This window comes from Carex rostrata, chromosome 7, assembly GCF_964058835.1.
Source record: "Carex rostrata chromosome 7, lpCarRost1.2, whole genome shotgun sequence".
NCBI classification, from domain to species: domain Eukaryota; kingdom Viridiplantae; phylum Streptophyta; class Magnoliopsida; order Poales; family Cyperaceae; genus Carex; species Carex rostrata.
The window spans coordinates 11,312,967-11,457,145 of record NC_135924.1 but is presented as its reverse complement, the minus strand read 5'-3'; the positions used below and the strand labels follow the sequence as shown (position 1 = coordinate 11,457,145).

At 35.6% G+C, this 144,179-nt stretch overlaps 17 protein-coding genes across 17 annotated transcripts; 5 read left to right on the top strand and 12 right to left on the bottom strand.

Moving 5' to 3' along the window:
• Positions 1-35,246: 35,246 nt before the first annotated feature.
• On the bottom strand, positions 35,247-37,144 carry LOC144556563 (chitinase 1-like). The gene is made up of 3 exons (XM_078304952.1): positions 36,473-37,144; positions 36,126-36,282; positions 35,247-35,738 (listed from the first exon to the last, which is right to left on the bottom strand). The coding sequence occupies exons 1-3, from the start codon at positions 36,876-36,878 to the stop codon at positions 35,363-35,365; spliced, it is 939 nt and encodes a 312-aa protein (XP_078161078.1). The 5' UTR covers positions 36,879-37,144; the 3' UTR covers positions 35,247-35,362.
• Positions 37,145-38,953: 1,809 nt separating this feature from the next.
• On the bottom strand, positions 38,954-40,299 carry LOC144556565 (endochitinase-like). Its single transcript, XM_078304953.1, has 3 exons — positions 39,999-40,299; positions 39,748-39,904; positions 38,954-39,369 (listed from the first exon to the last, which is right to left on the bottom strand). The coding sequence occupies exons 1-3, from the start codon at positions 40,282-40,284 to the stop codon at positions 38,991-38,993; spliced, it is 822 nt and encodes a 273-aa protein (XP_078161079.1). The 5' UTR covers positions 40,285-40,299; the 3' UTR covers positions 38,954-38,990.
• A 3,848-nt stretch (positions 40,300-44,147) lies between these two features.
• LOC144556562 (chitinase 1-like) lies at positions 44,148-45,606 on the bottom strand. Its single transcript, XM_078304951.1, has 3 exons — positions 45,156-45,606; positions 44,809-44,965; positions 44,148-44,640 (listed from the first exon to the last, which is right to left on the bottom strand). The coding sequence occupies exons 1-3, from the start codon at positions 45,559-45,561 to the stop codon at positions 44,247-44,249; spliced, it is 957 nt and encodes a 318-aa protein (XP_078161077.1). The 5' UTR covers positions 45,562-45,606; the 3' UTR covers positions 44,148-44,246.
• A 2,496-nt stretch (positions 45,607-48,102) lies between these two features.
• Positions 48,103-49,511, bottom strand: LOC144557148 (chitinase 1-like; the record flags this gene model as incomplete). The annotated part of the gene is made up of 3 exons (XM_078305675.1): positions 48,103-48,415; positions 49,101-49,257; positions 49,352-49,511. Coding segments are annotated over 3 exons (630 nt in total), but the record flags the coding sequence as incomplete, so codon positions are not given.
• A 433-nt stretch (positions 49,512-49,944) lies between these two features.
• Positions 49,945-51,527, bottom strand: LOC144556561 (chitinase 3-like). Its single transcript, XM_078304950.1, has 3 exons — positions 51,072-51,527; positions 50,728-50,884; positions 49,945-50,472 (listed from the first exon to the last, which is right to left on the bottom strand). The coding sequence occupies exons 1-3, from the start codon at positions 51,493-51,495 to the stop codon at positions 50,097-50,099; spliced, it is 957 nt and encodes a 318-aa protein (XP_078161076.1). The 5' UTR covers positions 51,496-51,527; the 3' UTR covers positions 49,945-50,096.
• A 9,835-nt stretch (positions 51,528-61,362) lies between these two features.
• LOC144556560 (chitinase 3-like) lies at positions 61,363-63,540 on the bottom strand. Its single transcript, XM_078304949.1, has 3 exons — positions 63,067-63,540; positions 62,229-62,385; positions 61,363-61,976 (listed from the first exon to the last, which is right to left on the bottom strand). The coding sequence occupies exons 1-3, from the start codon at positions 63,497-63,499 to the stop codon at positions 61,601-61,603; spliced, it is 966 nt and encodes a 321-aa protein (XP_078161075.1). The 5' UTR covers positions 63,500-63,540; the 3' UTR covers positions 61,363-61,600.
• An 8,352-nt stretch (positions 63,541-71,892) lies between these two features.
• LOC144556793 (ATP-dependent zinc metalloprotease FTSH 1, chloroplastic-like) lies at positions 71,893-75,849 on the top strand. The gene is made up of 5 exons (XM_078305238.1): positions 71,893-73,450; positions 73,998-74,244; positions 74,688-74,871; positions 74,958-75,129; positions 75,391-75,849. The coding sequence occupies exons 1-5, from the start codon at positions 72,188-72,190 to the stop codon at positions 75,610-75,612; spliced, it is 2,088 nt and encodes a 695-aa protein (XP_078161364.1). The 5' UTR covers positions 71,893-72,187; the 3' UTR covers positions 75,613-75,849.
• LOC144556792 (uncharacterized) lies at positions 75,736-80,047 on the bottom strand. The gene is made up of 4 exons (XM_078305237.1): positions 78,682-80,047; positions 78,378-78,535; positions 77,234-77,457; positions 75,736-76,737 (listed from the first exon to the last, which is right to left on the bottom strand). The coding sequence occupies exons 1-4, from the start codon at positions 79,757-79,759 to the stop codon at positions 76,023-76,025; spliced, it is 2,175 nt and encodes a 724-aa protein (XP_078161363.1). The 5' UTR covers positions 79,760-80,047; the 3' UTR covers positions 75,736-76,022.
• Positions 80,048-85,309: 5,262 nt separating this feature from the next.
• Positions 85,310-86,077, bottom strand: LOC144557146 (uncharacterized). The gene has a single exon (XM_078305674.1). The coding sequence runs from the start codon at positions 86,075-86,077 to the stop codon at positions 85,310-85,312; it is 768 nt and encodes a 255-aa protein (XP_078161800.1).
• Positions 86,078-92,747: 6,670 nt separating this feature from the next.
• LOC144557414 (uncharacterized) lies at positions 92,748-93,561 on the bottom strand. Its single transcript, XM_078305981.1, has one exon. The coding sequence runs from the start codon at positions 93,543-93,545 to the stop codon at positions 92,763-92,765; it is 783 nt and encodes a 260-aa protein (XP_078162107.1). The 5' UTR covers positions 93,546-93,561; the 3' UTR covers positions 92,748-92,762.
• An 11,068-nt stretch (positions 93,562-104,629) lies between these two features.
• Positions 104,630-105,656, bottom strand: LOC144556863 (uncharacterized). Its single transcript, XM_078305343.1, has one exon. It carries the CDS (start codon positions 105,572-105,574, stop codon positions 104,738-104,740), a length of 837 nt encoding a protein of 278 aa, XP_078161469.1. The 5' UTR covers positions 105,575-105,656; the 3' UTR covers positions 104,630-104,737.
• A 4,262-nt stretch (positions 105,657-109,918) lies between these two features.
• LOC144557416 (uncharacterized) lies at positions 109,919-110,812 on the top strand. Its single transcript, XM_078305982.1, has one exon. It carries the CDS (start codon positions 109,968-109,970, stop codon positions 110,808-110,810), a length of 843 nt encoding a protein of 280 aa, XP_078162108.1. The 5' UTR covers positions 109,919-109,967; the 3' UTR covers positions 110,811-110,812.
• Positions 110,813-114,520: 3,708 nt separating this feature from the next.
• Positions 114,521-115,362, bottom strand: LOC144557145 (uncharacterized). Its single transcript, XM_078305673.1, has 2 exons — positions 115,052-115,362; positions 114,521-114,983 (listed from the first exon to the last, which is right to left on the bottom strand). Exons 1-2 carry the CDS (start codon positions 115,360-115,362, stop codon positions 114,521-114,523), a joined length of 774 nt encoding a protein of 257 aa, XP_078161799.1.
• Positions 115,363-116,433: 1,071 nt separating this feature from the next.
• LOC144557144 (uncharacterized) lies at positions 116,434-117,266 on the bottom strand. The gene has a single exon (XM_078305672.1). The coding sequence runs from the start codon at positions 117,264-117,266 to the stop codon at positions 116,466-116,468; it is 801 nt and encodes a 266-aa protein (XP_078161798.1). The 3' UTR covers positions 116,434-116,465.
• Positions 117,267-125,831: 8,565 nt separating this feature from the next.
• On the top strand, positions 125,832-127,367 carry LOC144556854 (uncharacterized). Its single transcript, XM_078305330.1, has one exon. It carries the CDS (start codon positions 126,319-126,321, stop codon positions 127,156-127,158), a length of 840 nt encoding a protein of 279 aa, XP_078161456.1. The 5' UTR covers positions 125,832-126,318; the 3' UTR covers positions 127,159-127,367.
• A 3,460-nt stretch (positions 127,368-130,827) lies between these two features.
• On the top strand, positions 130,828-131,795 carry LOC144557048 (uncharacterized). Its single transcript, XM_078305596.1, has one exon. It carries the CDS (start codon positions 130,877-130,879, stop codon positions 131,708-131,710), a length of 834 nt encoding a protein of 277 aa, XP_078161722.1. The 5' UTR covers positions 130,828-130,876; the 3' UTR covers positions 131,711-131,795.
• Positions 131,796-133,799: 2,004 nt separating this feature from the next.
• On the top strand, positions 133,800-134,743 carry LOC144557022 (uncharacterized). The gene has a single exon (XM_078305560.1). The coding sequence runs from the start codon at positions 133,845-133,847 to the stop codon at positions 134,676-134,678; it is 834 nt and encodes a 277-aa protein (XP_078161686.1). The 5' UTR covers positions 133,800-133,844; the 3' UTR covers positions 134,679-134,743.
• The last annotated feature ends 9,436 nt before the right edge of the window (positions 134,744-144,179 follow it).

The window sequence follows — 144,179 nt, the reverse complement described above, 5'->3', positions numbered from 1 at the left end:
TACTTGAGTGTTGCAAACTCCTTCAACTGGAGAGTTGGATTAGGGTTGAAACTACCCTCTTCTATTGTCATATGGAGACACTACTAAAGGGCTATAAAGACCTTCAATTAAAGTGTCGTATTATGGTTGCAATTACCATATTACCTTTATATATGGAGACACTACTAGAGTGCTGCAAAGATCTTCAATTGAAGTGTTGTATTAGAGTTGCAACCACCAAATTCTCTTGCCATATGGAGACACTACGTGCTGCAAAGACCTTCAATTGGAGTGTTGTACAAGGGTTGCAACTACCCTCTTCTCTTACCATATGGAGACACTACTAGGGTGTTGCTGCAAACTGCTTCAATTGGAGTATTGTATTAGAGTAGCTACCACCCTCTTCTATTGCCATAAGGAGACACTACTAGAGTGTTACAAACACCTTCAATTGAAGTGTTGTATTAGGGTTCCAATCATGCTCTTCTCTTACCCTTTAGAGACACAACTAAAATGTTGTAAATACCATCAATTGGAGTATTGTATTAGGGTTGCAACCACCCTATTATCTTACCATCTGGAGACACTACTAAAGTGTTGCAAACTCCTTCAACTGGAGTGTTGTATTAGGGTTGCAACAACTCTGTTCCCTTTCTATATGGAGACACTACTGGAGTGTTGCAAGGACCTTTATTTGGAGTATTGCATTAGGGTTGCAACTACCCTCTCCTCCTGCCATATAGAGACACTACTAGTGTGTTGCAAATACCATCAATTAGAGTGTTGTATCAGGGTTGCAACAACCCTCTTCTCATGTCATATGGAGACACTACTAGTGTTATACAAAGACCTTTAACTGGAGTGTTGTATTGGTGTTGCAACTGCCCAATTCTCTTGCCATCAGCAGACATTGCTTGATTGTTGAAAACTCCTTTAAATGAAGTATTATATTAGGGTTGGAATTACCCTCTTCAATTACCATATGAAGACACTATTAGAGCGCTACAAAGACCTTCAACTAAAGTGTTGTATTAGGGTAGCAACTACCCAATTCTCCTGCCATATGTAGACACCACTAGAGTGTTGTACAAAGGTTGCAACCACCGTCTACTCTTGCCATATGGAGACACTACTAAAGTAAAACACCTTCAATTGGAGTGTTGTATGAGGGTAGCAACCACCATTTTCTTTTGCCATATGGAGACACTACTAGAGTGTTGCACACACCTTCAATTGGAGTGTTGAATCAGGGTTGCAACCACCCTCATCTTATGCCATATGGAGACATTACTAGTGTTCTCCAAAGACTTTCAATTGAAGTACTGTATAAGGGTTGCAAACTCCTTCAACTGGAGTGTTGTATTGGGGATTCAACTGCCCTATTCACTGACCATTAGCAAAAATTATTGAGTGTTGCAAACTCCTTCAACTAAAGTGTTGTATTAGGGTTACAACTACCATCTTCTATTGTCATATGGAGATACCAATAGAGCGCTACAAAGACATTCAATTAAAGTATTGCATTAGGGTTGCAACTACCCCTTTCTATTGTCATCTAGAGACACTATTAGAGTGCTACAAAGACCTTTAATTGGAGTGTTGTATTAGGGTTGCAACCACCCTCTTCTCTTGCCAAATAGCGACACTACTAGTGCGCTGCAAAGACCTTCAATTGGAGTATTGCATATGGTTACAACCACGCTCTTCTTTGGCCATAATAAGACACTACTAGAGTGCTCCAAACACCTTTAATTGGAGTCTTTTATTAGAGTTGCAAGTACTCTATTCCCTTTCCAAATGGAGATACTACTAGAGTGCTCCAAATATCTTCCATTGGAGTGTTGTATTAGAGTTGTAAATACCATATAATATTGCCATATAGGGACACTACTAAAGTGCTCCAAACATCTTCAATCGGAGTGTTGTATTAGGGTTGTAAATGCCCTATTATCTTGCCATCGGAAGACACTACTTGTGTGCTCCAAACACCTTCAATTGGAGTGTGTATTAGGGTGGTAAATACCCTATTATATTTCCATCTAGAGATACTACTAGAGTGCTCCAAACGCCTTCAATTGGAGTGTTGTATTAGAGTTGTAAATGACATATTATCTTGCCATATATGGACACTAATCGAGTACTCCAAACACCTTCAATTCGACTGTTGTATTAGCGTTGTAAATGCCCTATTATCTTGTCATGTGGTGAGACTACTAGGGTGCTCCAAACACCTTCAATTGGAGTGTTGTATTAGGGTTCTAAATGCCCTGTTATCTTGCCATATTGGGACACTACTAGAGTGCTCCAAACATCTTCAATTAGAGTATTGTATTAGGGTTGTTGATTAGTCGAAATGAGACTACTAATTTTTAGTATATATAAATATATACTTAGTTACTCTAATGCTATGCTGTCGGATTACAAGCACATAATCCTACCGTGTAGTAGTGTCAGGTGTCGATCCACAGGGATAAATCTTAGTAGTTTAACAACAATAACACTAATCTTGGTTCTTCGGGTTTTTTTGATACGCGTGAATACTAATTAAAGTTACATGATGATTTTACAGTTTACTCTGGCAAAATTTATAAGTGTAGATGCTAATTGCTGTAAATCAAGTTTAGGGAGCCTCTAGGGTTTTGGACGAATTCCTTCTAATTAACTAAATACAATATTTATGGTACTCATGTCTACCCATATATGGCAATGTCACTACTGGATACGGCCTCGCCTACGGCCTTCTGTCACTACTGTATGCGATATAGACCACCCCGTAGAGCAGAGATGCATACCGATACTATTATTCTCCACGGATTACTTAGGTTCAGTTCTATGCGTATTTGAAAGGTTTTCCGACTCTAAGGTCGACTTGTAGGGGACAATTCTAATTATCACATGATATAATGTAATTAAACTAGTGATTGGAAAAAACACGGCCGGGCTCAACCCGGACTGGTCCACCCGTGCCTATTACTCGGGATACCCGTACCCGTGCCCGGGTATAGACTGGTAAACGGGTACACGGGTACGGGTAATAAATAGGCCGATCACCATTTTTTTGGAAAAAACACAGGCTAACCCGTACCCGACTGAACCCGTGCCCGCCCGTTGTACCTGTTACATGTTGTACCCGTGCCCACCCGTTGTACCCGCACCCATGTATCTTATACCCATTGTACCCATTTTCGTCGAACCCGTGTACCCTTACCCGCCTACCCAAAAAATTCAAATTTTATTCCCCCAAAAAACTCAAATTCAAATTTTTTTAATATAATATATGTATATGTATATATATATGTATATATATATGTATATATATATGTATATATATCATATATGTCTATTTTTTCCCTTGAAATTTTGAATATTGTCAAATAATGTATATTTTTTCAAAAAACCCACAACAACAAAAACCAGCAAAAAAAAATTCGGACTGGACCCGTGCACGAATTAATTTATGAAATTTTTCTTTGGAAATTCGGAATCTTAAATGCAATTAAAATCCATCGAATCTTAAAAATCATGCACAGTTATATTATATATACATATACATATATTATATTATACATATATTAATTAAATTTATACAATTTAAAGTAATTGATTTTACGGGCGGCATCTCAAAAATAGCCACCAATATTGTTATTGACGTTGTTAAACTTTAATTGTTTTCTATATCTCAAAAATAGCCACAAATGTGAATAAAATAGCAACTTAGTGTACTATTAAGTTTTAATATGTAGATAGTATTTAGTAATTATATTGAAATTTTATAAATTTTTTTAATAATCATTAGCATTCATCTTATATGTATATGTATATACATATATTATACATTATTATATTATATATACATATACAATTATATATATATTATATTACATATACATATACATATATATACATGTATAATATTATATGGTTGTGGCTAATTGGCTGCCGGCGGTGCTGCCGCCCATTTTTCTGTTTTGTGATGTCCAAACAACAAATCCAAACCATTAGATGTTTAATCTATATTATAATCTACTTGGAGACCAAATTTTACATTTTTTGGAATTTTTTTACTATATATTAAGCTGGTTTGAAAACCGCTGATTTCAATGCTGTAGAAATTTACTGAAATCAGCGGTTTTCAAACCAGCTTAATATATAGTAAAAAAATTCCAAAAAATGTAAAATTTGGTCTCCAAGTAGATTATAATATAGATTAAACATCTAACGGTTTGGATTTGTTGTTTGGACATCACACGGCTAAATATAGCCCCGGCAGCACCTCTGCTGAAATGCTGCCAGCAGCAATTTAGACAGACCCATATTTATTATATATACATATACATATACATATATATACATGTATTATATTATATATACATATATTGATATACACATTGCCCATGTGGCGCATGCAGTGGCAAATGCAGCGTCTACCCGAGTACCTGTTGTACCCGTACCCATTCTACCCGTTGTCCACCACGAGTTTACACGTACCTGGCCTGAGGTACCCGTTTTTAATACACTAAATTAAACCACTCACACCAATCTAATCATTTATATTTCCCTATTATTCTCTAAGTAATAACCCTAAACCCTATTCATTGTAGTGCTCCAAACACTATCTATTTGAGTGTTGTATTATGGTTGTAAATGTCATGTTATCTTGCCATCTGAAGACACTACTAGAATGCTACAAACACCTCATATTGGAGTGTTATATTAGGGTTCTAAATGCTCTACTATCTTGCAATCTGCAGACACTACTAGAGTGCTCCAAACACCTACAATTGGAGTGTTGTATTAGGGTTGTAAACACCTCATTATCTTGCCATATAGAGACACTCCTAGAGTTCCCGAAACACCTTCAATTGGAGTGTTGTATTAGAGTTGTAAATACCATATTATCTTGCCATATAGGGACACTACTAGAGTGCTCAAAACACCTTCAATTAGAGTGTTGCATTAGGGTTGTAAATGCCCTATAATCTTGCCATCGGGAGACAATACTAGAGTGCTCCAAACACCTTCAATTGGAGTGTTGTATTAGGGTTATAAATGCTCTATTATCTTGTTATCTAGAGATACTACTAGAATACTACAAACACCTTCAATTGGAGTGTAATATTAGGGTTGTAAACCTATTATCGTTCCATATAGATATACTACTAGATTTCTCGAAACACCTTCAATTGGAGTGTTGTATTAGGGTTGTAAATGCCTCCTTATCTTGCTGTATAGGGACACTACTAGAGTGCTCCAAACACCTTTAATTGGAGTGTTGTATTAGGGTTGTAAATGCCCTATTATCTTTTCATATATGGAGACTCCTAGAGTGCTCTAAACACCATGAATTCAAGTGTTGTAGTAGCATTGTAAATGCCCTATTAACTTGCCATCTGAAGACACTACTAGAGTACTCCAAACACCTTCAATTAGAGTGTTATATTAGGGTTTTCAATGCCCTATTACCTTGCCATATAGGGACACTACTAGAGAGCTCCAAATGTCTTCAATTGGAGTATTATATTAGGGTAGTAAATGCCCTATTATCTTCACATCTGGAAACACTATTAGAGTGCTACAAACACCTTCAATTGGAGTGTTGTATTAGGGTTGTAAATGTCCTATTAACTTGTCATGTTGAGACACTACAAAAGTGCTCCAAATACCTTCCAATGGAGTGTTTTATTAGGGTTGCAACCACCCTCTTATGTGGTCATCTGGAGACACTACAAGAGTGCTGCAAAGACTTTCAATTTGAGTGTTGTATTAGGGTTTCAACTACCCTCTTCTCTTGCCATATAGAGACATTACAAGAGTGCTCCAAACACCTTAAATTGGAGTGTTGCATTAGAGTTGTAAATGCCCTATTATCTTGACATATAGGGACACTACTAGAGAGCACCAAACACCTACAATTGGAGTGTTGTATTATGATTGTAAAGGCCCTATTAATCTTCCATCTGGAGACAGTACGAAAGTGCTCCAAACACCTTCCGCTAGAGTGTTTTATTAGGGTAAAAACTACCCTCTTAAGTTGCCATCTGTAGACACTATTAGAGTGCTACAAAGACTTTCAATTGGAGTGTTGTATTAGGGTTGCAACGAACCTCTTCTCTTGCCATATAATGACATTAATAGAGTCTCCAAACATCTTTAATTGTAGTGTTGTATTAGGGTTGTAAACGCCATATTATATTGCCATATAGGGACACTACTAGAGTGCTCCAAACACCTTCAATTGCAGTGTTGTATTAGGGTTGTTAATGCCCTATTATCTTCCCATCTAGAGACACTACTAGAGTGCTCCAAACACCATCAATTGGAGTATTGTATTGGGATTGTAAATCTCCTAATATCTTGCCATATATAGACATTACTAGAGTGCTCCAAACACCTTCAATTGGAGTGTTGTATTAGGGTTGTAAACGCCTTATTATCTTGCCATCTAGATGCACTACTGGAGTGCTCCAAACACCTTCAACTGGAGTGTTGTATTAGGGTTGTAAATGCCCTATTATCTTGTCATATATCGATACTACTAGAGTGTTCCAAACACCTTCAATTCGAGTGTTGTATTAGTGTTGTAAATTCTATATTATCTTGTCATCTGGAGACACTACTAGTGTATTCCATACACCTTCAATTGGAGTGTTGTACTTTGGTTGTAAATGCCCTTTTATCTTGCCATCTAGAGACACTACTAGAGTGCTCCAAACACCTTTAATTTGGGAGTTGTTTTTGGATTGTAAATACCCTATTAACTTGCCATATGGAGACAATACTAGATTGCTCGAAACACCTTCAATTGGAGTGTTGTATTAGGGTTGTAAATGTCCTATTATCTTGCCACATAGAGACACTACTAGAGTTCTCCCAACACCTTCAATTGAAGTGTTGTATTAGGGTTGTAAATGCCCTATTTTCTTGCCATCTAGAGACACTACAAGAGTGCCCCAAACACCTGCAATTGGAGTGTTGTATTAGGGTTGCAACTACCCTCTTGTCTTGCCATACAAAAATATTAATAGAATGCTCCAAACATCTTCAATTGAAGTGTTCTATTTGGGTTGTAAATTAAATATTATCATGCCATACATGGACACTTATAGAGAGCTCAAAACAACTTGAATCCGAGTGTTGTATTGGCCTTGTAAATGCCCCCATTATCTTTCCATGTGGAGACACTACTAGGGTGCTCTAAACATCTTCAATTGGAGGGTTGTATTAGGGTTGTAAATGCCCTATTATCTTGCCATATAAAGAGATTACTAGAGTTCTCCAAACATCTTAAATTGGAGTTTTATATTGGGGTTGTAAATGACCTATTATCTTGCCATATAAAGACACTACAAGAGTGCTCCGAACACCATTAATTGGAGAGTTGTATATTAGGGTTAATAATGCCAAATTATCTTGCCACCTAGAGACACTGGGAAAGTGCTCCAAACACCTTGCACTGGAGTGTTTTCTTAAGGGTACAACTACCCTCTTATGTTGCCATCTGGAGACATTACTAGTGCTGCAAAGACTTTAAGTTGGAGTTTTGTAATAAGGTTGCAACTAACACCTTCTATTGCCATATACAAATATTAATAGAGTGCTCCAAACATCTTCACTTGTAGTATTGTATTAGGGTTCTAAACGCCATATATGGACACTACTTTAGTGTTCCAAACACCTTCAATTCGAGTATTGTCTTAGCGTTATAAATGCCTTATTATCTTGCCATGTAAAGACACTACTAGAGTGTTACAACACCATCAACTGGAGGGTTGTTTTTAGGTTGTAAATGCCCTATTATCTTGCCACATAGGAACACTACTACAGTGCTCCAAAGACCTTCAATTGAAGTGTTATATTAGGGTTGTAAATGTCCTATTATCTTGCCATCTAGAGACACTACTAGAGTGCTCCAAACACTATCAATTGTAGTGTTATATTAGCATTGTAAATGCCTCAATATTTGGCCATATATGAACACTACTAGAGTTCTCCAAACACCTGCAATTGGAGTGTTGTATTAGGGTTGTAAATGCCCTATTATTATGTCATATATATACACTACTCGAGTGCACCGAACACCTTCAACTAAAGTATTGTAATAGGGGTGTAAATGCCCTATTATTTTGCCATATATAGACTGTACTAGAGTGCTCCAAATACCTGCAATAAGAGTGATGTATTAACGTTGTAAATTCTATATTATCTTTTCATATGGAGACACTATTAGAGTGCTCTAAACAACTTCAATTGGAGTGTTGTTTTAGGGTTGTAAAGGCCCCATTATCTTGTCATACAGAGACACTACGAAAGTGCTCAAAACACCATCAATTGGAGTGTTGTATTCGAGTTGTAAATGTCATAATATCTTGCCATATATGGACACTACTAGAATGCTCCAAACTCCTTCAATTGGAGTGCAGTATTAGGGTTGTAAATGCCCTATTATCTTTCCACCTAGATACACTACTAGAGTGTTCCAAACACATTCAATTGGAGTGTTGTATTAGCGTTGTAAATTCTATATTATCTTGCAATATGGAGACGTTACTAGAATGCTCGAAATACCTTTAATTGGAGTGTAGTACTTGGGTTGTAAATGCCCTATTATCTTGCCATCCAGCGACACTACTAGAGTGTTCCAAACACCTTCAACTGGAGAGTTGTTTTTCGATTGTAAATGCCCTATTAACTTGCCATCTTTAGACACTACTAGAGTGCTCCACACAACTTCGATTGGAGTGTTGTATTAGCATTGTAAATGCACAATTATATTGCCAACTAGAGACACTACTAGAGTGCTTCAAACACCATCAATTGGAGTGTTGTCCTAGGTTTGTAAATGCCCTAATATCTTGCATTATATGGACACTACTAAAGTGCTCCAAACACCTTCAATTGGAGTGCTGTATTAGGGTTGTAAATGCCCTATTATCTTGCCATATATGGACACTACTAGAGTGCTCCAAACACCTCCAATTGGAGTGTTGTATTAGGGTTGTAAATGCCCTATTATCTTGTCATCAAAAGACACTTCTAGAGTGCTCCAAACACCTTCAATTGGAATGTTGTATTAGGGTTGTAAATGGTCTATTATCATTCAATCGAGAGACACTTCTATAGTGCTCCAAACACCATCAATAAGAGTGTTGTATTAGGGTTGTAAGTGCCCTATTATCTTGCCATATGGAGACACTACTAGATTACTCCAAACACCTTCACTTGGAGTATTGTATTGGGGTTGTTAGTACCATATTATCCTGTCATATGTGGTCACTACTAGAGTGCTCCAAACACCTTCAATTCGAATGTTGTATTAGCGCTGTAAATGCTATATTATCTTGCCATCTGGGGACACTACTAGATCCCTCCAAGCACCTTCAATTGGAGTGTTATATTAGGGTTGTAAATGTCATATTATCTTTCCATATAGACACACTACTAGAGAGCTCCAAACACCTAAAATTCGAGTGTTGCATTTGCGTTGCAAATGCCTACTATCTTGCCATGTGGAGACACAACTAGAGTGCTCCAAAAACCTTAAATTGTAGTGTTGTATTTGGGTTGTAAATGCCCTATTATCTTGCCATATGGAGACACTACTAGAGTGCTCCAAACACATTGAATTGGAGTGTTATAATAGGGTTGTAAATGCTCTATTATCTTGCCATCGAGAGACACTTCTAGAGTGCTCCAAACAGCATCCTTCGGAGTGTTTTATTAAGTTTGTAAATGCCCAATTCTCATGCCATATAGGGACACTACCACAGTGCTCCAAAGATCTTCAATTGGAGTTTTTTATTAGCGTTCTAAATGACCTATTATCTCCCATCGTGAGACACTTCAAGAGTTTTCCAAACACCTTCAATTGGAGTGTTATCTTACGGTTGTAAATACCCTATTATCTTGCCATCGAGAGACACTTCTACAGTGGTCCAAACAACTTCAACTGGAGTGTTATATTATGGTTGTAAATGCCCTATTATCTTATCATCTGGAGACACTACTAGAGTGCTCCAAACACCATCAATTGGAGTATTGTCCTAGCGTTGTAAATGCCCTAATATCTTGTCATATATGGACACTACTAGAGTGATCCAAACATCTTCAATTGGAGAGTTGTATTAAGGTGGTAATGCTATATTATATTGCCATATGGAGACAGTACTAGAGTGTCCCAAACCTTCAATTGGAGTACTGTATTAGGGTTGTAAATGCCCAACTATATTGCCATATATGGACATTACTAGAGCGCTCCAAACACCTTCAATTGGAGACACTTTTAGAGTGCTTCAAACATCTTCAATTGGAATGTTGTATTATGATTGTAAATGTCCTATTATCTTGCAATCGAGAGACACTTCTATAGTGCTCCAAACACCATCAATAGTAGTGTTGTATTAGGGTTGTAAGTGCTCCAAACACCTTCGATTGGAGTGTTGTATTAGGGTTGTAAACGACCTATTATGTTGCCATATAGAGACACTACTAGAGTGCTCCAAACACCATCATTTGGAGTATTTTATTATAGTTGTAAATGAACTATTATCTTGCCATCTGGAGACACTACTAGAGTGCTGCAAAGACATTCAATTGGAGTGTGGTATTAGGGTTGCAACTACCCTTTTGTTTTGCCATATATATAATTAGTAGAGTCCGCCAAACATCCTTAATTGTAGTATTGAATTAGGGTTGTAAACGCTATATTATTTTTCCATATAGGGACACTACTAGAGTGCTCCAAACACCTCCAATTTGAGTGTTGTATTAGGGTTGTAAACGCCACATTATCTTGCCATATAGGGACACTACTACAGTGCTCCAAAGATCTTCAATTGGAGTGTTATATTATGGCCGTAAATGCCCTATTATCTTGCCATAAAGAGACACTTCTAGAGTGTACCAAAAACCTTCAATTGGAGTTTTTTATTAGCGTTGTGAATGACCTATTATCTCCCCATCGTGAGACACTTCAAGAGTTTTCCAAACATCTTCAATTGAAGTGTTATATTACGGTTGTAAATGCCCTATTGCCTTGCCATTGAGAGACACTTCTACAGTACTCGAAACACCTTCAACTGGAGTGTTGTATTGGGGTTTTAAATGCCCTCTTATCTTGCCATATGGAGACACTACTAGAGTACTCCAAACACCATCAATTGGAGTGTTGTCCAAGAGTTGTAAATGCCCTAATATTTTGTCATATATGGACACTACTATAGTGCTCCAAACATTTTCAATTGGATAGTTGTATTAAGGTGGTAATGCTATATTATATTGCCATATGGAGACACTACTAGAGTGTCCCAATCCTTCAATTGGAGTACTGTATTTGGGTTGTAAATGCCCAACTATATTGCCATATATGGACATTACTAGAGCGCTCCAAACACCTTCAATTGGAGACACTTCTAGAGTGCTCCAAACACATTCAATTGGAATGTTGAATTATGATTGTAAATGCCCTATTATCTTGCGATCGAGAGACACTTCTATAGTGCTGCAAACACCATCAATAGTAGTGTTGTATTAGGGTTGTAAGTGCCTTATTATCTTGCCTTATATGGACACTAATAGAGTTCACCAAACACCTTCAATTCGAGTGTTGTATTACGGTTGTAAATGCCCTATTATCTTGCCATATGGAGACACTACAAGAGTGCTCCAAACAACTTCAATCGGTATGTTATATTAGGGTTGTGAATGCCCTATTATCTTGCCATCGAGAGACACTTCTAGGGTGCTCCAAACACCATCAATTGGGGTGTTGTATTAGTGTTGTAAATGCCCTATTATCTTGCCATATATGGACACTACTGGAGTGCTCGGAACACCTTCAATTGGAGTGTTGTATTGGGGTTTTAAATGCCCAATTACGTTGACATATGGAGCCACTACTAGAGTGCCCCCAAAAACCTTCAGTTGGAGTGTAGTATTAGGGCCCAATTATCTTGCCATCGAGAGACACTTCTAGAGTGCTCCAAACATCTTCTATTGGAGTGTTATATTAGAGTTGTAAATGCCCTATTATCTTGCCATCGAGAGACACTTCTAGAGTGCTCCAAACACCATTAATTGGAGTGTTTTATTAGGGTTGTAAATGCCCAATTGTCCTACCATATGTAGACACTATGAGAGTGCTCCAAACACCATCAATTGGAGTGTTGTATTGGTGTTGTAAATGCCCAATTGTCCTGCCATATGGAGACACTACGAGAGTGCTCCAAATACCATCAATTGGAGTGTTGTATTAGCTTTGTAAATGCCCTAATATCTTGCCATATCTGGACACTACAAGAGTGCACCAAACACCTTCAATTCGAGTGTTGTATTACGGTTGTAAATGCCCTATTATCTTGCCAACGAGAGACACTTCTAGAGTGCTCCAAACACGATGAATTGGAGTGTTGTATTAGGGTTGTAAACGCCCTAGTATGTTGCCATATGGAGACACTACTAGAGTACCCCAAACACCTTCAATTGGAGTGTTGTATTACGGTTGTAAATGCCCTATTATCTTGCCAACGAGAGACACTTCTAGAGAGCTCCAAATACGATGAATTGGAGTGTTGTATTAGGGTTGTAAACGCCCTAGTATGTTGCCATATCAAGACACTACTAGAGTGCCACAAAAACCTTCAATTGGAGTGTTATATTAGGGTTGTAAAGGCCCTATTATCTTGCCATCTGGAGACACTTCGAGAGTGCTCCAAACAACTTCAATCGATATGTTATATTAGGGTTGTAAATGCCCTATTATCTTGCCAACGAGAGACACTTCTAGAGTGCTCCAAACACGATGAATTGGAGTGTTGTATTAGGGTTGTAAACGCCCTACTATGTTGCCATATGGAGACACTACTAGTGTACCCCAAACACCTTCAATTGGAGTGTTGTATTACGGTTGTAAATGCCCTATTATCTTGCCAACAAGAGACACTTCTAGAGAGCTCCAAATACGATGAATTGGAGTGTTGTATTAGGGTTGTAAACGCCCTAGTATGTTGCCATATCAAGACACTACTAGAGTGCCACAAAAACCTTCAATTGGAGTGATATATTAGGGTTGTAAAGGCCCTATTATCTTGCCATCTGGAGACACCTCGAGAGTGCTCCAAACAACTTCAATCGATATGTTATATTAGGGTTGTAAATGCCCTATTATCTTCCCAACGAGAGACACTTCTAGGGTGCTCCGAACACCTTCAATTGGAGTGTTGTATTAGGGCTGTAAATGCCCTATTATCTTGCCATATATGGACACCACTGGAGTGCTCGAAACACCTTCAATTGGAGTGTTATATTGGGGTTTTTAATGCCCTATTATCTTGCCATATGGAGACACTACTAGAGTGCCCGAAACACCTTCAATTGGAGTGTTTTATTACGGTTGTAAATGCCCTATTATCATGCCATCGAGAGACACTTCTAGAGTGCTCCAAACACCATTAATTGGAGTATTTTATTAGGGTTGTAAATGCCCAATTGTCCTGTCAAATGGAGACACTACGAGAGTGCTCCAAACACCATCAATTGGAGCGTTTTATTAGGTTTGTAAATGCCCTAATATCTTGCCATATCTGGACACTACAAGAGTTCTCCAGACACCTTCAATTGGAGTCCTGTATTAGGGTTGTAAATGCCCTATTATCTAGCCATATCTGGACACTACAAGAGTTCTCCAGACACCTTCAATTGGAGTCCTGTATTAGGGTTATAAATGCCTTATTATCTAGCCATATATAGACACTACTAGACTGCACCAAACACCAAGAATTCGAGTGTTGTATTCCGGTTGTAAATGCCCTGTTATCTAGCCAACGAGAGACACTTCTAGAGTGCTCCAAACGCAATGAATTGGAGTGTTGTATTAGGGTTGTAAACGCCCTAGTATGTTGCCATACGGAGACACTACTAGAGTACCCCAAACACCTTTAAATAGAGTGTTGTATTACGATTGTAAATGCCCTATAATCTTGCCATCCAGAGAGAATTCTAGAGTGCTCCAAACACCTTCAATTGGAGTGTTGTATTAGGGTTGTAAATGCCCTATTATCTTGCCATATATGGACACTACTGGAGTGCTCGAAACACCTTCAATTGGAGTGTTGTATTGGGGTTTTAAATGCCCTCTTATCTTGCCATATGGAGACACTACTAGAGTTCTCCAAAATCCTTCAGTTGGAGTGTTGTATTAGGGTTGTAAATTGCCCTATTATCTTGCCATCGAGAGACACTTCTAGGGTGCTCCAAACACCATCAATTGGGGTGTTGTATTAGAGTTGTAAATGCCCTATTATGTTGCCATCGAGAGACACTTCTAGAGTGCTCCAAACAACTTAAATTGGAGTGTTTTATTAGGGTTGTAAATGCCCAATTGTCTTGCCATATGGAGACACTACGAGACTGGTCCTAACACCATCAATTGGTGTGTTGTATTAGGTTTGTAAATGCCCTAATATCTTGCCATATCGGGACACTACAAGAGTGCTCCAAACAACTTCAATTGGACTCTTATATTAGGGTGGTAAATGCCTTAATATTGTGCTATATGGAGACATTTTGAGTGCTCCAAAGACCATCAATTGAAGTTTGTATGAGCGTTGTAAATGCCCTATTATCTTGCCATCGAGAGACACTTCTAGTGTGCACCAAACACCTTCAATTCGAGTGTTGTTTCAGCATTGTAAATGCCCTATTGTCTTGTCATGTGGAGACACTACTGGAGTGCACCAAACACCTTCTACTGGAGTATTGTATTAGGGTTGTAAGTGCCCTATTATCTTGCCAACGAGAGACACTTCTAGAGTGCTCCAAACACAATGAACTAGAGTGTTGTATTCGGGTTGTAAATGCCCAATTATCTTTCCATATAGGGACACTACTAGAGTGCTCCAGACATCTTCAATTGGAGTGTTATATTAGGGTTGTAAATGCCCTATTATCTTGCCATCTAAATACAGTACTAGAGTGCTCCAAACACCATCAAATCGAGTATTGTATTAGGGTTGTAAATGCCCAATTAACTTGCCATATAGGGACACTACTAGAGTGCTCCAAACACCTTCGATTGGAGTGTTGTTTTAGGGTTGTAAATGCCCTATTATGTTGTCCTATGGAGACACTACTAGAGTGCCCCAAACAACTTTAATTGGGGTGTTGTATTAGGGTTCTAAATGCCCTTTCATTGTGCCATATGGAAACACTACTAGAGTGCTCCACACACCTTCAATTGGAGTGTTGTATTAGGGTTGTAAATGCACTATTATCTTGCCATTTGGAGACACTACTAGAGTGCTCGAAACACCTTCAATTGGAGTGTTGTATTAGGGTTGTAAATGCCCTATTATCTTGCCATATGTGGACACTACTGGAGTGCTCCAAACATCATCAATTGGAGTGTTGTATTAGAGTGGTAATGCTATATTCTATTGCCATATGGAGACACTACTAGAGTGTCCGAAACGCCTTCAATTGAAGTACTGTATTCGGGTTGTAAATGCCCAATTATCTAGCCATATATGGACACTTCTTGACTGCTCCAAACACCTTCAAATGGAGTGTTGTATTAGTGTCGTAAATGCCCTATTATCTTGCCATCAAGAGATACTTCTAGAGTGCTCCGAACAGCTTCAATTGGAATGTTGTAGTAGGCATGTAAATGCCCTATTATCTTCTGATCGAGAGGCACTTCTATAGTGCTCCGAACACAATCAATAGGAGTGTTGCACTAGGGTTGTAAATGCCCTATTACCTTGCCATATGTAGACATTATTAGAGTGCCCCAAACATCTTCAATTGGGTTGTTGTATTAGGGTTGTAAATGCCCTATTATCTTGTCATGTGGAGACACTACTATAGTGCACCAAACACCTTCAATTGTTTATATTAGGGTTGGAAATGCCCTATTATCTATCTTGCCATCAAGAGCCACTTCTAGAGTGCCCCAAACACTATCAATTAGAGTGTTGTATTAGGGTTGTAAATGCCCTATAATCTTGCCATCTGGAGACAGTAATAGAGTGCTCCAAACAACTTCAATTGGAGTGTTGTATTAGGGTTGTAAATGTCCTATTATCTTGCCATATAGAGACAATACTAGCGTGCTCCAAACACCATCAATTGGAGTATTTTATTATAGTTTTAAATGCCCTATTATCTTGCCATATGGAGACACTACTAGAGTGCTCCAAAAACCTTCAGTTGGAGTGTTGTACTAGGGTTGTAAATGCCCTATTATCATGCCATCGAGAGACACTTCTAGAGTGCTCCAAACACAATCAATTGAATGTTGTATTAGGGTTGTAAATGTCCAATTATCATGCCATATAAGGACATTACTAGTGTGCTCCAAACATCTTCAAGTGGAGTGTTATTTTAGAGTTGTAAATGCCCCATTATCTTGCCATCTGGAGACACTACGAGACTGCTCCAAACAACTTCAATTGGTGTGTTGTATTAGGATTGTAAATACCCAATTATCGTGCCATATGGAGACCATACTAGAGTGCTCCAAACACCTTCAATTCGAGTGTTGTATTAGGGTTGTAAATGCCCTATTATCTTGCCATATATGGACACTACTGGAGTGCTCCAAACGTCTTCAATTGGAGTGTTGTATTGGGGTAATAAATGCCCTATTTTCTTGCCATACGGAGACACTACTAAAGTTCTCGAAACACCTTTAGTTGTAGTGTTGTATTAGGGTTGTAAATGCCCTATTATCTTTCCATCGAGAGACACTTCTGGATTGCTCCAGACACCATCAATTGGATTGTTGTATTAGGGTTGTAAATGCCCAATTATCTTGCCATATAGGGACACAACTAGTGTGGTCCAAACATCTTCAATTGGAATGTGCCCCATTATCTTCCCATGTGGAGACACTACTAGAGTGCTCCAAACAACTTAAATTGGAGTGTTTTATTAGGGTTATAAATGCCCAATTGTCTTGCCATATGGAGACACTACTAGAGTGCTCCAAAGAACTTCAATTGGTATGTTGTATTAGTGTTGTAAATGCCCTATTATCTTGTCATATATGGACACTACTAGAGTGCATCAAACACCTTCAATTTGAGTGTTGTTTTAGGATTGTGAATGCCCTATTATCTTGCCATATGAAGACACTACTAGAGTGCTCCAAACACCTTCTACTGGAGTATTGTATTAGGGTTGTAAATGCCCTATTATCTTTCCATCTGGAAATACTACGAGAGTGCTTCAAACGACTTCAATTGGTATCGTCAATTGGAGTATTATATTAGAGATGTAAATGCCCTATTATCTTGCCAACGAGAGATACTTCTAGAGTGCTCCAAACATGATGAATTGGAGTGTTTTATGAGGGTTGTAAACGCCCTATTATGTTGCCATATGGGGACAGTACTAGAGTGTCCTAAACACTTTCAATTGGAGTGTTGTATTAGGGTTGAAATGCCCTACTATATTGCCATCGAGAGACACTTCTAGATTGCTCCAAACATCATCAATTGGGGTGTTGTACTAGGGTTGTAAATGCCCTATTCTCTTGCCATATATGGATACTACTAGAGTGCACCAAACACCTTCAATTCGAGTGTTGTTTTAGGATTGTGAATGCCCTATTATCTTGCCATATGAAGACACTACTAGAGTGCTCCAAACACCTTCTACTGGAGTATTGTATTAGGGTTGTAAATGCCCTATTATCTTGCCATATGGAGACAATACTAGAGTGGCCCAAACATCTCCAATTGGGGTATTATATTAGGGTTGTAAATGCTCTATTATCTTGCCATCCGGAGACACTACGAGAGTACTCCAAACACGTTCAATTAGAGTGTTGCATTAGGTTTGTAAATGCCCTATTATCTTGACATATCTGGACACAATAAGAGTGCTTCAAACACCGTCAATTGGAGTCTTGTATTTGGGTTGTAAATGCCCTATTATCTTGCTATATGGAGACACTACTTGAGTGCTCCAAACACCTTCAATTGAAGTTTGTATTAGGGTTGTAAATGCCCTATTATCTTGCCAGCGAGAGACACTTCTAGAGTCCTCCAAACATCGTCAATTAGGGTGTTGTATTAGGGTTGTAAATGCCCTATTATCTTGCCACATATGGACACTACTAGAATGCACCAAACACATTCAATTCGAGTGTTGTTTTAGCATTGTAAATGTCCTATTATCTTTCCATCTGGAGACACTACTAGAGTGCTTCAAACACCTTCAATTCGACTATTATTTTAGCATTGTAAATGCCCTATTATCTTACCATGTTGAGACACTACTAGAGTGCACCAAGCACCTTCTACTGGAGTATTGTATTAGGGTTGTAACTGCCCTATTATCTTGCCAACGAGAGACACTTCTAGAGTGCTCCAAACACGATGAATTGGAGTGTTGTATTAGGGTTGTAAACGCCCTATTATGTTGTCATATGGAGACAGTACTAGAGTGCCCCAAACACCTTTAATTGGAGTGTTGTGTTAGGGTTATAAATGCCTTATTATATTGCCATCGAGAGACACTTCTAGATTGCTCCAAACATCAACAAGTGGGGTGTTGTACTAGGGTTGTAAATGCCCTATTCTCTTGCCATATATGGACACTAGTAGAGTGCACCAAACACCTTCAATTCGAGTGTTGTTTTAGGATTGTGAATGCCCTATTAACTTGCCATGTTGAGACACTACTAGAGTTCTCCAAACACCTTCTACTAGAGTATTGTATTAGGGTTGTAAATGCCCTACTATCTTGCCATATGGAGACAATACTACAGTGCTCCAAACATCTTCAATTGGGGTATTATATTAGGGTTGTAAATGCCCTATTATCTTCCCATCTGGAAACAATACGAGAGTGCTCCAAACGACTTCAATTGGTATGTTGTATTAGGGTTGTAAATGCCCTAATATCTTGCCATATCAAGACACTACAAGTGTGCTCCAAACACATTCAATTGGAGTCTTGTATTATGGTTGTAAATGCCCTAATATCTTGCCATATGGAGACACTACTAGAGTGCTCCAAACACCTTCAATTGAAGTTTCTATTAGGGTTTTAAATGCCCTATTATATTGCCATCGAGAGACACTTCCAGAGTGCTCCAAACACCATAAATTGGAGTGTTGTATTAGGGTTGTAAAGGCCCTATTATCTTGCCATATTTGAAAACTACCAGAGTGCACCAAACACCTTCTAGTGGAGTATTGTATTAGGGTTGTAAATGCCCTATTATCTTGCCAATGAGAGACACTTCGAGAGTGCTCCAAACACGATGAATTGGAGTGTTGTATTAGGGTTGTAAACGCCCTATTATGTTGCCATATGGAGACAGTACTAGAGTGCCCCAAACACTTTCAATTGGAGTGTTGTATTAGGGTTGTAAACGCCCTATTATGTTGCCATATGGAGACAGTACTAGAGTACTAGAGTGTTGTATTAGGGTTGTAAACGCCCTATTATGTTGCCATCGAGAGACACTTCTAGATTGCTCCAAACATCATCAATTGGAGTGTTGTACTAGGGTTGTAAATGCCTTATTCTCTTGCCATATATGGACACTACTAGAGTGCACCAAATACCTTCAATTCGAGTGTTGTTTCAGGATTGTGAGTCTTGCCATCTGGAGACACTACTAGTGCTCCAAACACCTTCAATTGAAGTTTGTATTAGGATTGTAAATGCCCTATTACCTTGCCATTGAGAGACACTTCTAGAGTCCTCCAAACACCATCAATTGGGATGTTGTATTAGTGTTGTAAATGCCCTATTGTCTTGCCATATATGGACACTACTAGAGTGCACCAAACACCTTTAATTCGAGTGTTGTTTTCGCATTGTAAATGCCATATTATCTTGCCATGTGGAGACACTACTAGAATCCTCCAAACTCCTTCAATTGCAGTGTTGTATTAGGGTTGAAATTGCCCTATTATGTTGCCATATGGAGACACTACTAGAGTGCCTCAAACACCTTTCAATTGGAGTGTTGTATTAGGGTTGTAATTGCCCTATTATCTTGCCTTATATGGACACTGCTGGAGTGCTCTAAACATCATGAATTGGAGTGTTGTATTGGGGTTGTAAATGCCCTATTATTTTGCCATATGGACACACTACTAGAGTTCTCCGAACACCTTTAGTTGGAGTGTTATATTAGGGTCGTAAATGCTTTATTATCTTGCCATCGAGAGACACTTCTGGATTGCTCCAAACACCATCAATTGGATTGTTGTATTAGGGTTTTAAATGCCCAATTATCTTCCCATATAGGGACACAACTAGTGTGCTCCAAACATCATTGGAGTGTTATATTAGACTTGTAAATGCCCTATTATTTTGCCATCTAGAGACATTACTATAGTGTTCCAAACAACTATATGGATAGTATATAGACACTACTAGAGTGCTCCAAACACCTTCGATGGGACTATTGTATTAGGGTTGTAAATGCCCAATTGTCTAGCCATATGGAGACACTACTAGAGTGCTCCAGACATCTTCAATTGGGGTGCTGTAATAGGGTTGTAAATGCCCTATTATCTTGCCATCCGGAGACATTACTAGCGTGCTACAAACAACTTTAATTGAAGTGTTGTATAAGGGTTGTAAATGCCCAATTATCTTGCCATATAGAGACACTACTAGAGTGCTCCAAACACCATCAAATCGAGTATTGTATTAAGGTTGTAAATGCCCTAATATATTGTCATATATAGACACTACTAGAGTTCTGCAAACACCGTTGATTGGAGCGTTGTATTAGGGTTGTAAACACCCTATTATGTTGCCATATAGAGATACTACTAGAGTGCCCCAAACACCTTCAATTGGAGTGTTGTATTAGGGTGGTAAATGCCCTATTATCTTGCCATCGAGAGGGAATTCTTGAGTGCTCCAAACACCTTCAATTGGAGTGTTATATTGTTGTTGTAAATGCCCTACTATCTTATCATCTGGAGACACTACTAGAGTACTCCAAACAATTTCAATTGGAGTGTTGTATTAGGGTTGTAAATGTCCTTTTATCTTGGCATATGGAGACACTACTAGAGTACTCCACACACCTTCAATTGGAGTGTTATATTGTAGTTGTAAATGCCCTATTATCTTATCATCTGGAGACACTACTAGAGTTCTCCAAACAATTTCAATTGGAGTGTTGTATTAGTGTTGTATTAGGGTTGTAAATGCACTATTATCTCTCCATTTGGAGACACTACTTGAGTACTCGAAACACCATCAATTGGAGTGTTGTCCTAGGGTTGTAAATGCCATAATATCTTGCCATATATGGACACTACTAGAGTGCTCCAAACATCTTCAATTGGAGTGTTGTATTATGGTGGTAATGTTATATTATATTTCCATATGGAGACACAATACTAAAGTGCCCCAAACGCCTTCAAATGGAGTACTGTATTAGAGTTGTAAATGCCCTATTATGTTGCCATATATGGACACTACAAGAGTGCACCAAACACCTTCAATTTGAGTGTTGTTTTAGCATTGTAGATACCCTATTATCTTGTTGCCATGTGGAGACACTACTAGAGTGCTCCAAACACCTTCTACTATAGTATTGTATTAGGGTTGTAAATGTCCTATTATCTTGCTAACGAGAGAGACTTGTGGAGTGCTCCAAACTCGATGAATTGGAGTGTTGTATTCGGGTTGTAAATGCCCTATTATCTTGCCATATATGGACACTACTAGAGTGCTCCGGACATCTTCAATTGTAGTGTTATATTAGGGATGTAAATGCCCTATTATCTTTCCATCTAAATACACTACTAGAGTGCTACAAACAACTTCAATTGAAGTGTTGTATTAGGGTTGTAAACGCCCTATTATGTTGCCATATGGAGACACTACTAGAGTGCCCCAAACACCTTCAATTGGAGTGTTGTATTAGGGTTGTAAATGCCCTATTATCTTGCTATCGAGAGATAATTGTAGAGTGCCCTAAACACCTTCAATTGGAGTGTTGTATTAGGGTTGTAAATGCCCCTATTATCTTGCCATATATGGACACTATTGGAATCCACCAAACATCTTCAATTGGAGTGTTGTATTAGAGTTGTAAATACCCGAATATCTTGTCATATATTGACACTACAAGTGTGCTCCAAACACTTTCAATTGGAGTGTTGTATTAGGTTTGTAAATGCCCTATTATATTGCCATATGGAGACACTACTTGAGTGCTCCAAGCACCTTCAGTTGGAGTGTTGTAAATCCCCAATTATCTTGTCATTCAGAGACAATTCTAGAGTGCTCCAAACACGATCAGTTGGAGTCTTGTATTAGGGTTGTACATGCCCATTTATCTTGCCATATAGGGACACTACTAGAGTGCTCCAAACACCATCAAATTGAGTGGTATATTTGGGTTCTAAATGCCCTAATATCTTGCAATATATGGACACAACTAGAGTGCTCCAAACACCTTCGATTGGAGTGTTGTATTAGGGTTGTAAACGCCCAATTATGTTGCCATATGGAGACACTACTAGAGTGCTCGAAACACCTTCTACTGGAGTATTGTATTAGGGTTGTAAATGCCTTATTGTCTTGCCATCCGGAGAATTTACTAGAGTGATCCAAAGACTGTCAATTTGAGTGTGGTATTTGGGTTGCAACTACCATTTTCTCTTGCCATATAAATTCATTTCTAGAGTCCTCCAAACATCTTCAATTGGAGTGTTGTATTAGGGTTGTAAAAGCCCTATTATCATGCGATATGGAGTCACTACTTGAGTGCACACACCTTCAATTGAAGTTTGTATTAGGGTTGTAAATGCCTATTATCTTGCCATATAGAGACACTACTAGGGTGCTCCAAACACCATCAATTGGAGTATTTTATTATGGTTGTAAATGCCCAATTATATTGTCATCTGGAGACACTACTAGAGTGCTGCAAAGACTGTCAATTGGAGTGTGGTATTTGGCTAGCAACTACCCTTTTCTCTTGCCATATAGATACATTACTAGAGTCCTTCAAACATCTACAATTGAAGTGTTGTATTAGGGTTGTAAACGCCATATTATCTTGCCATACAGGGACACTACTAGATTGCTCCAAAGAACTTCAATTGGAGTGTTGTATTAGGGTTGTAAATGCTCTATTATCTTGTCATATAGAGACATTACTAGAGTGCTCCAAATATCTTCAATTGGAGTGTTGTACTAAGGTTGTAAATGTCCTAATATCTTGTCATATATGAACACCACTATAGTGTCCCACAAACACCATCAAAGGGAGTGTTGTACTAGGGTTATACATGCCATGTTATCTTGCCATGTGGAGACACTACTAAAGTGCTCCAAACACCTTCAATTGGATTGTTGTATTAGAGTTGTAAATGCCCTTTTATCTTGCCATCGAGAGACACTTCTAGAGTGCTTCAAACACCATCAATTGGAGTGTTGTATTAGAGTTGTAAATGCCAAATTATCTTGCCATATAGGGACACTACTAGAGTGATCCAAACATCTTCAATTGGAGTGTTATTTTAGGGTTGTCAAGGCTCTATTATCTTGCCATATAGGGACACTACTACAGTGCTCCAAACATCTTTAATTGGAGCGTCATATTAGGGTTGTAAATGCCCTTTTATCTTGCCATTTGGAGACACTACTAGAGTGCTCCAAACAACTTCAATTGGAGTGTTGTATTTGGGTTCTAAATGCCCTATTCTCTTGCCATATGGAGACACTACTAGAGCGCTCCAAACACCTTCAAATGGAGTGTTGTATTAGGGTTGTAAATCCCCTATTATCTTACCATCTAGAGAAAGAACTACAGTGATCCAAACAAATTCAATTGGAGTGTAGTATTAGGGTTGTAAATACCCAATTATCTTGCCAAATGGAGACACTACTAGAGTGTTCGAAACATCTTCAATTGGGGTGTGATATTAGGGTTGTAAATGCCCTATTATTTTTCCATCTGGAGACACTACTAGAGTGCTCCAAACAACTTCAATTGGAGTGTTTTATTTGGGTTGTAAATGCCCTATTATCTTGCCATATGGAGACACTACTAGAGTGCTCCAAACACCTTCAAATGGAATGTTGTATTAGGGTTGTAAATCTCCTAGAGAAACAACTACAGTGATCCAAACATATTCAATTGGAGTGTAGTATTAGGGTTGTAAATACCCAATTATCTTGCCAAATGGAGACACTACTAGAGTGCTCGAAACATCTTCAATTGGGGTGTTATATTAGGGTTGTAAATGCCCTATTATCTTTCCATCTGGAGACACTATTGGAGCGCTCCAAACACCTTCAAATTGAGTGTTGTATTAGGGTTGTAAATCTCCTATTATCTTACCATCTATAGACACTACTACAGTGATCCAAACAAATTCAATTGGTGTGTTGTATTAGGGTTGTAAATACCCAATTATTTTGCCAACTACTAGAGTGCTCGAAACATCTTCAATTCGGGTGTTATATTAGGGTTGTAAATGCCCTATTATCTTTCCATCTGGAGATACTACTAGAGTGCTGCAAACACCATCAATTGGAGTGTTGTATTAGGGTTGTAAATGCCTAATTATCTTGCCATATGGAGACACTACAACAGTGCTCCAAACACCATCAATTGGAGTGTTGTATTAGGGTTGTAAATGCCCTAATATCTTGTCATATATGGACACTACGAGAGTGCACCAACCTTCAATTGGAGTGTTGTATTAAGGTTGTAAATGCCCAATTATCTTGCCATATGGAGACACTCCTTGCGTGCTCCAAACACCTTCAATTGGAGTTTATATTAGGGTTGTAAATTGCACATTATCTTGCCTTCGAAAGAGACTTCCAGAGTGCTCCAAACACCATCTATTCGAGTGTTGAATTAGGGTTGTAAATGCCCAATTATCTTGCCATATATGGACAATATTAGAGTGCTCCAAACACCTTCAATTCGAGTGTTGTGCTAGCGTTGTAAATGCCCTATAATCTTGCCATGTGGAGACACTTCTAGAGTGCTCCAAACACCTTCAATTAGAGTGCTCGAAACACCTTCAATTGGAGTATTGTATTAGGTTGTAAATACCATAATATCTTGCCATATACGGACACTACTACAGTGCTCCGAACACCTTCGATTGGAGTGTTGTATTTGGGTTGTAAATACCATATTATTTTGCCATATGGAGACACTACTAGAGTGCTCCAAACACCTTCAATTGGAGTGTTTTACTAGGATTGTAAATGCCCTATTATCTTGCCATCGAGAGACACTTCTAGAGTGCTCCAAACACCTTCAATTAGAGTGCTCCAAACACCTTCAATTGCAGTATTCTTTTAGGGTTTTAAATGCCCCACTCTCTTACCATATAGGGACACTACAAAAGTATTTCAAACATCTTCAATTGGAGTGTTATATTATGGTTGTAAATGCCTTATTATCTTGCCATCTGGAGACACTAATAGAGTGCTCCAAACAACTTCAATTGGAGTGTTGTATTCGGGTTGTAAATGCCCTATTATCTTGCAATATAGAGACACCACTAGATTGCTCCAAACACCATCAATTGGAGGAGTGTTATATTATGGTTGTAAATACCCTATTATCTTGCTATATGGAGACACTACTGGAATGCTCTAAACTCCTTCAATTGGAGTATTGTATTAGAGTTATAAATGTCTTATTGTCTTGCCATATGGAGACTATACTATAGTGGTTCAAACACCCTCAATTGGAGTGTTGTATTAAGGTTGTAATGCCCTCTTATCTTGCCATATAGAGACACTACTAGAGTTCTCCAAACATCTTCAATTGGAGTTTTATATTAGGGTTGTAAATGTCCTAATATCTTGCCATATATCAACACTACTATAGTGCTCCAAACACCATCAAAGGGAGTGTTGTTGTTACGTTACGAAATTTTTACAATTAAATTCAAATGAATTAAAAGCAAGAATCAAGTTAATTGTGCTAACAAAATGGAAGTTAAGACCTTAATTTAGGTTCTAATTAAGTAAGTTAAGTGTGAATCGAAACCGCGTCGAAATTTCGAGAATTTGAGACTTTACAGGCTCACTGCGTCCGCACTGGTAGGTGACTGCGGGTGACTGACCCGCACTGACTTCTGCTTTCCTTAAATTGCCTTTGAAATTTCTGTGAGTGCGGGTGGGTGCGGCCGCACTCATGATTTTCTGTGTTGAACTGAAATTGGCTAAGTACTGAGTGCGGGTGAGGCCACCCGCACTGCGGGTCAGTGCGTCCGCATTACGCTCGGACTTTTTCTGAAATTTTGCCAAAAATCTACTAAGTTCTGAGTGCGGGTGAAGTGACCCGCACTGCGGGTGAAGCCACCCGCACTGCGGGTTATTTCTGTGTTAAAATTCATTCCAAAAATCTACTAAGTCCTGACTGCGGGTGAAGCCACCCGCACTGCGGGTGATTTCTGTGTTAAAATTCATTCCAAAAAACTCTACTAAGTTCTGACTGCGGGTGATTTCTGTGTTAAAATTCATGCTGAAAACTGACTAAGTGCTGAGTGCGGGTGAAGTGACCCGCACTGCGGGTGGAGGACCCGCACCGACACCGATTTTTGCACTGGAAAGTGCTGGAAGGACCTACAAACTGCCGAGTGCGTCCGCACTCAGATCCAGTGCGGGTGAGTGATCCGCACTGGGTGATTCCAAGGGCTTATTTGCATAATTCCTGCTCTCTCTCTCTCTCTCCCACTTCATTCATTTACCATTTTAAGTGAAATTTCTACCAAGAGAGAAGAAAAAGAGCGAGAGAGTTTCCCGTTCCTCTCAAACCCCCGATTGTTGCGAGAAATTGAAACCGGAACTGAGTAAACGCCCGTGGATCTCTTTTAACTCTCCTATTCGGTATTCTTTTCTCTTTTTGTTTCTCTCTAAAATCTATGATTTCTCGATTTCTCTGGTTTTCGTTTTAAACTCGAGATTTGTGTTCGAATTGCTCGAGGACTAGTTCCTCTACACTCCTTGCTTGTTTATTTGTCAATCTTTTTCCCGATTTCCTCCGATTTATGAATTCTGATTTCTAGGGTTTCGTGCCAAAACCCAAATTGAGTATAATCGTGAATTGACTAGTTTAATCCAACTGATTAGACTTATAATCGGTAAGGTTACCTTTTGATCTTGAATTTTTAGAACGTTTAACGGTTAATTTGAGGTTTTGACCAAATTAGGGTTTAACCAATCGGTAAATTGAATTGATCCGAGAACCAAAGTAGTGAAACGGTGATTGATTGTTACCAAAGTGAAATGGTATATGGCTAGAGGGCCTAGATGCATTTGTGCACCGCTATATGAGATTTTTAATAAGAAAGAAGGAACCGAAAAGAATTGATTTGGGACTGTACAAACCCTAAGTAAACGTATAGACCACTGAACCCGAATTAAACCAAGTAAACGTATAATATAGGTGTAGGCTCGATCGAGCAAGATATCGCGAGACAATTCGAGACGCCCGATCCTTAAATTAAGCGGTACGCTCGTCATACTAAGGTGCGGGATTCTTGGACTTGTTTGATACTTTATTTTCAGGAATTAAACTGTGTATTCGTTTGTCATGTTGAATATCATTGATTGCATCATTGAATTGTGTATAGCATTTGCATAGCCCAATCAAATTAAACTCGAATTGATGTGACTTGAGTGATTTGCATGGTGGTATGTTGTAGGTTGTGTCGATCTATTATGATCTGATTTGATTGAAAGTCACCACGATTTGATTTGATTTGATATGTATGTGAATGGATTTACGAAGTTAAGCACTTGGATCCAATGAATTTGCCAAGTCGGGATGTATGCTGACTTGGATTCCCAGGATCCTAAATGGCCTTAGGTGAACGGCCCTCGATGTTCCCAGTACCGGTTGGGACGAGGGAGGGTGATTATGTTATGAGATGTGATTGGAAATCGTGGGTGACATGTGTAACGTCTATGGCTCGGTGGCATTCTCCTACGTGTTAATGCATTTGAAATGTCAATTGAATATTACGACTATTGGAATGATTCCAGAGAGGATTTTCTTTATATGATTCAAACCAGACCTTAATAAACTGTTAAGCCAAGCGATTGCAGATGGGTGTCAGATAAAGGGTCCAGCGGTTGGCCATCTGTAGGTGTCAGTAACCCTACAGATGTGGGTTTGATAAGGGTTCAGCTCGAAAGAACATCTGTAATTGCTACAAGCCCTATTGAATTGAGTTATTGAATTGAGTTAAGCCAAAATATATGTTGTGTTTGAAATTCATCTTGGAAATTCCGTAAATTGTGTTTCAGGTTGATTAAACTGTTGTCGAGCATTGGCATTCTGTTATTTATGATTATATATATCTGTTTGAACTGTTATTGTTTGGGTTTCATTGTTGAATATAGAGTTTGATTGCAAGTCCAATAGTCTAAACTGTGGCAAAATTCGCACTGAGAATTTATTCTCACCCCCACCCTCCCGGTTATTTTACAGGTACTGGTGCGACTGATTCCGGAGAGGCACGAGAGTAGTAGGCCTTAGTAGCTTACCACTTGATAACCCTAGATATGTTTTGTTGTATAGATTTAGGGTAGGCCTTATGGTTGGTATCCAGATGAGATACTTATGTTGTATTATATTCTGACCAGACTGTGTACTCTGATTTGTGTATCTATAAACTTAGTTTATATTATTATCTGTTGAATTGTTGAGTAAGATTTGAATAGCCTTGTAAGTATACACGGCGTTGTATGCTTACGGCGGGGGACTGTTACGACCCGTGGCCGCGGGGTGTGACAGTTGTACTAGGGTTATACATGTCATATTATCTTGCCATGTGGAGACACTATTAGAGTTCTCCAAACACCTTCAATTGGATTATTGTATTAGGGTTGTAAATGCCCTATTATCTTGCCATCGAGAGACTTCTAGAGTGCTTCAAACACCATCAATTGGAGTGCTGTATTACAGTTGTAAATGCCAAATTATCTTGCCATATAGGGACACTACTAGAGTGCTCCAAATATCTTCAATTGGAGTGTTATTTTAGGATTGTAAATGCTCTATTATCTTGCCATATAGGGACACTACTACAGTGCTCCAAATATCTTTAATTGGAGCGTCATATTGGGGTTGTAAATGCCTTTTTATCTTGCCAATTGGAGACACTACTAGAGTGCTCCAAACAACTTCAATTGGAGTGTTGTATTCGGGTTGCAAATGCCCTATTATCTTGCCATATAGAGACACTACTAAAGTGCTCCAAACACCATCAATTAAAGTGTTGTATTATGGTTGTAGATACCCTATTATCTTGCTATATGGAGACTACTGGAATGCTCTAAACTCCTTCAATTGGAGTATTGTATTTAGGGTTATAAATGCCCTATTGTCTTGCCAAATGGAGACAATACTAGAGTGGTTCAAACACCCTCAATTGGAGTGTTGTATTAGGGTTGTAATGCCATATTATCTTGCCATATAGGGAGACACTAGAGTGCTCCAAACATGTTCAATTGAAGTGTTATATTAAGATTGTAAATGCCCTATTATCTTGCCATATGGAGACACTACTAGAGTGCTCCAAACATGTTCAAATGGAGTGTTATATGTGGGTTGTAAATGTCCTATTATCTTGCCATATAGGGACACACTAGAGTGCTCCAAACATGTTCAATTGGAGTATTATATTAAGATTGTAAATGCCCTATTATCTTGCCATATGGAGACATTACTAGAGTGCTCCAAACATGTTCAATTGGAGTGTTATATGTGGGTTGTAAATGCCCTATTATCTTTCTATATAGGGACACACTAGAGTGCTCCAAACATCTTCAATTGGAGTGTTATATTAAGGTTGTAAATGCTCTATTATCTTGTCGTATGGAGACACTACTAGAGTGCTCCAAACATCTTCAATTGGAGTGTTGTATGTGGGTTGTAAATGCCCTATTATCTTGCCATCGAGAGATAATTGTAGAGTGCTCCAAACACCTTCAATTGGAGTGTTGTATTAGGATTGTAAATGCTCTATTATCTTGCCATATAATGACAGTACTAGAGGGCACCAAACACCTTCAATTGGATTGTTGTATTAGGGTTGTAAATGCCCTATTGTCTTGCCATATGGAGACAATACTAGAGTGGTCCAAGCACCCTCAATTGGAGTGTTGTATTAGGGTTGTAATGCTCTATTATCTTGCCATATAGAGACACTACTAGAGTGCTCCAAACATCTTCAATTAGAGTGTTGTATTAGGGTTGTAAATGTCATATTATCTTTCCATATGGGAACACTACTGGAGTGCTCCAAACACCTTCAAAATGAGTGTTTTATTAGGGTTGTAAATGCCCTATTATCTTTCCATCGGGAAACATCACTAGAGTGCTCCAAACACCTTCAATTGGAGTGTTGTATTAGGGTTGTAATGCCCTATGATCTTGCCATCTGGAGATACTACTAGAGTGCTCCAATCACTTTCAATTGTGGTGTTGTATTAGGGTTGTAAATTTTCTATTATCTTGCCATATATGGACACTACTAGAGTGCTCCAAACACTCCAATTGATGGTGTTTTTTATCATCTTCTAGTTGTAAAAGCCCTATTATCTTGTACTTTTACAACACTAATACAACGCTAATACAATACTCCAATTGAAGGTCTTTGGAGTGTTCATATTCTTCTAGTTGTCTTTCATCTTGTACTAGATGTCTGTCATATTCTATTGGTTGTCTTTCCTATACTACTAGTTCTATTTAATATTTTTCTAGTTATCTATCACTTATACTGGTTGTTTTTCAAGTTCTATTGTTTGTCCTTCATTTTCTTCTGGTTGACTTTCATCTTGTACTAGTTGTCTTTCATGTTTTACTTAACGAATTTCATGTTCTACTAGTTGTCTTTCATGTACTACTGGTTGTATTCATCTTCTTCTATATGTTTTTTACCTTATACTGGTTGTTTCTTCATGTTCTACTAGTTGTCTTTCACATTCTATTTGTTGTTATTCTTATTCTACAGGTTCTCTTTCATCTTCTTGTTGTCTTTCATCTTATACTGGTTCACTTTTATATTTTACTAGTTGTCTTTCACATTATATGGGTTCCTTCCATCTACTTCTGATTGTATTTCATCTTCTTCGTGTTAGCTTTCATCTTGCATTGGTTGTCTTTCACGTTATACTAGCTGTCTTTCATCTACTACTAGTTGTATTTTATCTTTTTCTTGTTGACTTTCATCTATTACTGGCAGTCTTTCATAATCCACTGGTTGACTTTCATCTTCCTCGTGTTGTATTTTGCCTTCTTATAGTTTTTTTTTATCTTGTACTGGTTGTCATTCGTGTTCTACTAGTTTTCTTTCACGTTAGACTGATTGCCTTCCATTAAAAACTATTTGTATTTCATATTTTTCTAGTTGTCTTTCGTGTTCTACTAGTATTTTATTTTCATTCGTGCCTTTAAAGTAATGTGGCATTTTGATCGATGACCGGATAGCGCCTTAAATTCGTGCATAGACAAGTATCTTCTTGCTTTAAATTCGCTCACAAGTAGACGGCTGGGAGATAAAATTACTAAGGACTCGCCCTTTTATATCTGGAGAACACCATCGGTTAAACTGATGTACTTGCATGGCCTAGGTTCTAATTTTTTACCATCGCTGCCACTCAAAAATATCTCGATCGGTTTAGTAAGGAAATCAATCATGTTGATCAATCCAACACCAACGGATCATGTAATACAAGAGATGATAAAAGTAATCACCTCAATGCCATTGTCCGTTTAGCCAAACCGATGTTGAACAGTCGCTCAATACTAAGTGTTCTTAAAATTTAATCGATGGCAAAGGAGGGGGGCCATCAACGCCATCGATTGGTTGTACCTAACAGACGGTAAAAAGTTCAAAGTAATTATAGAGCTACCACTCGTTACATATACCATCTGTGTGGAAGCACATCCGATGATAAAGGAGCAATAGTAAATGTGTTTTTTGTAGTAGTGTTAGATATTTGTAGAATGTTGGTATGTATATGTTTTGATAAATTATTGTTCCGAGTTCTGCTGGTACTAGGGGTAGGGGGTGCTGGTACCGTTTACTAGTAATAGTTTTTTGTTGATTTTTAGTAATGTCTCTTAACTTGAAATTTGAAGTGGCACTATATCATCTTTATTTAAACCAAAGAATTGTCAACCAGATCTCTATGTAAAAGCATTTTTACAAACTGTAGATTGTATTATGGATCATTAATATAATCTAATGTTGAACCTGATTGATTGAGGCTAAACATGTGGATAAAGTTGCCTCGTCATTAGTAGACAAATACTAATGTCAAACAATTACGTCTTATCTAGAGATCAAACAATTACATCTCATTTAGGGGTCAAACACTTACACCCCGGGGAAGAAGAAACAATCCCCACCTTAATCTAAGGACCGTCATATGCCAAAGAGACTCAAAACATAATCTTTAGTGCGGAATACAATACCTGATTCCATGTCGTTTGCCATGGAATATCAAATCCTATGGTGGAGCAACAACCGTCTTCGTGAGTGCGAGACAAGACTCTAGATGCCTAGCTTTTTCTTCTCGCCCTTTTGGTTGAATCATGGATTAAGTCTTCCAAAGTAACAAGATCGCCCTTGAGAAATCCTCTCCAAATTTCTAATGTATTTCTCCTCTTAATTCTTTGATGGTGGAAGAAGGGAGAAGACTCTCAAAATTCTGTATAATAATAACTTCTTTTAGAACTCTGAGTTGAGTTGGTTATCTTGTGCCTTAGGGACATATCCTTATATAGTTTTACACATCTGACAGCGCGTGTGCGGGTGCACTGGGCCGCACTGGGTTGAGACGTGTCCAAATAACTGCTTTTCTTTAAGCCCTGAATTTTGCCTAAGTCCTGAGTGCGTCCGCATTACGCTCGGACTTTTCTGCATTGAACTTCAGAAAATCTCCAAAATTTGTCTAAGTCCTGAGTGCGTCCACATTAAGCTCTAACTTTTCTGCATTTCTGCACTGAACTTTAGAAAATCGTCTAAGTCCTGAGTACGTCCGCACTAGGCTCGGACTTTTTCCTGCGTTGTCCTGAAATTAAAAAAAATGGCTAAGTACTAAATGCATCCGCACTGGGCTCAGTGCGTCTGCACTCAGAGTAAAAAAATAGCATTTTTTGTATTTGATCTTTGTCTAAATTATTTCTACACATTTATGGACCACATCCTATTGAATACATAGATTGTCTAATATCTTAATTCCATATTATATCACTTTAATTGTGACAACCATATATAACAGTAAACAATTCATAATTATATTACATATATGCTCAATGTTGGATTAAGATCCAACAAGAGATACATCTTGAACATTATTTTGGGTTATCGGGATGGTCCAATAGACTGATTATTCAATATGTATTAAGATTTGTGTGGACAATATTAATTTTTTTACTAATTAAGTGCGTATGATTCTTGATACGGATCAAATAATTTTGATTGAATATCGAACCGAATTTGATTTAACATTCATCTGCCGTTACTCCATTTATGACCTTAGAAATTGTAACGCTGAACATAAGAAGGACATACAAAAGCTTTGAATTAAAAAAAAAAAAAAAAAAAAACCGTAGTAAAATTTCGAGGATATGCATGAAATTGTAATGCTGATCAATATATAACTTATCTACGTTTGTGATGGGACGAAGTCATATATAGTTAAAATTTTAAAAGTTTTAGATGATCTAGCAAAAAAAAAAGAAACGATACTTGATCGAGGAATTGGGTTTTGATTCAAATTTTCGGTCTGATCGAGGTATAATTTATTTGCTTTCTATTTTATCCTAAGCTCCATTTTTTTTGGTCCTTTTGTATTATTTATGGTTGTTACTTTTTAGATATCTGACATAATAGTTAGAACTGAAGTGAACAGCCAAAAACAAAGAAAGATAGGTCGCAGTTTGAAACTGCGGTTCATTATAATGAGTTGTTGTCAAAATAATCACAGTTTGAAATTACAATCTTGATAAAAAATTGAATTTATTAAAAAAAAGGTTTATTTGTTTTTTTTTCTTAAGATGGTAAAAATAAAAATTTATTGTTCTTTTATCACTTTTAATTTTGATGATCAGGTACAATAGTTCTTGTTTAATTAATGTTAAGCAATAATAATAAAAATGTGAATGACACTTTTTATTGAAAGCACTTTTTTGTGTTGAAAATATTTTATTGAAAGCACAAATTAAAATGTCATTAGCACTTTTTTTATCCGTTTACGTACTCGAGCTGTACCGTATTCGAAAAAAACGGATAAGGGTAAATATATTTTTTGTATCATAATTAGTACGGATATGAAAATACCTTCACCCAACCCGTATTGTACCTGCTGACACCCCCTAAAATGGAGACTCAACACTAGAGATTACATTATAACCTTTTATTCATGAATCGTAAACATGGCTTATGGCAGGAATCAAACAAGCATTTAAGGACTTCCCCTTTACTATTTTTTTCATGTTTTCTACTTCTCTGTTTTTCTTTTCAATTAGGTTTCTTACTGTTGACTATCTAGATTTTATTTGCTTCATAAACATGGTAGTTTGTAATATTTACTCAATTCAATCATTATACCTACGGTTTTTCCTAAAAAAAAAAAAAAAAATAGGCTCGACAAAGTTTGCATTTTATTGGATGGTAACCAAAACGAAGAACCTATAAAAGCCCAATTCTTGAAGTAATGAAATCTGAATACTGATGGCCTGCTCTATATATTTGACTGGGTTATTTTTCTTTTATGGCAAAATTTCAGCCATAGGCCCATAGCGCATACAAATTGCTTAACAAAAAGTTTGAAAATTTTTCGTTTTGCATTTGCTTCATATGAAACTAGTTGTTTATTATGTTTTGCATTTGCTTCAGGTTGACAATACCCATTTGTCCGAATTTCGGTTCTTAAGTCAAATTTAATTGCTTGATTATCTCAAATACTTCATGTGTAAGTTTGCTTACGTAACCTTATCCTGATAAGAAATTTGATGTAAAAAATGGAATTGGGCCCACGTATATCAGAAATACTTAGTTCTTGTGTGATATGAAGAAATGTACAATCTGATTTGTTCTATTAAGTCTTGATTGTTCAATTCGGGCATATTAATTCTTAGTTGTCTTGAATTACTGAGCGATACTTTGTAATGCTAATAGTTTGGCCATGAAAGAGATATGCAGTTATTACATGACAGTAATAATTTTTGGAGGTCAGTTACTGTAAACAAGTTCTGTACAAGAAATATTTACAACACAATTTCTATGGAAAAAATAGTAATAATAGTAACATGAATGGCTCCTGGACCATTTAATTTATATCCCACATGAATTAATTAGTACTTTCGTAGCAATACTAGAGTTTTCAGTACTCCTAATACAAGTTAACTAAACGGTTGCATATTGTAGCAATCCAAATTGTTGCCATAGCTGACACCCAAGAGATCGCAATACCGCTTGTAGAATCCGATCCGATCTGCTACTTTGCCAGTTGTATCAGACCCTTTACCACACTCGAGGCCTCCGTTGATAATGTCAGTGACCACACCATACCCTGGCAACCGGCCGGCAGACTGGTCAGAAGCTGAGGGGGTCCACTGGCCCGTCATGACAGCGTGACATGATGGTTTCGGGGATTGCGGGGTCATCCAAAACCACAGTGCAGATTTGAATGAAATGCTGGAGTTCATGGAAACTAGGTCAGGGTTGCTGAGCAGATTTTGGCCTATTGTTTGACCAAATTCACCATAGTTGAAGTTACTGAAAAATAAATCAACAAAGCATTTTTCATCAAGGGATAGCTAGCTACATATGGTACCTTCCATGTCTTGGTACCGTTATGTTATGTTAAATTAATTTTTGTTTTTTCTACTATGTAATTTGTATACAACTTAATTGTTTTTTTTTTATCTAAAATAGAAATCGGTGGCAAACCAATTTTCAAAAAAAAAAAATCACCAAAGGATTTATTCGATATAATTTCTTGGAAAAAAACATGCTCTCACAAAAGGGGAATTATGTATAATTGATTGTTTACAGATAATAATTAGATCACCCTACTATATACAAATAACCCAATTGTAGGTTGAGTAAATTCAATATTATAAAATTGATAATTAAAAATGATCGGATCGAAAAGGAACTTACTAGGAGATCTGAATAGGCCCTCGGCCATAGTACTTCTGGCCTGAAACACACGGGTACTGCGAGCTCTGAATGCAGTAATCACCAGCATTTCCATTATTCTCTCTAAGGAAGCAGTACCCCCATGCGTAAGGGCCATCTGGTGCAGTTGGCCAACCACCTATAAATCAAAACAATTTTTAATCATTCACCTCAGAGCTACATCTAAATGAAACAAAACAATTGGTTCCCATCAGCTGGGGGACTCCCCATAGTCCAAATGTCGACGTGCCTGATAGTGTCAAAGTATTGTCAATGCAAAATTGCACATATGATTGAAATATCTTAAAACAGAATTTAACGAGATATACCAGTGGTTTCATGAGATGTTTGGGCCAAGAAAGCTGCAATCTCGCGCTTTCGGGCATCTGTGTCTCCGGTAGTCCCAAATTGACTGTAGGAGTTGGCAGCAGTGATAAATGCATCATATGTGTAGAAACCCTTGCCAGGACAAGCTGAATCATTCCTGTGTTTCAGCATTTGTTCAAAAAGTGATGAACTGATAATGGATGCAACACCACACTGGCTTTGGCAACCGGTACCACAGTATGCTGATGTGGACCCACAATAGCCATACTGGCTACAGCACAGGTTGTTGGCGCATGTTGCACCATCGGCCTGAGACCCACATTGCGGAGCCTGCATGGTCAAGGACAGGGTTCCTAAGAAAAATAAGGCTAACGTAAAGAGTTCGACATTTGCTGATATTTTTGTCATTGCTCAACTGTTGGTGCATTGAAAGAGAAAGATAATTTTGTGGTAAAATTGGCGAAAGAGGGGCTATTTATATTGGGAAAGGATTGCAAAAGAAACACAATTAGGTTGCTTGACTTGGCTAAATTACACGTAGTTGCTTTATCAAGAGCTTGTTTTTTTATTTGTTTTCTATTTTTTTTATCAAAAAAAGAAGAAGCCAAGTAGGTTCAAAGGGTTAGGATTGATAATTTCTTCTCTGTTCCACTGTTGGGATATCCTATATGACACTGCTACATCACACGTTTGCCAAGACTTCATCTACTCGGTAACGTAGGCTATTTTCTAAAGCTAAATTACTTAGTTTTTTTCTTATTTTATATCTTCCTTGATTTTATCTTGATGTGAAAATGTCAAATATTTTCAGCCGACTTCCAATATGAAATCTTTTATTAAGTCTATTCAATGGCTTGAGGTTATGATAACCGTGTCCCATTTATCTCCAAAATTATCATTAATCTTACAATTCAACTCTCTGAATTCATTTTGTCTTTCATCAGAACCAGTGTTCTAAATAGCTAGCTATAGCTTTTTCGGATCCTAAAAGCTATGGCGCTATAGGCGATATATAGCTAGCTATCGGCGCTATAACTAGCTACTTAGCGCAATCGCTTATTTTTTTAACCGTCCCACTATACCGCTATAATCGCTATTTAAACCATTGATCAGAACTATTAAAATCAAAGATGGTTCTCGGTTCTGTTTTTCTCAAATGCATAGACAACAAAAAAAACGAAAAAACAAAATCTATATAAATAAATGTACATATTGAGAATCGCTGATTCTGAGTTGACTCGGCCGAGTCGGACCCGAATTGGTCGGAGGCGATCCGATTTTTGTAAGGAAACTCGTAGAATCGTTTTAATCGCTGCAAACTACCCGATTTTTTTGTGCCCTCGCTGAAGAAGAAGGGCGATAATTCAATAACCGTTGGGCCTGAGATAGGTGAAGCCCATATAACTCAAAAAGCTGGGCCGCAATTCCTTACAAAAAATAAGAGGAAAAAGGACCGGCTGAAGAAAGGGTCCCACATTGACAGAGTTAGGGCGATAATTAAGGTGGGGACCTCAGACGATATTGGTCCAATCCATGCTCTCCATTACAGAATAACGGACTTAGAAAAAAAATGACAACTTATTCACAACAGTTTTTTTAAGTCTGTACTTCGTAGTTGGTCCATGCTCTCCTCTTCCTCGGCGATAGTCATGCATTATGCACAACAGTTCTGTTTTTTACAAACCTTGTTACATATAATATATGCCAAATTGCCAATCGAAGCCCAATCCTTGAGGTGCTCATGGCCCACTCTATATATTTGACTTGGTTATTTTTCCTTTCAATGCAAAATTTCTGCTATAGCACTTAGGAATTGAGATGAACAAGCGCTAATTAATAATCTGAAGAGTGTGGTGGATCCTAGAGTTATGATGTAATTGAAAATAAACCAATTAAAAATTCTTAACCAACCAACCTTCAAAAAAAAAAAAAAAAAAAAATCTGAATCAACCATCGCGCCTCGGTTTTTAATTAGTCGGTCTATGTACTCATGTTCATTTTGCATTTGCTTCAACGAAATTGGTTGTTTGTTATTTTTGTGCGTCTTCCAAAAAAAATCCAACATAAGCAATTAAGCTGGACTAGAGTTCAGGTCGAGTTCTCATTACTTTAGTCCGCAATTTTGTTCCAACTTCTACTTCTCGTGTAAGTTTAATTACTTGCGTAACATTATCTGATATGCAAATTGATTTAAAATTATTGGGATTGCAAGCAAGTTTTCGAAATACTTAGTTCTTAAGTGACATGCAAAAATGTCCAATCTGACTTGTTCTTCTTATTCAAATAAGGCATAGTAATGCTGAGAAGTTATTTTGTTGTTAACAAGCAATACTTTGTAAGGCCAATAATTTGGCCAACGTCATCAAAAGAAATAGGAAGCATGCAGTTATTACGTGATAGTAATAGCTAATAAATATTAATATTAACATGAAGTGGCTGGTGGGCAATTTAATAAATATTCATATGAATTTATTTTAGTAGCAATATAATACTATAGTTTAGCACTCCAAACTATACAAATTAACTAAATGGTTGCATATTATAGCAATCCAAGTTGTTGCCATAGCTGACACCCAAGAAGTCGCAGTACCGCTTGTAGAACCCGATCCGATCTGCTACTGGCGCCCCAGTTGTATCGGACCCTTTACCACACTCAATGCCTCCATTGATAATGTCAGTGACCACACCGTACCCTGGCTGCCTGCCGGCAGACTGGTCAGCAGCTGATGGGGTCCACTGGCCAGTCATTACAGCGTGGCATGATGGTTTCGCTGATTGCGGGGTCATCCAAAACCACAATGCAGATTTGAATGAGACGGTGGGGTCCGTGGCTACTAGATCAGGGTTGCTGAGCAGATTTTGACCGATTGCTTCACCACATGGACCATAGTTGTAGTTACTGAAAAATAAATCAGTCAAGCATTTTCATCAAGCGGATAGGTACATATATAATGGTACCATGTCTTAGTACCGTTATGCTACCTTCAATTATTTTTTTTCTTTTTTCTGCTTTTTATGCGACTTTTTTTTTATCAAATAGAATACGGTGGCATTGCCACTTTTTTCAAAACAAAGAAGAAACTAAGCAAAGCATTTATTCGATATAAAATCATGGCATGATCTCAACAAAGAGGATTATCTAAATATTTAGAGCTGATTATTTTATAGATCGATGATGATTGGATCACCCAAGTAAATATAAATGGCTAGAGCAGGTTGAGTAAATAATGCAATAAATTAAATTGGTAATCAAATGATGTGATGGAAAAGAACTTACTAGGAGATCTGAATAGGCCCTCGGCCGTAGTACTTCTGGCCTGAAGCACACGGGTATTGCGAACTCTGATTGCAGTAATCACCAGCATTTCCATTTTTCTCTCTAACGAAGCAGTACCCCCATGCGTAAGGGCCATCCGGTGCAGTTGGCCAACCGCCTATAAATCAAAACAATTTTTAATCATTCATGTTTGAAACTACATGTATGTTTGAAAATTGAAATATGTTAGTACATAATTTATCTAAAAGTACCAGTGGTTTCATGGGATGTTTGGGCCAAGAAAGCTGCAATCTCGCGCTTTTGTGTATCTGTGTCTCCAGTCGTTCCAAATTGACTGTAGGAGTTCGCAGCGGCAATAAATGCGTCGTATGTGTAGAAACCCTTCCCAGGACAAGCATCATCATTCCTGTGTTTCAGCATTTGATCAAAAGTTGATGAACTGATAATGGATCCAACACCCTGGGCTTGGATGGTCAGGGACAAGATTCCTAAGCAAAATAAGGCTATGGTAAAGAGCTTTATTAGTACTTCTCTCATGGTTCAACTGTTGCTGTGTTGAAAGGAAAGATAATTGTGTTGGGAAAAAGGGGAAGGAGGGGCTATTTATATCGGCAAAGGGGTGCAAAAGAGTCGCATATAAAAGTCTATATTTTAACTTATGTAAAAGTTTAGATGAAGAAGAATGAATCTTGTGATTTCATTTATCAGAAAGTGTTACCTTTACAAGTATAGCAGTTCTCATATATATAGACCTCACTGCTCTATTCTAATCTCTAACTAACAGCACTAATGCTAAGTCTTTATCTCTAATTAATTACCATTACAAAGTCTAACAGAAGTAGTTGAGTCTTAAGCTAGTGTCTCTTGATCTCCAGTAGAGTCTGAATGGGATAGCTCCAGTTGAGGTTTATTATTATGTAATCTTCAAACATAGCGCGATTTCTTCCTTGGTTCTATCTTGATGTAAAAAATTTCAAATATTTTCGGCTGAGTTCCAGTACTCCGAATTATGTATGATACATATAATATTTATTCGAACGTGATACAGGTAATTTTTATGGTAATTTTTTTAGTATATATAGCAACAATAATAGTATACTAGTATCGTGCCCGTGCATTACAACGGGAATACATTATAAGACAAAAAATTCTCATGTAAAATGTAAATTTACAAAAAAAAAATATCAATAGAAAAAAAAATTATTCAACAATATTCATAAATGATATTAAAATAGATTGGTTCTAAATCTAAATTATAAATAAAAAATCAAATAAGAAATAATGTTGACTTAATGCATGATATCATAGAGAATAAAAGAAAATGAAAAATCAGAAAATTTTGACAGGCAGGCCCTGCAGGTCAAAACAGTCAGCATTCATGCAAGAGCTGAAGAAGTAATTAAAATAGTATTAGATGAATTCACTCGAATATTAAATTACATTCATGACATAATAAATTAACAAAAGATATACAAGAGTTTGATGGAGAGACGTGCATATATATATAGAAACTGAATACATTATTCAATTAGCAATGTTAATTAAGTACATCACACATGATGGTATCCTCACAACAATTGGATAGTATATACATAGTAATCAATTAATTAGCAATAGTAGACTTAAACAAGGAGGTGTAAGATAGGGAACCGACACTTCAGCTGGTATGAATGAGCTCAGAGACAGGATTTCCTCCTGCAGCACCAATGGCCACATGCAATGGGTAGAAATGATCAGGCCAGGATTGTGCAATCTTGGCGCTGGGTGCCTTTTCATAGAAATGGTTCACTTCATCATACCTACAATGTAATGCTGATAATTGAGGTACTTCATCTCATTATTATGATCATGATCAAGTAGGTAACATTAGTTATCATTTTTGTTATCTATCTTTTATACATAATTTTTTTTGTAAAATTAAAATGAAATATGGATGAACACTAATTATAAAGGCTTCCAATCACGCAGAATGTTATCTCTACTAAAACTTAACAACACCAGCATGCTGGGATGGATCATCAACCACAGTCAAGAGCCTCAAACCAGAATTGCAAATCTGGGTCATTTCTGGTACAACTGTTGGATTTATTTAATGGTATGCCCGTTATGGGAAACCCAACCCAAAATCCGACCCGTTATGAATAGATGCAAACCCATTATGAAAAGGTGCATTGGTTTTATATAAACCATCCATACCTCTCTCTCTCTCTAATAATCAGAAAAACGTGCGAATAGTAACAGCCAAAATTAGAGAGAAAAGATAGTGAGCACCAAGAAGCACTCTGTTAAGGATTGAAGGTTTTAGGTCGTGGAAAACGCAGGGCTTCCGGCTTCGGCTTGTGATTCCTTGCAGAACCAGTGATACTGCTACGCTCGCAAGATCCGCTTCCGCACGAAGATTAACGGAGTATTTTGTAAGTTCTATCCGTTAATTAACAACAATGAAAATGGATTTATTTCAGGATACATTTACAATGAGATTGATCTGTCCGGGTAAACAAATGGCTCTCTAGGCAATGAACAAGGAAATATGAATTGGAGAGGAGAAACAAGGAAACCAAGAAATTGAGCACGATGACGTAGATATATGTATAGAAATAAATAAGAAAATATAAGAGAAAAAAAATATCAATTTCCATTCCACTTAATTGAAGGAGGAGAATAAGGAAACATATATGCATAATTTGCTCAATTGAAGAAAGAGAAATAAACAAAATATGACATGGCGTAGTGAAGGCCATTTTTAACGAAAATAGGGAAATGCTATGACCTTCCCTCTCCTCCGCCTTCTGAAATGACCTTCCCCTCTCCACCTCCTCTCTTCTCCTCCTCTCTTAACCTCCCAAATCAGCACACGCTACCCAAATCTTCTCCACTGCTTCCCCCCTCAATAGCTTGTTTTTTTATTTGTTTTCTATTTTTTCTATCAAAAAAAGAAGAAGCCAAGTGGGCTCAAAGGGATGGGATTGATAATTTCTTCTCTGTTCCACTGTTGGGATATCCTATATGACATTGCTACATCACACGTTTGCTAAGACTTCATCTACGCAGTAACGTAGGCTATTTTCTAAAGCTAAAATACTTAGTTTTTTTTTCTTATATTATATCTTCCTTGATTTTATCTTGATGTGAAAATGTAAAATATTTTCAGCCGACTTCCAATATGATATCTTTTTAATTTTATTAAGTCTATTCAATGGCTTGAGGTTATGATAACCGTGTCCCATTTATCTCCAAAATTATCATTAACCGTACAATTCAACTCTCTGAATGCATTTTGTCTTTCATCAGAACTATATATTAAAATCAAAGATGGTTCTCGGTTCTGTTTTTCTCAAATGCATAAAAAAAAAAATCTATATAAATAAATTTACATATTGAGAATCGCTGATTCTGAGTTGAGTCGGCCGAGGAATTGGTCGGAGGCAACTCGTAGAATCGGTGGAATCGCTGCAAACTGCCCGATTTTTGTGTGCTCTCGCTGAAGAAGGGCGATAATTCAATAACCGTTGGGCCTGAGATAGGTGAAGCCCATATAACTCAAAAACCTGGGCTGTAATTCCTTACAAAAATGAAGAGGGAAAAGGACTGCCTGAAGAAAGGGTCCCACATTGACGGTATTGGTCCATGCTCTCCATTACATAATAACGGACTTACAAAAAATGACAACTTATTCACAACAGTTTTTTTAAGTTCGTACTTTGTAGTTGGTCCATGCTCTCCTCTTCCTCGGAGATAGCCATGCATTATGCACAACAGTTTTGTTTTTTACAAACCTTGTTATAAATAATATATATGCCAAATTGCCAATCGAAGCCCAATCCTTGAGGTGCTCATGGCACACTCTATATATTTGACTTTGTTATTTTTCCTTTCAATGCAAAATTTCTGCTATGCAAGCGCTAATTAATAATCTAAAGAGTGTGGTGGATCGTATAGGTATGATGTAATTGAAATTAAAACAATTAAAAATTGTTAACCAACCAACCTTCAAAAAAAAAAAAAAAAAAAAATCTTGACCAACCATCGCCTCGGTTTTTAGTGGGTCTATTTACTCATGTTCATTTTGCATTTGCTTCAACGAAATTGGTTTTGTTATTTTTGTGAGTCTTCCAAAAAAATCCAACATAAGCAATTAAGCAGGACTAAAGTTCAGGTCGACAATACTCATTACTTTAGTCCGCAATTTTGTTCTAACTTCTACTTGTGTATGTTTACTTGCGTAACATTATCCTGATATGCAAATTGATTTAAAATTATTGAGATTGCATGCAAGTTTTAGAAATACTTAGTTCTTAAGAAACATGCAAAAATGTCCAATCTGACTTGTTCTTCTTATTCAAATAAGGCATAATGCTGAGAAGTTATTTTGTTGTAAACGAGCGATAATTTGGCCAACGTGAGGTGGCTCCTGGGCAATTTAGTATAAATATTCAGATGAATTTATTTAGTAGCAATATAATACTAGAGTTTTCAGCACTCCAAACTATACAAATTAACTAAATGGTTGCATACTGTAAACTAAATGGTTGCATATTGTAGCAATCCAAGTTGTTGCCATAGCTGACACCCAAGAGGTCGCAGTACCGCTTGTAGAACCCGATCCGATCTGCTACTTTCCCAGTTGTATCGGATCCTTGACCACACTCAACACCTCCGTTGATAATGTCAGTGACCACACCGTACCCTGGCAGCCTGCCAGCAGATTGATCAGCCGCTGATGGGGTCCACTGGCCAGTCATGACAGCGTGGCATGATGGTTTTGGTGATTGTGGGGTCATCCAAAACCACAGTGCAGATTGGAAAGAGACAGTGGGGTCCGTGGCGACTAGATCAGGGTTGCTGAGCAGATTTTGGCTTATTGCTTGACCACATGCACCATAGTTGTAATTACTGGAAATTAAATCAATTAAGCATTTTTCATCAAGTGGATAGGTACCTGATTGTACCATGTCTTAGTACCGTTATGCTAGCTTTAATTAATTTTTTTTTTTTCTGCTTTGTGTAAATAATGCAATAAGTTAAATTGGTAATCAAATGATGTGATGGAAAAGAACTTACTAGGAGATCTGAATAGGCCCTCGGCCGTAGTACTTCTGGCCAGAAACACACGGGTACTGCGTACTCTGATTGCAGTAATCACCGGCATCTCCATTGTTCTCTCTAATGAAGCAGTATCCCCATGCGTAAGGGCCATCCGGTGCAGTTGACCAACCACCTATAAATCAGAAAAAAAAAATTCAAATATTCACCTCAGAGCTACATCCAAATGAAGCTAAACAGTGGTTTTGGTCGGCTGCGGGCCTAACCGGAGTCCAAAATTCGACGTGCTGGATTGGGTCAAAGTATTGCCCATGCAAAATTATCTGGATGTTTGAAATATCTTGGTACAGAAAACAGAATCATACCAGTGGTTTCATGGGATGTTTGGGCCAAGAAAGCGGCAATCTCGCGCTTTTGTGTATCTGAATCTCCAGTTGTTCCAAATTGACTGTAGGAGTTGGCAGCGGCGATAAATGCGTCGTATGTGTAGAAACCCTTGGCTGGGCAAGCCTCATCATTTCTGTGTTGCAGCATTTGTTCAAAAAGTGATGAACTGATAATAGATGCAATACCACACTGGCTTTGGCAACCGGTACCACAGTATGCTGATGTGGACCCACAATAGCCATACTGGCTACAGCACAGGTTGTCGGCGCATGTTGCGCCACCGGCTTGAGACCCACATTGCTGTGCTTGGATGGTCAGGGACAGGGCTCCTAGGAAAAATAAGGCTAAGGTAATGAATTTGACATTTGCTGGTATTTTTGTCATTGTTCAATTGTTGGTTCGTTGAAAGAGAGATAATTCTATGGTAAGATTGGGGAAAGAGGAAAGAGGAAAGAGGAAAGGATTACAAAAGAGTCATAATTGGGGGGCTTGACTTGCCTTAATTAATTATGTACACGTGTTAGCATTAATTATGAATAACTTTTTTGTTTTTATTTATTCTTTATTTTTTATCAAAAAATGAAGCTACCTAGTAGTTTCAAATTGATAGGATTGATAATTTATTCTTATCCACCGTTGGGACATCTTATATGCACCTGTTACATCACACTGTTTGCTGAGACTTCTTTCTAAAGCTAAATTTTTTATATTTTATCTTATGTAATCTTCACACATATATAGCAGATTTCTTCCTTGGATCTATCTTGATGTAAAAAAATAAAAATATTTTCGGCTGACTTCCAGTACTCCGAATGTATGATACAGGTAATATTTATTCGAACTGTACTGGTAATTTTTATGGTAATTTTTTTAGTACAGCAACAATAATAGTATATTAATACCCTCCATGTGAGCATGCAGTACGGTCCCAAGCATATTAACAGCCCTTGTACCAGTACAGTCCCAAGCATATTAATTAACAGCCCTTGTCCCAAGTATATTAATGTATGATTCTTGCTAACTAATTTCCACTTAATCCATTTTAAATCCCCTAAATAGGCGGTACATGATGCAAATTTGAGGCACATGGTGCAATGAAGACAATTTCAAATTCACTTCTGAAAGTTACTAATGAAATACGCTTCCTTGTTAGCTAATCATAAACTGTAACAGGTTAAAATGTGAAAAAATTAAGGGAGAATGTTATGTATACCCCCTCAAAAATATCAGAATTACGTATTCCTCTCTCTAAAATTCATAATATCATATTAATCCTTATAAATTTTAATAACTGACAATTTAATTTAATTTAATTTATTGACTTTTCTATTAAAACTCATTTTCAATTTATATAGTATCCATTTATCCTTTATAAAAAAATTTAAAAAAAATGTAATTTTAGTGTATAAAAAATGTTCCATCTTCTAACTAATTGATTTTTAAAGATTAACAATTTATTTATCTACTTATAAAACATACCTAATAACAGTATTATTTAAGCATATGTCTGTGGTATAGTTTTCATAATACCCATTATACACGACGGTGTTATTTCAAACCTCGCCGTGAGATTTTTGAAGTGCTATATATATACCAATTGAAGCCCAATTCTGGAAGTGTTGTTGGCCCGCTTTGTTATTTTTCTCTTTTTCACAAAATATCTACTATAGAGCAGGGGTGCAAACGTATCGGATATGGATCAGACAGTGGTAAAATTATATTCGTATATGTTTTTATTTTTCGGATATGGATACGAATTGGAGATTAACCGAATATAAATATGGATATCTGCTTTTTATAATAGTAAATAACATAATTTTTTTATAATATATATTAAACTATATAGTATATATCTACTATTCAGATATGAATAATTAAAATTTAAAATTATATCCGTATATGTATTTGTATCTGCACGGATATCCGTATCAAAATTTTGAATATGGATTCAACTACAGTCGGATAATATCTGATCTGTTTAAACCCCTAGCTATAGCGCATATGCATCGAGATGAAGAAATACTAATTATTTAATTAATGATCTGGACAGAGTGGCATAGTAGAGAACTAGAGATGATGTGCTGAAAATTAACAAAAAGTCCTGTTATTTTCATTGCAGCCGTTTCAAGAGTTGTAATATGCAGTATTTTATTTTTATTTTTGGTCTTTGGTATGCAGTTGTTTGTATTTTTTATGTTCTTGGAACAGATGTAAACAATACTGATAGCCACTATCGGTAATTTCAAAAAAAAAAAAAAAAAAAGTCAAAAATCTTAACCAACAGTCGCCACTAAACTTACGATTTCTAACATACATGAACATTCCATTTTAATTACTATTATATTAAATACTGATTTTTGTGTTAACATGAATCCTAAGTTTTTATTTTTCGCGTCATATTCATTTTGCATTTACTTCATATGGAATTGGTTCTGTTATGTTTTGCGTCTTTCCAATATATACCACATATGCAATTAAGTTGAGGTTGACAATATATCATAGAAGGAAAAATCGGTTATTTTGGATCGGAATTGGGTTATATTGATTCAATTTTTGACCGAGTTACACGGTAGGTGATTTTTTCATCGAATTTCAATTGAAACGGTCTGATTCTAGTCAAATTTAATTTCGACGAAAACAGTTATTTTCTAGAAAATTAGAGAAGTCTGTGTAATCTCTATTTGATGTCCTTTTTTTTTAAATTATTTTCCTCTTATGTCTTCTCCTCTCCATTTCATTATTCATCACCTCCATTTTACTCTTTTTTATTTTCTAATTTATTTATTTATATGTTCTTCTCTTTTTCAGTGATTAATATTAAGATTAGCAAGTAATTTTTATTTTAATTGAATAATCGATCGATTCATTGTAAAAATGAAGGCGCTGAAAGCTTGTTAAAAATGAAGGGCTAGGGATAGCATGCACTTAAAGAGGTCGATCAAAAATTGAAGAGCTTGTTAAAGATAGGTCGATAAAATAGATAGTACCTACTTCATATGGAATTGGTTGTATGTCAGTGACCACACCGTACCCTGGCTGCCTGCCGGCAGACTGGTCAGCAGCTGATGGGGTCCACTGGCCAGTCATGACAGCGTGGCATGATGGCTTCGGTGATTGGGCAGTCATCCAAAACCACAGTGCAGATTTGAACGAGACGGTGGCGTCTGTGGCTACTAGGTCAGGGTTGCTGAGCAGATTTTGGCCGATTGCTTTACCACATGCACCATAGTTGTAGTTACTGAAAAATAAATCAATCAATCAAGCATTTTAATCAAGCGGATGGGTACATATATAATGGTACCATGTCTTAGTACTGTTATGTTAATTAGGTTAATTTTTATGTTTTTCCTGTTGTGTATGCGACTTGGTTTCTATCTAATTAATAAAATTTAGTGGTATGGATATCACCACCTTTACAACAACAAAAAAAATTGACAAATAATTTATCACCTTAGTATGATTAGATCACCCTAGTATATAATAACTCAAGTCTAAAACCCGTTAAATCGGTTTCAAATGACGAATCTAAATCATTGAAACCCGCCTACCTTACGAGTAATGCGTCTACATGTGAAAATTTTAAACACTCGAATTAATTTAGTTTAAAGTCAAGCGGTCAAAATTAGAAGGTTCATAAATTAATTTTAATGCCTTCATTTTTTGAACGTATTTTGACCACTTGACTCTATGTAAAATTAATTTTTTTTACATGTAGACGCATCACTCGTATAGTAGGCGGGTTTCAACGGTTCGGATTCGTCGTTTAAAGCCGTTTCGATGAGTTTTAGACTTTAGTTTACCAAGAGACTTGGTGAGCTTAAGAGCACCCTAGTTTTACTCTATATATAACCCAATTGTAGGTTGAGTAAATTCAATATTATAAAATTGGTAATTAAAAATGATCGGAAGGAAAAGGAATTTACTAGGAGATCTGAATAGGCCCTCGGCCATAGTACTTCTGGCCTGAAAAACAAGGGTACTGTGAGTTCTGAACGCAGTAATCAGCAGCATTTCCATTATTCTCTCTAAGGAAGCAGTACCCCCATGCGTAAGGGCCATCTGGTGCAGTTGACCAACCGCCTATAAATCAAAACAATTTTTAATCATTCATGTTTGAAACTACATGTATGTTTGAAAATTGAAATATGTTAGTACATAATTTATCTAAAAATACCAGTGGTTTCATGGAATGTTTGGGCTAAGAAAGCTGCAATCTCGCGCTTTCGTGTATCTGTGTTTCCAGTCGTTCCAAATTGACTGTAGGAGTTCGCAGCGGCAATAAATGCGCTGTATGTGTAGAAACCTTTCCCAGCGCAAGCCGCATCATTTCTGTGTTAATTAGTTTACTTGGCTATCTCAAAATTCTTTGCTTGGCTATCTCAAAATTGCTTGGCTATCTCAAAATTCATTTCTGTAGAAATCTTTCCCAGTCCAATTCATTGCTTGGCTATCTCAAAATTCTTCTTGTGTTAATTAGTTTACTTGCGCGTAATATAATCCTGATATGCAATTCAATGTAAAAATTGGGATTGGGCACTTGTATTAGAAATACTTAGTTCTGAAGTCACATGAATAAAATTAATGTCCGATCTGAATTATTCTTTTCTAAGTATGGATAATTCAGGCGTGACCCTCGTTTCTTCCTTAAAAAAAGTATGTTTAATTCAATTTGGGAATATTATGATCTTAATGCTGAGAAGTTATTGTATTAAACTATTAATTGAATAATCCATCGATTCATTGTAATGCCAATTGTTTGCCAACTTCATCAAAGAGCTAGGATAGCATGCAGTTATTTGTTATTACATGACACTAACATGAATGGCTCCTGTGCCATTTATTTACGCCACGTGCATTTAATTTATTTAGTAGCTACTATCTAGTACTCTTCAGTTTTCAGTACTTCTAGCTAAGACAAATTAACTAAATGGTTGCATATTATAGCAATCCAAGTTGTTGCCATAGCTGACACCCAAGAGGTCGCAGTACCGCTTGTAGAACCCAATCCGATCTGCTACTGCCCCAGTTGTATCGGACCCTTTACCACACTCAATGCCTCCATTGATGATGTCAGTGACCACACCGTACCCTGGCTGCCTGCCGGCAGACTGGTCAGCAGCTGATGGGCTCCACTGGCCAGTCATGACAGCGTGGCATGATGGCTTCGGTGATTGGGCAGTCATCCAAAACCACAATGCAGATTTGAACGAGACGGTGGGGTCCGTGGCTACTAGATCAGGGTTGCTGAGCAGATTTTGACCGATTGCTTCACCACATGGACCATAGTTGTAGTTACTGAAAAATAAATCAGTCAAGCATTTTCATCAAGCGGATAGGTACATATATAATGGTACCATGTCTTAGTACCGTTATGTTAATTAGGTTAGTTTTTTGTTTTGTTTTTTCGTATGCGACTTGGTTTCTATGTAATTAATAAAATTTAGTGGACAACAACAACAAAAAATTGAAAAAGCATTTATTTGATATAAATACAGTTATGTAGTAGAACTGATTATGGTGATTAAATGATGTGAAGGTAAAATAACTTACTAGGAGATCTGAATAGGTCCTCGGCCATAGTACTTCTGGCCTGAAGCGCAAGGGTATTGCGTGCTCGAAGAGCAATAATCACCAGCATTTCCATTGTTCTCTCTAAGGTAACAGTATCCCCATGCGTAAGGGCCATCCGGTGCAGTCGACCAACCGCCTATAAATCCAAACAAATTTGAATTATTAAGTATTATCCTCAGTGCTATATCAAAGTGAAACTAAACAATGGGTTTCAGTCAGCAGTGTCCAAAAGTCAACATATGGTATCAGTTGTATTGCCAGCTCAAACTACATGTATGTTTGAAAAATTGAAATATGTTAGTACATAATTTATCTAAAAGTACCAGTGGTTTCATGGGATGTTTGGGCCAAGAAAGCTGCAATCTCGCGCTTTTGTGTATCTGTGTCTCCAGTCGTTCCAAATTGACTGTAGGAGTTGGCAGCGGCAATAAATGCATCGTATGTGTAGAAACCCTTCCCAGGACAAGCATCATCATTCCTGTGTTTCAGCATTTGTTCAAAAATTGATGAACTGATAATGGATCCAACACCACTGCCACCACTACTACCACCACACTGGCTTTGGCAATTACCGTTACCACAGTAATCTGATGTGGACCCGCAATAGCCATACTTGCTACAACACAAGTTGTTGGCGCATGTTTTGCCACCACCCTGAGACCCACATTGTTGGGCTTGGATGGTCACGGACAAGGTTCCTAAGCAAAATAAGGCTATGGTAAAGAGCTTTATTAGTCCTTCTCCCATGGTTCAACTGTTGGTGTGGTGAAAGGAAAGATAATTGTGTTGTGAGAAAGGGGAAGGAGGGGCTATTTATATCGGCAAAGGGGTGCAAAATAGTCGCAATTGGATGGCTTGACTTTAGACTTTAATTGCATTGCATCTGCATGCATGTATGTAGTGGTACTTTTTAGAATACAATTTCATGGGAAAGGAATACTTTTTTAGTGGCAAGACGTACTCAAGGCAGCTGGCAGCATATGACAATTAGGAAAGCAAGGGACAAGAACAAATTAAAAATTAAATTATCTAATATCATTAATTAGGAGGTTGGACTTAATTTATACTTGAACGTTGTTATTAGTACAATGACTTATTTATCGGATAAGTTGAAATACTTTTATTTGTTGTGCATTTATTATATCATTGTTTGTTTAATTTTCTTATGACAATTTGTTTAACTAAGGTTCCAAATGCTCTTTTTTTGTGCATTATTCTATCTTTGTTTTTCAACTTTTTTAAAACTTATATGTCAAAATAAAACCATGATATGTGATCTATATTATTTTCTCTACATGTAAACAAAAAATTATCACTTTTTAATTTAATTTTATGAAAATCAATAAATTAAAAAATCAATCTAAATTATCCATCTAAGTATATTTTTACAAATTCACGACAACAATCAAAATGTAGTTGAAATATCATAATTTTTTAATTTGTATGGAAAAATTATGTAGATCATATTTAATAATTTTATTGTTACATTTAAGCTTTCAATTTTAAAAATAGAGTCAACAATGGAGACACCAGAATGGATATTTAATTACCAATTTTCATTATTTGAATTAAGCACATCTGCCTGTACAGCCCCATCATGTCAATCCATTGTTCTGAAGTCTCTGTGAACAAGGGTATCTTATCAACTAATATCCATTGTTCTGAATATTGGTGTTGCACCGCTATTTGCTCTATCAAATCTTGCACTGTGGCTGTTGAATTTCTAAATATTCTAGCGCATCGTTCCCTTCAAATTATGAACTGTACTATAAGAAACAGGGATCTCTCATTTTCAGAGTACACAGTGCTTAATAATGCCACAAGTGATAGTTGTCTCGTGTGAAATCTGACTTTCAATTCTTTGATACAATGCCCGAGCAAATGAGCAATCATTGAGTATATGTGCCACTGTTTCAGAGTCCACTTAGACATAATACACATATGTTCGCCAAAACAGGTCGCCAGTGATATTTTGAGTGCAAAAAGTTTAGTATTGAGAGCCGAGAGCATTTAATATATCAATACCCAATTTACCTTCATCTTTTAAATCTTTAATTCTTTGTTTTTATTTTTAATTCTATATGTGCTTAGACTCATTAATGTTTGCACACTGAATTCGAAACAAAATTATCAAATTTATTTACATGCCATAAATATTTGTTGCCAATTTTGTATTTTAATTACATGTTACAAAAATACCAACTTAGACGCCAAAAAATTTTAAGTTGAATGACAACATATTACAATCATATAATCATCTGTGTATCTCATATTAACTTTATAATTAAAGAACACTAAATTAAAACCAACAAAAGTTACAAATTAAAGCCAAATTACAAAAGGCGCTATCTAAATCTACGAACTAATTAAAGATTAAACCTACTCGGATTATAAGTTTGAAAAATAAAAATAAAAAAACCCAAGATTACATATTCGCTACATATTAGCAAAATTTGATTTTATTTTAAGTTTAAATCCGATTAATTCTATAATATGATCCATTTTCATTTTTGTATATATAACAACAAATAACGATCTCGAATCGAGCACGAAACTTGAAGGAGAAAAGAGAAAAGAGATATTTGAGAAATTGAGACAGAATTGCTTAAAAGCAAAATTCCCGTGTAGGGATTCACTTTTTTTTAATTAGTTCTGTTTCTTTATTGAATTAGAGAGAGAGAGAGAGTAAGGGCAAAGAGGAGGTAGCACAGTTGGCTGGAAAAAAAGTCTTAGAACTGTTGATTATCCAAAGGTCGAGAGTTCGATTCCCTCTCACGATTTCAAAGAGAATAAGGACAAACATGTACGTAGAGAGAGTTTTCTCTTAGCTCTTAAAAATCTAATTTCAACGCTTAAAACAGCCCTCGCCGATCCCAAAAGATAACCAAATGGCGATTTTGATAGAACGCTGAAATTTAAATTGCTAAGTCATGGTCAATGCTAGATTAAAATTGGCTTTGTAAATTTGAATATATATTTTTTACCTTATTTAAAATTTATGTCAAGATTAATTTTCAGATTGCTTGTTTCTTGTGATCTCATTTCATAACAAAGACTAAATACATGCATATACATTAGTGATCAGGGGCGGACCTACATAGTCCGGGGGAGGAGGAGGGGAGGATTTATCGGTTCCAACCGGCTTTGCCTTCCCTCCTCCCCTGAATTTTTATTTTGCCAACCTCTAAATGTTCGATTTGTAATTCGGGTTAAATTTTAATTGGTAATTAGAATTATAAGTTAGAGCATCAGAAATTACAAATTAAAACATTGGAAAAATAAAAGTTAAAACATTATTTTTTATCGAGTATCAAATTAATTAATGGATTTAAATCTTATTAGCTATTTAAATCCGATTCGATATTTTTTTGTCTAATCAGTATCATAAGAGTGACTTAACTTTAATCCATTTAGTTTAACTGGTCAAAACTTTGTTGTTAAAATCTACACCCGTGAGATTTCACTCTCACAACTAGGGGTGTACAAAAATACTGTCGACCCACCCAACCCGTCTGACCCGTCCGACCCAACCCGTATTTTACCGGGTTGAGATGTTACTGGGTTGGGTACGGGTTGGATTTTGACAAACCCGTTACTCTGAGTTGGGTTATGAATTTGCTCTTAATAATTCGTTTATACCCGGACCCGGCATCAAATCTATGGCCCGTACCGACTGGACAAAATGTACCCCATTATACTTTCTTTACAGAAATAGATCCTACTTGTTCCAAGTCATATAATTTGACTCATCTGATTTTGTTTTCTTACTCGGTGAATTTGGTAACTTATAAGGTGATTTAAATTAAATGTATAGTTGAATCAAAATGTAAGTGTTAATTTCATGGTATTCCTGGTAGTCTGAGAAAACAAAGGTGGTCAATAATAGTTGCTGCTTGTTACCTTTGACAGGATTTTACCATAGAAAGATGAATTAGCAGTACACTTCTAGTTGTTAAGTGATTATCTTTAAAAACAGAGCCTCAGATGGTGAAGTTTTAGGTTTAATTTAGATACTGCTTCCATGTTGCTTACGGCAATATCGCGATGTACTATAAAAAATTCAGAATTTCACAAGCAAATACATATTCAACAACAGTTGCTTATCATACTGAACAAGGAAGTGTTAGAAATATATGCAGCAGTCTTCTGAAAATTTGTCCAATAATAGATTTTCGATCAAAATTATAACCCGTCTAACCCGCATAACCCGTAATAATCCGTATATAAAAAAATAGATGGGTTGGATTGGATTATGGGTGGGTCAAGCAAATAATTTTTTTAACCCGGTATAATCGGATTAGATTCAAATTTTAATAAAATATCATTGATCCGCCCGTTGAACATCCCTACTCACGACAAATTGTCTGTTTCAATTATCAAGTCTTGATTTGTTCCACGTTTGCTCTTTCCCTTATCCCAAGCATTAAGGCAGTTGAATATGGCTCCCATTTCATTATACTGGAAACTCATGCGGCGTAATTTCTGGACGAATTAAATGATGATTTGACTTAGAACATGGAAAATGACAAGTCAGATGAATCTAGCTAGAAAGTGAAAACTGCATATATATCTGTTTAGGTTTAGCAAGAATAAATAAATTCATTTTATAAACAAAAACAGTGCATTAAGTACGTGTTAAAAATAAAAACACAAATAAATTTACTTCAAATGAAGTACAAATATATAATATATGTGTATAAGTATCATAAGAGTAAGGTTTGGGTGCTATAGATAGCATAAGACCATCCGTACTACGGCTTCAAAAACTTATCATATAAACTTCAAACTTCGATTTAAGTAGCTCAGTAAATTAGTTATATAATTAACTTATAGAGTATGTTTGGTTACAATCTTAGAATAGCAAAAATAGTAAAATTGACATTTGTCTTATTAGAATAGCTTGTTTCAATTTTTTGTGAGAATAACTTATTCTAATAAGACAAACAAGTTTGGTTCCCTATTCTTGCTATTCTAACATAATCAAACACCCAATAGTTTGTTCTTAATAATAGTCTGTTCTCAATCCAATCAAACATATCCTAGTATGCCAAATTTTACTATTTTTGAAAAAAAAATTTACTATTTTTTATGATTTATAAAAGATGACAAAAAATAGTCTAAAATATGAATTTTCTTTTATTATTAAGTCATTTTTGCCATCTTTCATAAATCATAAAAAATAATAAAATAATTCCAAAAATAATAAGAATTGGTATTTTATAAGTTCATTATATAACTAATTTACTAAGTTACTTAAATCGAAGTTTGAAATTTTTATGACTGTAACACAGATAACCTTATGATATCCATAACACTCAAGCCTTACTCTTATCATAATGAGCTCCAAGATGCATCTATGAAATAATTAAGAAGTTTGCACGGAGAGCGTATTAGTAAATCTACTATTGGGAACCATTATGAGATGGGCTGGATACACTGTATGAATTAATTTGACAATTAAATAAACGAGTTCCAATATAACTATTCCATGAAAACCCTGTACCAAAATAATGTTAGTGGTCCAGTTACAGTTTTACTAGGGAAAACCTGTTTATTAAAATTTCCCATGATTTTTTAGTTGCTTTGTTCCTCTTTGTCCATTATAGTTCTTTTTTGGGAAAGTATTTTGGAGAACTATAAATTAAGTAACGAAATAGTAAGGGTATAACATGAGAGAGAACTTCTATATTTCACTAAAATGGAGACATAGTCACATAGGAGTTTGAAAAGGGTACCACGTCGACTGAACCACTAGTCTTTTTGTTTCTGGAAGGCCTGAACTAGTGATTGGTAAACGGGCCGGGCCGGGCGGTCCGGGCAAAACCCGGGCACGGGCACGGGTAGCCACGGTCACGGGCGTCACGGGCACACGGGTACAACGGGCCGGGCGTCACGGGTTTTTTTTTCAAAAATTCTGCCCTGCCCGTTTAATACCCGTGCCCGTCACGGGTTCGGGGGCAGGACGGTCCGGGTACCGGGGGCCGGGCGGTCCGGTCCGGTCCGGGTCCGGACCGGTTTTTTTTTTTTTTTTTTTTCTGTTTTTTGTTTCTGTTTTTCTGTTCTGGTTTTTTTCTTTTGGTTTTTTTTTCGGTTTTTTTGTTCTGTTTTTTTGGTTCTGTTTTTTTGGTTCTGTTTTTTTTTCTGTTTTTTGTTTCTGTTTTTTTTCAGTTTTTCTGTTCGGTTTTTCGGTTCTATTTTTTTTTGTTCTGTTTTTTTTTTCGTTCTGTTTTTTTGTTCTGTTTTTTCGTTTTTTTTTTTTTGTTTTGTTTTTGCTGTTTTATTTTGCTGTTTTTTTTGCTTTTTTTCTGTTTTATTTTGCTGTTTTTTTTTGCTGTTTTTTTTTCTGTTTTTTTTTTTTTGAAAACCAATAAATTATAAATATAAATTCATACCAATTTAAACTCATTTGACATGGTTGTATATTTGAACTCAATAATTTTTGTTATAATAAAATATAAATCAAAAATTTCTTAAATCAATTATTTTAAAAATAATTAAGCTCTTATTTTAAAACAATAGATTAAAAAATGAAAGTTACCCTCCTCTTTTATTTCGGGCTTGGGACTGGCTATGTAAAATAACATAGGCAGAGTTCTAACTTTTTTTTTGTTAGTAATTTTTCGTAAAAATGAATAATTTAAAAACTAATTGAAATATTTAGAAATTTATAATTTAAAAAATAACCATAAAAATTAAATCTAACATCTTTATTTAACCTATTAAAAATAAATCCGAATTTCAAAATATAAAATATAACCTATTCAAAACAAGTCTAATTACTTCACATATTAAAAAAAAAAATCTAACATCTTTATTTAACCTATTAAAAATAAATCCGAATTTCAAAAATAAAATCTAACCTATTCAAAACAAATCAAATTACTTCACATATTCAAAAAAATAAATCTAACATCTTTATTTAACCTATTAAAAATAAATCCGAATTTCAAAATATAAAATATAACCTATTCAAAACAAGTGTAATTACTTCACATATTCAAAAAAACAAATCTAACATCTTTATTTAACCTATTAAAAATAAATCCGAATTTCAAAATATAAAATATAACCTATTCAAAACAAGTGTAATTACTTCACATATTCAAAAAAACAAATCTAACATCTTTATTTAACCTATTAAAAATAAATCCGAATTTCAAAAATAAAATCTAACCTATTCAAAACAAATCTAATTACTTCACATATTCAACAAAATAAATCTAACATCTTTTATTAACCTATTAAAAATAAATCCGAATTTCAAAAATAAAATCTAACCTATTCAAAACAAATCAAATTACTTCATATATTCAAAAAAATAAATCTAACATCTTTATTTAACCTATTAAAAATAAATTCGAATTTCAAAATATAAAATATAACCTATTCAAAACAAGTGTAATTACTTCACATATTCAAAAAAAACAAATCTAACATCTTTATTTAACCTATTAAAAATAAATCCGAATTTCAAAAATAAAATCTAACCTATTCAAAACAAATCTAATTACTTCACATATTCAACAAAATAAATCTAACATCTTTTATTAACCTATTAAAAATAAATCCGAATTCAAAAATAAAATCTAACATCACATATTCAAAACAAATATAATTACTACACATCTAACAAATCTAATATAAACTAAATAAATCTAACAAATCTAACATAAAATAAATCTTATAAATCTAATTACTTAACAAATTTAATAAATCTAACATTCAATAAATATAACAAATCTAATTACTTAACATTCAATAAATCTAACATAAACTAAATCTAACATTCAATTTAAATTCTAAATTTTTTCTACAAAAATAAATCTAACATTCAATATTTCAATCTAACAAAATTTAATCTAGCAAAATTTAATCTAACAAAATTTAATCTAACAAAAGTTAATGTTACCTTTTTAATTTCGTGGGAAAATCTTCGAGAATACCTTCGTAATTCCCTTTCCGTTTGCGTGTTTGTGTTTGCGTATTTGTTAAATTAACAACTATTTTTTTTAACAATAAAATTAAAATTGGAGAATAATAAAAATATTGAGATTGAGATTGAGAGAATGAGAGATGAAAATATTGAGAGAGATGTGAAAATTTGTAAGGAATGAGTGTATATTTATAGAATTTTGTTTGGAGGGATTAAAATTTGAATTTAAAAAAAAAAAAAAAAAAAAAAACTGAAAAAAAAAAATGGGTAGGGGTCCGGGTAGAAAGTGGGGATGTGGGGCATGGGAGGAATGGGGGGAGAATTTGAGTTCAAATTTCGAAATTTAGACCCAAAAAAAAAAAAAAAAAAAAAAATTCTGCCACGGGCTCACGGGCACGGGCGTCACGGGTACGGGTTATGGGTACGGGGGTCCGGGTTCTCACGGGCATTTTTCGAAAAAACCGGGTCCGGCCCGTTTAATACCCGTGCCCGTGTGCCCGTGTACCCGTGCATACCCGTGGCACGGGCACGGTCCGGTCCGGGCACGGGCACGGGCGGACCGGTCCGGGTTGGGTCCCCGGGGGTATTTACCAAACTCTAGCCTGAACCACTAGTCAAAAGGTGTGAAACAAAAATTAAATTTCTCTCACTAGTCCAAAGGATAAATTATAAATTGCAACACTAACGACTTGACCAAGTGAAACAATCCAGTCATATTTCTGTTTTTGACATCATCCACTCACCGAGTTGTTGTTCCACTCACCACCGCACGCGCATGGAACTTTGTATTCAATGTTTAAATAATAATAATAAGAGTAAGGCTTAGGTGTTAGAGATAGATATTACTTCAAAAATATATCATATAAACTTCAAACTTCGATCTAAGTAGTTCAACAAATTTATTATATAATGAACTTGTAAAGTACCATTTTTTACTATTTATTAAATATAGCAAAAAATGACTTAAAAATAAAAGAAAATTGTCAATATTTTAGGTTATTTTTTGTCATATTTTATAATTATAGTAAAAAAGTTTCAAAAATAGTAAAAATTGGTATTCTACAAGTTTATTATATAACTAATTTATTGAGCTACTTACATTGAAGTTTGAAGTTTATACGATATATTTTTTAAGCAATAGCACATAAGATCTTATGCTATTCATAGTACCTAAACTTTACTCTAATAATAATAATAATATAATTGTGTAATATCTAAAAAAACCTTCCAATAATACTTAATAATAATAATAATAATAATAATAATAATAATAATAATATAAAACGGTAAAATAATTAAGAATAATGTTATTTACATAATAAACTTCTTTTAGATTTTTTTTTTGTTTGGGTTTTAACAGCATTTTTTTTCTGAAATACTTGGTAGTTAGTGGCTATCAGTGTAGCAATATTAGGTAATATGCGGCGCATATGCGTATGCGGTTCCGAACCGCATAGAAAATCAATATGCGGTTTAATATGCGGTTCCGCATATGCGGCCGCATATTAGGCCGCATATTTTTGACCGCATATGTTTTAACAGGCCGCATATAATCCTTGAACCTGTTATTTGTTCTAACTATTTGTATTTGTATTTGTATTACTATGTATTATTATGTATTTGTACTGTTACAGAACTTGTTGGTTTTTACCTGACCAAACTGATAATAAATCAGCTGTTATTCCTTGAACCTGTTATTTAGATCCCAACCATTGGACTTCATTAATGTTGGAATCGGAATAACAGTAACAGGTTACTGTAATTCTCAAGGAAATGTATTACTATTTGTATTACTCTGTATTACTAATTTACTATTACTGATGATATTGGCATGTTGTCATTACTATGTATTTCTATTTGTACTCATAAATTTTTATTCCTATTTGTATTACTATGTATTTCAATTTTCAAATATATATGAATTCTTATTTTAAAATCCGCATATATAAATCCGCATAGAAATCCGCATATGCGGCCGCATACCGTATATGCGGTATGCGGTGCCCTTCCGCATACCGCATAGAAACCTAATATTACTACACTGGTGGCTATCAAGTTAATATGTCCCAAAATAGTCCAAAATAGAGAAGATAGTTCAAAATATGGAATTCACATCCTCCTTGATACTGTAAAATGAAATCTTTTACATTAATGGCGACCGTTCTTTTAACTTTATACGAATCTCAAAATCCAAATAATATTATCTCTGTTCTAGTCCGAATCTCAAAGCGACTGAGAGTAAATATCAAACCGTAAAATAAAAAAATATTTTACAAGTATTGGAGAGAATACTTTGTCCCAAAATATGGAATTCACATCCTCTCAAGTTATCGGACTGAGTACAATTGAATCGGATGATTCAAAATTGTTTTTTTTTTAATTTGGTACGAATCTCAATGCTCAAATAATACTGCCTCCTCAGTCATTCTGAATAAGAATCAGATGAAATTAAATCTGAACCGTCCTTTTCAATTGTGTTGAGTCAGGTACCTGGGAGGATAGGGATCCCCAAAAATATGGGGGTCATAATTTCTGAACCATGTACAAGGCCTTCTTACAAACAAGACCCAAGTTATACCAGAAATAAATTAGGACTTGAGATGACCCACAAAAGAATTTAAGGCCTATCATAGATATATTGGGAGGCTAATTGACACGAATGCTGTCGACCATCTGGCCTCTTAATGCTGAGAAGTTATTGTATTTAACTATTAATTGAATAATCCATCAATTCTTTGTAATGCCAATTGTTTGCCAACTTCATCAAAGAGCTAGGATATATAGCATGCAGTTATTTGTTATTACATGACACTAACATGAATGGCTCCTGTGCCATTTATTTACGCCACATGCATTTAATTTATTTAGCAGCTACTATCTAGTACTCTTTAAGTTTTCAGTACTTCTAGCTAAGACAAATTAACCAAATGGTTTCATATTGTAGCAATCCAAGTAGTTGCCATAGCTGACACCTAAGATATCGCAGTACCGCTTGTAGAACCCTATCCGATCTGCTACTGCCCCAGTTGTATCGGACCCTTTACCACACTCAATGCCTCCATTGATAATATCAGTGACCACACCGTACCCTGGCTGCCTGCCGGCAGACTGGTCAGCAGCTGATGGGCTCCACTGGCCAGTCATGACAGCGTGGCATGATGGCTTCGGTGATTGAGCGGTCATCCAAAACCACAGTGCAGATTTGAACGAGATGGTGGGGTCCGTGGCTACTAGATCGGGGTTGCTGAGCAGATTTTGGCCGATTGCTTGACCACATGCACCATAGTTGTAGTTACTGAAAAATAAATCAATCAAGCATTTTCATCAAGCGGATGGGTACATATATAATGGTACCATATCTTAGTACCGTTATGTTAATTAGGTTATTAGTTTTTTTTTTTGGTATGCGACTTGGTTTCTATGTAATTAATAAAATTTAGTGGACAACAACAACAAAAAATTGACAAAGCATTTATTTGATATAAATACAGTTATGTAGTAGAACTGATTATTGGTGATTAAATGATGTGAAGGAAAAATAACTTACTAGGAGATCTGAATAGGTCCTCGGCCATAGTACTTCTGGCCTGAAGCGCAAGGGTATTGCGTGCTCGGAGAGCAATAATCACCGGCATTTCCATTGTTCTCTCTAAGGTAACAGTATCCCCATGCGTAAGCGCCATCCGGTGCAGTCGACCAACCGCCTATAAATCCGAACAAATTACAATTATTAAGTATTAACCTCAGTGCTATATCAAAGTGAAACTAAACAATGGGTTTCAGTCAGCAGTGTCCAAAAGTCGACATATGGTATCAGTCAGGGCGGATGCCGGATTTTGTTCAAGATAGGGCAAGAAATTATTAAATCGAGTTTAAATAGATAATCGGATTCAAACCCATTAAATAATTGGATACTAAGTAAAGTATGATAACAAAAACAACCAAAATAATATTATAACACAATTTACTCCATAATATTTAGATAATCAACTAATCAAACTACTAATTAAAGCATGACAAAAAACCAGTGACCAACGAATTGAGTTTTTGTTTTATTGAACATATCTTAATCATATTAATGGGTCAGCGCCTAGTCCCCAACGAATTGAATTCAGTTGATTTTTTCCAAAAAAGTCACGGCAATGTGAGATATCTCAGCGAATTGATTTTGATTGGGCCATTTGAATTTAATTGGGCCATCCTCATTTACAAAGTTTAATATATAATAGGCCTATTATTTAATTTGGGCTACAGGATAGGCAGAGGCTTAAAACCCAGTCTTTGAAAATTAGTATTCCGCCCTTGGTATCAGTTGTATTACCAGCTCAAACTACATGCATGTTTGAAAATTGAAATATGTTAGTACATAATTTATCTAAAAGTACCAGTGGTTTCATGGGATGTTTGGGCCAAGAAAGCTGCAATCTCGCGCTTTCGTGTATCTGTGTTTCCAGTCGTTCCAAATTGACCGTAGGAGTTGGCAGCGGCAATAAATGCGTTGTATGTGTAGAAACCCTTCCCAGGGCAAGCCGCATCATTCCTGTGTTTCAGCATTTGATCAAAAGTTGATGAACTGATAATGGATCCAACACCACTGCCACCGCCACCACTACTACCACCTCCGCTACACTGGCTTTGGCAACCGGCACCACAGTAATCTGATGTGGACCCGCAATAGCCATACTGGCTACAACACAGGTTGTTGGCGCATGTTTTACCACTAGCCTGAGACCCACATTGTTGGGCTTGGATTGTCGGGGACAAGGTTCCTAAGCAAAATAAGGCTATGGTAAAGAGATTTATTAGTACTTCTCTCATGGTTCAACTGTTGGTGTGTTGAAAGGAAAGATAATTGTGTTGTGAGAAAGGGGAAGGAGGGGCTATTTATATCGGCAAAGGGGTGTAAAATAGTCGCAATTGGATGGCCTGACTTTAGACTTTAATTGCATTGCATGCATCTAGTGGTACTTTTTTAGTGGCAAGACGTACTAAAGCATGCAGCTGGCAGCATATGACAGTTAGGAAAGCAAGGGACAAGAACAAATTAAAAAAAAAATCTAATCTCATTAGGTGGTTGGACTTAATTTATACTTGAACGATGTTATTAGTGAGTTTGGCTAGTATAACATCAGTGTTATTTTAGTTTATATAACACTAGTTTCAAAATCTATCGAATCGATTTTAAATGGTGAATCTAAACCGTTCAAACTAATCTATTTCATTAGTTGTGCATTTACATGCAAAATTTATAATTTTTTGAACTTATTTAGTATCAAGTCAAGCGGTCAAATGTGTGAGTTTTTAAGTTAATTTTAATACATTCATTTTTCAATATTTTTACCGCTTGATTTGATACTAAAATAACTCGAAAATATAAAAAATTTGTGTGTAAACGCATCACTCATAAAGTAAATCGATTTGAACGGTTTGGATAAATTGTTTGAAGTCAATTTAATTAATTTTGAAATTAGTGTCATATGACACTGATGTTATACTAACCGGACTCGTTATTAGTAAAATGCCTTATTTATCAGATAAGTTGAAATACTTTTATTTGTTGTGGATTTATTATATATCTTTATTTGTTTAATTTTCTTATGACTATTTGTTTAACTAAATAAGGATCGAAATGGTTTTTTTTTAGCATTATTCTATCTTTGTTTTTTAACTTTTTTAATGACAACTTTTTTTAAACTTATATGTGAAAATAATACCACTAGCTATTTGATCTATATAATTTTCTCTACATGTACACAAAAAATATTACTTTTTAATTTTGATTTTATGAAAATCAATATATTAAAAAATCAATCTAAATTATCCATCTGAGTATATTTTTACAACAATCAAAATGTAGTTGACATATCATAATTTTTTAATTTGCATAGAAAAATGATGTAGATCAAATTTAATGATTTTATTGTTACATTTAAGTTTTCAATTTTAAATTATAAAAATTTAAAAAATAGAGTCAACAATGGGAGACACCAGAATGGATATTTAATTACCAATTTTCATTATTTGAATTAAGCACATCTGCCTGTACAGCCCCATCATGTCAATCCATTGTTCTGAAGTCTCTGTGAACAAGGGTATCTTATCAACTCATTCCATTTTGTTCCCAAGTCTCTGTCATATATAACATGCGCCATTGTAAAAGTCAGAACAACAAAGAATTAATATCATAGACTTAATTTTGCTGTAATAATCTGATTTAGTTTGTTTTTATTTTATTTTTTATTTTTTGAGAAAAAAATAGGAGTCATGCTTCCATTTCATTGATAAGTGGTTGTTTCAGGGTTCCATAACAGCAAAATGGAAAAACAATATATGTAGCTCATGATGATGAGCTTAAGCTAAAAAAGAAAAAGAAAAAAAGAAGAAGTGCAGCAGTAAGTACTGTAAAACAGAAAGGGTCAAGAAAGAAAGAAAAATTGAAACAGAATTGCAATGTGCACCCTCTTGCTTGTACCGATGCAATCTTATGCATTAATTTTTATCTGTGAATATTGGTGTTGCACCGCTATTTGCTCCATCAAATCTTGCACTGTGGCTGTTAAATTTCTGAATATTCTAGTGCACCGTTCCCTCCAAATTGTGACATGTGCTATAAGAAACAGGGATCTCTCATTTTCAGAGTACACAGTGCTTAATAATGCCCCCAAGTAATAGCTGTCTCGTGTGAAATCTGACTTTCAATTCTTGATACAATGCCCCAATAAATGAGCAAATAATCATTGAGTATATGTGCCATTGTTTCAAAGTCCACTTAGACATAATACACATCTGTTCGCCAATCATGTTGAGTGCAAAAAGTTTAGTATTGAGAACCGAGAGTATATTATATATCAATAGTTCAATACCCAATTTAATTACCTTTATCTTTTAAATCTTTAATTCTTTTATTTTTACTTTTAATCCTATATGTGCTCAGAATCATTAATGTTTGCACACTGAATTCGAAAAAAAATATCAAATTTTATTTACATGCCATAAAAATTTGTTGCCAATTTTGTATTTTAATTACATGTTACAAAATTGGCAAAGTTACAAATTAAAACCAACAAAAGTTACAAATTAAAGCCAAATTACAAAAGGCACTATCTAAATCTACGAACTAAAAGATTAAAGATAAGTTTGAAAAATAAAAATAAAAAACCCAAGATTACATATTCACAAAATTTGATTTTATTTGAAGTTTATGTCCGATTAATTCTATAATATGATCCATTTTCATTTTTGCATAACTATAAATAACGATCTCGAATCGAGCACGAATCTTGAAGGAGAAAAGAGATATCTGAGAAATTGAGACAGAATTGCTTAAAAGCAAAATTTCCGTGAAGGGATTCACTTTTTTTTTAATTAGCTCTTATTCTTTATTGAATTAGAGAGAGAGAGAGAGAGAGGGCAAACAGTAGAGGGAGCTTTTTTCTTAGCTCTTAAAAATTTAATTTCTTCACTGAAAACAGCCCTTGCCGATCCCAAAAGGTAACCAAATGGCGATTTTAATAAAACGCTGAAATTTAAATTGGTAAGTCATGGTTAATGTTAAATTAAAATTGTCTTTCTAAATTTGAATATTTTTTTACCTTATTTGAAATTTATGTCAAGATTAATTTTTAGATTGCTTGTTTCTTGTGATCTCATTAATTTCATAACAAATACTAAATACAAGCACATACATTAATTAGTGATCAGGGGCGGACCTACAGGCAACTGGCCCCTCCTTCCTGGCCTGGATTTTGAGTTTTAGTGGAGATCTATCTGTTTCGACCGGCTTTGCCCCCCTCCCCTGATTTTTTTTGCCCCTCTTTGGATGTTCGATTTGTAATTTGGGTTAAATTTAGGATTAAAATTGAAATAAATTTATTAAATTTTGATTGGTAATTAGAATTACAAGTTAGAACATCATAAATTACAAATTAAAACATTGGAAAGTATAAGTTAAAACATTGTTTTTTATCGAGTACCCAATTAATTAGTTAATGGATTTAAACCTCATTAATTAGCTATTTAAATATGATTCAATATTTTTATTTGCTCCTCACCAAAATTCTGAATCTCTTAGTCACTTAACTTTATCCATTTAGTTTAACTGGTGAAAAATTTCAGACTCTCACGACAAATTGTCTGTTTCAATTTTCTAAGTCTTGATTTGTTGCACGTTTGTACTCTTTCCCTTATTCCAAGCATTTCGTTATACTGGAAACTCATGCGGTGTAATTTCTGGACGAATTAAATGATGAGCTAACTTAGAACATGTAAAATGACAAGTCAGATCAATCTAGCTAGAAAGTGAAAACTGCATATATATCTGTTTAGGTTTAGCAAGAATAAATAAATTCATTTTATAAACAAAAACAGTGCATTAAGTACGTGTTAAAAATAAAAACAGAAATAAATTTATTTCAAATGAAGTACAAATATATAGAGTAGAACTAGGGTGTTCTTAAGTTCACCAAACTTATTGGTGAACTCAAGTGTAAAACTCATCAAATCGACTTCAAATAATGAATTCGAACCATTGAAACTCACTTATCTTACGAGTGATGCATCTACATATGAAAATTTTAAACATTTGAATTAATTTAGTATAAAGTCCAGTGGTCAAAATTAGAAGGTTAATAAATTAATTTTAATGCATTTATTTTTTGAACGTTTTTTGACCACTTGACTCTATGCAAAATTATTATTTTTTATATGTAGACGCATCACTAGTAAGGTAGACGGATTTTAACAGTTTGGATTCGTCATTTGAAGCCGATTTGATGGGTTTTAGACTTGAATTCACCAAGCGGCTTGGTGAACTTAAGAACACCCTAGTTCTACTCCAAATATATAATATATGGGCCTAATTATTATCATAAGGTCATCCGTGCTATGGCCATAAAAACCTATCGTATAAACTTCATATTTCGATTAAAGTAGCTCAGTAAATTAGTTATATAATTAACTTATAGAATGTCAATTTTTACTATTTTTCAGGAAAGATGACAAAAAATAGTCTAAAATATTGACAATTTTATTTTATTATTAAGTTATTTTTTGCTATATTTCATAAATCATAAAAATAGTGAAAAAATTCAAAAATAATAAGAATTAGTATTCTATAAGTTCATTATATATCTAATTTACTATGTTACTTAATCAGAGTTTAAAGTTTATACGATAGATTTTTATGGCTGTAGCACGAATAACCTTATACTATCCATAGCACCCAAGCCTTACTCTTATAATAATGAGCTCCAAGATACATATATGAAGGCCCCGTTCAGATTTTACTGTTTACGTGAGAAAAAAAATGAACAGAAAAAATCAGTTCAAAAATTTTGAATTCTCATTCCTATCCATCTGCCAAATAGGGCCAAAATAAGTTTGCACGCGCATTAGTAAATGTAATGTTGGGGACCATTATGAGATGGGCTGGATACACTGTATGAATTAATTTGACAATGAAACAAACGAGTCCCATACTTATTCCATGAAAACCCTGTACCAAAATAATATCAGTGGTCACTTCCCAGTTACAGTTTTACTAGGGAAAACCTGTTTTTCAAAATTTTCCATTATTTTTAGTTGCTTTGTTCCTCTTTTTTCATTCGGGTGTATTTGGCTACCAGGAGAGAACGGGAATGAGTTTGGGTTCAGGTCTAATTTGAATGGTTGAAATACTGTGCGCGTACGTAGAAAAAAAAATCACTTTGAGTGAATTTTTTTTTTTAACGCACACAGTGACACGCCGAACACACCCTTTTTTTTTTTTTCTTTTTTGGAAAAGTATTTTAGAGAAATATAAGGCTGTGCTCCACAATGAAGGGTAAACCTCTCATTAAAGGAAAGGAAGGGGGGATGAAGGCAGACCGGAGCTGTCCGCCACGGTTACTCGCTCTAGAACTTAAGAAATCGAAGAGGAGAGGAAGGGGAAACGCTACTGTTGCAAGGTAACTCTACGTTCAAAGCCTCTGAAATTCATACCTCCCGATTCAAGATGTAGATAGAGTAACACAAGCGTATTCCCCTTCCTTCATCTCCTGTTCCCTTCCTCTGCGCAACAGACTTATGGAGCACAGCCTAAAGTAACGAAATAGTAAGGTATAACATGACAGGACTTGTGTATTTCACTGGAATGGAGACAGAAGAGTTTGAAAAGGATACCACGTCCACTGAACGTAGTGAACCACTAGTCTTTTGTTTTTGGAAGGCCTGAACCACTAGTCAAAAGGTGTAAAAGTCCAAAGGATAAATGCTAAATTGCAACACTAACGACTTGACCAAGTGAATCAATCCAGTCATATTTCTGTTTTTGACTTCATCACTTTTGAGTTGTTGTTCCACTCACCACTGCACGCACTGAAACTTAGGCTGTGGTCGACAACGGAGGATAAATTTTTCATTAAAGTGAAAGAAGAGGAGAGTTCCGAGGGAGAGACAACCTCCTGAACAACAATTTTACATCTCAAATCGGGGGTGATAAAATTCGGAGATAATCAACACCACGCGATTCCGCTCTCCCCTCCGAACAGTAGTTCTTCACCTCCGCTCTCTCCCCGGTTCTTCTCTTCTGGATCAGGGGAAACCTTCAGACAGGAACCGGATTGGGGTGAGCGTCTCCCTCTCACAGTGATTCTTCCTTCCCTTTCTTTCGCCTCTCTTCGTCTGGAGCACACCCTTAGAATCCAATGGTTAAACAACAACAACAATAACAAGAGTAAGACTTAAGTGCTAGAAATAGCATAAGGCCTTACGTGATATTGCTTCAAAAATATATTGCTTAGATCTAAATTGATTACATAATAAATTTGTAGAATATCAATTTTTTACTATTTATTAAATATAGCAAAAAATGACTTAAAAATATAAGAAAATTGTCAATATTTTAGATCATTTTTTGTCATATTTCATAATCATGAAAAATAGTAAAAAAAAAAATTCAGAATCATTAATAATAATAATAATAATAATAATAATTGAAGGAGGGTGTAAAATAATGAATGAAATTCCTATATCTATAATAGAAACCGAATTTTTTTTTTTAAATCCAGTTGGAACTAAATTCAGACCGTTGGTTTCTTATTAATTATTAATTATTATAGATAGCTATAAGAGGGGATAACGATCCTTCAGTTGGACCTCCCGCATACAGACAATTTGGCACACAAAAAAGAAAAAAATGGACTTCCCTGCAATTGCATATACAATGATGCGTTTAATTGAATTTGACCTGTTTATATGCAAATATCACTTCTATTATATGTTGTTTGATTAAGTTTGGCAGGTACTACACGCTCACAGATCTCGATTATTAGTATCAGTTCCATTAGTGTCGCCTAAGTCCGACACTAATACCCATAAACACCTTATACTAATTCCAAGTTCTCCACTAGTGAAGTTAGTTTGCATGCTGTAGGAGTTGTAATTGACTGTATTTTGTGAAGTTATTTTTACATACACTATACACCCAATGCTTAATTTTTTATACATTCGTCATTAATTACTTATAGATATACAACTTAATTTTCGTAGCTGACCTTCTGTTACAGTAGGTCTAGCTATGGATTTGAATCTCCTGTCCCCTGAGGTGCAGGAAATTCATGCTCCCAGAGTCACTGCGGGGTGGGACCGGTTACTGTTAAAGAGTTTAGTTACTGTTACTTTTTTTAAATGAGAGCCCACCCCGTAGTGACTCTAGGGGCAGACGATTCGGTTCCGTCTAGCTATTCCCTACATTCATGAGTGTTTTATCAACTTTTATTGTCATTTATTTCATGAATTAGGTATACCAGAATTTCTTTTCAGAATTAGCTGATACTTACTGCTTACAAGAAAAGGAAAAACAATGTATTAGTACTTTGTTAAATGCTTAGAGCAAATGAAATATTAGGAACAGAATTAGAAAATCTTAATAGAAGGGCTAAAATTTAAACTACACAATATGTGATAAGTAAATTTGAATCCAACTCACTACATCTACAAAATAGAATTCAAACCACTAAATTACAAGTAAACATTTAATATTTTAAAAAAAAGTTGGACTATATTAAAACTTTTAAAACATAAAATTTAAGAGGAGGGTTCAAATGCCTTTATTTTTTGTGCCTCTATTATGCCTCCATTTTTAAAAACTTTAATAACTCAAAATTTAAAATTTAAAAGTCAAAATAAAACCGTTGGATATGAACTACACCATTTTATCTATGCACGTATAAAAATTTATGATATTTCAACTTTATTTTGTTTGTCATCAAGAGCTTGTAGAAATGTACAAAATGTACTAATGTGGATAATTTCTAAACGTTGATTTTTCAAATGATTGATTCACATAAAAACAAAATAAAAATGTGATTTTTTTTTATGAGCATATATATAAAATAACATAGATCACATCTAATAGTTTTATTTTGACCTTTATAATTTAAATTTTGATTTATTAATGCCTTTAAAAATAGAGGCACAATAGAGATACAAAAAATAGAGGCATTTGAACCCTCCTCAAAATTTAATTATTCAATATACATAATTAAAATTTTAAAATTATACAGATAATTGAGCACTCGTGTCTAACCTTTAGATCTGCCTTAATAGCAAGAACAATCCAGGAGAGCTTGTAGTTTACAAAAGAAATATACAAGATAGTCAAAAATATGGAATTCACATCCTCGTCGATACTGTAAAACTGAATCTTTTACATTTATGGATTTGGACCGTTCTTTTAACTTTGTACGAATCTCAAAGCGCAAATAATATTGCCTCAGCTCTAGTATGATTCTCAAAGCGACTAATAAGGGTAAATCTCAAACCGTAAAATGAAGAAAATCTTTTACACGTATTGAAGATGATACTTGTCCCAAAATATGGGGATACGTATCCTCCCAGGTACCTGACTCAACACAATTGAAATGGATGGCTCAGATTCAATTTCAGCCGGTGCTTGCTCGGGATGATGTCAGGGGACAGTATTATATGTGCTTTGAGATTCGTGTCAAGTTAAAACTTTCAATTTCAGACCGTCCAATTCAATTGTACCCAGTCAGGTAACCTGAGGGGATGTAAATTCAAAATATGGGGGGTCGTAATTTCTGAACCATGTACAAGGCCTTCTTACAAACAAGACCCAAGTTATACCAGAAATAAATTTGGATTTGAGATGACCCGCACAAGAATTTAAGGCCTATCATAGATATATTGGGAGGCTAATTGACACGAATGCTGTCGACCATCTGGCCTCTTAACTTGTTTGACAAGGTTTGTCGCCTCTTGGCCCATTCCCAACCTCAGAAAAAAACCAATTTTCTTTTCCATTTTTTGAGGATCATTTTCATTCTTCTTTCTCTACTTTTCCTCAAAATCTACAAAATATCACATGAATTGGATGGCAACAACCATCTCCACGTATTGAATCCCATCCCAAAACGCTTCCTCTGAGAAAAAAAGCTCTGATTTCTTCTCTTATAACCAGCGCTCTTCGCTCTCTCTGCTTCTCACTTCTCTCCGGCATTTCGTCAAATGGCTTCCACGAGCTACACTCATCCCCTCCTCTCTTCTCCTCTTTACACCTCCAAGACCTCTCGCAAGTTTTATCGGAGCCCAGTATGCCTCCTCTCTCCGAAACCTATGCCCAAACCCGTTAACGCGCTCTCTAACGCTGCCATGGCGACAGTTCTCATCTCCACAATGACCCAACCCGCTTTTGCTGAGGATTTGGCCCCACAACAGGCCCCACCCGCCGCCCCTTCCGTCGAATTAGAAACTGCCACGAAACCCTCCAACCCTTCAAATCCATTTGCTCAATCCCTCGTCACTGCGCCACGTCCTCAAGCCAGTGACCTCCCCGATGGAACCCAGTGGAGATACAGTGAATTCTTAAACGCTGTGAAGAAAGGGAAGGTCGAACGGGTCAGATTTTCAAAAGATGGTGGCGTCTTGCAACTGACAGCTGTTGATGGGCGCCGTGCGAATGTGGTTGTGCCGAATGATCCCGATCTGATCGACATCTTGGCAATGAACGGTGTGGATATCTCAGTCTCAGAAGGGGAAGGTGGCAACGGGCTGTTGAATTTCCTTGGTAACTTGTTATTCCCAATTTTGGCCTTTGCTGGTGTCTTCTTACTTTTTCGCCGGGCCCAGGGAGGCTCAGGTGGTGGTCCCGGGGGGCTTGGTGGGCCCATGGACTTCGGCCGATCAAAATCAAAATTCCAAGAGGTGCCTGAGACTGGGGTTACCTTTGCTGATGTGGCGGGTGCTGATCAGGCCAAGCTGGAGCTACAAGAAGTGGTAGATTTCTTGAAGAACCCTGACAAGTACACTGCACTTGGGGCAAAGATACCCAAGGGATGCCTACTAGTGGGTCCACCCGGCACAGGCAAAACCCTATTGGCACGTGCTGTGTCAGGAGAGGCTGGCGTGCCGTTTTTCTCATGCGCCGCATCAGAATTCGTGGAGCTCTTTGTGGGAGTCGGTGCATCTAGGGTTAGGGATTTGTTTGAGAAGGCCAAGTCCAAGGCGCCATGCATTGTGTTTATTGATGAGATTGATGCAGTTGGTCGGCAACGTGGGGCTGGGCTTGGGGGTGGAAATGATGAGAGAGAGCAGACGATTAATCAGCTCTTGACTGAGATGGATGGTTTCTCTGGGAATAGTGGGGTTATAGTTTTGGCTGCGACTAACCGGCCTGATGTACTTGATTCTGCTCTGCTAAGGCCTGGTCGGTTTGATAGACAGGTCACAGTTGACCGGCCTGATGTAGCTGGAAGAGTCAGGATTTTGGAGGTATGTCTTTTGTGCCCTTTTTGTTGAGAATTCTATTATTATTTATTTTTGGTTCCCTTTTGTGCATACCGTGATGGTTGGTTTTAACTTTTAAGTATATTAGATGGTATGGCATTGTTGGTGCTTGCTTTCAATCAGAAATTAAATCGCTACCTTGCAAGTACAATTGGTAACCATATTTTATGTTTAGGTGTTTTGACTAGTTTCCACAAGTGTGCCAAAATTTATTGGATAAGAAGACACATCTCGAGTCACATTTTTAAAATTAGCTAGTATATTAGGTAGAACAGTTTTGAGAAGTTCCATCTTAATCTTGACATGGGTTCTGTAACCAAAAATAAAAAAATAAAAAATAAAAAACAAAAATAAATGATATTCGTTGTCGTTGCACAGCTGTTTGCTTGTAACCAGTAGAAGTGATAATTTGCTGAAGTTAATTACCCTTTCATAATACAGAGCAAAATAGAGAACTCCAGATATATTGCTCATACAGCGTTGCTTTGGTCATGTATGGAAATATTTTTGTAAAATATCTTATGTGCATCAGGTTCACTCCAGAGGAAAGGCACTAGCAAAGGATGTTGACTTTGATAAAGTTGCCAGACGCACTCCTGGATTCACTGGTGCTGATCTCCAAAATCTGATGAACGAGGCAGCCATTCTTGCTGCCAGGCGTGATCTGAAGGAGATAAGCAAGGATGAGATATCTGATGCCTTGGAGAGAATAATTGCGGGGCCTGAGAAGAAAAATGCCGTTGTGTCAGAAGAGAAGAAGAAGCTGGTAGCCTATCATGGTAAAATTATTCTTGCCTACCATGGTTTTCTTTTTGTAGGGTTTCATGCAAAGTACAACTTTTTACCAAATAGTGGTGATAATTTCTCACATTTACTTTTAACACCCAACCAGCTCTTTTCTGTTTATTTTGCAAACACACCAGTTGTTGTAGCAAGTTCAACTTGAGCAAAAATAGAGTGAAGAGCTTATTTACTAGTTCTAACTCTGAGAAACCAGTTATATGTTGCTTTCCCTTTTCTTGTAAGGTATCTGTAGTCATATTATGCATGATTGATATTTGTTTTATTGATTGGGTGACTGTTGCAAATAGCCAAAAAATTGTGAGGTGTTCATTTCAAGCATGGGAAATCTTGGGTTGGCTGAAAAATACCAGTGTAATCTGCAAAAACCTTTATTTCACCTTTCATTTTTCCTAACATGTTTAGTTCTGGACCTTTTCAGAGGCTGGCCATGCTTTGGTAGGTGCCCTAATGCCTGAATATGACCCAGTTGCAAAAATTTCAATTATTCCTAGAGGCCAAGCTGGTGGGCTCACCTTCTTTGCCCCTAGTGAAGAACGGCTCGAGTCGGGTCTTTACAGCCGGAGCTACCTAGAGAACCAAATGGCCGTAGCCCTTGGTGGAAGGTAATAATAAAAAAAAAAGCTCATAAAATATCTTTCTACTTTGCCCTTTGCATTTATACTAATAATATTCTTTACCTTTGTGGCAGAGTGGCTGAAGAGGTGATTTTCGGACAGGATAATGTGACAACAGGGGCATCCAATGATTTCACGCAAGTCTCTCGTGTTGCCAGACAAATGGTTGAGAGGTTTGGATTCAGTAAAAAGATCGGCCAGATTGCGATTGGTGGGGCGGGTGGCAACCCATTCTTGGGCCAGCAGGTATTCTTCTTGTTTTAAAAATTTACTAATGTGCAACTATGTGATTACATTTGCATCTAGTGCACTTATTTTTGTTTAATATCTGCACATGTTTTAGTCTTAACTGTTAGTCGGAGAAACTCTGACAGAAACTTTCATCATTTTCAGTACAATAAATTTCTGGGTGTTTCTTGCAAAGTATTGCAATACACTGGTGGCAGAAATGCTATGTTTAAATTAAATGCTTGGGATTAACACTTGTCGGCTATTTTTGGTGTGCAGATGACGACCCAGAAGGATTACTCGATGGCAACAGCTGATATAGTAGATGCGGAGGTTAGGGAACTTGTTGAGAAAGCTTACTCACGCGCAACGCAAATCATAACCACACATGTTGACATCCTTCACAAGCTTGCACAGCTTCTGATTGAGAAGGAGACGGTTGATGGTGAGGAGTTCATGAGCTTGTTCATTGATGGCAAGGCTGAGCTCTTTGTTGCTTGAGAGACAAGTCAAGTTCGGTTAGCGTATCCTCTTGTTGTACTTGAATTTGTGTAAAGAGAGACACAGGATTGTGGGTTTTAAGTTTAAATAGGGGTTTTTGTGTATAATTGATTTTTGTTTAGGAGGTCTTTTGACTGATAGATTACATGTTTAGAAAATAATTCAATCTTTGTCTTCTCCTGACTGTTAATAGTATTCATAGTGCTTTGCTGTTAAGTCAATGGTAGCAGCAATCAATTGTCCTTTTGTTATTCTTATGATTGAAGTTACAGGGTTTGAAAAACTAGTACACTTTGAAGGAAAAAAAAAAGGAATATTGTATACAGCCACAAAAGAAAATATACATATTAAGGCTCTTTACACAATCTTGTCAAAATGTTGGTCCTGAATTCTACTTCTTGTACACGCTTTTAATTTACAGAACTACTTTCTTCGTCAGAATGCATATGGAGCTCCTCATATGCCCTTGCATTATCAGATGCAAATCCCTCCATGGATTCAAATATTCGCATCAAATTTATTTTCAAGCTGTGCCTGTGGGTATCAGGAGCTGATCCTGAGCCCAATAAGTACACATTATTCTGACTCAATGTTGATTTTAATTTTCTGTTCTTTGCTTTCAGCTCTTTGAGCAACAATCTCTCTTCTCTTTCCATTGTGCGAATGGCTTTCTGGTCCCCGTTAGCTATTAGCATGTGGTGTTGTTCAAGTTTATGCTTTTCTCGTAACTCAAGGATTCCACTATAAAGGGACTCCATAGCTCTAACCGCATTAACCTCTGAGATTTTTTTATCTATAATTTCTGACCAGTTGTTCAAGATAATAAAAACAGGTGATAGCCCTAATCGTCCCGGTGAGAACGGTGCTTGTCCATCTTCAGTCATTTCAGGTTCGTAATTTAGACCCGTTATCAGCCAATTGTTCAGTGATTGAACATAACTTCTTTGGAAATGTATCCATGCTGAGAAACTGGTGAGCCAGCTCAGTAAATCCACTTGCAGCTGTTTGGTTGATTCCATTTTGTTGATTCCATTTGTGAATGCAAAGTCTAATGCTTTTGCTTGTGATATCGCGTGCAACTGAGCTTGATGACATTCCAGTACGATTTCCCACATTTTCATTAACCTGTGAAGTTTATTTTTATCATCAATAATATCTCTATATGTTATCAAAAGAAAAAAAAAAGTACATATGCAAGAGAAGCTGTAGTTGGTATTATGCTTAAATTTAATAATTGGACTAGACTTCCAACAGTCAACAGACAACCTAATGATAAAAAATAAATATCCATCATTTTTTTCCTGTGGTATATAGTGACTAATAGCCTACTTCTAAAAGAAAGACGACAATTTTCTTGCATCTCCACAAGAAAACAATGAAGTCCTTGAATAAAATAAGGCGGAAGTTGACAGGATAAATAAATAAAAAAATAACTAAAAAAAAAGAATATGGCATTGAAACAGTCGTCAATAAGATATGAAACCAACTACCAATTATAATAGACCCCGCTAATTTAAAAATTATTCTTCTCAACATGTGTAAAACTCTTATTAGTGTAACTGTTAATAATCACTAAATGTACTGTTCTTTTAAATAATAAACAATAAAAAAAAAATCTTACTCTTGCACAAGCTCACAGATCCGTGGCCACAATTCTTCATCCCTTATCTCACTTATCTTGTTAGAGATGCTATGAAGAACCTGGAGAGTAATTCTCATTCTTGTCGATAATTTACTAATTGAGCTTTGAATTTCGTTGATTTTATCTAGATCATGTCCTCTCCTCTCCGAGCGGTACAATTCATTGCATTTTGCTTGATATTTTGCTCTTAGAGTTTTCTCGTTCTGACATAGGAAACTTAATTAATTAGTAAACAATGGATCATAAAAAATAATAGCACAAGAATAGGATTTTTTTTTCAAAAAAATAGAACCAAACTTAAATATTTCAACGAAACAAGCAAGCTGGACTTGGTTTTTATGAAAAACAGCTCCACCGATCCTGTGAATCGGTGGAGGCAGTTTATTCGGTGAAGTTTTTATTTATAAAAACAAAATTCAGCATGTTTGTTTCATTGAAATATTTAAATTTGGTTTTATTTAAAAAAAAAATCCAAGAATATACTCTCAACAATGCATTTTGTAAAAATTTAAACAACACTTCCGTAGTACCGGAGACATATTTTGCTCTTACTAAAATGACATGTAGATTTTCTAATTTTTGGCGATAATTAATAGTTTTTCACATTGCGAAAGCTCCTAAGGTGGGTACATGCTTCAATATAAAAATATTTTCCTGTATTTAAAATTAAGATTAAAATTGGCAGTTCTCGTAGTTTCTGGAATAAATATATATAATTACCAAAGGGATATCAAAATTCATGAATCCACCGTTCTATTTCATGCTCAATGGGATTTTTTTTTTTTTACTTTTTTCTAAACAAAAGATCCAACCATGCACTAATACTTTTAGTGATAATAAAGTAACAATCATTACAATCACCTAATTATATTCACCACTCAGCTCAGCTTGCTCAATTTCAAATTTAGCCCCTTTAAAATAACACTACTTTGTTGCACATAAAGTCAGCATGTGATGACATCCTACTTTATGAAAAGGCTGTATCTTTATGTGAAAGGCTTTGCCATTATTTCTCTTAAAAATTTGGATCCATATGACCATATCCAATGAAGAAACTTTTTTTTTTTTTCTTTTTCTTTGTATTTCCAATGAGGAAATAAGATGGGAGAAGCATATAGCGTACCTGAACTTCCTCAAGGAGCTTTGTTTCCCACATATACAACTTTTGCAAAGTGATAGATAGAGAACTATTGTTTCCCGTAGCATTAAATGCCTCATAATTCGATTCATCATCAATTGAATTGGGGATAGAAGGTAACCCACAACACAACCTTCCAGCCACTGTTTCATTTAATTATTCAAATGAAATCAGACAAAATGGATATAAGAATTCAGTATTATTACCTTTTCTAATGGAATCAGAAAAAAATGGATATATACTGTTATCATTAAATATAGCATAACTACAAAAATATAGTATTATTAACCTTTTCTAATGGAATCCTTGAAGTCATAATGTCTCTTCCCCATCTCAAGCACAGCTGCCATGGCCTCAACCACATCAGCTGCTCTCTCGAACTGCTTTTTAATCTCTGAAACAACCTCGAAATCATTATGGAAAACCCTACGTGGAGCGACTGATTCTTCTTCTACTTCTCTCTCCATCTCTTTTTGATGAACTGCTGCTCTATCAAAGCTAATTCTAACACTTCTTTCGCCGACACTACTACTTCTTGCACTTACTGATTTTAACTTGTGATCGACATCTTCCACTTCTTTCCCTTTTTCTATTCTTTTACTTGCTTGTGCTGACATGACATGATCGCTTTCATCTTTCACCTCCTCCAATTCAGGAATTCCTTCCTCTTCTCTTACCTTTCTAAAGCTTGAGTTTGGCATGTAATTCTCGTAGTACCTATCATAGCTCCCAAATGGATTAAGAAAATCCCAGCCTGACCCTTGATCTGGCGAAGGTGGGTCCATGGCTGGTGGCATGATTGGCTCTTTGGTCTGTGCAGCACTTGGGCCAGACATTCTGTTGCTACCAGTTGAAGGCATAGAGAAAGGAAAGAAACTACTCATCGGCGGCATCCCATAGTTCATAGGTGGATAAGGATAAGGGGCAAAATTGGGATTTTGTGCTGAAGAGTGAGGATCCATGTAAGGGGAAAAATTGTAATTTTGCACTGGGGGCGGCGGCGGGTCCGGGCTTTTTGGACGCTGCTCGATGGAAATCGATGGTGGCTGAGGATGGTGTTTTGAGTGGTTGATAACGACATCGGAATGCCTGACATGACTCGACTCTGACGTCCTGGCCGAGTCGAACAGAATATGAGACCGTCCAGATGGCATGTCTCTCTTGGATACCACTGGAGCAACATGGGATTGTGAAGGGATGAGAAAGGCATGCAAGGAGGAGGCAAGGGAACGAAGCGATAACACATATGCCGCATGAGCATCTGCCATAGAGTATCGGTGTTCAATTGCTTTAGAGATGAGGCGGCACCGGGCTCGGCAGTGTTCTACTGTGGTTTCGTGTTCTGGTTTTGATACCGGGCAGCCCATCTTGCGGAAGGCTATGATAAAAGAAAATGGACCAGGAGGAAGACGAAAGAGAGTCGTTTACTATAAAGAGAAAAGGGGAAGCAGGAAGGTGGAATCTTGGTAAATTGTTTAAGTTTGTTTTCTGGTAAGAGTAGAGAGGAGTAGAGAATGGTGGGAATGGAGGGTAGACATTAATTATTGCTTTATGTTTGGTACAAAAAGGCTAGGTTTCTTTTAGTTTTAATCAGCTTATGTAGGATATGAGAACAAAATGGAAGAAGAAAAAAATAACAAGGGTATGGCACAGAAGAATGGACTTGTTTTCTGGGGCTTTTTAATAGGAGAACAAGTGGGAAGAGATCCTGTCATTGATTGTGATTGAGGTTGTTTGTCTGGATTAGAGATGAAATAATTAAGATCAAGTGTGGCTGTAAGCTTTGTAATTTCAAATTTGGCACCATCAATTATTTAAGTATTATGTATGCCAGTTCCACCATATACAAATTCAGTTGGTGGTATCTTGCAATTTGTTAAACCATTTTACATCACTGCATAAGATGAATTCTGATTATACATGAAACAACTGAATTGATGTTGTTCTTAAAAAAAAAAAAAATTAGAGAAAAGGTTTATATCCATCATGTTTTGTTCACCATCTGTCCACAGCCTTATTCGATTCCGGTTCAACTGACTTTAACTGTCAAACTCCGACGACCTGATCCATTTTCTAACAAGTTTTCACGGTAGCCGGTCCCCACCAGCACGATTTCCTTAAATAAACCTTCCTTCTTCAACAGCGTGATTTCCTATTTACAAATTTCTGATCTCTCCCCGTACTATTTTCTCTCCTGATCCCTCTCCCCGTTCTCTTCTCTCACCATAATTCTAATTCTTATTAATTGATTTTTAGCTTTTGCCTCGTTTCTTTTGCATTCAGATCTAATCTCAACCAAAACTCTCTCTAAAATCTCTCTTTCGATCATCAAATCATCACATCCACCTTTACTTTTGCCTCTAAAATACCATTGCAAGATCGAATCTAAAGAATCAATGAAGAATCGATGCTAACTCACTCGATAATGGAGCAAGAGGAAGATAGGGACGAAGGGGCCCTTGACAACAACATTAACTTGCTCAGAGAAGAACGGCCTGACGCCTCATTGGTGTGAACTGGATATCGCAAAGATCAACTACTGGAGCAAGCAAGAGTGAAAGAGATGAATTATGATGGCGAAGGTAAAGGAGAAGAAATGGAGATGATAGCATCTATAGCAGCGAGCAGATCCATTTCTGTTCATTTTAACTACCTCCCTGACTCCACCTGCTACTACCTCCACGACATTGGTACCTTCTCTTGATTTTCACTAGCTCTGTAGATTACACATCCTTGATGGTAACTTAATGATTCGTATTGTCTTATTGTTAGAGTATGAGGTCAGATCCAATACAACTCCATTACTTATCAAGTTAGTGTGCGGTTTTTTTGCTTTGGTATTTCGTTAAACAAGTTATGTGCATGGTTTGATTTGTGATGGTATCATTTTTTTATTGTGTAGGATTTGAATGGTGGGTTGTCAGGTCGATGGATTCCATCTCTCTTGGGATCAAAGAGCATGTTTATGAAGTATAATCTCGCAATTAAGTTGGATTAGTATTACACAATATGTTTATGAGATTGAAGATGACCGATGGGACTGCCTCGACCCCCTAGAAATGACCGATCACCAGGATAAGGCTGTCCTTTCTCTTTAATCTATCTCATCGGTTCTTGCATTAATATCTCATATAGGAATAAAATTCATTGAGCAAAGAACGAAAATGAACTAATGAGGTACCATCAAATCATATATTAGTGTGACATCTATTTTTTGCATGTAATTTCCTTTGCAAAATAGTACCTTGCTTTTATTTCAGTAGTTTTTTAGTGCATTCTGGAATAAGCATGAGAGGAAAAAGAAAGAGCCTTGGGCAGAAGAATTTCTCACTTGAATGAGACAAAAACTGGAGATGTCCAGTGCTGTGTTGAACAAAAGTCTAAGAAGAATGAACATGGTATATTTGAAAATATATCACCATTACCATACTACTAAATGACATATGTAATTTGTGTATATTGCAGACATATCAATTAGTATTACACAATCTATTCTTAATCTTCTGAACTTCTCTCGATTTTGGTGGCCTAATAGTAAATTAAGAGAAGAGGTACAATCTGCAGCATTTGAGCTTGTCTCATGGTTTTGAGGTTTTGATCAAGATGCTCATTCTCTGGCTTAGTATTAACTTTTAATTGACCTTTACTGTATTAGTTCATTCTATTTTTCTGATGTGCAAACAATTTGAGTCATCAATTAATGTGCATCGAATACTATGGTGCTGCAAGATTGTAGTTTATGGTGGTAAAGATGTAAATTTTTGTATATATTTTGACATTGCCTATTTCATTCCCTTGATAATTAAGCTTAAATTTAGCTCTCAAGTGAAAATTTACTTTCATTCCCTTGATTGTAGTTTATGGTGCTGCAGAGGTCCGTATGATTTTTTACATGATGTACTTACTAATTTTATAGGTTTCATTAGTAAGTTTATAGGATTTTTGCAGTTACATAGGATAAATAAGTTAATTGTGTAGGATACATTAGTCAATGTTATAAGATGCATCTGTTATTTTATAGGAAACATCAGTTAACTATATTAGTTATATCAGTTATTTTACAGGATTTATTTTGCACATACATAAGATACATCCGTTAATTTCATTGATTAGATAAGTTATTTTACATGATTTATTTTGCACATACATTAGTTAATTTTATAGGATACATTAGTTATTTTGCTTGATTTATTTTAAAGGTACATAGGATACATCAGTTAATTTTATATGATACATCAGTTATTTTGCTTGATTGATTTTGCAGATTATTGAAATGGTTTTTACAATATGGAGGAGAGAGATGAGAAGGTGGCGATATGGAGGAGATATGAGGAAACGATCTGAGAGAGGCAATATGGAGGAGAGATGAGAGCAAGGCGATCTGGAGTATTAACTTTATTAATTTTACAGTATTCACCTTGTGGTTTTACAATATGCATTTGTGGTTTTACAGTATTCATCTTTGTTGAACAATGATGTATTATAGTTTGCAATTGTTATTTTTATAGTTAACATTATACATAGATTTGTTTTATAGTTTACATCTGTCAGTTTTACAATTTTGAAATTTTACAGTTTGTATATTTATTTTTATAATTTAAGTTGACAGTTTTATAGTATTGAAATTTTGTATTTTTTTACATTTTATTTTATCGTTTTCATCTACTTATTTTACATTATTGAAATTTTATATTCTTTACTTTTTATTTTCACAATTTAAGTTGATAATTGTACAGTATTGTAAATTGATACTTTTTAAATTTTATTTAATCGTTTTGATCTACTAATTTTACATTGTTGAAAATTTATAGTTTTTACGTTTTATTTTCACATTTTAACTTGATATTTTTACAGTTGAAAATTGATATTTTTTAACATTTTATTTTATCGTTTTCATCTGTGAATTTTGCATGACTGCAATTTTATTGTTTTTACATTTTATTTTTATAGTTAAAGTGGTCAATTTTATAGTATACATTATTTTGATGATTTATTTGTGTGTTCATTAAATAAAGAAAACAATTATTTAAAAATTTTAATTTTTCCTTAAATAACTGCAATAACTAACACTAACAGCTAATAACTTCTTATAACAATAATTTCCGAAAATACACTTGAAAATACATTTTTTTTGTCTTGTTGTACAAGTTGCAATTTGTTTCTAACAATCTTGGACCACTTTAAATACTAGATGGTTGATATTTTATTAACTGACGTATTTTATGTGATATATTGTATTATTATACAGTATGTAGAAGTAGTTTTACAGTATTCGCGCAAGTCAAAGCTGTGAACAAATGATGGACAAAAGGCTGTGAACAATTAGACGCTTTCAAAAAATTAATCATGGCATGAGCAGGTATTTATCCAAGCTATTTGGTTATCAATTATTTGGAGTAATTGAGCAGAAAGCTACACATGTCGATTGTAGCAAAATCCGTACGGCAAATGAAGAAAAATCTTCGCTGAGACATGATTTGGCTTGTTCATTACACGTCTTTGATGTTGTTATTATGGTTTTATAATTTTATTCTTAAGTTGTATGAATGAAGACTGCTCCATTAGTCATTATAGATATTAAACAAAAATGACTATGATTTTTACCTGTCCAACTTAAATTGTTAAATTTATTAAATGTCACCATTTTGGAATCTCTTTAACAACGGGAGAAGGTCATCCCATCAATTCATGTATCTATGTTTTGGAAGGAAAATTCACATCAAGAAATTAAGAGGAAATGGGTGAGTTGATCAGCTTATCTTTCTGATTTTGCAACATACTGCCTACAGGCATTATTTTAGAAAAGAGGATATAATTGTTTTTTCCAGAGCATGGCTGCATTTTGAATTTTTTAATTTGAACAATGACTATAAGCAAATATGCAGATTTTCATTCATTTAATGAATAAACAAGAGGACCCTGTCGCTGTCAGTAAAGATTATTAGAGAAGCTAGCTAGAGCACCAGAAATACGCCGTCAGCCCGTCACAGTATTTTACTTATCTGGGCCGGGCCACAATGCAACTTATCTGATTTAACGCACATTGCAGCCTTTTTTGAATGGGCCTTGAAGGATAAAGAAATTGGGTCTAACCCATCATAAATTATCTTAGTAATAGTGCTCTTGTTTATGATGGGTTAGGCCCAATTTCAGTATTCTACATTACAACATGCCCCTTTTTAAGATGAGCATGAGCCAACGGTCTTTATGAAAATTTTGTAGAGTAGGATAATACAAAGAAATATTTATCCAGCAAATCCTACATTAAGTTTTCTCCATTAAAACCATCAAGATCATCATCACCATCATATATTTATTTTTACGAAAAGAAAATTGGTCTTAGAGAACAAGGGAAAATAAAACCCGATATTCTGCTAAAAAAAAGTAAAAAACCGTACACTTGCTACTCTGTGGCACTTGTTACTGAATCCAAAATTTTCGCTGTAGGGAACTTTAAGCTCCAAGTCCAAGCAATTCCGTGAAATCAAAATCGGTATTATATTAAAGAATTCCAAAAAATATCAAGATCATCTAAGCTTCTTGATTGTATTTTTTTTTTTTTCGGGCTTGTTTCATGCCTGTAGGCCAAACTGATACCATAAATGCTTACATTTCACTGTAAATTAGTATATCTTATTCATATTAATTAACTTGATCGTTGGGAAATGTACTACTAGAACTTCAAATTATATTTATTAAACAAAAGGTCCAAGAAAATGTCTGATTGCAAAAGTAAGAAGAAAACAAAGGGAATTAAAATAACACAAGTGTTTCGTTAGGTTTTGATTTTTGAAGACAAGTTGCCTTTTAAAATTGTACTAAATAGTTGCTACAAAAACTACAAGAACATATACAGAATTCACTCTCCCTTTATGAAAATCTAGATCTAACCAAACAACTGTGCTAAACTGCTAATGTTAGAAGGAAAGAGTAACAACATTTAACAGCGATACACGAGCTTTAACCAAACTCCGAAACACCCTCTCGCTGGCACTCTCCAAATCCATGACACATTCTTCCAATGCCTCCAATCTATCCATGGCTACGGCTTCCTTCTCCTTTTCTGAGCACCTCTTCTTAAACAACCCCTCTATTAATGAAACTCTACTTGACCCCATCGCCACTATAGCAGCAGAAGATGTCAGGACAACTTTCGACAACACCTCTACTGATACCAATGCAGCCACAGTTACTGCCTCTCTTACAACAATACCTATTTCTATATCAGAAGTAGCGCTGCTGCTTGTGACATGGCGTACAGTGGAAACTAGCTGAGTAATCTCCTTCTCTATGTGGCGTTGAGTTTTCACAGAGGAAGCAAGCCATGTTGTGTCGTGCCGTCTCAATGCAGAGTGCAACTCCGCGTGGTTTTGTTTGAGCATTATGGCGACGGATCTAACAGAGCCATAAACATCCGCAAGGCAGAGAAGATCGTGAAGGAGCTGATCAGTGCATTCGGCATAATAGAAATATTCTCTTGATTCGGTGACATTGAGAACTTGTTCGACAGTGGAGATCAGAGCATCTATGTGCCGAAGCCCAGTGGCCGGAGAAGGATCTCTATTGGCATGAACGAGCCAGGAGCGCACCTCATGGATGTCCACTTCGAGATGTGAGATGAGCGGGTGGGTAGAGCAAGGGAGGCTGGAAGTGCGGGAATGTGAGCGGCTCAATCCAGGCACCATTTTTCGTTCTTGATCGATTGTAGGATATAATTAATTAGGTCTTGTTTTGTAATCCAGTTTGTAGGAGAGAGATAAGAAGAAGGTGAATTGCGGCTGGGTAGGATATAAAGGGAAGGAGAGAGAGAGAGAGAGAGAGAGAGAGAGAGGTGGTTGCGCCTTGGTATTGTATCTGAGTTGTGGGAATCAGAGACGCACGAGTGGGTGAGACAAAACTGTGAGCCGCGAATAAAGCTGCTGAATACTGAGCTTCTTCCGGTTTTCCTTCTTATATTTTTTTTGTTTGAGCTCAAATAATTTATGTTACCTGAGGTGTAATGCCATGCTCTACTTCTAACGTATCCGGGGTATTACCAATAAAATAGAGCGCATGAGGGAATATGTGCAATTTAGTAGTGGCATTTGACTTGGGGAACAGCAACATCGGATAGTTGGCAGAGAATGAAAACCATAGCCCATAGGAGACCCTGTTTGCAGGATTTGGAGAGAGCTGTATGCTCAGTTCTGGTACAAGACATGAAAACAAAGCATCGCTGTTACCTCTCAGACGTCACCACGTAAACCCAAGTTTTCTAATTGAAAATTATTATTTAAATTATACGTGAGTTTTTGGGATTTGATGCTTAATTAGGAGAGATCTGTTTAGGTTGTCAAGGGACATGACAGATTGGATAGATGTATGTATTCTTCAATGGGTGCCCATCGCTTGGGGTTTTTTTTATTCGGAGTAATTATAAAATTAAGATGTATGGAACTAGAAATAGTAACTCGTTTTCAATCAAATATAGTAAGATCGTAGACAGTGAGAACGATTCAACTATTTAATTATGGATTGAAGGCATTGATCAAGATCCATCTTTTTTATTTTATTTTTTAAAACGGTTGAAATTTGTAATAGTAGTATCACATTCATCCAACTATTTATGGATTTATGGATCTTGATCAATGTTTCTGATCCATAAATAGTTGGATCGTTCTCACTGCCTACGATCTAATTATATTGGTTAAAAATAAAGTACTTTTTATGTTTTTGTATATCTGAATTTTATATTTACTATAAATAAAAATTTACCCTTCGCTTGGTCTGTTCGTGTTAGCCTGTTAGTCATACTACTGCCAGAATTTAAAATTCCAAATTCAAATTTTTTGCAGACCCTCTACAACATTCTCTTATGCCGAAAAAACATTCTCTTATGCTGATTAATCGGTCAATTAGTCATCAGCGCTGATTAAATTGTCACGGATATTTTTCTGATTAACTGGCTGATTATTTCCGATTATTTTTCAGATTAATTGGCCAATTATTTCTGATTATGGCTGATTATTTTAAATTAATCATTTGGCGATACTATGATTGTCTGACAAGCGCATACTATTATTTACAACACTGTTCCGGATATCCAAAAGTAACTCAAATTTTGGTTAAATCTAGACTGTCCGATCAAAATTCGGGTCAATATGACTTCGGGTGGAATTAATCCATGGGTCACTTAAATATTTGTGCCAAAGCATCTCAAACGGTTCGGATCTAAACTAAAAATAGAGGATCTGAATTCGAACATAATTCGGGTACAGGTCACTTTAATTAATTTGATAGAATTAGTAAAGAAAAACATAATGTAATGTAACATCACATGACAAAAATATATTTTCAATTGATGTTTTGGAATGTAATTAAAATGAAAACAACAGTCACTTCATACAAATGATAAATTTACGTCTATTGTTCATTAAATAAATAGAAAAAAATGTGAAAAAAATACAACAAAAAATATAATAAATTAATTAAGATACATCTTCGGATATGTTTGTTTTCGCGTATTTGTGGGTCATGATTGAATATTAGAATAAAAACTCACACGTAAGTATAAATTAACACGCCTATCCGTGTGGTTAAATATCCTAGAGGTTAATTTTTATATAAAAATGTTAGGATATATATCAGATAACGTATTTGATATGCATCGCCTCGTTCGTGTATGAATCTATTTTTGATATCAGTTAGTGATGACATGCGCGTTAATTAATTTAGACATGATTATCAGACGTGTCAATATCGGTTCACGTGACAAGCCATGCCTATGGTAATTTTTTTACGAAGAGAAGGCATATCATGCTACTCGTCAATTATATCAATATCGTCACAAATATCATGACATATATATCGTATCGTATTTGTAACATGACGTGACAGAGCTGGTTATACATAACTTCTTCTTCTTTTTTTTCTAAAAATGAGATATATGTATTTTTATGTGATGTTATATATTGACATTGTAGTTAATTTTTTATTATTATTAAAGGTTGATAACTTGATATGCTTAACATTTTTTTGATGTTATTTTTGAACAGATGCAAGGACTCGTGCTACTACATTAAGGGCCTGTTCGGCCGACAAATAGGAATGGGCATGGGCACGGGAATTGAACTGAAAAACACTGTTTCTGAGGGAAAAAAAATTCAATTGAACTAAATTTTTTTTTCCCACGTGAACAGTGATTCGTCCGAATAGGCCCTAAATCCATAATTAGTGGAGAATATATTTGACGTATTAATTTACTTCACATCACTTCACGTGTAATCACGTCGCGTATGGTCACAGTGTGACTACACATGACGTGACCGTTCACCACTATTTTGATCACGTCATGTCACAAAAAAAAAGTAGATCACATCACATAAACAAATTACGGCGTGTTTGTCGCGTCATGTCACAACGTATTACATATTTTCTTCTCTGGTTGACATTACAATTAAAAGTTATTATTTTTATCATAATTATTTCATTTTTGTTCCAAGTCTTTCGGGTCGTCCGTCTGACTAACCTGCACCCTGCCAAAATATCTTTATTCTATTATTAAGCATGTTGGGTGTCCGATCCGCCAACGGTTACGATTGAGAGATGAAACTTCGGATTTGATCTCAGCTCTCCAATTACATATTTTGTCTTCTTTTGATTAAATGCATCTGTTTTATGTATAGAAGTCTAAATTTTGTTAAAAACATACCCACCACATATGCTGCCACACGATACGTTACAATTAAAATTGAATAAATTCTGAAATTTAGCGATATATTTATCCGTTTCCTTATTTTTTTTTTGTTTCCATATTTCTCCTCTTTAATTGAGAAGACTACACCTTTCATTTTCTTATTTATTGTTTCCTTACTTCTTCGTTTCTATACGGATCACAATGGAAATCATTTTTTTTTATTTCCTTATTTCTCTTTCTTTGTTTCTATACATATTGGTGTGGGCAATTTAGAATATATTTCTGATATAGAATATATCAATGTGTGTGTGTGTTCTAAATTGGAAACAAAGAAGAATATAAATTGGAACGTGTGTGTGAATATATATTTTTCTTATAATATGTGTGTGTATATATATCTTATACATACACACGATAACACTTTTTATTTATGTTTTTTGATATCATATTATATGTTGATATTGAATTGTTGTATGATATTTGATATTATATTCGAATCGAGCTATTATTTGATATCATTGGTACTTAAAAATAAAAAATCATCACATCATCAAATTGTTATCAAAGATCACGATTAAAATTAATTAAAAATACATAATCATATAAATTTTCTATTAACATGTGTTTTAATTTTTAGATAATTATTATTTTCATTGATATATTTGTTTCTTATAATATGTCCCCGTTGCAGCGCACGGGTATGATACTAGTATATATATATATATATATATATATATATAGGTTGGCTAAGATCAAAGTGGTAGTTCTTGAGCTTTGGTACTACCAATTTGTTTTTTAATTTTTAAAGTTCAAAATGTCGATCCGAACCGTTCAAGTTGTTCTCCATATTAAATTGTGCTTGGAGACCAAATTTTACATTTTTATGAATTTTTTTACTATTTATTAAGCCACTTTGAAAACAGCTGATCCAACGGTGACTTCTGATTTTACTGTTTTGTTAAGCCATCGTTGGATCAGCGATTTTCAAAGTGACTTAATAAATAGTAAAAAAATTCAGAAAAATATAAAATTTGGTCTCCAAGCACAATTTAATATGGAGAACAACTTGAACGGTTTGGATCGACGTTTTGAACTTTGAAAATTGAAAAACGAATTGGTAGCACCAAAGCTCAGGAACTACCACTTTGATCTTAGCCAACCTCATATATATATATATATATATATATATATATATGAAGAGGGATCAAGTTACAACAACCATTTTCTATATTTTCAAAGTTCAAATCGTCGATCCAAACCGTTAGATGTGATCTCCACATTGAAATGTGCTCTAGACCAAATTTTACATTTTTTAGAATTTTTTTACTATTTATTAAGATGGGTAAATGGTCTGAATTTAACTAGTTTTTGTACCCATCTTAATAAATAGTAAACAATTTAAAACAATGTAAAATTTGGTCTCCAAGCACATTTTATTGTATAGATCGTATCTAACGGTTTGGATTGACGATTTGGATTTTAAAAATGTAAAAAATGAACTTGATCCCTCCTCTCTCTCTCTCTATATATATATATATATAAAGAGAGAGAGAGAGAGATAGGCTAATATGCTTTCGGTAGCATATGGGCTAAAATACACACGATCCAAATTTAAAATTTCGAAATTCAAAAAGTCGATCTGAACCGTTCATCTTGTTCTCCATATTAATATGTGCTTGGAGACCAAATTTTACATTTTTCTGAATTTTTTTACTATTTATTAAGTCACTTTGAAAATTGCTAATCCAACGGTGGCTTAACAAAACAGTAAAACCGTTGGATCACCTATTTTCAAAGTGGCTTAATAAATAGTTAAAAAATTCAGAAAAATATAAAATTTGGTCTCCAAGCACATATTAATATGGAGAACAAGATGAACGGTTCAGATCAACTTTTTAAATTTTGAAATTTCAAATTTTAACCGTGTGTATTTCGGCCCATATGCTACCGAAATCACATTAGCCTATATATATATATATATAGATGGGCTATGGTCCATTGCATTGCATGAGCACCTTTGTGCATTGGACCATATATATATATATATAGAGAGAGAGAGAGTACGGCTAACGCGCTTCCTCTAGCATATGGGCCGAAATGCTTCCGGTGGAAATTTGAAATTTCAAAATCCAAAAAGTCGATCTGAACCGTTCATCTTCTTCTCCATATTAATATCTGCTTGGAGACCAAATTTTATATTTTTCTGAAATTTTTTACTATTTATTAAGCCACTTTGAAAATTGCTGATCCAACGGTGGCTTACCAAACAGTAAAAATCAGAAGCTACCGTTGGATCAGCGATTTTCAAAATGGCTTAATAAATAGTTAAAAAATTCAGAAAAATGTAAAATTTGGTCTCCAAGCAGATATTAATATGGAGAAGAAGATGAATGGTTCAGATTGACTTTTTGGATTTTGAAATTTCAAATTTTCATCGGAAGCATTTCGGCCCATATGCTAGAGGAAGCGCGTTAGCCGTACTCTATATATATATATAGAGAGAGAGAGAGTTAGGCTGGGGTGCTATGGATAGCATAGTGGCCTCTATGCTACGGCTCAATATTTGAGTTTTCAAAATCCAAACGGTCGATCCGAACCGTTCATCTTATTCTCCATATTAATATCTGCTTGGAGACCAAATTTTACATTTTTCTGAATTTTTTTACTATTTATTAAGTATTTTACAAAATTGTTGATCCAACGGTGGCTGCACAAAACAGTAAAACCGTTGGATTAGCGATTTTCAAAGTGACTTAATAAATAGTAAAAAAATTCAGAAAATTATAAAATTTGGTCTCCAACAGATATTAATATGGAGAATAAGATGAACGGTTCGGATCGACCGTTTGGATTTTGAAAACTCAAATATTGAGCCGTAGCATAGAGGCCACTATGCTATCCATAGCACCCCAGCCTAACTCATATATATATATATGTATATATTTAATTTGACTTATATAGTTTTTCTAAGTTGAATGTGATGTGTCCGTACTGTACTATGTACCATATAGTCATCTTTTTTTTTTTTTTGTCATTCAGAAGCCCTTAGGCATATAGTCACCTCAAAAAAAAAAAAAAAAAAAGAGTACCATATGGTACATTTTCTAAAAATTGAAAATGCTTTAATTTAGCAGGACAGTTCATATGCCGGATTCGTATCCTCTTAGCTATTGCAAAGATTACCCTTACTTTACAAACTGTAAATTAAATCTCAACATTCGGGCTAACATAGGAGTAGTATTATTGGACTTTGAGATTCGTGCCGAGTTAAAAAGAACGGTCTAGTAATTGTAAAAGACTCCCTTATCAAGTATTTGAGAGGATGTGAATGTATGCATGCCTGCCTGAAGTGGAGTCTTACCTGGAAACCATTATTACAAAATCACCGCATATAGGATGAAATTCTCTGTAGTCTGCAGAAGCCAGCAGGACTGTCATGTACGGAGACCCAAACCGGTCAGAAATATAAAGGGAATCCAACAAAGAGTAAAAGAAAATGCCTGATTGCAGAAGTAAGAAGAAGACAAAGGTAAATAAAATAACACAAGTGTTTCTGAGGTTTTGAAGACAAGTTCCTTTTAAAATTGTACTAACTACTAAATAGTTGCTACAAAAACTACAAGAACATATATAGTATTCACTCTCCCTTCATGAAAATCTAGGTCTAACCAAACAACTATGCTAAACTGCTAATGTTAGAAGGAAAGAGTAACAACATTTAACAGCGATACACGAGCTTTAACCAAACTCCGAAACACCCTCTCGCTGCCGCTCTCCAAATCCTTGACACATTCTTCCAATGCTTCCAATCTATCCATGGCTGCTGCTTCCTTCTCCTTTTCTGAGCACCTCTTCTTAAACAACCCCTCTATCAATGAAACTCTACTTGACCCCATCGCCACAATAGCGCTAGAAGCAGCGGCAGCAGAAGATGTCAGGACAACTTTCGACAACACCTCCACTGATACCAATGCAGCCACAGTTACTGCCTCTCTTACAACAATACCTATCTCTATATCAGAAGTAGCGCTGCTGCTTGTGACATGGCGAACATCGGAAGCTAGCTGAGAAATCTCCTTCTCTATGTGCCGTTGAGTTTTCACAGAGGCAGCAAGCCATGTTGTGTCGTGCCGTCTCAATGCAGAGTGCAATTCTGCGTGGTTTTGTTTGAGCATTATGGCGACGGATCTAACAGAGCCATAAACATCCGCAAGGCAGAGAAGGTCGTCAAGGAGCCGATCAGTGCATTCGGCATAATAGAAAGATTCTCTTGATTCAGTGACACTCAGAACTTGTTCGACAGTGGAGATCAGAGCATCTATGTGCCGAAGCCCAGTGGCCGGAGCAGGATCTCTATTGGAGTGAGCGACCCAGGAGCGCGCCTCATGGATCTCCACTTCGACATGTGAGATGAGCGGGTGGGTAGAGCAAGGGAGGCTGGAAGTGCGGGAGTGTGAGCGGCTCAATCCAGACACCATTTTTCGTTCTTGATCGATTGTAGGATATAATTAATTAGGTCTTGTTTTGTAATCCAGTTTGTAGGAGAGAGATAAGAAGAAGGTGAATTGCGGCTGGGTAGGATATAAAGGGAAGGATAGAAAGAGAGCGGTGGTTGCGCCTTGGTTTGGTATATGAGTTGTCGAAATCAGAGGCGCACGAGTGGTTGAGACAAAACGAATTCACATCCCCTCAGGTTACCTGATTGAGTACAATTAAATTGGACGGTTCAAGATTGGAAGTTTTAACTTGGTATGAATCTCAATGCACAAATAATACTGCCTCCTCTGTCATCCTGAACAGACATCGACTGATATTAAATCTGGACCGTCCATTTCAATTTGTTTAGTCAGGTACCTGAGAGAATACGGATCTAGACAAAACTGTGATCCGCGAATAAAGCTGCTGAATAGTGAGCTTCTTCCGGTTTTCCTTTTTATTTATTTTTTGTTTGAGTTCAAATAGTTACTTCTCCACATCCACTTGGAATTAAGGATCACTAAAAAGGTAATCACTTAATTAGGAGCATAATTTTTTTTTCTTTTGTTTTTTGTTAATTAGTATTTCCCACAATAAAGAAAAATGCATGAATAGTTGCTTGGTTATATTTCGTCTACTAAAAATATTAAATAGAGATGATGATTAAGTTAATTTCTCCCAAATTGTACATACTAACATCAATATATCTTAAGTAAATATGATGAGGCACTTCTGACCATAGTGACAAATGAATTATTCGGATCCAATTCGGCGAAGTCAAAAATTCATAATTCGGAAATAATTTGGGTATAATTCGAGTTTAATTCGGAAATATATTGTTATTATTTGGATCAGAGATCTTAGTCCTACAAAGATAGTAAAAAAACAAAAACAAAATTGTAACGGAAAAAATTTGTGGAAATTTCGTAAGATTCGAGAAAAATATCATAAAATTTATCAAATTCACGAATTATTCGGATTTAATTCAGTCCAAGTTTGATTAACCGAATAATTCGACGTTCGGTTCAACATCACCAAAAACATAAATTATTCAGATTTAATTTCGTGAATAATTCACAAATCTTATAACTATGTTTTTTACTGTCATTTTTAATTTTGCTCATGATCTCTTGTACTTCAACTGTACGATCTTACGCGTATATGGAAACTTCTTTTTAATTTCCTGGGGAAGCGCCGTTGCTCAATCCACTTCTTTTAATTTATGTTACCTGAGCTGTAATGCCATGCTCTACTTCTGTCGTATTGGGGGTATTACCAATAAAATAGAGCGCATGAGGGAATCTGCGCAATTTAGTAATGGCGTTTGACTTGGGGAACAGAAACATCGGATATATAGTTGGCAGAGAAATTAAGAAAACCATAGGAGACCCGGTTTTCAGGATTTGGAGAGCTGGATGCTCAGTTCTGGTACAAGACATTAAAACTAAAGCATCGCTGTCACCTCTCAGACGCCACCACGTAACCCCATTTTTTCTAATTGAAAATTATTATTTCGATTATACGTACGTGAGTTTTTAGGATTTGATGCTTAATTAGGAGAGATCTGTTTAGGTTGTCAAGGGACATGACAGATTGGATAGATGTATGTATATATTCTTCTATGGGTGAACACATCGCTTGGTCTATTCCTGTTAGCCTGTTTGGCGTACTACTGCTGCCAGAATATAAAATGTAAAATCTAATTTTTTTGCCGACCCTCTACAACATTCTCTTATGCTGATTAATCAGTTGATTAGTGTTGATTAAATTATTTTTATAATTAATTGATCGATTATTTCTCTGATTATTTTTCTAATTAATTGATCGATTATTTTCGATTATGACTTGTTATTTTAGATAATCGTTAGGCGATACCCCGTTTGTCTGACGAGCGCATATCGTTATTTACCACACTGGTCCGGATATCCGAAAGTAACTCAAATTTTGATTAAATCTAGACTGTCCGATCAGAATTCAAGTCAATCTCTGAGCGGAATTAATTAATCCATAGGTCTCTTTAATATTTGTGCCAAAGCAGCTCGAACGGTTCGGATCTAAACTAAAAATAGAGGATCTGAATTCGAACATAATTGGGGTACAAGTCACTTGAATTAATTTGATAGAATTAGTGAAGAAAAAAATAGTGTAATGTAACATCACACGACAAAAATAATTTTCAATTGATGTACGAGTCGGGATGTAATTAAAATGAAAACGTACTTCGATAAATTTACGTCTAGACGATGTGATTAGATTACACATGACGACACATTTATTTATAGATTTATTTTTCAAATTGTAAGTTTGTTCATTAAATAAATAGAAAAAATGTAAAAAAAAAAATGTGAAAAAACTACAACAAAAAATATTATAAATTCAGGCACATCTTCGGATATGTTTGTTTTCGCATATTTGTGGGTCGTGATTGAATATTAGAATAAGAACTCACGTAAATATAAATTAACACGCGTATCCGTGGTTAAATCCTAGAGGTTTTTATATAAAAATGTTAGGATATCAGATAACGTATTTGATATGCATCGTCTCGTTAGTGTATAAATCTATTTTTGATATCAGGCATGATTATCAAACGTGTACTACAAAAATGGGAAAGTATTCACGAGAATATACCGACAAAAAAGTCTTTTTTCTATTAACAACGATAGTATCCGCGAGGGTATACTAACAGTATCGCTCGCGAATACTGTCACATTCTTGTAGTCGATCGGTTCACGTGACAAGTTATGCGTCTGGTCATTTTTTACGAAGAGAATGCACATCATGCTACTCGTCAATTATATTAATATCATCATACATACCATGACATGTCGTGTTGTATTTGTAACATGCATGTCACAGCTAGTTATAGCATAACTTCAATTTTTTTTCTAGAAATGAGATATATGTATTTTTATGTGATGTTATTGACATTGTAGTTATTTTTTTTTATTACTATTAAAGAGTTGATATGCTTAACATTTTTTAGATATTTTTTAAAATTGAAGAGATACTAGGACTCGTGCTACTGCATTAAGTCTATAATTAGTGAAAAATGTAAGGAAGTAGAATATGATCAATTGACGACTATTTAAAAAAAAATTGTATATATATATGTATGATTTTCTATATAATATAGAGTAAAATAAAATTGATTTTCAATTTCACAAGAAAATTTTATATGATTGACCCCAATATGTGTTTGGTCTTGAAATGTATCGACTTCAGTTTTGCAAATATGAATATAGACCATATATTAAACAGATACGGATACATATCGAATATCTATTAATTTTAACGGTGAATAACATAATTTTTTTTATAATATATATTAAACTAGAGGAGGGATCCAATTACACCTTTTTTGATGAGACCGAATTACACTCTTGATTTTCAAAGTTTTCAAAGTTCAAATAGTCGATCCAAACCGTTCAACATAATGGATATATTAAAATGTGCTTGCAGATCAAATTTTACATTTTTTGGAATTTTTTTTCTATTTATTAAGTATATAAGAAAATTGTTATATTTAGACCACAAACACATTTTAACATATCCATTATGTTGAACGGTTTGAATCGACTGTTTGAACTTTAAAAATATAGAGTGTAATTTTGTATCACAAAAAAAAAGTGTGATTTGATCCCGAGTAAAACTAGGGTGCTCTTAAGCTCACAAATGTTTTGGTGAGCTTAACTCTAAAACTCATTAAATCGATTTCAAATGACGAATCCGAACCGTTGAAACCCGCCTACCTTACGTGTGATGCATCTACATGTGAAATTTTTAAATATTCGAATTAATTTAGTATAAAGTCAAGCGGTCAAAATTAGAAGGTTAATAAATTACCAAGCATTCATTTTTTGAACGTTTTTTGACCGCTTGACTTTGTACTAAATTAATTCGAATGTTTAAAAATTTCACATGTAGATGCATCACACGTAAGGTAGGCGGGTTTCAATAGTTCGGATTCATCATTTGAAATCGATTTGAAGGGTTTTGAAGTTAAGCTCACCAAACACTTTGGTGAGCTTAAGAACACCCTAGTTCTACTCTTTGATCCCTTCTCATTAAACTATATACTATATATCTACCGGATATTTAAAATTTAAAACTATATATGTGCATAAATTTATACAAATATTTTAATATCGGATATCTAAATTTAATATTTGAATACAAATATGATACAACGGATAATATCCGATCCATTTGTACCTCTAGACCGTCTGCTTGACATTGTAATTAAAATTTATTATTTTTATCAGAATTATTTCATTTTTGTTCCCAAGTCTTTGTTCGTCCGTCTGACTAACCTGCACCCTGCCAATATTTTTTATTTTATTTTATTTGACTTATATAGTTTTTCTAAGTTGAATGTGATGGGTCTAAAAAATAATAATAATAAAAATAAAAAATAATAATAATAATAATAATAATAATAAAATAATAATAATAATAATAATAATAATAATAAATTATTTTTATTTGACTTATATAGTTCTTCTTCTGAAAATTGAAAATGATTTATATTAGCGGGACAGCCCATACCCATATGTATGCCTGGCAGAAGTGGAGTCTTACCTGGAAACCATTATTACAAAATCACCACATATAGGATGAAATTAAATGTGCTCTCTGCAGTCTGCAGAAGCCAGCAGGACTGTCATGTATGGATCTAGTTCAGATTGGATCCAAGTATGAATGTATATATGACGGAGACCCAAACTTTTTTTTTTTTTTAGTCGAATGCCCTTAGGCTTTGATTGAATATAAAGATTCTGGTACATAATTTAAATTGCTGGAAATTAAAACTACTCCTAGAAATGAAAAAAAACAGAAGGGGATCAGCTATTCCCTCTTTCTACCAGTACATGAAAATTATAAAGATTATGAACTAAAAGCTAGCCTCTCAGTACAGCAGTAATTGAAATAAGCCTTTTTGTTTTCAAGGTCATATATGCTGCCGTGCAAACCTCCAGTGCTTCTCAGCCTTGTTGCATTTTGAATACCTCCTGATTGAGTCGCTTCTGAATAGCAAAGTTCAACTCTGTAACTTCACCCAAAGTTCCTTGAAATTCTCTTCCTGTTCTTCTAGCCAAATTTGCCAAATTGTGAGCATCATTCACCATTTCTCTTGTTGCCTTAAAAATTGTGGTGAATGTGTTACATTCTGAGAACCTTCTTCCACATTCTGCCACTGCACTTGCTGCCCTCCAACACGGAATTTCCTCTACACTGTTTTTATGAATAGCATTTATCAATACCTGGCAGTCTGACAAGATCATGGTCTTCCCCCCATTCCTCTCTCTGTACCGGTCTGGTACCAGTTCGAGAATTTTCAGCATTGCTAGTGCCTCGGCGTGTAACGGGTCTATTGCTCTCATTCCTCCAAACTTTATTGCATGAAGGTCCCCTTTTTCATCAAAGGATACTGCTCCCCATCCCGCCCTGTTTAGTCCTTCCCAAGATGCATCCACCAGTATCACTTCCGTATTAACTGGTATCCCAATTTGTGTTGGTTCAGTATCGTTAACCCTCCTTCTGTTTGGCTCTTGTCTCACCTGACTCATATCAGCATGCTTAACTCTTGCCAATACTGAATCTGTGGTTGCTTTCTTTGTTGTGAATATTGCCTCGTTCCTAGCTTTCCATAGGAACCACGCTATATTTGCCATTTCACTTACCTGTTCTTTGTTACGCCCTTGTTTTATGGCCAAGAATGCTGCTGGGAAGGATAGAGGTAGGTGATCCACCATTATGTGTAATTGTGAGATCCTCCACGTATCTCGGGCAATTTGACAGTAGAACAATGTGTGCATGAGGTATTCGTTTTCCAGCCCGCATCTCGGACATTTTTGGTTGACAGTGGATATTCTAGTGTGTAGTTTGGTCAGTGTGGGTAATCCGTCATGAATCGCTCTCCAAAGAAAGAACTGTATTCGAGGTATAATCAATTTATTTGCCCAAACCTCTTTCCAAGCTGCCATCTGAGTTGGAGTGAATTGTATGGTTTGTTGCACCTGGTTGCGTAATTTTTCGTACCCTTCTTTGGTAGAATATGTCCCTTTTGTGCTATTTAACCAAACTAACCTATCTCCAATCAATGGATTTCGCTGTGGTTTAGGTGCTGTGTTTTCAATTTGGATGAGGGCTGCCCCCCCCCCCCCCCCCCCCCCCCCCCCCCCCCATGAGTAATCTGACTTTGTCACCATCCCACTGGCCAGTAACTCCATTAATTAGATCCGCCACCCGAGTATCTCGTTGGGTGTTGGATGTTATTATCTGGGGTATCCAACCATCGTACCAAGGCTGGTTTAAGGCTCCTATTTTTGTACCTTCTCCAACATGCCACATGATATCCTCTTGAAAGAAACCCTTCAATTTCTGAATTGCCCTTCCTAGTGGACTGTATCCACCAGTATTTGCATTTGCCCATAGCCCTTTCCTTGGATAATATTTTGCTTTGAATATCTGAACCCACAACTTATCCTGTTCACTTGCGATTTGCCACATTAATTTGAGTAACAAAGCCTCATTAAAGAGCTTAATATCTCGCACCCCCAATCCTCCTTCCTCCTGTTTCAAGCACACTTTGTCCCAACCAATAAAAGATAAGTACCTTGATTTGTCCAACTTGCCCCATAGGAATTTTCGGATTATTGCCGTCACTGCCTTGATCGTTCTTGCTGGTACTCTTGCTACCGACATGTAGTATACCGGTAGTGATAGTAGCACTGATTTGATCAAAGTCAGTCTTCCGGTATGCGAAAGCAAATTTGCCTTCCAACCGGCTAACTTTTCTTGCACCTTTTGTAGCAGCTGTTTGTGAGAGAGGTCTCTACCTCCCCCTTCTTGTGTTACCAATATCCCTAGGTACTTCTCTTGTTCCTGGGCCATTTTTGCCTCAAACTCCACCATGATTGACTGCCTTGTTTCCAAGTCACAATTTTTACTGAACCAAATAGTAGACTTTTGCAGGTTTACCACCAAACCCGAATAGTCTGGAAACTGATCCAATATGCTTTTAACTTGTCTCACTTCCTCCACATTTGCTTCTCCAAAAATCATTAAATCATCTGCATACATCACATGGGTAATTTTTGGAGCCGAATGAGCTAAAGTAATTCCCCGTATTGTTCTTGCCCGTACAGAATCCTTAAAAAGTTTTGTCAAGAAAAAAAAAACACAGCAAAGAATAATGCAGTTAAAGTTCCCCGTATTGTTCTTGGCCGCAAGTTTTGGAACCAAACTGAGTCCGCATCGTCTGCATTAACTCAAAAGAGTATCTTTTGAGCTAATAGATATCAACCGTTCGATTATAAACGGAGTCCATCTGGCCTCCCGCCTAAAATATTGAGTCTTTAATTTTAGTGTGATCTAATTTGCACGAATCTCAAAACTGACCAGACGGTTCAGATACATTAACTCAAAAGATTCCTTTTCGAGTTAATGCAGAGGATACGAATTCTCCAGTCAGAAATATAAAGGGAATCTAACATAGAGTAAAACTATTTTCAAATAAGTATTCCATCCGTAGATATATGCACAAGTACACAATACAACATCCTAATTCTATCTCCATACAAAATCGAACGAATTCATATCCCCTGCATTAACTCAAAAATGAATCTTTTGAGTTAATATATCTCGATCATTCGATCTATTTTAAAATTCTTGCGGACTAGATTGGTTCTGTTTAAAATCAAACAGTTAAAATTTATTAACTCAAAAGATTTATTTTTTGAGTTAATGCAGAGGATACACGTTCACGAACCGTATCCTTCCATAGGAAGACTAGTACCTGCTGCCCCCATGCAGCAGTGGCTACATTCCCTTAATTTGAAACCTACTTCTTTGTATAGTTTTTGAGAAGATTGAATCAACAATTTTTGTAGATATAACACTAATTATTACTTGCATGGATTTAAAAAAAAAAAAAAAAAAACAACAACAACAACGTGATGCTTGAAATAATATAAGATATAAAAGTTACCTGATGATACATTATTCAACTTAGTAATTCTAGAGTGCACCTAAGTTATCATATATAAATTTACATTTCGGCGTATATGTAGTTACTAAAATTTAAACTTAAAGAGTTATTAACTATTTTCTATTTAATCTAGAATTTTTTTTAATTTAACTATTAGAAGATAGAAAATGTATACGTGTCAAATGAGATTTTAGATTAATTAATAAAATTGTCATAAATAACTTCTTGCATAAGAGTTAAGAGATATTCAATTAGTTACAATTATTAGTATTTTTTTTTCTCTAGTTATTTAAAATCAACGATTATGGTTCCAAAAATATATATATATATATATATATATATATATAGTACGGCTAACGCGCTTCCTCTAGCATATGGGCCGAAATGCTTCCGGTGGAAATTTGAAATTTCAAAATCTAAAAAGTCGATCTGAACCGTTCATCTCCTTCTCCATATTAATATCTGCTTGGAGACCAAATTTTACATTTTTCTGAATTTTTTTACTATTTATTAAGCCACTTTGAAAATCGCTGATCCAACGGTGGCTTAACAAAACAGTAAAACCATTGGATCAGCGATTTTCAAAGTGGCTTAATAAATAGTAAAAAATTTCAGAAAAATGTAAAATTTGGTCTCCAAGCAGATATTAATATGGAGAAGAAGATGAACGGTTCAGATCGACTTTTTGGATTTTGAAATTTCAAATTTCCACCGGAAGCATTTCGACCCATATGCTAGAGGAAGCGCGTTAGCCGTACTCTATATATATATATATATATATATATATATACCTTAGGCCTATTAAATGTTGTTTTTAGACTTTAGACTTTGGGCCTATTAAATCAACGACAATACATATAATTTTTAGACTTTGGGCCTGTAATTTAAATCTGCATCTCTCAGCCTTAGGCCTTATTAAATGTTGTTTTCATTTTCTCCTTATTTTAAATGGACCCGTAGGTTTATTTTTACGCTGTCGTCCCCTTTCAAAAGCATGGTTTTGTAATTTGTACAGGTTTCGACTTTGAAAGGATATTGGGCTCTTAGCCTGGTTTGCAAAAAAAGAAACCTTACATTAAATGAAACTAGAGCGATTATGGGCCTGGGCCATTTTGGGTCAGCCTTTAGACTTTGACATTTAGTGCGGTGGTCTGTTACTTCCTGCGCCGCTGCGCAGTTTAGTTTCCATACTATTATGATCCTATTGGAAAACTTTCAAAACATCAAAGTTAAAATTTCACCTGGAATTTTGCAAAGGAGTAACCAATAGGAATGATATATAATGGTCTTAGGGTGGTAAAAAAGCTCGTAACTCATGGTTCGATCATAACTTGTATCTGACTCGTTTGTTATTGGACTGAGTTATTAACGAGCCAGTTCGTCACTAGTTCGGTCCATAATTAATGAGTTCAAGCTGGGATCTAGCTCGCTCGCCAATTTTTGAGCTAACTCGGTTAGGCATCAATTTATGAATTTGTATGAATTTGTGTGTATTTTATACTGTCCAATTCGGTCCAGCTTGGTTTAGCTCGATCCAAAATTTTTGTAGAATTTGTTTTCTTCTTAAAAAAAGGTTCATCCAGACCCAGCAAGCCAGCTTACTAGCTCGCGAGTTAGTTCGGTCCAACTTGTCACAATTTCAAGCTGAGATTTAAGTTCGAACTCCAAAAGTCAGCTTACTCGTAACTCAGACGAGCCGACGAGCCAACTCATTGCCATGCACCCCTAAGTGGTCTGAACATGGTTTTTAAGTTTTCCTCAATTTTGTTTACTATTTCCACGCAGGAGGAGAGGGTTTTTGGTTCAATTTTTCTGTCGATGGAAATGGGACTTTGGTTCGTTTTCGTACCATTATTTAGTAAAAAAATTAGCCGTCTGATCATATTTTTTCAAAAGAATTCAATATACTTGAGACTCACCAAAAAATTTAAAAAAATTGGTGCCGCTGTTGTATTGATTACTCTTTTTTTTTTTTTTCATAGTACTTGTCAGGCTATATTAATGTGATCACCGGTCACCACAGCGACCATATAATGCAATGCAGTTGCTATTAAAGGTATATTGAAATGTGATAATCATGTCCTTATAACTGTACTGAGCAACAGATATTGGTCGTTTCTAGAGCTGAGCACCTAAACTTCTATTCAAATTTATCAAATGTATATAAACGTTGTTAATAAAGAGCAAGTGGCCATGTGAGCTTTTGGTTTAGACAAGCTGTAAGCATATATGTATTCGATGAATAATGATGATCATATATGATTAATTAGTTAGTGAATGCGACCAATAATGAATTTAGTTGAGCGTTTTATCTGTTTGGATGGAGGCTGGTAAGACAACGCATGACAGATTAACAAGATTAACAAACGGTTTATAATGTTCCAAAAGAGAAAAGAGAAAAAAAATACACATGTTTTGTAAGTGCGAAGTTATCAGAGGCAACTTTTGATGCAAATATCAAAGCCCATAAGTGATGCATTATATTGCGTAATTTTGTAGAAAATAAATCATCTGTTATTCCGATCCCAACTAATCCCAACTAATGATCTTTTTTGAAATTCACGCATGAAAACAAAATTCGTTGAAATTTAAGCATGGAAAAATTTAACAGTTGGCATCAACATAAAAGTTCCTGTTATAACAACAGATTTATGTATTCAAAAAGCAAAACCAACGAAGTCGTCAGCAATAATATCAGAAATTTTTTGGTGAAAATTAAGGCCAAGATTACCGTTCCTAATCATTGTTAGATTTACAGGTGTGTACGTATTAGAGATTTTCTTTTCTATTAAAAGTAGTAAGAATTTATCATTCTGTACGTGGATGTGTTTATTAAGACTTAAAATCATAATTTCTTTTGAAGTCATTCTATCAAGCTACAACTTGAGTTATTAAGGCATTGGCTGTTAGACATTCTATTCTTGAAGAAAAAAGGAGATTGAAATATGATTATATAACAGATAATTAAATAAGACTGCAGTTTTTTTTTTCTTTTTTTCTTTTTTTTCAGCAATGTATTTAATATTTCATCAAATGGGCATTTTTCCTATGTTTCCAAAAAAATAAAAAAGATAAATAAAAGTATGCAAACCATTTGAACCAAATTCTGTAATTAATTTCTTCTATCAACAACTGTATATTTATAAATCTACAATCTACATTGATTCATTACTACATCTTAATTAATTTTAACATATTTCCCTAAAACGAATCACTTTGAATATTCAATAGTGAAACTCTGGAATTAACCAGACTCCTAAACACTTTCTCACTCCCGCTCTCAAAAATCTTAACACATTCCTCTAATTCCTCCAATTTCTTAAATGCTGCCATTGCTCTTTCCTCTTTCGAAACCTTCTTTGCGAATGGCCCGACGATTCTGCTTGATGCCGATGAAACGGCGGCAGTGGAAGCAATTGTCGACACAGCAACCACTCTGTTAAAGAGGACCACAGAGACTGCTGACGTGGCAATGGTTGCCTCTTTCAAGAGGCCAAAGATCTCCGCCTCTGGAGCATCAGATGCAGTCTCCAGAGGTGAATATTTATTTGAGGTGCGCAAGGAAGACGCAAGTCGCCTCAGCTCTTTCTCTGTTCTCCTCTGTGATTTTAAAGAAGATGCGAGCAAATTGGAGTCACACCGCCTAAATGCCGATTGGACCTCAAACAATTGTTGCTTTAGCGTCGCTATGGTAGATAGCAATGACCCGTATGAATCGACTAGGTACAATAAATTATCGAGGAGATGCTCAGTCGAGGCAGTTCCTCGTTGAAGCACATTTTTCGTCTCTGATAAGCTGAGGAAATCATTGAGTGCTGAGTGAAGTCGTTTGATCTGTGAGAGACCGGCATCGATCCAGGCAAGGGAGCTGTCTGAGCTGGTAGCCAGTGATCGGACAGCCCGGATCTGTTCCTCGAGATTGGAGATTAGAGGATGTGATCGGCATGGCAGACTCACTGACCGCACATGATACGCTGCTCGTGCCTTCGACCTAGTGTTCATGGGAAGAGAGATCGAACGATTGAATCCTGGTATCATCTTCTCTAGCTCTCTGTTTTGTTTTTGGTTAATTTTTTTCCTTTTGTTTTGATTTGTCAATGTGGGAATTTGAGATCTGAGTTGGGAAGAAGAGGTTAGAGATAGGAGGGGTTTAAATAGGCTGTGGGAATTTAATTAAAAAATGTTGGCGCGGGAAATGATGGGTGTGCACGAGGATTGGAATGGGCTGTGGGGGGAGGAGACTGGATCCGCAAATCAGGCTGAGACGGATCGCAATTCGAAATCGGTGCTGGACACGTGTTGGGTGATGGTAGCTTCAGCCTGTCGCGGTGTCGCCACGTAACCCTATCTAGGTTGTCCTTATTAATTGTGCAAATTTATAGGTCAATGCGTAGGGTAATTAACTGGGTAAGGCGATGCTCTAGAACTGATGTCCAGATGCAAGAGATTTAATTATGGTTCATGTATTTTGCCAAGCTTGACAATTATTTGGAGCACCAACCACGAGGAAACCATTTGTAATTGTATCTAGAAAGTATATGTCTCTTTCAAGGGAAGTGACTAATTAACATTCAAACAAGAATATGATTATTAATTATTGTCGTTATCTAATAATGATATTAATTATTTGAGAATTAAGTTGAAAGTTATGAGTAAAATTAAAGTTTAAAAGATTTTATTTATAAGAATATAATGTATAAATGTTTTTATGATCGAGTATAAATATTAACTTGTATGAAGTACATGTAAGAGGGTGAAGGTAGGGGTGTCAATGATCAAATTGATGATATGTTACTGTTATTAACTTTTATATCCAAACTGGCATATACTTGCCTAATTTTTTTCCACTAAAATTTACTCTTAAATTCAGAGGTGAAAGACTTACAAATTATGGGAGTCAAACGTTAATAGAGGTCAATCATCTAAAATTTTCATGCTACGAATGCGAGTTAATTTTACCATATCCATAGCATTTTACTCTAAACTATATAGAAAATTATTTATAAGTACAAATTTTTTTAAATAAATAGAAATCAGTTGACCTCTATGCCTTGAACTTCCATCCTGCACTACCTAAACCCGTCCAACCCATCTAATTCATACGGATTTGGCAGGTTATATGGGTTAAACGATTTCTAATTTTGATTAAACCTTCTATGCTAATTTTTGTTTTTGATTTATATTTAACAAATTAACAATGTTACAACTATAAAAAAGATAAATGACAAATAAAATAATAAAACATTATTGAGCATTAATAAATGGGCCAAATGTCAATAATTATTTTTTTAGATCTAGTTATTACAATAATTCTAATATAACTTAATATTAAAAAAACTAAATAATGACATATAATATTCATAAATCAAATCAAAGAAAATAATATTGCCGTTGCTTCAATATTCGTGTGTGTTCGCTTGAAGATTCATGCTAAAGCATACGGATCTTAAAGCAATTCAGACGGTAGAGAAACCTTCATATTCAAATTGGAGTTAGATGGGTGTTTTATGTTTTTTAATAAAAGGATAAAATATGTATTTTATAAATTTAAAATGTGTTTTAATATAAAATATAATAAATAGGTAAATATGTGAGTTTTTGAAGTTTAGAAGGGAAATATGTAGTTTTAAATTTTTTTTTTGAAAAATAGTGATATTACCACCAATTTCATAGAAATCAAGCATATCTGATATGATACCTAAAATTAGTACCAAAATCAGATATCTGATATGTGTTTTAATATCTGTAGTTTTAAAATTTTGAGAGGGAAATACGTAATTTTGAAGTTTTTGAGGGGTATTCGTGAAATTCCCCCTTTGTAGAAAGAAGCGAGCAATTTTTCTGATCCTTTTGTAAATCCAAAATGGGAGGCGAGCAATTAGGTACTAGTTCCATGCACACCGACTGATATGGACGATTTGATGTATGTTCATTCAATCGGATGGATGTTCTATTTGCGAATCTTGTCAAATTATTTGAATTTGTTGGTATGTAGTTGTTAGTAAGGTCCTGAATTTATCACGTTTAGCTTATGATCGGCCTATAATCGGTTCCTATTAGAAGTTCGTTTGGGGAAAAAAGAATAAACTATATGTTACTAATTTTCCTCCCTTTTTTTTTTGTTAGTTTTACTTAATTTAACCAGGCTTCTAAATAGCTAGCTATAGCGGCGCTATAGCTACGCTATAGCTTTTCCGGACCATAAACGCTAAGCTATGAGATAAAATTGCGCTAACTCAGCTACGACCGCTATAGCTATAATAGCTGACCGCTATTACCGCTATATGAGACCCGCTATAGCTACCGCTATGCTACATGATTTTTTTTTGCAATTTATATGGACTTCTGTACTTCTATTCTTATTTCTAATGCTACATGGTCTTCTACGATAAGTATACTAAACCAAACTATATGCTTCTATTTTTATTTGTGATTTATTCTATCATTTTATATCGAGAAATATTCAAATCCTAATTCTTCATTTTGATTACTCTTTTTATAGTATTCATTTGTAAAATTATTATCGTTTGTTTCAATTGAAAACTGATTTTGATTATTATTATAATTATAAAATATTTAAATATGTATATTGACTTCATTTACCGTATAAAATTAATTACTCTTTATCTATTATAATATGTAATACCATGAAGTATAAACTATTAAATAATGTTACTTTTTAGATTTTTTTTCCTTCTTATTTGCATAATTGATAAAAAGTATAGACTTAGATTAGTTGTCATTTAGTTGTTACATCAATTCTCTAATATTGATTATGTTGATAATTAGTAGAAATATAGAATATAAAGTTTGAAAAGGGAAATCGCTATGTGTGATAGCTTCCGCTATAGCTACGCTATTCGCAATAGCTTTTTTTTTTGGTCTCCCCGCTATGCCGCTATAATCGCTATTTAGAACCTTGAATTTAACATAGAGGGTCAATTGTTCTGCATAAATTAATATGAATCATGATTGATATTGATTATATTAATATAAATATTTTAATCAAATTATATATTGCATTAATATATCATGATTGATTCAAATTAAAACTTGCCTCAAAGTTTTGATCGGTAATTTCCTTACGGATCTAAACTTCAAATTTGTTTGTTTATGCATAAATTTGTTTGTTTTTTCCTTTTTGGTTAGTATTGGCGTAAAAAAAAAAAATTAGGATCAGTATATTTTATATCATTTAAACTTTTTTATTTTTAAAATCGGCATAATTTTTATCAATCTTTCTACCAATCAAAATCATGATATACTCTTTCTGCTTCTCTCTCTACCTTTTTATTAATTTTTACAGAAAACTTTTTTTCCTTCAACCACGCACCAATACAAGGATTTTGCCAACACTTTGGTTGCCCAATCGACAAAAAAAATATACATTGAGGGACGACTTTGCTATATATACACAAAAGGGTAGAACTGCACAGACAACCGATCACAAGCATTCCAACTGCCACATATTCCATGACGAGCGGGAGAGTATTTTTTTTTTTTTTTTTTTGCAATTTCTTTGTGCAGTTTTTAAAAGAAAGAATATGTGCATGAATCGAATTCAATGAATCCGTTCTTACTATATTTGATACAAATAATGTACTATTTCTATTTCTGTATGTCTGAATTTTATAATTTTTATGAATAAAAAATTTAGCCGGAGTCAAGGTAACAGGCTTAAAAAAAGTGTACTGGCCGGTCCCAACTCACATGAAGCTAGGCTTATCGTAGGTGAGGTTCTGGCCTTCACATAAATTTAATATTACGTGATGGATCCTTGTAAAAGTAAAACCTGAAAAAGGGAACGATTGGTACGTGACAACCGTCAAGTTTTAACATAATATTAAGCTATTTGAATGTTTAATTACTTCATAAATGCTAAAATTTATATTTAAATTAAAGTAAAGGAATTTACATGCTCACAAGTCACAACTAATTGGTCCATTGGTCCAGCTCACTGGTTGGCAGGAAAATCCTGCCGACTCGTGGTGGTGGGCAGGTTATCCATTTTCTAGCTTTCTGGAGTGATGCATGGACTCATGATCTGCATGGTTAATTACCCGTTACCCACATGCGCCATAATCATTGTTCATCGCAATAAATAAGAACAGCCGTCAGCCGAGATGGGGCTACGTGGTGAGTTTATAGAGCAAACACCGCAACGGTGGCCCTTCGGCTAGCCACCTTCCACCAGGTGTTGTCCACGTCATTGGCTCCAGCCTGATTTTCAGATCAAGTCTCCGCACCCATTGGCCATTGCCCATACCCTTTAATTCGTGCATCAATCATTTGCCGCTGAACTTATTTATTATTGAATTCCTACAAGCTATATAAAGCCGTCAACCCTTTCCCTTCTGCAAGGGGCCCAACCCATATCAGATTCCAGACTAAAACAAAGAAAACAACAAGAAAGAAAAATTAAACAGAGAAGATGGTTCCAAGATGCAGTCATTCGATTTCGCTTCCAATGAGCACATGGCACAGGGGGAGGGCTACGGGTCATGTAAGGTCGGTGAGTCTTCCTTGTCAATCGCATCCTCTGATCGCAAATCTCCAGGAGCAGATCAGGACCGTCCAATCATGGGCCGCCAGTGCAGATGCCTCCATTGCCTGGATCAAGGCCGGTCTATCACAGATTGAGCTCCTCGTAGCGGCTGTGAATGACTTCCTCCACCTCTCGGAGACAAAAACAGTGCTTCAACATGCCACCACCTCTTCGATGGAATGCCTCCTCGAATTATTTTTGTACCTGGTTGATTCGTACAGTTCCTTGCTATCTGACATAGTCACACTAATGCAACACCAATTTGAAGTTCAATCAGCACTCAGAAGGCACGACTCCACATTACTCGCTTCGTCTCTAAAATCCCAGAGGAGAATAGAGAAGAATTTAAACCACCTCATGGTTTCATTGCGCACTGCTGGTAAATGCCCGTCTTTGTTGCTCGCATCCAACGTACCAGAGGCTCAGATTTTTGAAGTTTTAAAAGAGGCGATCGGTGCAACGTCAGCAGCGTCTGTGGTTCTCTTCAACCAAGTGGTCGCAATGTCTTCTGCTGCCTCCACCTCAGCTGCATCTTCAGTTTTGTACACCATCAATCCTTTTAAGAAGAAGATTTCTAATGAGGAGACAGAGAAGTTGATTTATGTAAAATTTCAAGAATTAGAGGAATGTGTTAGGGTTGTGGAGAGTGGAAGTGAGAGGGTGCTGAGGACTCTGGTAGACAACAGAGTTGCTCTGCTCAACATACAGAGCAATTCATTTGGGGGCTGAGAAAAAAAGTTCGACTAAAATTCTGTATATATGGAAACAGGAAATACAACTTTTTGGATAAATATTACTTGCCAATGTGTTTTTGATTGCTTATTCTTTGCTAGCGAAAAACCAATTCTGGTCTCTTCTGTACCAAAATAAGATACATGATCATATTTCTTGAATGAAACAGCCAACCTCCAGCTAATAATGATGCATTTAATTAATATTTAAAATTAATTGTTCAAATCAATATGCTGTCAGAGATTGGGACTCGTTATATATAGTGTACATTAGTTGGGGTTTTCATTGAAATTTAATTACATTACAGAATAACTAGAATTAGTTATCATCGCTGGGTCTATTTATTAAATACAGAAAAATAACCTATTTCTTATACTATGTTTTTACTGGAAAGTGAATTTAGTTCTGGATTACTATTGGTAATACTAATACATCATTATTGTATTTCGAACTTAATTTTTTTTATGAAGGTATGGGCAAAATTTTGTTTTACTAAGTAATCCAAGTTTGACCACGAATTTATACTTTCGACTGATTTAAAATTTATTCTGTGTATGTTATGTTTGATTTAGAATTCATTTTTTATATGGCATGCACGATTCGTCTTTAATATATTATGACCTTGCCTGCTTTTAATATTCATTTTTGATATGGCAATATTCATCTTCAACAGCTTCAAATTCATTTTAGATATCTTACAAATTATCTTTGAGTCTTACTGTTTAGCTTAATATGAGGGATAAATCCTTTAATTAGTCATCGCCGCTTGGTCCTATCATAACAAGTATAAGAACTGAAAAGAATCTGTTGTGGATACTGATTTATATCACTTGAAGGTGACAGCTACCATTAATTATCAAGACCAGCAAATACTGGAATACATTAATTATTTCATTCTCTCTGGCTTCTGGAGTGATGCATGGACTCAGCATGGTGCACACTTACGCAATAATCATTGTTTATCGCAATAAAAGAAGGACAGCTGTTGAGTTTCTAGAGCCAACACCTCAACGGTGTGGCCCTTCCGACTATCCACCAGGGGGTCCCCAGACCCATTGGCCATTGATACATATTGTTTTTTAGAGCTGTAAGTACTGATACATATTGTTTTTTAGAGCTGTAAGTACTGATACATTTAAAGCAATTCCCCAATCAGAATATCCAATTATCCGGTGAATTTCAATTCAAAAAAAAAACAAGAAGGTTCCACTACTGGTAAAAGACGATTGTTCTCTGGATCAAACCTAGTTAAAACTATATTGTTTTTTAGTTCATAATTATTCTACAAACTTAGGGGTGTCAATGGGTACGGTACGGGTTGGGTGTAGACATTTTCATATTCATATATAGGTATACGTAAGGCGTACACACATTACATACATTATCAATAAAATCCATAAATGCCATATCAATTTCACAAATAAAAGTCAATTTTAATGGGTATATACCCATTAAAATTGATCTTACCCGTACCCTACTCATATCCATTAAAAATTGATCTTACTCTACCTTATCCTTACCCGTTAATATTATTGGGTAACGAAACGGTAGCGGGTGAATAACGGATAATACTAGTATAATAATTAATTTTATTATATTTTATAAATTAAACATCAAAAACTCATTCATTTTAACACATATATAATTGTATTTCTAATAAAAAATAAAATAAATGTGCAATCAATTCCAACTAAATTATTTTTTATAAAGAATAAAAATTCAAAATCACGAATATACATTCAAGTGGGTTGGAAATTGAATTGAATATACATTTAAGTGGGTTGAAAATTAAATTGAATATATATTTGAATTTTATAATTATTCTATAGGGTAATGGGTACGAAATAGTTATTACTCATACCCTTACTCATTTATTTAATGAAAAAAAATTCTTATCCATACCTATATCCGCCTTATCAAATACGATACGGGTCGGGTAAACGGCTAAAAAGATACCATTGACACACTTATACACACTTCGTTTGAGACAATTCATCTCCGTTAAATGTTTTTTCAATTTTACATTTAAGTAAAGGAAAATACATGCCCAATTAGCAGAGGCCTTGCACCGATCTACGATACAGCTGGAAAGATGCCAGATCGAGGCATGGTTGGCGACCTCCTGATTGAATTCATGGATATTTCTTTTTAGTTCCTACACACTTCTGATTGTCTGACATAGCCTCGTTTGAGCAACAAAAACAAAAAAAGTTTGAAGGGGAAGGAGAGAGAAGAGGGAGGAGGATAAATATGTCAATTTTAATTTTAAAATAATTAAATAAAAAGTTAAATAAATCAAAGAGGATAGGAGAAAGAATTTTAATTTTTTATGAAATATTAGATATTAGTGTTTTGATGGAGAAATTAACTATTTTTGAAAGTTTGTATAGATACACTACAAATTTTCTCATTTTTTTAATATCATGTAAAAATTGAGCAGATATTTCTTTGTAGAGCAATAATTGTTATCACAATCTGTACACAGTCTCAATAGATGATAATTTTTAAATATCATGTAAAAATTGAGTAGATATTTTTTTGTAGAGCAATAATTGTTATCTGTACTCGGTCTCAATAGATGATATTTTTTAAATATCATGTAAAAATTGAGCAGATATTTCTTTGTAGAGCAATAATTGTTATCACAATCTGTACTCAGTCTCAATAGATGATATATTTTAAATATCATGTAAAAATTGAGCAGATATTTCTTTGTAGAGTAATAATTGTTATCACAATCTGTACTTGGTCTCAATAGATGATATATGCTCGGTAAATATGTTGTTGTGCATATTCATTGTTTCAAAAGAAGTAAATGATCAATGATGTCTTTATTTCGATTTCTCTTGCTTGAAGAATACAAAATGTAAATAGAGTTTATTTTGTGTTGTATTAAATGAAATAACATAATAAGGCTGCAAATAGAGGTGAAAATGGTATGGATAATATCCGATCCGTATCTGATTCATATCCAATTCGTATTTGAAAACTTAGATGTGGATATTCAATATTTGAATATCCATGTGTATAAGAATACTGATATGATTTTACGTTTTAATAATCCGTATCCGAATATTAGATATATATCATATATTTTAATATATATTATGAAAAATTTATGTTATTCATTATTACAATTAGATAAATATTATGAATTTTAATATTTGAAAATTATTTTAATAAGTATCCAAGTTGATCCGGATCTGTATCCGTATCCATATACGTCTGATATATCTAATATCCACTTTGTATCTTTATCCGGAAAATGAAAAAAAAAAAGATATAATATGGTTTTACCACTATCCGCTCCATATCTGCTCCGTTTTCACCCCTGGTTGCAGATTTTTAGAGAGTACATGTAATATTTTACTTTTTTCTAAAGAAAAAAGAAGGTGGATTTATGTATTTATCCATGAGCATAATGCATTCACTAATCTAAAAATTGGGTGGACTGCAAAATTTTTGGAATCATCGAATTTTGAGAAAACAAAGAGGTATCTTGCAAGAAATAGCATCATATGTATCTTCTTTTAACAGGACAATAATCGATGTTTGCAAAAGCAAAGGAAAAGTAATTAATAATAATACATGTTTAAGAGTAACAATTGCTAAGAAATTAATCACATACCCATTTGAATGTAACATTTATCTAAAAAAAGTTAGATTCCCATATATACAAAATTTTACTCAAATTTATTTCTCAACCCCTAAAATGAATTGCTCTGTATGTTTAGCAGCGCAAGTCTGCTATTTACCAGAATCCTTAGCATCCTCTGGCTTCCACTCTCTACAATCCTAACACATTCGTCTAATTCTTCATATTTTGCATAAATCAACTTCACTCTCTCCCCACTAGAAATCTTCTTCTTCAAATGCTTGATGGTGCACAAAGCTGGTGATGTAGCAGAGGTGGAGGCAGCTGCCGAAATTGCGACTACTCTATTGAAGAGAACCACAGAGGATGCTGACGTGGCACCAATCGCCTCTTTTAGAACTCCGAACATCTCAGCATTTGGTGCATTTGATGCGAGCAATAAAGACAGGCCTTTAGTAGCAGTGCGCAATGAAACCGTAAGGTGGCTCAGATCTTTCTCTATTCTCTTATGAGATTTTAGAGACGAAGCGAGCAATGCCGAGTCATGCCTTCTAAGTGCTGAATTGCTGATTGAACTTCAAATTGGTGTTGCATTAGTGTGACTATGTTGGATAGAAACGAACTGTACGAATCAATTAGGTACAAAAAAGTTTCTAGGAGGCATTCTGTCGAGGAAGTGGCATGTTGAAGCACTGTTTTTGTGTCCGAGAGGTTGAGGAAATCATTCACGGCCAACACAAGAACCTCGATCTGTGATAGACCGGCCTCGATCCAGTCAAGGGAAGCATCTGCACTGGCGGCCCATGATCGGACGGTCCCGATCTGCTCCTGAAGATTTGCAATCAGAGGATGCGATTGGCAAGGGAGACTCACCGACCTTACATGGCACGTGGCCCTCCCTCTCTGCCATGTGCTCATTGGAAGAGAAATCGAATGACTGAATCTTGGAACCATCTTTTCTCTGTTTAATTTTTCTTGTTGTTTTCTTGTTTTAGTCTGGAATCTGATATGGGCCTGGAGAAGGGAAGAGGCTTGACGGATTTAAATAGTGTGTGGGAAATTCAAATAAAAAAATGTTGGCGCCAAATGATTGATGCACGAGAGGGTATGGGCAATGATCAATGGCCAATGGGTCTGGGGACCACCTGGTGGATAGTCGGAAGGGCTACACTGTTGAGGTGTTGGCTCTAGAAACTCAACAGCTGTCCTTCTTTTATTGCGATAAACAATGATTATTGCGTGTGTGTGTACCATGCTGAGTCCATGCATCTCTCCAGAAGCCAGAGAGAATGAAATAATTGATGTATTCCAGTATTTGCAGATCTTGATAATTAATGGTAGCTGTCTACTTCAAGTGATATAAATCAGTATCCACAACAGATTTTTTTTCAGTTCTTATACTTGTTATGATAGGACCAAGCGGCGGTGCATGCCATATAAAAAATGAATTCTAAATCAAACATAACATACACAGAATATATTTTAAATCAGTCGAAAGTATAAATTGGTGGTCAAACTTGGATTACAGAGTAAAATAAAATTTTGCTCTTAAGACTATTTTCAAAATTTTGCCATACCTTCCAAAAAAAATCAAGTTCGAAATATAACAATGATGTATTAGTAATTAGAATCCCTAATAGTCATCCAGAACTAAATTCACTTTCCAGTAAAAACATAGTATAATAAATAGGTGATTTTTTTCTGTATTTAATAAATAGACCCAGCGATGATAACTAATTCTCGCTATTCTGTAATGTAATTAAATTTGAATGAAAACCCCAACTAATGTACACTATATATAACGAGTCCCAATCTCTGACACCATATTGATTTGAACAATTAATTTTAAATATTAATTAAATACATTATTATTAGCTGGAGGTTGGCTGTTTCATTCAAGTAATATGATCATGTATCTTATTTTGGTACAGACGAGACCAGAATTGGTTTTTCGCTAGCAAAGAATAAGCAATCAAGAACACATTGGCAAGTAATATTTATCCAAGAAGTTGTATTTCCATATATGAAGAATTTTAATCAACTTCTTTTCTCAGCCCCTAAAAAGAGTTGCTCTGTATGTTGAGCAGAGCAACTCTGTTGTTTACCAGAGTCCTCATCACCCTCTCACTTCCACTCTCCACAATCCTAACACATTCCTCTAATTCTTGAAATTTTACATAAATCAACTTCTCTGTCTCCTCATTAGAAATCTTCTTCTTAAAAGGATTGATGGTGTACAAAATTGAAGATGCGGCTGAGGTGGAGGCAGCAGAAAACATTGCGACCACTCGGTTGAAGAGAACCACAGACGCTGCTGACGTTGCACCGATCGCCTCTTTTAAAACTTCAAAAATCTCAGCCTCTGGTACGTTGGATGCGAGCAACAAAGACGGGCATTTACCAGCAGTGCGCAATGAAACCATGAGGTGGCTTAAATTCTTCTCTATTCTCCTCTGTGATTTTAGAGACGAAGCGAGTAATGGGGAGTCGTGCCTTCTGAGTGCTGATTGAACTTCAAATTGGTGTTGCATTAGTGTGACTATGTCAGATAGCAAGGAACTGTACGAATCAACCAGGTACAAAAATAATTTGAGGAGGCATTCCATCGAAGAGGTGGCATGTTGAAGCACTGTTTTTGTCTCCGAGAGGTGGACGAAGTCATTCACAGCTGCCATGAGGAGCTCAATCTGTGATAGACCGGCCTTGATCCAGGCAAGGGAAGCATCTGCACTGTCGGTCCATGATTGGACGGTCCTGATCTGCTCCTGGAGATTTGCGATCAGAGGATGTGATTGACAAGGGAGACTCACCGACCTTACATGACCCGATACCCTCCCCCTGTGCCATGTTGGAGCCATCTTCTCTGTTTAATTTTCCTTTCTTGTTGTTTTCTTAGTTTGCAGAAGGGAAAGGGTTGAGGGCTTTATGTAGCTTGTAGGAATTTAATTATAAAAAAGTTCGGCGACAAATGATTGATGCACGAATTAAAGGGTATGGGCAATGGCCAATGGGTGCGGAGACTTGATCTGAAAATTAGGCTGGAGCTAATGACGTGGACAACACCTGGTGGAAGGTGGCTAGTCGAAGGACCACCGTTGCGGTGTTTGCTCTAGAAACTCACCACGTAGCCCCATCTCGGCTGACGGCTGTCTTATTTATTGCGATGAACAATGATTATGGCGCATGTGGGTAACGGGTAATTAACCATGCAGATCATGAGTCCATGCATCACTCCAGAAAGCTAGAAAATGGATAACCTGCCCACCACCACGAGTCGGCAGGATTTTCCTGCCAACCAGTGAGCTGGACCAATGGACCAATTAGTTGTGACTTGTGAGCATGTAAATTCCTTTACTTTAATTTAAATATAAATTTTAGCATTTATGAAGTAAATATCCAAATAGCTTAATACTATGTTAAAACTTGACGGATGCCACGTACCAATCGTGCCCTTTTCCAGGTTTTACTTTTACAAGAATCCATCACGTAATATTAAATTTATGTGAACCCAGAACCCCACCTACGATAAGCCTAGCTTAACGTGAGTTGGGACCGGCCAGTACACTTTTTTTAAGCGTGAGACTCCGGGATAAAATTTTATCCATAAAAATTATAAAATTCGTAAGTACAGAAATAGAAAGAGTACATCGTTTATATTAAATGTAATAAGATTGGATTCATTGAATCCGATCTATAGATTCTTTCTTTTTAAAACCGCACAGAGAATTTGCAAAATATATATATATATATATATGAGGAGGGTTCAAATGCACCCAAATGCACTCTATCTTTCAAATTTTTTTTCTCCGTTTTCAAAATTCGAATAGTCAATCCGAACTGTTAGATGCGATCTATATATTAGGATGTGCTTGGAGACCAAATTTTACATTTTTTTGAATTTTTTTACTATTTATTAAGCCACTTTGAAAATCGCTGATTTTACATTTTCTGGACCATTGGATCAGCGATTTTCAAAGTGGTTTAATAAATAGTAAAAAAATTCCCAAAAATATAAAATTTGGTCCCCAAGCACATCTTAATATATAGATCGCATCTAACGGTTCGGATTGACTATTCGACTTTGAAAACAGAGAAAACGAATAGGGTGCATTTGGGTGCATTTGAACCCTCCTCATATATTACTCTCCCTCTTGTCATGGAATATGTCATAGCATGGGATGCTTGTGATCGGTTTCCTGTGCGGTTCTACCCTCTTGTGGGTAGCGAAGTTATCTATTTGCTGGCCCTTCTGATATTTTTTTGTCGATTGGGCAGCCGTAGTGTTGACGAAATCTTTGTATTGGTGCATGGTCGAATGCCTTGTTGCTATCACTTGAATTTTTGTCGGCTCTCACGGATGCGGTGCCTAGTGCTAGCTCTGCGCGGGGCTTTGCCCCGCAAACTTTTGGGAGGTCCCTTGTACGAATCATTGCTTTTGCACTCATTTGTCGTGTTGTTGGTGGCGACACGCAAGTCATGTTGTTCTTAACGACACATCAGAACAAAAAGTGTGGAGCATGCATGTGTAATGCCTCTCTGATCGGATGAGCAGCGATTTCATTGAGTATCCATAAAATGGTTAATTTTATGTGGCACAAAATCCTTTGTATTTACTATTTACGGATACAGAGGGTTTTGTGTGCCATAGAAAATCAATTAGAAAATTTATGAATCTGACTTAATGATTCTGATTCATAAAAGAGTTGATTTTCTGCGACACAAAATTCTCTGTATCTACAGAAAATCAATAGTTACAGAAGGTTTTGTGGCGTAAAAAATCAATACTTTTATGGATCGGAATCATTTAGTCCGATCCATAAAATTTTTTTTTTCTCTCCCCCACAGTTGAAAAAAAAATCTATATATCGGACTCAATGATCGAGTCCAATCTTACTATATTTGATGCAAATGACTGATGAGGTACTATTTATATTTATATACGTCCGAATTTTATAATTTTTATAGATAAAAAGTTTCCGTCCTAAGACCAAGAACTTTTATGTTTGCTACCGAACTTTGGATATCAAAGAAATATGCTTGCTACCGAACTTTTATGTCTGGCTTTTGCTCTTCAAACTTATAATTTATATTAAGATTGTCAAGATTATTTCAAATTAATTTAATGACAATGAAACAAAAATGTATTTGTTCAAATAACCATGATTAATTGATCGTTATAGATGCAACTCGCTAAGCACAATATGAAATGAGGTGTGATTTGATCATTAATTATATTTAGTGTACTAATATATAAATATTCTGATGTAAAAAAATAATGACAAATTTCTCTAGACGGTCTAATTTAAAATCGACCGACTTTGGGACGGATCTGCATCTGTACCTGACTGAAATCTGATCAAAACGGACGGTCCAGATTTACTCTCAGCCGGTGATTATTCAAGATGACGTAGGAGCAGTATTATTTGTGCTTTGAGATTCGTGCCGGTTTAAAAATCTGAATTGAGAATAAATCTGGACCGTCCGTTTCGATCAGGTTCAGTCAGTTACCTAGGAGGATGTGAATTCGGAAAATTTTATAAAATGTCATTTTTTTCAAAAATTATCAAACAAAATACCCCTCCTCAAAAATATTTATCAAAATACCCTTGTGGTTCCTAATTTTTCTCTCCTCCCTCTTCTTCCCTCCCAGTTACACCCTTCTTTTTTGTTTCCCATTTCTTCTCTTCAATTGTTTTTATGAGTTTTACGTGCTCACAGTAATACAAAATTGTGTTAGACTGTGCCAAAAAAATGCAATGTTTCCTAGCTACATAATTTAATTATATAGTCAAAAGTCAATTCCACAAAAAAAAGAACTTTTAATTAATATTTAATCCTCATAGTCACACTTTTTTCGTGATGATTCAAAATTTATATATGAAAACAATGGACTTTAAAAATCTAACAAAGTTTCCAGCTCTGGATGTGATTTTTTTTTGTTTTGAAAATGATAAAGATAATTCATTTTTAAAATATAGGAAAAAAACATATGATGATTCTAAAATTTGATTATGGCAATCAGTAAATTGATGAAGAAAAAAAAACAGAGTACGGATAATGATATGATCATAGCAGTTTGTGTTTGATCATAACTTATTATTCCATACCAGTTTATATCACTGCATTGCTATATATACCGATACTAGACAGACAGTATCTCACCAAGAACACACAGATAAGTGCATCATCTCAATTTACTATTTCAATTTATTGTATATCTCGTAAGGTCCCAATTAGATCATCTATTCAAAATTGTACCTGTTTAATAGCCATAACTTATGCTCCTTGCAAAAAAAAATTCACTGTTGAATGATACTTACTGAAATTCTACTAAAAATCACGTCAATACATGTTATTAAACTAACAAAATGACATGTTGACCCATATCATATAATAACAAAATTGTTGTATTTAACAAATAAATTTATTTATAAAAACAGAGCCTTACATGCTATCAAAACTAATAAAATGGTCTGCTAGTTTCTATTATAGGATAATATTGTTGCATGCAGTAAGAAAATAAAAGGCTGGGAGTTATATATAAAACAATAGAAGTCATGAAAATAGTTAAGAAAGGAGAAAGCAAAAATAGAAGAGGGTAACTCGGAGGGAGGATGAGGGGGGGGGGGGGGGGGGGGGGAGAAAGGAAAACTGGAGTCCACAGTGACATTTTGACAATTATTTTTTAGGAGGGCTATTTTGTTTGATGGTTTTTGAAAAAATGGTATTTTATAAAATTAAAATTACCCTGTGAATTCCTTTGGGACCGTCTAAACTGGAAATGTTTCCATCAATAAAGAGGAGCTGAACCTACAAATTAAGCTCTATTAATTGGTCGCTCTGAATATCACAATTTAACCCCATCCTGCCTTTGTATCTTTAATTAATATTCGAAACAATAATTATACATTTATAGTGCATGGCTCACAGATGTACCATACTCAAGTCATAACTCTTGATGTAAAAGCACAACAAAAGAAAATAAATTAAACATTGGCAGCCTCTGCCAATAATTAAAAAAAAAAAAAAATCAAGAAGTCTCTCGATGCAAGAGATTTAAATCCAACTCTTAGTTTGAATTCGGCTTCTTTTATAATTTAATTTGTGTCTTTAAAATATGAAACTATACTTCCATCATCCATTTTTTATTTTTTACTTTTGGTAACTCAAATATTTATTTGTAAATAAATAATATGATTGTGGTGATTTTTCGATGCACTAGAAAGAATCGTAGAATTGCTAAGATTTATTTAGAAATATCTAAAAAGATCACAATGCTAAGATTTCTTTACTTTTCATTCATTTTCATAACTCAGCCCATAAAAAAAAACAAAAATATAACTTGGCTCTGAGAAATAATATATGATATTAAAGAATAGTATTGTATGAGATACAAAATCCTAAGGAGACTGTATTATTGCTATGATTTTTTAACTTTCATATTTTTTGTGAACTAGATTATGAGAACAAACAAAAACTAAAAAAAAATGTGGCATTGTTACAATTTATTAAAAAGAAAATCTACAGGCGCACCCAAAAATCATATAAATATAAATTTTATTTAAAAATAAGTTTTTGAATTATTGTAAATAAAAAGCTGCCCATCTTCCCATCAAAATCTTTGGTGCATTTGCCAACCTTCATAATTTACAATTAATACATAGGCAACCACCAAATGTCCAGAAGAAGGCCTTTATGTCTAGAAACAGACCTCACTTATACCTTCATAATTTACAATTAATGCATAGGGAACCATCAAATGGCCACAGGAAGGCCTTTATATCTAGAAGCAGACCTCACTTATGACGCCTCATGAAGCTACAAGTAAAAGTCAATTTTGAGTAAAGTAGACCGTTATCCAAGCTGAACTCAAATCCTCTGTCCTCCGGGGTGCAGGAAAATTCTGCCTCCTCTATCTCTGCAATTGGGACCAGTCACTGTTAAAGGCAGCCGGTTACTGTTCATTTTTGAACTGGGAGCCCACTAACAGTGACTCTGGGGGTAGGAATTTCCTATCCTCACTTCTCAGTCTATGGTGTGTTGAATTTTTTTTTATTGATCTAAAACATTCTCTTACCCCGAGGATTTTTATTTTGAGCACTCAAGGTTCCGGATAAGAACCGGAGCCTGCCAGAATCCCTTTAATATTCGTGCATATTAGATTTGAACGGTCTGGATCTAAACAGAAATATTATATATGTTACCTTAGGTGATAGCTGTATCTGAAGTTGAAGAGTAGACTTCTACATATCAAGATATGCAGAAAAATCAAAACATGAGTCTATCAGGCGAGCTGATGTTAGTGATGATGCATCCAAAATAAATTTCCTCATCGGAAAAAAAAAATTTTAAATAATGAACTCTATACAAAATTAAATTTTATGGTTGTGAAATATACTTAATCCTTAACATTTTTTTTATCCTCATAATTGTACATGAAAAATAGATATTTATCAGTTTTAAATTTTTGTCAAACAGATAAAAGCAGTTACAGGTAAAAAAAATGAATAAAAAATATAATCAATAATATGGTTAAAAGGGAAGCCATTGCAATTATTAAAAAAAAATGTTTAGAAATACAACATTTAATCATGAACTGTAAGACACGCATATGGTTTCTATACAATGTGATGAGATTTAATTAGTGTATATTTTACTTTGCATCGAATTATTTGAAGTTTTACTAATGTAAAATTACAGCCCTCAAACCATCATTAAATAATATTAATTTATTTTAAATTAGATTTTTGATGCATCTATATGTTAAATATATCTAGGCATCAATTGGTTTCATCACTGCTCGCATATAGAGCCTCAATCAATAATTCAAACGAACTGAATAAACTTATATTATTAATACAAAATTTTGGATCTTCGTTTTAGCTAGGAGGTCTACTACTTAGCTCCTCCTTGACAGAAAAAAAAAATGATCATTATTTTGTGACCCACCAGTAATTCACTTCTAACCATCCAAAAATTGCACAACAGGTGAAAAAATAGGAAGCAGCTAACAGTCCTCCAACTCCAGTTTTCCAAAAATCTCCGGATATTTTCAACTAATTCTGTAAACATCAATATTAAATCCTGTAAACTAATTCAACAAATCCTGTCAACATAAAAACACGTGATAGCTGTTAAAAACGCGTGAAAACTGTTGAAAACGCGTGACAGCTGTTGGGGACCACCTTCTGTGAACATACACATAGTATCCTGTAAACATACACATATTATCATGTAAACATACACATATTATCCTATAAACATACATATATTATTCTGTAAACATACATATTGTACTTGAAATTATAACAGTTGTAGCAGTTGAAAGCGCGTCAGAACTAAGCTAAAAATGGAAGACTTTTATACACGGAGATTTTCGGAGAACTGTAGCCCGGGAGACGTTACTTTTTCTCGAAAAAATAAGGGTAATTATTGCATGATCACATCACGCCAACGCGCATCGGAAGATTCTCGACAAGACAACTGGACTATATTAACACAATTTCTTGCTCTACGCATGATTAGAAAATAATTTGTCTGTCTTCTTGAAATATAATGATAATTGTGCATGTGCTTTCCTTTAAACTATCTTATTTTAACCCCAAGCATTGAATCCAGAACAGAATACAGATTGTTTAACCCCCCTGTTGTTTTTTGTTTTATTTTTTTTATTTATCAAATAGAGTATCACCCAGCCACCATCTCCTCATGGAGAATTGGTATCATGAGATATATTTTCTCTAACTAGTAATGACGAATTCTTCCCACCCCAGTTGCATGAAACCCTTTCACCACTTGAACAAATCAATTTTTTTTTTCTTTTTATTTTTTTGGCAAAGAACCCACAGGTTTTCCATTTTTTTTTTTTTTTGAAAGAAGTGGCTTAGCCACCGATTTTCATATAATCGAAAATCATACAATATCCAACTAGTATCAATCGGCTGGTGCCAATATACCAACAAAACAAGACAATATATAGAAACCTATTACAACATAGCATAACCAAAACAAGTAGTCAACAAGAAAACATAACAGATTATAACACCAAAAAAAAAACCATGAACACGCCAATAGTCACAAAAAACCCTGTACGCCTATAAATTGAAGTTGGTCGCATCAGCTACTAAAGCTGTCCCTGGTCCATGCATATGGGTTGAATCCTGGATAACCTCCATGGGAACCATAGTGGAACCTATCAGATCCTTCAAATCAGAAGGTAAGATTAGATTAAGTTGAGATGTAAGATTAGATTTTTGATCCTAGCCCAAAAATTAGCTACAGCTATAATCTTGGCTCCTAAAACCTGTACAGTGTAAATATGACCTGCGTTAAATAAAATTCTGTTTCGGTCAAGCCAGATGATCCATAAGACGGCTCCCCGAATAATCTCAACTAAATTAGCATCTTTGAGAGGGATGCAATAGTCCAACTCCCATAAATCAACAATAGAATTACATACAAAAACAAACCTATTATACGTTGCAATCCAAGCCCATATAGATCTAGCATAATGACAATTGACAAATAAATGATCAACCGACTCTATCAGGTTTTCCATTTATATATCAGCATTTACTTACAGAAAGTACAGATGAACCAATAAATGTTGATGCTCGTAGAAGATAGGACTAACATCTCAGATTTAATAGAAAAATTGACTCAGAACTCATGTCTATCCAATTACTTTATTAAAATGTTGGGTTTGGAAGAGCAAGGCTACTTATATTAATTAATTCAATGCCTTCTCCATGCCGATGTCATAGCATAGAGTTCCAATTGATTTATAAAGTGTTTTGGTTTATTGTGCAAGATTAGAAGATCATGTGAAAAGGCCATACATGCAGGGTTCTTGTGCTTTGTATTTATTGACACATCATCATATGCCCTGTATCTGACATATTATGATTGGTGAATCAGGTTCCCTTTGCCCTTCCTCGTGCACAACTTCATAATAAATTTAATATTATATCTCAAAAAGCAGGAAAAAAAAGGGGGGTAGAACGTCAAGAATAATTTATTTAGATACCCCTTATTGAAAAGAACTGTTTCATATTTTATGGCAAATATACTCCGAAATTGTAAATTGGCAATGTCGGATTTTAATTTATAGTACATTTCTTGAAAATGTGGCTTCAATGTTCCTTAAATAACAACAGAAAAGAAGATTTTCAACGAGAAAAGGAAATTAATCCTAACAAGTCATGATACTCGCCCTTCTTTTGAATTATTCAAATGTTTCTGTTTGTGTTTTATATATGAAATTATTTTTATTGGAATTTCAGAGACACACTTCTATAAATAAGATTACACAAAAAAAGGAAGACACCGCAAAATAAATCTGACAGCAAAAAATTCATGATTACCCTGCTTTGTCAACATTTTAATCAGGTGGCCACCTAGAAACAATCTACCAGAAACTATATGATTCAAATGTCCAAATCGTGTCGTGTACCATTAAGTTTTCCTATGCCATGGTATTTTACGTTTAGATTCTTCCTGCTGATTATCTCTCATATATTGCTTACCATAAGAACAGAACAATGGAATAGAATTGTGTTTATACAGATAACAGACAACAGCACACGTGTTCTCAACTAAAACACATCATTTGCATTACTACAGCACATACTACAACATGGAGAGGAGACATCAAATTTTATATTTTACATTGAAAGCCATTGGTTGTTTTCCATATTACCCACAAATCAAGATTCCCGGATCAGGTCCCCCAACCAACTCACCTTCCCCATGTGTGAAACTCATAATCAATTCAATGATTTCAAATCACAACCTATTCTCTTCTCCTTAAATACTCTCACCCTCTCCAGCCTATAACATATCTCAGATTCAGAAGCCATAACAACAAGCAAATTTGATTTCAACAAGAAAGAAAAAGATACAGACTGAAAAATGGCACCTGGTTTCATTCGATCAACCTCACTTCCTCTTGGCCCTAGTCAAAAGAAAACATCATATCACATCCGCTCAGTGAGTCTTCCGTGCCAGTCCCACCCCTTCATCTCTAACCTTGAGGAACAGATCCATGCCATACGATCATGGGCCGCAAACCCAGAGGGGTCATCTGCTTGGATCGAGGCCGGCTTAGCACAAATCGAACTGCTCCAAATAGCCTTGGAAGATTTCCTCCAGCTGTCACAAACCCAAGAAACCCTTCGCCAGGCCGACTCTGTTAACCAACTCCTTGATGACCTGTTACAGCTTGTCGATGCATACGGCTCCTTTGTATCAAACATCCTTACTCTTAAAGAATGCCACTCAAATGTCCAATCCGCAATCCGCAGACGGGATGAGGCTGGAATAGCATCCTCCCTTAGATCGCAACGAGATGTAGAGAAGGAGATCGCTCAACTTGCCACTGGTCTAAGAGGTCTCAGTAAATGCCAGAATCAAGCAATTTTTTCTGATGCAAAAGAGATTGAGATAGCCGGCATCATAATGGAAGCAATTTGTGCATCTGCTTTCGCATCCATGGCAGTTTTCACTGGAGTTTCAAAACTGTCGGCAGCTGCTTCGTCGCACAAGAGCCCTGGTGCCATGAGGTCACTAAAAAAGTTAGTAACAAGTACTTCTTTGAAGAAAAGGAGTACAGTGGTGGAAGAGAATATTGTAACTTTCCAGAGAATCGAAGAGTTAGATGTATGTACTAGATATGCAGAGTGCTTTAGCGAGCGTGTGTTTAGGAGTCTGATAAATTTAAGAGTTTCATTCCTAAATATCGCTACTTCTTGATTGTAAAATACAAATTGAATATAGAAGAGATGAAAATTTTGGACTAATTTTGAATTAAGGCGTTTAAATTTTAATGATTATTTTTTAGTTTTAGCTTTAATCAAGAGCTAATAAAACTACTGTTTAACCAACCACAATTTATTTCCTCTATATGATACAGTTTTGGATCTTAGTTTGTTGTAGCAAGGAGGTCTACCATTTAGCTCATTCTTCACAGAAAAAAAATGATAATTATTATTGGGCCTATTATTGAAAAGCTCATTTAATTAGGCAACATTGCTTTCAACAAGGAGGATAGAATTATTAAGGTAATTATTACATGATCACATTACTCCGAGGACAAGGGGCCAGGACCATTTGGTCTGACAAGGGGCATCAGAAGATTCCGACAACTGGACTCTATTATTAGGGTAATTAGGCTGTATGCATGTTAATATAAAAACAAATAAAACTATGTTTGATCTGTCTTTAGGTAAAAGATATAACGTGATGGTTGCTGATTTTACTATGCAGAAGATGATGAGGAGGAGACATCCAGAATCTCACAAGGAATAGAAAAATAGGCTCAGATCTCAAGTCGACCTAAATTGCTTTATTAGTGTTGGGTTGGATAAACAAGGCCACCTATTTTAATTAAACACCTTCTCCATGTCCATCTCAAAGAATAAAGCTGTTATTGATTTTTTATTTATTTATTTATTATGCACATTAGGATAAGGTATTAGAATGGTGTAGATGCAGGTTTGTTGTACTTCACTTCTATTGGCACATCATCATATGCCCAAAGCACAATCTCTGACAATAGAAACTTTTTAACCAACCGTAATTGTACATCTCAAAAATGAAAAACAACATAGAAACAGAATCTAGAGGTAAACCTACCGAAAGTGAAAACAGTACCGGGATAAAGCTGGTAATAAGCGGCCACAAATTACATTTAAAACTCTGAGGCTTAATTAGTCAGACTGCTCATCAAACAGTTTAAACCATGATGATTGCCTCAGAAGCCCAAACAACATGACAAATTGCCCGTAAAATAAAAACTGACAGGAAGCGGGCCCTACACTTCCTGTAGATAGGATACAATACTTTGATGAGTCTATTACTGTTGCACATGTCAAAAAATTTAGTGATAGATTTTAAGTAAAATCAAGAGTTTCCCTTATAAATATCATGGCTTCTAATTCTTTAGGAAAAAGAACCAGAAAATTTTCAATAGAAAATTTGAAATTAATCTAGCTTGCTTCATAATGGCTTCAAAATTCTTGATTAATGAATCGTATGAAAAAAGTGAAGCTGCATTAGTTGTTATAATACTCGTGTGTAAATTATTTAGCAAAATTAAATTGATTGGTTGACCAATAAATGTAATTTGAAACTTGAATAAAGCACTTCCTTTTTCTTGAATTTATTCTTGTCATTCTGTTGTATATTTATGTGTAATTATCTTTCTTTGAATAACAGAGATCAACACAGTTTTCTAAATAAGTTACAGACAAAGGAGGACTAGGCCTCACAGCAAATATTCATGTTTCCCGTGCTTTGTTGACATTGTACCATAACTAACACTTAAACAATCAACCAAGAACTATCTTCAAATGTTCTCATCATGTCATCTATTATCCACTTTGTTGTTTAACAATACCATGATTAAATTTTTCAGTTTAGATTCTCCCTATGGGCTGCCACCCACACGTGGTTTTACAACAAGACCAGTGCAATGGAAAATAAGTTTGTTTATACAAATTGCAGACAACCCCAAACGTGGTTTTAACTAAGACAGTTTGCAAGACTACAGCACAATGGTAGGTGCATGAGCTTAATTAGTGTTATATTTAACAACTACAAATATTAAATGTGCAGCTCTTCTGTAATGTTGTGTCAACGAAACACGAGGCACCTTATTTTACTGGTCATACTTATCTCTATCTCAAATGTTTGGGAACTAGTTGTGCATGTTTTTAACCCTTTCATCATCTTATATATTCTTTTTTTTGATGGTCAGTGGCAAGGCATCATCTTATATATTCAAAATGAATAAACAAGAAAAAAATAAAGACAACAGTTACAAGCTACAACTGATAGTACCTCACATAGCTTTAGAGTTATGGGCATCCCTTCAGATAGCTGTAGAGCTGAAATTGACATCCCTTCAATGGATTTAGAGTTATGGGCACCAGCATTTCTCTTCCACTAGCCTCAGATAGCTTTTCTTCATGAACTTCAGCTTTTATGCTTTTATCTTATGATCTCATCGACTCACTGAAGGAAAAGCTAGCTTTTGAAATTGCGAAATTGGAAGGTTTAGAGTACATTGGAAATCTATGCAGAATTTTCAGAATGAAAGCAACATGTATTTTCATACACAGGGGTCGATCTAGGATTTTCGTAAGGGGCGGACAAAAAATTATGGAATCGAGTTTAAATCCATTAATTAGTTGAATACTTAATAAAAAAAAATATTTTGACTTATATTTTCCAACTATCTTGACTTGTAATTTCTGATGCTCTTATTATTTTAATTACCAATCATAATTCAAAAAATTTATTTTGATTTTAACTTATAATTCCAATTTTCAATACTCTTGACTTGTAATTTCTGATGCTCCACATGGGTCCCCCCTGTCGATATATAGATGGCTAGATTATGCCCCAAGTCACCTTACAATCTTTACTAATACCTCTTTCATAAAAAAAATTTAAAAAAAAGGCAAAAGCAAAAAGAAAAAAAAAAAGAGCAATATTATTGATGCAATTATGTCCAGGAACTATAAAAACAAACAACTTTAACACTGATAATTTTTTGTTCTTTTCTATTGCGACCTGTCAATTTATACAATTGTTAAATATTTTCATTGAAATGGACTTGAAAATAATAACAATAAAAGAAGTTTAGCAACTGAATTGGTCAAATTCACTCTATTATGTGTAGTTGTGAATGCATTAGTAAACACAAAAAATTTAACTGATAGATCAGCACCTGAAAAGTATCATACAATCTAGATACTTAACGATGCCATTGCGGCATTTTATCAAACACCTCACCTTCACTTAGAGACATAACAAGTGCGCTCCCCAATGAGGCGGAGACGAGATTGTGGAATATTCTAATCAACACAACAGGAGTAATTTCTTAAAAAGCCAGATTTATCTAATTCTAGTATTCTAGATGAAAAGTAATGCTACCTTGCTTTGGAAGGCAGAAGTGCAGAACCTTGCTTGAGAAGGCAGATGACCGCACCGTACCTAATTTACGGGATGGAGCAATTAAACTAATCCCCACTCTCAATTATATATTGTGCGCCATAAATAAAGTAGTAAGGTTGAGATGGCATACGTGGTGGTTTTATGGGAAGCAAATCTGCGGGCGGGCGAAAAAATCTAAGGTAACACCTCGCGGCGGATTTATTTCCTGTTTTAAGGTAACGCCTCCCGGCGGGCGAAAAAATCTAACGACACGTCACTACTCACTAGTTACGCTCGCTATGAGTCTCTGACTCTCTCTTTCCAAATAATCAAGGATAGACATAGACTAGGCCTCTATCTATCACCCCTCACGAAGTAAACCCCACGTCACTTTCAAGCCTTTTATTTATCAATTGCCCGCCTCTTTAAATACCTACTTCGCCACTCACCCCAGCTCACATAACACAATCATATACAAAGTGAAAGATCAGATATAAAGGAAAAGTAAAAGAAGAAGAAACAAACAGAGAAGATGATACCTGGGTTCAACCGTTCCATCACATTTCCTATGAGCCACCGGCCAAAGGGGCGCACGGCGTACCATGTACGGTCAGCGAGTCTCCCTTGCGGATCACATCCTCTGATATCGAATCTCGAGGAGCAGATCAGGGCCGTCCGATCACGGGCTGCCAGTGTAAATCCTTCCCTTGTCTGGATTGAAGCCGGTCTATCGCAAATCGAGCTGTTACTTTTAGCCGTGAATGAGTTCCTCAACCTCTCAGAGACAAAAACAGTGCTCCGACGAACTGCCGCCTCCACTGAATGCCTCCTCGAAAATTTTTTGTACCTAGTTGATTCGTACGGGTCGTTGCAATCTGAGATAGTCACACTAAAACAGCACCATTATGAAGTTCAATCGGCCCTCAGAAGGCACGACTCTGCATTGCTCGCTTCCTCTGTAAAATCTCAGAAGAAAATTGAGAAGGAACTCAGCCACCACGCCAGTACATTGCGCGCCTCTACTAAATCCTCGCATTTGTGGCTTCCCTCTGATGATTCAGCGGGTGAGATTGTCGGGGTTTTAATAGAGGCGATTTGTGCCACGTCAGCAGTCACTGTGGTTCTCCTTAACAGAGTGGTCGCAGTGTCGGCTGCTACCTCTACTGCAGCAGCTTCGTTTTCGTCGAGCACAATCAGGCCTTTCAAGAGTAGGATTTCTAGTGCAGAGAAAGAGATGTTGATTCATGTAAAAGTTGAAGAATTAGAAGAATGCGTTGAGATGGTAGAGAGAGGAAGCGACAGGATTCTCAGAAGTCTGGTTAATTCAAGAGTTTCGCTACTAAACATTGAGAGTGGATTGTTTTAGGGACTTAGTTGAGAAGTTAATTAGACTAATATCATAATTGTACATATGATTTTGACAGAAATTACAAGAGATTTCTTTGATTAAAGATCGTTGGTAAATGTGTTTTTGCTTGTTTAGTTTTCTTGTTTACTATCCGTTTCATATCCGTATTCGAATTCGTATTTATATATTATCCACTCTGTATTCGTATCCGTTTAAGACGGATTTAATCTTAAATTTTGATATTCATTTACTAATCGTATCTGTATCTGCTCATTGAAAGACAGATACAGATTGTATTAGAATTATCCGCTCTGAATCCGCTCCGTTTACACCCCTTAGTAGTTCAAAAAGATTATATAATATATTTATAATTTCAATAAAAAATTAAACCAATTGAAATCAAATAAAACAAATATATCTTTTCATATATATTATGGAACATTTTGATTGTCAAATCTAATTTTATATCGTTTGAATATATATAATCTAGGTGCATCAAGAATTGTAATTTATGGACTGCTAAATTTTCAAATTCATTTACTGCACGGTGAAATATAATCAAATTGTATAAACATGCCATACGTATGAGATCATGCATAAGAAAATTTCAAAATTGTTTCCGCCAAAATATAATCTTTACTCTTTTCTTTTCGAAAAATCCATGTATCTTTCCTTTCCGAATTTTTTTAGAAACCATGAATAAAAAAATAAATTTTACCAAACTAACTTGATTGATTTATTTTTTACAAAAATCATAAGAACCGAGATATCATTTCGAGAAAAAATACATTAAAAAATTGTGAAAATATCTCGGACCGAATTGCTATTTTGGTTCCAAAAAAAAATCAAACCAAAACAATATTTTAGTTCTTATTGTTTTTGTTAAAAAAAATTAATTATGTTGGTTTCATAAAAATCTTTTTTTTTTCTTTTTAATTATGGTTTATATAAAAAGTTCTTCCTTTTCTGTTTGCCCTCGCCAAAGCATTTGGAATTTTGGATACATCATTACTAACATCAGCTCGCCGGAAACAGAGTAGGTCCGATGGGCATCGGACCTACTTTGGTTTCGACGGGTTCACTCACCATCAGATTGGCTTTAGAATTCGTGCCAGAACTTTTGCGTCTGCTTTAATATTCGTGCGCACCAATATAAAGCAAATTAGACGGTAGATCTGTCCATCGGAACCAAACTAGGTCCGATGGGCATCGGACCTACACCTTTTCCCAGCTCGCCTGTTGGACTTTCTGAATCTTCATATGTAAAAGTCTAGTCCTCAATTTTAGAAACACAGCTGGCTCAAGTTTTTGGCCTGTGCTACGGCTCAATATTCAACTTTTTAAAATTCTAACGGTCGATCCGAACTGTTCATCTTGTTCTCCATATTAATATGTGTTAGGAGACCAAATTTTGCATTGTTTGAAATTTTTGTACTATTTTTCAGATTTATTAAAAATCACTGTTTTTGGATGGTCCAGAATTTTCAGATCAAGTGATTTTCTAAATATCTAAAAAAATAGTAAAAAAAATTTCAAAAAATACAAAATTTGGTCTCCTAACACATATTAATATGAAGAACAAGATGAACGGACCAAACCCGTGATATGCATAGTATCATAGACTCACTCATATTCTAATCAACACAACAGGAGTAATTTCTTAAAAAGTCAGATTTATCTAATTCTAGTCTTCTGGATGAAAAGTAATGCAACCTTGCTTTGGAAGGCAGAAGTGCAGAACCTTGCTTGAGAAGGCAGATGACCGCACCGTACCTAATTTGCGGGATGGAGCAATTAAACTAATCCCCACTCTCAATTATTTATTGCGCGCCATAAAGTAGTACACTTGAGATGGCATACGTGGTGGTTTTATGGGAAGCAAAATATCTATCGACACGTCACTACTCACTAGTTACGCTCGCTATGAGTCTCTGACTCTCTCTTTCCAAATAATCAAGGATAGACATAGACTAGGCCTCTATCACCCCTCACGAAGTAAACCCCACGTCACTTTCAAGCCTTTTATTTATCCATTGCCCGCCTCTTTAAATACATACTTCGCCACTCACCCCAGCTCACATTACACAATCATATACAAAGGGAAAGATCAGATATAAAGGAAAAGTAAAAGAAGAAGAAACAAACAGAGAAGATGATACCTGGGTTCAACCGTTCCATCACATTTCCTATGAGCCACCGGCCAAAGGGGCGCACGGCGTACCATGTACGGTCAGCGAGTCTCCCTTGCGGATCACATCCTCTGATATCGAATCTCGAGGAGCAGATCAGGGCCGTCCGATCACGGGCTGCCAGTGTAAATCCTTCCCTTGTCTGGATGGAAGCCGGTCTATCGCAAATCGAGCTGTTACTTTTAGCCGTCAATGAGTTCCTCAACCTCTCAGAGACAAAAACAGTGCTCCGACGAACTGCCGCCTCCATTGAATGCCTCCTCGAAATTTTTTTGTACCTAGTTGATTCGTACGGGTCGTTGCAATCTGAGATAGTCACACTAAAACAGCACCATTATGAAGTTCAATCGGCCCTCAGAAGGCACGACTCTGCATTGCTCGCTACCTCTGTAAAATCTCAGAAGAAAATTGAGAAGGAACTCAGCCACCTCGCCAGTACTTTGCGCGCCTCTACTAAATCGTCGCATTTGTGGCTTCCCTCTGATGATTCAGCGGGTGAGATTGTCGGGGTTTTGATAGAGGCGATTTGTGCCACGTCAGCAGTCACTGTGGTTCTCCTTAACAGAGTGGTCGCAGTGTCAGCTGCTACCTCCACTGCAGCTGCTTCGTTTTCGTCGAGCACAATCAGGCCTTTCAAGAGTAGGATTTCTAGTGCAGAGAAAGAGATGTTGTTTCATGTAAAAGTTGAAGAATTAGAAGAATGCGTTGAGATGGTAGAGAGAGGAAGCGACAGGATTCTCAGAAGTCTGGTTAATTCAAGAGTATCGCTGCTAAACATTGAGAGTGGTTTGTTTTAATTAGGGACTTGGTTGAGAAGTTAATTAGACAAATATCATAATTGTACAAATGATTTTAACAGAAATTATAAGAGATTTCTTTAAGTTAAAGATCGTTGGTAAATGTCCTTTTGCTTGTTTGGCATTTTTGACATCAATTGTCGTCACTTGTCTTCTGCATCACTTTTTTAATCATAAAAGCGACTTCTTTTAAATGTATGTAATCGGCACTCACGTAAGAAACAAAATGTCACTGACATTTTGCCCATTTTGTTCTAAATTAATACTTGTAATTCAAACTGAAATATAATTCGGAGGAATTGACCCAACCAGCCACTAGGGAAATAGCCGAAATTTTTAAATATACCATACCCTAAAAAAAAAAAAACCAAACAACTATACTTTCTGAAAAACGGCCGCATTTAAGATGTGGTCACCTCCTTTTCATTTTTTTTTTCTTCTCATGCGGCAGTTCAATCTTAACGAAAAAAAAAGAGTGACCGCATCCCCTTAGATGCGGCCTGCAAAAAGGTGGCCGCATCTAAGGGATGCGGCCATGTCAAAATTCAAATATTTCAGAAAACGTGGTTATTTAATTTGTTTTTTCAAATATGAAATTTTTAAAAATTACGGAGGGAAATAGGAGGCAATAGGGAAATATTAACCCAACCAGCCACTATATACAAAGAGAGGGTTAGCTAATATCAGAAGGTTTGTTTTTAAACTGTGGAATAATATTCAGTTTTTACACTTTAAAGTTTAAACAATTCATCTAAATCGTTTAATATTTAATCTATATTAAAATGTATTTGGAGAACAAATTTTATATTTTTTGAAATTTTTTTACTATTTATTAATTCAATTTTAAAATTTTTGTTTTCAATGATTCAGAAACTTTTCATTGTTTATTAAAATCAGCTATTTTAAAACTGGCTTAGAGATCACATCTAACGGTTTGGATCGACTGTTTGGACTTTGAAAATCGGAAAATCAATTATTAAACCATGGCTCTGAAACAAACGTTCTATGATAATGTGTGATAATAAGTTTTATAAATCATGTATTGTAGTTTTGTTTATATTTGGACATACATCAAATATTTTTTATATAAGTTTTTGAGTGAGTCTATGGTACTATGCATATCACGGGTTGTTACCGTGCTACGGCTCTATATTCGAGTTTTCAAATCCTAACGGTCGATCCAAACCGTTCATCTTGTTCTCCATATTAATATGTGTTTGGAGACCAAATTTTACATTTTTTGAAAAAAATTTACTATTTTTTTAGATATTTAGAAAATCACTTGATCTGAAAATTCTGGACCATCCAAAAACAGTGATTTTCAATAAATCTAAATAAATAGTAAAACAATTTCAAAAAATGTAAAATTTGGTCTCCAAACACATATTAATATGAAGAACAAGATGAACGGTTCGGATCGACCGTTAGGATTTGAAAACTCGAATATAGAGCCGTAGCACGGTAACAAATCGTAATATGCATAGTACCATAGACTCACTCTATGTTTTTTCTTCTTACATTGAAATTTATTATTTATATACCATATATTTTTCAATTAGTACGACATGTTCATTATGAAACTAAGTTGTTATCATAAACTAAATTTAGTGATTTTATGTTGGAATGTTTTATATCTTTCAAATAATATTTTATTAGTATTTGAAAAAGTTTAATTCTTGAATTTATTTTTTTAATAAATAAATGTGTTGCTTACACATGTAAAGTGCCTATGAGTTGAGAAAAAAAAACGTAGTGTCATGCTATAATAATAAAATTAAGTTAAATTAAGTTTATTTGATAAGTTTAATGTGTTAAATAAATTATTTTTAATAAATTATGATATATATAGGATTTGGCTACGGTGCTACGGCTCAATATTCGAGTTTTGACCGCTTGACTTTATACTAAATTAATTCGAATGTTTAAAAATTTCACATGTAAATGCATCACACGTAAAGTAGGCGGGTTTCAACGGTTCAGATTTGTCATTTGAAATCGATTTGATGAGTTTTAGAGTTAAGCTCACCAAAACTTTGGTGAGCTTAAGAGCACCCTAGTTCTACTCATATATATATATATATATATATATATATATATATAAATTTAATAAAAACGTTAAATTGTCTGTATAATTCTAATTAATTGTTTGACGGTATCCCATCCTTCCGACGATCGCATAATATTATTTACAACAGTGATAAAAATCTTCCAACTAAGAGAATGTTTTTATATGAATAAAACAAATCCACGGACTAATCATTAATTTTAACAGTAGACTGAGAATTGATAGTCTAGTTTGGATACCGGTCTAATTTACTCAAAATTGACATCTATTACTATATTTAGAGACGTCGCAAGTGAGTATGCTTAGAAATATTTTTAACATATAGATGCAGATAGTCAAAAATCTAATTAATTTCAAAATAATTTAAATATTATTTAATTATGGTTCGAGGGCTACAATTTTAGATTATTCGATGCAGAGTAAAATATGCACTAAATTTCATTACTTTGTAGTTTGTATAGACACACCATATACATACATATTTTATAGTTCATGATTTAATGTTGTATTTTTAAACTGTTTTAATAATTGTTAAAAGGGAAATTTTACATAATGTTCTTCTTTTTCAAAACATAAAACAAAATACTCTCTTTTCCCCTTTAAACCATATTATTGATTGTATTTCCAATTCATTCTTTACATGTAACTGCTTTTACTAGTTTGATAAATTTTGAAATAGATAAATGAGATATATCTATTATTCATGGACAATTAATTATGAAGGGTAAAAAATGTTAGGGATAAAAGTATATTTTACAAACATGTCAGGATGGAGAAACAAATTCCCGCAACATATTTGGGGTAGAAGTATTTTTTTTAGATCCAAATCTGCTTTTTTTTTTAAAAAAAATGAACATCCTGCTTTTCTTCTATATGAATCGTTCAAAATCCATTACGCGGCTTGAATTACATCTGAATCGTTTCAATAGATTAGATTGATATAAAAGAAAGAAGTAATTGAAGCCGTGTGATGGATTTTGAAGTTTGAACAATTCGGAGATAAAAATATGGACCGTCGGATTTAAATCCTTACTGATAAAGGAAATCCTCAAGTAAACGAAGAGCCAAGAAAAGCGATTGAGAGACGAATAAGAGGCGATTAAAAAAGCGAAAAAACGAAAAAAAAAAAAAAAAAAAGGGGGGAGGAAAATTCCAAAACTCCTAGTGATTATCCACTATGTTGATCCATCAAATTCAGATGGACCGCCTATCCAAAAAATTCAAATCTCTCGCAGCTAATCAAGGCCCAGTGCTCCAAAATAAGCCATTAATGGCGATCCAAAGCCCAAAACTGTTTTATGAGATAGTCAAACAGCAATCAGATCTCGTGTGGCGTGCTAAATCTCACAACTACCCGATCGAGTCGCGCAGAAGCCTCATCCAGCGCAAGTTAGACGACATTCGTAGCAAATCGACCACAAAGCATCCGATTTGTATTAGATGCGGCAGTGTAGGCCATCTTGCAATGAATTGTCGCAATGCACAGCTTTGCTTTGTGTGCAACAAATTTGGCCACAAATCTATGATTTGCAAACAATCCACAGATGTATACCCTTTTACTCCCCCACAAGCCATAGCGCGTGCTCCCTCTTTTCTTCCAGAACCTTCTTCTTTTCCCCCTTTTCCACTACCCGATCTACCTCTCCCGCCAGCCATGGTAGCTAACCGTAGAGGAGGCCGAGGCGGAGCACATCCGGCGATCCGTCGACCAGTCGCCTTTCCACCTGATCGGGTTCCGCCTGATAGAGTGCATGTACCGCCCCGCCGACCAGTCATCCACCTGCCAGATCGAGTCCAGCCCGATCGGGCCCAGCCTGCTCGGGTGAATGCCCCACCTCCGCTGCGACAGCTGCTCCGAACTCCGGTTCACATCTTCACCCCCTCTGCCGCGTCAGAGGCTCAGGAACGGGAGTTCCAACAAAGCTTCATACTAGATGATATAGCCGGGTGGGGCCCAGAAAAGGTGGAAGAAGCGCTTTTTGACCTGTTTGGGGATCAATTCCCCTGGCGAGTGGCGGTTTTCGATGAATTTAGATATATCATTAAAGCGCCGTCGATGCAATGGAAAAACTCGGTTACTCGTCATGGCCATTTGCTGATGGAAGGAAACCAGTTCCCAGTCATCTCATGGGATCCAAGTTTCAACTCAGGTAAGCGTCTTGTTTCAATGTGGCTTCGCATCTGGGGTTTTAATCGGAATTTATGGGAATTTGTTGAATTTGATAGACTGCTCAATCCGTTTGGGGCAGTGGTTCTTGAACTAGATCAAGCCACTCGAAACAAATATGATTGGCGATTTGCTCGGGTTAGGGTGGGAGCTTGTGACCCCACGATGTTTACTGAACAGCACTGGCAGCTGTATCGGGATGCTACCGGTTATGTTTCCAGTTTTGATCTCCGGATTGAGGTCGAAACGGCAGATACAGAAGATGTGAATGCATGGCGTGCCAGAGGGCCAAACAACCAACCACCGCGTCGCGATTCAGCCAATACAGGAAACCCTAATCCCCTTCCCCCTCCCCCTCCCCTTCCCCCCACGGGCCCAGGGCCGGAGATGGATGAAGATCTGTTAGATGACCCCAACAACAAAGAACTCGGGGATTCTAGTGCTACTGGTTGTCATGAGAACGACAAAATTGATGGTCAATTCACTGACGATTCCGATGAAGATCACCATCAGTTCCTTCACCAAATGCAAACTATGATGACTTCTGGTTATAGAGGAGACTGCTCTCAAACTAACACCAAAAAAGCTAGAACTCAGGCCCCTAATTCCGGTGGCCGACAGACTCACTCCTCTACCCGGCAAACTGCAGATTCTGCAAACCTAAGAGCTGACAAAGGCAAAACAGTACCCTCCCCTCACCCAACTGGTACGGGGAAACAACCAATCACAGCTTCTCCTCACCAGAAAACTCCCCGATCTCAGAACAAACGTGTACCTCCATCTCAGTCCACACTCACCTCTCCTTCCACGAAAACTCAAGTGGACACTACCTCTCCTATCCCTCAGCCTTACACCCCTATCTCCGCATGTGAAATTTGCCACCCCAGACCAGATCATACCTCTGTTGCCACAGATGCAACTGCAGGCAACAAGCCCAAAATTGACCCTTTAGGAGTGAAGCACACCAACAAGTGGAAGAGAACAACCACAAAACGGGCCTCTGCTCCACCACCTCCGGCTGAAGGAATTACAGTGTCCAACACATCTGTTGAAGCCCCAAACAAGCCTCCTCTCCCTACCTCTAAAGGTGTCTCTATGAGGAAGAGCTTGAGACTCCAAGCAGTGGGAGATCCATCTTCTGCATTGACTAAAGCTAAGAAGCGAGCCATGGCTAGAGAGGCTGGGTCTAGTAGCTCTTCAGGTATTCCATTACTAAAATTTTTTCCATATCATAGACTATCTTTAGATCAAGTTAAAAATCTTTTTAGGGTATATCAGATCAAACTAGGTCAGAATGCTGATGAGGCTGCACATATTATTCACAAAATTCAAAACCAAGATAGATCCTCTTTTGAAGAAGTCATTCTTTCTTTACTCGATCAGACCAAGTCTTTAGATCCTTCTCAACATATTGTTTTGGATACCAATTCTCTTAGTAGTATGACTCATGATTTGAATGTTATTGAGGATGTAGAACCTTTGCATGATTCCCACTCTCTTTTAGTTCATAATGCTGATGCGGAAGTTCCTTCCGATGTCGCACATGGGAACCTTTTAGTTTCCTCATGAATTTTTTGAACTGGAATGCTAGAGGTCTGAATTCTTATAAAAAAAGACAAATTTTACATGATATTTTAGTAGACCATCATATTGATATTCTTGCTATACAGGAGACGAAAAAAGATCAGTTTACTAATAGAATTTTACGGACTATATCTTCCAGATTTGATGTTTGGTATTGGGTACCATCCGTAGGTAGATCTGGGGGGATACTGTTTGGGTGTGATAGCTCTATTATTAACTGTATGAGTCATTCCTTGCATAAGTACGCTCTCAATGTACACGTAGAAAATAAACTAGATGGTCAAAAATGGCAAATAACGATAGTATATGGCCCAGTTATACGCACACATAAGAAAGAGTTATGGATAGAATTGAACCACATACGGGGCACCAACACAGAACCATGGATTCTGTGTGGGGATTTTAATGCGATTAGACATAGAGATGAAAAATCTGGTAATTTGTTTGATATCACTACTAGTGCTAAGTTTAATCGGTTCATTAGCAACCACCAATTGATAGAGCAGAAATTGACTGGTAGAAAATATACGTGGAATAATGGGAATAGATTCGCATTATTGGATCGTTTTTTTACTAGCTTATCTTGGGAAAATATCTACCCCGCTAGCTCTATCCTTGATTTAGGCAAATATGGGTCAGATCACTGTCCGCTTATCCTTCAAATTTCTTCAAAAGTAGACTCTCCCACCAATTTATTCCGTTTTGATCCCATTTGGCTGGACCAGCCCGATTTTATCCATTTAATCAATAAATGGTGGCATGAATTTTCTTTAGACAATAATGATATAGCCAAAAGCTGGAATGCCAAATTGAAATTCCTTAGACAAAAGATTCGGGGTTGGACCAAAAATTTCTATAGTAAGAAAAAACGAGAAAAAAAGGCTCTTTTAGCAAAATTAAAGGATCTAGAAAAGTTATTAGAATCCAGAGATTTTACAGAAGTAGAAAAAGATGAGTGGCTTTTTACCAAATATTCCTTAGACAATATATATTTGGAAGAAGAAAAACATTGGCACGATAGAGCTAAACAGAAATGGCTAGAAGAAAGAGACAATAATACGAAGTTTTTCCACACAATTGCCACGCATCGCACTAAGAAAAATAAAATTCTAGCACTAGACATAGATGGCACTACCACTACTACCAAATCTGAAATTTCTCAACACATTCAAAAATTCTATAAAGAGTTGCTAGGTCAACCAGGACATGTGTGTGCTTCCTTAGAACCAGACTTTTGGGACCCCAGTGACAAAATTACAGCTTCTGAGCAACAAATGTTAGAATTACCATTTACTGTTGAAGAAATTAGACATGTTGTTTTTGCTTGTGAACCAAATGGCGCTCCGGGCCCCGATGGTTTCACTTTCAAGTTTTATCAGGTTTTTTGGGATCTGATCAGTAGTGAATTCTGTCGATTATGTTCACATTTTTATAATCATTCTACCAAGCTCACTAGTCTGAATAGATCAATCATTTGCCTTATACCCAAAGAGAACGATACCAAATTAATAACCAAATTCAGACCGATTAGCTTGGTGAACTGTAGTTTCAAAATTATCTCTAAGATATTGACCTTTCGTTTAGAATCAATAATGAATAGAATCATTGATAGTAGTCAAGCCGCTTTTATCAAAGGGAGAGATATTCTAGATAATGTCATACTTAGTCAAGAAATCATACATTCTTGCCAAGTTAGTAAGGAACCAGGAGTGATTGTCAAAGTGGATTTTGAGAAAGCGTACGACAAAATTAATTGGTCTTATCTTTTAGATATATTACATAGTAGAGGTTTTGGACAAAAATGGATACGATGGATTAACGAATGGCTCATTAGCTCCCAATCGTGTATCAATATAAATGGCGACCTTACTAACTATTTCTTTTGCAAGAGGGAGGTTCGACAGGGTGATCCCCTGTCTCCCTACCTTTATATCCTTGCAGCTGATACTCTAAGTAAAATATTCATGAAAGGGCGCCATACCAATACTATTCTAGGATTAGGACCTCCAGTTTTAGATAATCATACACATACCAATTGTCATTATGCGGACGATACTATCATTTTTCTTAAAGCTGATAAAGCTAACATAGAAAATGCTTGGTGGGCTCTCATAGCCTTTGAAGCAATTTCAGGCATCAAAGTCAATTATTCCAAGACTTCTATGTTTCCTATCAATATACCTGATGTCTCTACATATGCTTCCTATTTTCGATGTACACCTGCATCTTTTCCGATGCAATACTTAGGATTACCGTTACATACCCACAAACTGTCCTCGATGGAATGGACTTTTCTTATTGATAAAATAGAAAAGAAATTACAGAATTGGAAAGGCAACTTATTATCAATAGGGGGGCGTTTAACTCTACTTAATTCCGTCCTATCTTCAGTTCCACTTTATTTCCTATCTGTCTATCAAATTCCTGATGGTGTGATACACAAAATTGATAAAATTCGTCGTAGATTCTTGTGGCAAGGTAGTAGTACAGGGAAAAAGAAATATGCATTAGTCAACTGGCAAAGAGCATGTTTTGCCAAAGAGTATGGGAGATTAGGAATTTTAGATCTTAAACAAATGAATCTTGCCCTTCTCTTGAAATGGTGGTGGAAATATAGAGACCCTTCCTATTTCAGTCCTTGGAAGGATCTGATTCGGTTCAAATATACAACACCGTCTACCCCTAAATCTGAATTTTGGAACAATATCTTAAAACTCCAATCTTTAGGAAGTATTAGTGTCTCATATGAACCGGGTGTCATCTCCAATGTTTTATTTTGGACTGATATTTGGTACCAAAATTGTCCTATGGCTTCTAGGTTCTCTTTTATATTTAATATATGCTCTAACCCAACCATCTCCTTGCAATGTGTAATTAACTCTCAAGGGGAGGCCCTTCAATTTCGTAGATCTTTCGATGAGATCCAATATACCGAATGGCTGGCCATACTAGATTTTATTAGTCATTTTTCATATACGCATTTACAGGATAAGCTCAGCTGGAGATGGGAGACCAATGGACACTTTTCTGTTCGCTCCCTATATAAGATTCTCAATTTTAGAGGAGTAACCCCCCAAAATGCCATGTTATGGTGGAAAATTCTCATTCCAATTAAAATTAGGATCTTCATGTGGCTTCTTCACAAAAACAAAATTTTGACAACCGAAAACCTCAAAAAGAAAGGATGGGTAGGAATTGATAGATGTCAGTTTTGCCAACAACCAGAATCTGTCGACCACTTATTTGTGTCATGTCAATTTACCAAACAAATCTGGTTCTACTTAGGGTCCTGCCAAAATATTTGTATTGTTTGGAATAGATTTTCAGAGGTCATAAACTATGCCAAGCAACTCCCCAAAACACACAAAATAGCTTTCTTAATAGTTGTAAGTGCATTTTGTTGGACTATGTGGAAATATCGAAATGATCTTTGTTTTGCTCAAGGGCATAAAAAAACTGTTCGACAAATTGTTTTGCTTATTATCTCTCTTGTCCATTATTGGTCAGGTAAGGTGAAACCCCAAATTTCTGAAGCAACTACACTGTGGCTTCCAGAGGATCTGAATGTGCTGCCACTTGCGAGTTGGAGTCCAGAAGATGAAGCTGCTACGACTCAAGGAGCAGACGGAGGCGAGATGCAACTGGTGCTTTATGACGAATGACACCAGCAGCAGGGCCTGGGCTT

Bases quoted from the DNA above. Each gene is read 5' to 3' on its own strand.
- LOC144556792 (XM_078305237.1), bottom strand. From the start codon at position 79,759: ATGGGCTGCCCGGTATCAAAACCAGAACACGAAACCACAGTAGAACAC. The intron at 78,536-78,681 runs GTTAATAATACT...TAAATGAAACAG, and splicing joins CAAGGATTCCATTAGAAAAG to TGGCTGGAAGGTTGTGTTGT. The intron at 77,458-78,377 runs GTACGCTATATG...TTCCTATGTCAG, and splicing joins AGCTCCTTGAGGAAGTTCAG to AACGAGAAAACTCTAAGAGC.
- LOC144557416 (XM_078305982.1), top strand. From the start codon at position 109,968: ATGGTTCCAAGATGCAGTCATTCGATTTCGCTTCCAATGAGCACATGG.
- LOC144557144 (XM_078305672.1), bottom strand. From the start codon at position 117,266: ATGGCTCCAACATGGCACAGGGGGAGGGTATCGGGTCATGTAAGGTCG.
- LOC144557146 (XM_078305674.1), bottom strand. From the start codon at position 86,077: ATGGTGCCTGGATTGAGCCGCTCACATTCCCGCACTTCCAGCCTCCCT.
- LOC144556854 (XM_078305330.1), top strand. From the start codon at position 126,319: ATGGCACCTGGTTTCATTCGATCAACCTCACTTCCTCTTGGCCCTAGT.
- LOC144556560 (XM_078304949.1), bottom strand. From the start codon at position 63,499: ATGAGAGAAGTACTAATAAATCTCTTTACCATAGCCTTATTTTGCTTA. The intron at 62,386-63,066 runs GTACTTTTAGAT...TCGGATTTATAG, and splicing joins AACATCCCATGAAACCACTG to GCGGTTGGTCGACTGCACCG. The intron at 61,977-62,228 runs GTAAGTTATTTT...TTTATTTTTCAG, and splicing joins GGACCTATTCAGATCTCCTA to TAACTACAACTATGGTGCAT.
- LOC144557022 (XM_078305560.1), top strand. From the start codon at position 133,845: ATGATACCTGGGTTCAACCGTTCCATCACATTTCCTATGAGCCACCGG.
- LOC144556793 (XM_078305238.1), top strand. From the start codon at position 72,188: ATGGCTTCCACGAGCTACACTCATCCCCTCCTCTCTTCTCCTCTTTAC. The intron at 74,872-74,957 runs GTAATAATAAAA...CCTTTGTGGCAG, and splicing joins GCCGTAGCCCTTGGTGGAAG to AGTGGCTGAAGAGGTGATTT. The intron at 75,130-75,390 runs GTATTCTTCTTG...TTTGGTGTGCAG, and splicing joins ACCCATTCTTGGGCCAGCAG to ATGACGACCCAGAAGGATTA.
- LOC144557145 (XM_078305673.1), bottom strand. From the start codon at position 115,362: ATGGTTCCAAGATTCAGTCATTCGATTTCTCTTCCAATGAGCACATGG. The intron at 114,984-115,051 runs GTACCTAATTGA...ACCAATTTGAAG, and splicing joins TGCCTCCTAGAAACTTTTTT to TTCAATCAGCAATTCAGCAC.
- LOC144556563 (XM_078304952.1), bottom strand. From the start codon at position 36,878: ATGACAAAAATATCAGCAAATGTCGAACTCTTTACGTTAGCCTTATTT. The intron at 36,283-36,472 runs GTATATCTCGTT...TTTGATTTATAG, and splicing joins AACATCTCATGAAACCACTG to GTGGTTGGCCAACTGCACCA. The intron at 35,739-36,125 runs GTAAGTTCCTTT...TTTATTTTTCAG, and splicing joins GGGCCTATTCAGATCTCCTA to TAACTTCAACTATGGTGAAT.
- LOC144557048 (XM_078305596.1), top strand. From the start codon at position 130,877: ATGATACCTGGGTTCAACCGTTCCATCACATTTCCTATGAGCCACCGG.
- LOC144556562 (XM_078304951.1), bottom strand. From the start codon at position 45,561: ATGACAAAAATACCAGCAAATGTCAAATTCATTACCTTAGCCTTATTT. The intron at 44,966-45,155 runs GTATGATTCTGT...TCTGATTTATAG, and splicing joins AACATCCCATGAAACCACTG to GTGGTTGGTCAACTGCACCG. The intron at 44,641-44,808 runs GTAAGTTCTTTT...TTTAATTTCCAG, and splicing joins GGGCCTATTCAGATCTCCTA to TAATTACAACTATGGTGCAT.
- LOC144556561 (XM_078304950.1), bottom strand. From the start codon at position 51,495: ATGGGAGAAGGACTAATAAAGCTCTTTACCATAGCCTTATTTTGCTTA. The intron at 50,885-51,071 runs GTACTTTTAGAT...TTGGATTTATAG, and splicing joins AACATCCCATGAAACCACTG to GCGGTTGGTCGACTGCACCG. The intron at 50,473-50,727 runs GTAAGTTATTTT...TTTATTTTTCAG, and splicing joins GGACCTATTCAGATCTCCTA to TAACTACAACTATGGTCCAT.
- LOC144556565 (XM_078304953.1), bottom strand. From the start codon at position 40,284: ATGAGAGAAGTACTAATAAAGCTCTTTACCATAGCCTTATTTTGCTTA. The intron at 39,905-39,998 runs GTACTTTTAGAT...TTTGATTTATAG, and splicing joins AACATCCCATGAAACCACTG to GCGGTTGGCCAACTGCACCG. The intron at 39,370-39,747 runs GTAAGTTCTTTT...TTTATTTTTCAG, and splicing joins GGGCCTATTCAGATCTCCTA to TAACTACAACTATGGTCCAT.
- LOC144556863 (XM_078305343.1), bottom strand. From the start codon at position 105,574: ATGATACCAGGATTCAATCGTTCGATCTCTCTTCCCATGAACACTAGG.
- LOC144557414 (XM_078305981.1), bottom strand. From the start codon at position 93,545: ATGGTGTCTGGATTGAGCCGCTCACACTCCCGCACTTCCAGCCTCCCT.